The sequence below is a fragment of the Rhyacophila brunnea genome, unplaced genomic scaffold (assembly GCF_057557595.1).
Source record: "Rhyacophila brunnea isolate RB1 unplaced genomic scaffold, BYU_Rbru_1.0 scaffold_13, whole genome shotgun sequence".
Lineage (NCBI taxonomy): Eukaryota > Metazoa > Arthropoda > Insecta > Trichoptera > Rhyacophilidae > Rhyacophila > Rhyacophila brunnea.
In genome coordinates this window covers 13,667,749-13,811,927 of record NW_028232785.1, presented here as the reverse complement: position 1 = coordinate 13,811,927, position 144,179 = coordinate 13,667,749, and the positions used below count along the sequence as shown (strand labels likewise).

General features: G+C 34.5%; 2 protein-coding genes and 4 long non-coding RNA genes across 6 annotated transcripts; 5 read left to right on the top strand and 1 right to left on the bottom strand.

Annotated features, from left to right (window-relative positions):
* The first annotated feature begins 39,688 nt into the window (after window positions 1-39,688).
* On the top strand, window positions 39,689-45,586 carry LOC147076562 (uncharacterized). Its single transcript, XM_085940895.1, has 3 exons — window positions 39,689-39,897; window positions 41,236-41,391; window positions 45,446-45,586. The coding sequence occupies exons 1-3, from the start codon at window positions 39,763-39,765 to the stop codon at window positions 45,584-45,586; spliced, it is 432 nt and encodes a 143-aa protein (XP_085797021.1). The 5' UTR covers window positions 39,689-39,762.
* Window positions 45,587-56,342: 10,756 nt separating this feature from the next.
* Window positions 56,343-61,878, top strand: LOC147076561 (uncharacterized). The gene is made up of 3 exons (XM_085941286.1): window positions 56,343-56,553; window positions 57,862-58,008; window positions 59,124-61,878. Exons 1-3 carry the CDS (start codon window positions 56,419-56,421, stop codon window positions 59,376-59,378), a joined length of 537 nt encoding a protein of 178 aa, XP_085797412.1. The 5' UTR covers window positions 56,343-56,418; the 3' UTR covers window positions 59,379-61,878.
* A 3,298-nt stretch (window positions 61,879-65,176) lies between these two features.
* On the top strand, window positions 65,177-75,265 carry LOC147076560 (uncharacterized). The gene is made up of 3 exons (XR_015069650.1): window positions 65,177-65,400; window positions 68,449-68,595; window positions 73,128-75,265. It is a non-coding gene; the product is annotated as an uncharacterized LOC147076560 (long non-coding RNA).
* Window positions 75,266-81,373: 6,108 nt separating this feature from the next.
* On the top strand, window positions 81,374-89,508 carry LOC147076559 (uncharacterized). Its single transcript, XR_015069649.1, has 3 exons — window positions 81,374-81,574; window positions 84,755-84,892; window positions 87,703-89,508. It is a non-coding gene; the product is annotated as an uncharacterized LOC147076559 (long non-coding RNA).
* A 3,880-nt stretch (window positions 89,509-93,388) lies between these two features.
* Window positions 93,389-105,710, bottom strand: LOC147076558 (uncharacterized). Its single transcript, XR_015069670.1, has 3 exons — window positions 105,513-105,710; window positions 102,968-103,123; window positions 93,389-96,585 (listed from the first exon to the last, which is right to left on the bottom strand). It is a non-coding gene; the product is annotated as an uncharacterized LOC147076558 (long non-coding RNA).
* Window positions 105,711-125,424: 19,714 nt separating this feature from the next.
* LOC147076557 (uncharacterized) lies at window positions 125,425-131,626 on the top strand. The gene is made up of 4 exons (XR_015069648.1): window positions 125,425-125,646; window positions 127,160-127,315; window positions 129,343-129,498; window positions 130,037-131,626. It is a non-coding gene; the product is annotated as an uncharacterized LOC147076557 (long non-coding RNA).
* The last annotated feature ends 12,553 nt before the right edge of the window (window positions 131,627-144,179 follow it).

The window sequence follows — 144,179 nt, the reverse complement described above, 5'->3', positions numbered from 1 at the left end:
ATTCTGGTGTAAACCCATTTAAATGTGCTCTTTGTGATTATTCTTGTAAAACATCGTCCCGCATGAAATTACATATAATGTCACATTCTGGTATAATGTCATTTAAATGTGATCAGTGTAATTACTCTTGTAAAACATCTGGTAGCATGAAACAACACAAACTGACACATCCTGGTATAAAGCCATTTAAATGTGATCAATGTAATTACTCTTGTATAACATCCCGTTATCTGAAAGCACATAAAATGTCACATACAGGTATAATGCCATTTAAATGTGACACTTGTGATTATTTTTGTAAAACATCTCATTACATGAAACGACACAAAATGTCTCATTCTGGTGTAAAGCCATTTAAATGTGCCCATTGTGATTATTCTTGTATATCGTCGTCATACATGAAATCACATATGATGACCCATTCTAGTATAAAACCATTTAACTGTGATCAGTGTAATTACTCTTGTAAAACATCTGGTAATATGAAACAACACAAACTGACACATTCTGGTATAAAGCCATTTAAATGTGATCAATGTGATTACTCTTGTACATTTTCCCGTTATCTGAAAGCACATAAAATGACCCATTCTGGTGAAAAGCCATTTAAATGTGATCAATGCGATTTCTCATGTATAACATCTATAAAGCTGAAATTACATTTATTGATACATACCGATATAAAGCCATTTAAATGTGATCAATGTGATTACGCATGTATAACATCTGCTTACATGAAATCACACAAAATGACTCATTCTCCAGATAAGCCGTTTAAATGTGAGCAATGTGATTATAATTGTAAAAGATCTAGTCAGATGAAATTACACAAAATGACGCATACTGGTATACAGCCATTCAAATGTCATCAATGTGAATACTCTTGTACATCTTCCCGTATTTTAAAAGTACACAAAATGACACATTCTGGTGAAAAGTAATTGAGATGTGATCAATATGATTACTCATGTATAAGATCTGTTCGGATGAAATTACATTTAATGATACATACCAGTATAAAGCTATTCGAATGTCATCAATTTGTGACGACATTTATAACATCTATTAATATGAAATAAAGCAAAAAGACGCATTTTGATGAAAATCCATTTAAATGTGATATTTTTGTGTTTATACTTGTAGAAATTTTTTTAATATTAAATCACACAAAATAACTCATTCTAATGAAAACAGTTTAATGTGATCAATATTATTACTCATGTTTAACATCCTGTTACAAAATTTACCGAAAATGAAACTTGAAAATGAATTGTTCATTTAATCATATCTAGTCCTATGACATCAAACTAAATGATTTATTCTTGTTGTTCCATTGTTTAACTATTATTTATTCAACGAATAAGACAATAATGTATGAGAATGTCATATTCTTTAAACTGAATATAGCTAATTTGAAAACATCTCATGCATACACATACTAGAAAAAAATATTTTGTACTAAAACCGCTAGCCAACATAATGCAATTGGATAATCATTTCATGTCACGACTACTAGTTAAAACCAGCGTAAATAACTAAGATGCTGACACGATCACAAAATGCGCGCCTTCAGCTAGCATTTTTTGCGACGATATTGTGACGTCACAGCTGTTATGGTCTGAATGTCGATTTTACGTCGAAGTACGTCGCCTACCTCGAGACATAGCTAAAAAAATATGTGATAAGTCGCATAGTTCGGTCTGAGTGACTTACAGCCACTCAGAGTGAACTATTGATTTTTTTTCAGGCAGACCGAATGGTCTTATATGAAAAATATATAATTTCTATGTGAAAACTTCAGGCGATATCATTAGCTAAATGCTGTAAACTAAAGCTAATTTATAACTATAATCTTTGCATTGTATAAAATCGTGTTGGGTACATGTATTGAATGAATGCGAAGACATTTCCGACCAATGGGCGACTAGTATAAAATTAAACGTAAACGTCATCATATAACTGGATTATGATTCGGCAGAAATGTTGTAATTTTTTCCGATAGCGTCCAGGTTATGGAGTTAAAATTTTTAATAAAAGAGTGGGAAAGAATAAGCCAAAGGGGATGACGTGCCGTTCCTCTCCGGGAAAAAAGTTGAAAATATTCATCGGGAAGAAAAGACAAGATTTAACCGCGTAAATTGTGGTGCATTTAATGCATTCATTTGTTTTCCGTGAGAAAGCTCTTGCCGCGATTAGAGTTCGAAAGGCATTTAGTGTAAAGATATCGTAATTGTGACGATTTGTTCGATCTAAACAATTGCATCATCTTGCGATGATATCACTTATCATCAGCCGCGCATGGCAGCCGGTTTCTAATCATTATAGTCAGTAAGTGCCTTAATAATATAATAAGTGCGCAGCCATACCTATAAATATAAATAATTATACAATTAGATATAGATAGTTTTATACAATAAAATTAAGTAAACAAAAGTTTATAAAAAATAATTGTTGTTAATTCTTTACTAAGTAAACAAAAATTAGTGTTAAGATATTTAATAAAAATTAATTATAAAAATAATATTTTATTAAAGAACTACCAGATAAATATTAAAACAATAACCACGAAGATTTTTTTAATTCAAATAAATCTGCGATCTTTATTCCGGATGTATAATTCGATACGTAAATCGAGTGACAGCCTTCAGCTGTTCTTTGACGTTTCGCGCACGTGGATGTGGAACAAATGAGGCGTCTAATTCCAAAAAGCGATAAGTCCACATTTGGTCCAAAACGCGACATAACCCTACGAAAAAAAATATTTTAAGTCTCGATTTATTACAAAAAGTAATAAAGTCTAGTCTAGTCTCGTGGAATAAATAATTTGAACGTCTGAGCTGGTTAGGCCATAATTCATCACATTACCATAAACGGATGTGAGACGACGATGGATTTCAATAGGGTGGACTCCCTCCTGGTTGAGAAAGCGAATGGTTGAACGCACCTCGCAGGCGGCGGGATTCTATAGTAAGCGTCCATCTAAAAGAGTATCAAAACTACAAACAGGTTCAATTCGATACCTGCACAAAGATAATATTAACATTTTCAAAATACATGAAGAATTTATAGTCTATTCTGCTCTGTCGGATTTAGCTGTGCAACCTTTATATACTATAATATTATATTCGGAGAAGGATATTGGATTGGTTCTGCATTTTTTTTTTGGGTAGACAAGGATACTATGACTGTGCCAACATGTCTGATCATATAATTATACTAGGTGGGGCTCAAAAAATAATATGGGAATTATACCCAAATGCCCAAAAGCTATGTTCTTTCATTGCGTCATCCATGTCATCTTTTGCAAAATGTTTTAAATAAAAAAAATATTAAATTAAAATGATGTTTTATGTGTAGAATTTGCTTCAATAAATAAAATTGCTATATTACATTATCAACAAAAGATTTTAAGCCAAAGGTGGTGCACTTCCACACCTTGCACCACGCTGCTGGTGCCCATGTAGCTGATATAGGTAGGTACTTGATTATTTGTTAGGTCAGTGGCACGAGCAGAAACGCCGACCTTCAGTTAGTGTTTGTGGCAGAGTATGGTTTAACGACATAACTATACAAATCTAGCCTTGTAGTCAAATTCTTCTTCTCAATAGCCTTGCGACAACCTCACGACACGGTTCAGACAGGATATATAAGTCCCATGGTTCTAAATTATGGAAGAAGCAGAGAAGAAATGGTCGAAAGAGACCTTGAACAGGTAACCAGTAACGTAATCGTTTAGTAATAGGAAGTAAAATGTATGTTGTTAACCTTTTCTTTGTAAATGTAATAAAATTTTACGTAAAAAATTTTTCGCCTCCGAAAATCGAGACTGCTAAAGTGTAATTGGAACGCTGTGACCACAGGCCTCGAAATGTCACATCGCGTAAATTCAGCGCGATGTATTTTGGAAATAATTTCCGGGAAATCTCCATTAAACTTAGAAAATAAGTTATGGGAGAGATTGTTTACGTAAAATTTAGCAAGTACATGCTTCAATAACTTTTATAGCAATAATGGAAATGTATGAAAATTGAAAAAGAAAATTGAATATTTATAAATTTATATACTGTATAATTATGAATAAAGAATTTTAATACTAATTTTATCAATACAAGATAGAAGCTAACTACCGTTATAAAAATACTGTAAACGCGTACCTATACTTATAGACGCGTAATTATAATTATAGATTTTGTTAATGCTATAACTTGCTGACTATAATGAATATTGTAAAAGTAACAATTGGAAAAACTTAAGATTCTGGTATAGATGGGTTTCTACCCATAAACAATAATAAATCTTAATCGCATCCTAAGTAATAAAAGAATCAAATACTGCAACTAAAAATACAAATTGACGTGTGACCTTGAACTTTAACTGAATTCTGTTCGACTCGAATTTACGGCCCAGCTGTGCTGGCTCGCGAGGTAAAAATAGATTCAAGGTTACATTCAGATTACTATGTAAAAGTCACTATGCAAGATTAAATAAGTTAGTAACTGCTCGTGTATAACATCTTGTTAGGATTAAGCATTTATATATTTAAGTTGAAATGTTAAGTATAATATTATAGAGTTTCTACGTAATAATGTTCGTCCGAAAGGTAAATATCGAATGAGAAAGTTTCTGCGGCACCAAACAGTTTTATTAAAACTTAGTAAAATTCTATTGGCCTAAAAAGGCCAAGAGTGGTGGAAAGGACTAGTACATGGGTGTCAACCTTTCGTTTTGACATTTTAAATTTAAAGACTGCCATTCCCTTATTTAGTACCCGAATACCTATTCCGATACCTCGTTGGAAAGCTAGAAACTTTCCCCTTCGTTTGAACACGAAAAATCATATAAAATCGACTATTTTGCTTACGTCATCCTAACTGCGCATTTAAGGGACATGTTCTAGAGGGTGCTTGAAACACCCCTATTGAGTCTTAATTTTGCGAAAATAAAGTAGAGTAAATTTAACCCGACTAAATTAGAAGATATCTCTATTAGAAAGTTGCCAGGAACGGGAGATATACGTAAATTTATCCCGTGAGAGAAAGATATACATCTGCTATCCCTTACGGACTGTTTCCTGTTAAACCTCTATCCGAAGGGTATAAAAGGCGACCACTTTTCCCGTAAAATCATTAGTGTCTACACTCTTCACCAGCGATCTTCAGCAAGCAGCAGTCCTCACTGCAAGCTTGCGAGACATGGTTCTCAGTACCTTCGCGATTCATACGTACGAGTAAGTCCCCTTCGGCGGGCAAAACGTAGCGCGAATATCTCGTATCTGTCGGTAGTGACGTCGGCCGCTAAAACGTAGCACGAATACCACGTATCTGTCGATAGTGACGCGCTCGCGGAGTAATTTTATTTTTCATTACTCATCATACGAGGTGACGTAATCGGGATAAATTACGCGATCGGATTTGTTTTATAAAAACAAATTAATAAACTCAGTCTGTAATAATAAATTTTACAAATCTTTTCGGGATTATAAAATAAATTTTTGAAACTTTATTAAGTAAACATAATTATTATAAAACAAGTTTTGGTAAATAAATTTGTAAACATAAAAACAAATTTTAGTAAATAAATTTGTAAACATTAAGCAAACCTTTTGTAAACAAGTTTGTAAACACAAATAAATATTTGTAAACATGCTGTGAACATAAATAAACTTTATAAACAACAATAAAATAAATTCTATTCTTTTTATAAACCTAATACTGTGTGACCAAAGAATAAATTATATTTTCTTTCTTATGGGAAAATATTTCATGAATTAAAAATATCCAAAGAATATCTGCGTATACATTCTCTGAATTAGGTGTGACTTTTTGGGAATTTGTGAAAGATTTCACAGAGATCCTATAGTGAACAAATAAATAGTTTACTGATACTTTAATGAGATTTAATTACGGGAACAATGACAGTTAACCTTATTGTGTGACCGTGAACTCTGGTACCTGGATAAATTCGGCACCACACCAGCTGAGAGTTTTATTCGGGAATTCAAAAGTTGTGATACTACAAAGGAGATCCACCTCTCCTAGTTCATCACTAGTCTCCTCAGTGACGGCCCGGTAGCATTATTGAGCTAGCCGTGAGCCGGGTCATGTCATCAGGTTAGGTTTTCATTCTTGAATTATTATTCATGAATTTTGCCAAAATCGGCTAGGTATATAAAATGAATTATTGTTCATATTGTACAGTATACGGTCATTTACGACAGAAAGCTCACGGCGAACGTACTACGGTGAAATGTTTTACGACAATTTACATGTAAAGCGAACCGAGGACATAATATTATTACGCATTTTTCGATAAAAATAAAAAAAGATACCGGACACGGACATTGACATAAAAAAACGAGTTGTCCAGGTAAGAGGACCCTGGGAATCCTAGTCTGTGATGATGTGATAAACCGCCATTATAATATGTATTACAATGGGAATATTGTGTATTACAATACCTACCTACAATTACGATGCTAAGATGTTCATGCTTTGATTATTTTAAAAACTAAAATGTCAATTCTTTCTAATGAAGCGACTGCATCTTTTGTTAACCTAAAAACCGCGAGTGCTGCCAAAAGTTGTAATATTAATTATATTCAATCCTTCATTCTACACAATATATAATAATATGCCAACCCTATGCAACTCATGGTATACCTAGCCCCACGTGGCGTAACCGGCACAGTTGCCTGATATAATAATAATTACATTATTATATAATCACAAATTGAATTTCTCTGCTGCGTAATGATTATAATATATGGCAATACTATCAGCATTTTTTATCTATGGATAAAGCCCGTAAAGTGTGCCATTGTCAGAACTGTCAAAAGAGTATCATCTGCCGCCTGCACGTTTTTAGTCTGCTGCGATAAACCAACGTACGCTTTCCATTCGAAAGATGGACGTGAAACGCGAGCCGGATGAATTCGAACTTGATGCAGAAGGGCAGGTGCCCTTAAACCATCAAATTATCCCTGTGACCAATAATTATATAAAGCGAGATTGCCGACGGTTCCAGTTTTGCTTTTGAGGTTAGTTTTATGAAGCTTATGTCTTTTATAGCGCCTGTAGTTTACTTAGCAATAGTGGGTATTTTAAGTGCTGACTGTCTCTCCAATCTCATTATTCAAGAATAAGCAAGACGCGATGTTGTCATTTTCTGGTACTATTTGACAGTCATAAAAATCGGTTGTCATTAAAATGAGTCGCTGCGCGGTGTAGTTTTAGAGGTTTTTTTTCCGGCAGGTACGCACCTATCGTTCTACTGCGCAGACGCAAATATTGAACAAATCCAACTGTCGCGTGAAAATTCAGAAGCTCCTGAACTTTTTGATTCATGCATGCAATCTTGCAACTGCAGGATAGTAAAACATGTTTACACGTACATTTTCTTGTTATGTCCGTGATAGTACGTACTGTCAGCATTAATCCATACACGTGGAAACGGGGTAGGTAGGTATGCAATGGTGTTTGGTTATGTTTGCGGACATTGTCATTAATTTCGTACACGTAATTATTTCTTTGTAAGCGTTACAAAATTACGCGTACCTAGGTTAACTATATTAAACGTACAGGGCTCGAAATGGACCGGAACGCACCGGAGCGCCGTTCCGGTTCGTAAAATAGATAAAATTATCGCTCCGTCTCGTGGAGAAAATAATTTGACCGTCTCAGCTAGATAAGTCACATAACAAAAAAACTAACACACTTATTTTTATAAAATACACATAAAAATTTATAATTATGTTAATATCTTCAGAAAATTGTCGAGCGCTCCGGTTCGAAAACTTTTCCATTTCGAGCGCTGTAAACGTATCCAAATCCTTAAATAAATCGACTATGTACTTCATGGAATTACAAATATTTGGCCTGTGAATTCTTTTTTCTATACAAGAGGCTCAAATAGTTAATAATACTCTTTTTACATTAATTGAAATATTTTTTATCCTAATATTTCAGTTATTATTATTGGAATATTTATAATAGCCGATATAGGTACTGGATTATTTACTAGTTACTGGTTTACTGGTTAGGTATGTGTAAATGATAATATTATGTATCTATCGATTGCGCGAAGCAGACATATCTACTGCAGATCCAATTCATCTGAATGCAGTAACCGATATTATTTGACAGATTCCAACCATTTGGTCAAGGCGGCTCTTGTGGTGCAGTGCGTAATGCACTGGTCTTCTATCCGGGAGCTCTGGATTCGATACCTACCCGGTGAGGATACAATTTGTGATGTTTGTGATTGCTCAAAATTACTATCAACTACCTTGTACGAAAAAGCAAAGACATGGTTATTAATAATAATTATAGAAATATATTTGGTTAGCATTATTTGGAGTTTCAAGTTACCAGTGTCCTATCTACAATAACATAGTTTTGAGATAAACGCAAATAAAGATTTGACTACCATGTAATTCATCAAATAAAGCATACTATTCTCAACTTTATCTTGTAAACGGCTATATGTACAGCATAAAGCTTTATTTATAGTTACGGTATTATCGAAACCGGTGCTAAATCAAAGCATGAATTTTTGTAGTTGGGCGCCTGTGTGAAGAAACCGTATATTGCAATGGGAAATAATGCTTTCGCGATGAATATACTAATTATTATCATAAATCATATAAAAGTGGGTGATATTTCATAAAGCTTAATTGAACGTAGTTATGCAGAATGTAGCCAGTCCACAATAATGTTGAGCTGAGATAATGGCACTTTAGCAACAACATGATATTAAAAATGGAGGAAAGTCATAGGTCGATGAGTTATTGTTTATATTATAGGTATAGCTATAATTTAATCTTATTTATTGTTTTCTATGGATTTTATCCCACAATTTTCGAGATATTTTAGATTTTATTGGCTTTTATTTTATTGGATGTGATAAGGTCAAGAGAAACCAGCGGTTAAAAGGGTATTCAGTTTAATATTTAAAATAATGACATATTTTTATTACGAAAAAGTGAAATAACAAAAGCAAAAAGATAAATATATTAATCATGAAACTTCACATCGAAATCCAACACTTCCTAGTATCCATCTACCTACGTCCTCTCGGTCAGTAGTACTGCTTTGTAAACTAGTGTAAAATGATTTTGCATCTGAGAAGGTATGAGATGAAGCAGTGACTTCAAATCTTTGATTTTGGCCGGTGCAATCGGCTTATCCAAGAGCTACAAAAGTACCAACATATCTTTAAAATTAGGTGTTGTTGTTGCCGATCTTCCTCTTGTCCTAGGACGTAAGTCAACTTTCATGACATCACCATCAAAATCAGTCTTCAAATTATTAAAATACAGTTCATCAACCAAAAGCATTATTTCCTGATATTAAACCAGTTAACCTTTTGTCTGTCAACACTTAGTTTTCTGTTGACTATGTGATTTTCTAATTTAGAAGTACCGAAAAAGAAATCTTTTTTCATTTGTTTTACCAACAACGGTTTTTTCTTTCTGCATTTTTTTATTTCACAAATATAATCTTCGGGTGTGTACAACCGCTGTTGGTGTTTTAGTGCACTTTCGATATCACTAAAATCTCTATCGTAGGCAAAAAGCTATGGCCGGAATATAGAAATTTTAATGTTACCAAATTTTATGTTGAATACGAATAAGGTATTGACTATAATCAAAGAGTTAGTTTGATATTCCTGTTCTGGCCGCCGCAGGAGTCTGATCATAAGACTAAGTGACGAACATCAGATGATACTTTTTCATTGAAGTGTTTCAACAAACAAGAACCGATCTCTTGAGAAACATTACCAGCTTTCCCCTCAGGACATACGTAGCAATAACCTTGGTCTTTCTTAGCACTGTGTACTCCAGTGCTATACAACCACAATTGCCTTTTATAAAACACAATATTTGTGGGTATTCTTGGTAATGGCAGAGGTTTTTCCATATCAAAAGTGATAAATTTAATTTCTTTATTTTCTTTAGCCAAAATTATATCACGTTTAAGATAACGTTGACCCTTTTCTGCTAAGGCAATGCGCGTATCGTGCTTTGCTTTAAGATCTGTCATTTTATCTTGGTCCATTTCATTCACAACTTGTATTTTGAGTGTTTCTCATAGAATACAAGTATCTTTTTTTAGCATTTTTGTCCTCAGATTAAACGAAGTGTAAAAAATCTTTTAAATTAAGCAACACTTACTGCGTTTTCTTCTTCCTCGTCTTTGTATAGTTCAAATAACTTTACCAAAGTAATTTCTGGAGGTAGAAACTTTGACTCGGAGGTTTCTCTACAGTAATGCGATTGATAGGTACAGGAATCTGTTTTATAAATTTTATAACGGACCGCGTTACTGTAAGTGGCAATTTATTAAATCCTCACTTGTTGATTCCTCGCTGATCTTTGAGCGGACCACGTGAAGAACATTTTAAAAGGCACGTGTGAACTCTGCCAGCAGAAATTTGTAATGTCTGACAAAACATCGGACGACAGACTACAGATGAACCTAGTGTGTATGTTCGTGAAAATTTTCTAATAGGTAATGCTATTAGTCAGAACGTACCTACTGGTTTTACTACTGGTGTTACTTTGACTGGTTTCTCACTTACTTTTACAGAAATGTAAGCTGTATGAGAATCATACGATGCTATATCTTCTTTTTTTTTAAACTCAGACAATCTATCACTTACATTCATATCTTCATTGCCCTTTTTTGTGCATTTGCATTTATAATCAATAAACTAAATCTATAATTTTGGCGGGAGCGCAACTGTCAAATTACATAGACAATTATGTTTACGTTTTATGTTGTATTTGAAACTGATTGAAATGCAGTAAGCGATCAACTATCTTTGGTTGTTTTCTGTGTAACATGTGTTTCAATATATTCTATCAACAATAGTAATGCTGAAAATAGACAATAGGCTTGGTCATTTTATGCAGATTTTATAAAATGAATGTTTTATGCAGAATACAAAATCATCCATATTTTATCGTAATAGTAACTAGAGTGGTGTGATTGTTTTCTGCTGATCACCGGCACAGTGTCCGGCTTGTATAATCAGCAGAATATTTCTATAGTATTTTATTTCAAGAATATTTTTTTGCGTCTTAGCTCATTTTAGCAGAACGTAGAGAAAACCTTCTCGAATCTGATCTATATCATATCTCATTATTTTATTTTTTGTGGACTGGCTACTTTCTGCATTACTATGTCCAATTATATATTGTGTTTTTCAGAACCTTCAAACAAGAGACACGGTAAATATAAAATCGGAACCCGAATTTCAGCGATTGGACATCAAGAAAGAGTTTATTGAAGATACAACTAATTATAAAGAACCTCAACCAAGTTGTTCGTATTCGGAATATAGCCCAGGAAAACAGGTAATACATTTATTTGAACTATGTACGTACTTTACAATATACGTAGAAACATGAAGATATTGTGTTTCTTTCTCGTATCTAGTCTATAAAATGAAAGATGACAATAAAACAAATAAATAGTGGATTATATTATCTAGTGACATAATGTGACATGATAATATTATGCATGCAGGGGCTAAGGGTTCATATGGACCATCCCCACATCGTTATCATGTGGAGAATGCGTAAAAAACTTCCGATAATTTTATCATTGTCATAATATACCTACTTAATTATTAATTATTTCATTTATTTCATCTACCTATCTATACCCGTCACAATTTTAGAGAGTTATTTATTATTGTAATACTAAAAAATAAAGCAATAATTGTTTACGATTGATGGCGCGGTATTAAAATATGCATGCTGTACCAAAATGTGGTACCTTCTTTTACTCTACACACTCTACTCGGTTGAGTTAATGTAATATTTAATTCCCTCAAGTACACTACGGCCAACTCAAATCGATATTCTGAAGGATGCCAAACACACTTAGGTACATGCAGGGTGAAACAAAAGGCTACTTCACTTTGATCATTCAGATCACAATCTATTTTTTACAATGAAAAGTGAACCATACGTAAATTGTCAGGGCCGATCGATATCAAAGTGAAATCTGGATTAGAGCGAACAACTAACAGGACAATGACATGTATCTTAAAACAATGTTTATAAAATTATGTTTGCATCGTTTAGCTCAACTAGGGAATCTGCGTAACTTCAGTGGATAATTAAAGGCATACATGTAATGCGGATGAAAGTTTAAAAAATAGTTACTTTGTCTAGATCGTGTGTTGCTAATAATTATATTTTAAATGTTTTTATAGGATAACGCAGCAAATCTCAAGTTGTCGGAAAAAGAGAAAATTGATGACGTCATACAAATCGACAAACAAGATATTAAAAAAGAACTCGAGGATTACAACAAAAGTTTTAAAAAAACACGTGGCACTATTAAACGAAATGTTTCTAAATCATTCCCCAAATTAGTGGCTGTTATAGAGTTGGAAAAAAAATATTTTCATGTTAATAATTTTGTGTGCGGTATATGTGATAATTTTTTTGCATCGTTAGACATGCTCGAGTTTCACAAAGTGTTGCATAAAAATATAATCAATAAAATTACTAATAAAGATGTTAAACAATGTAAACTTAGTAAATGTAAAGTCTCTTGTCACACTCCATTTAAAAGCGATGAATCTAATTATTCTAGTGACACGAATAAACTTAAATTGACACATACCGGAGAAAAGCTATTTAAATGTTACCAATGTGATTATTCTTGTAATAGATTTCGTCTACTGAAATTACATATAATGACACATACTGGAGAAAAGCCATTTCAATGTAATCAATGTGATTATTCTTGTATAACATCTGGTAATATGAAATTACACATGATGACTCATTCTGGTATAAAGCCCATTAAATGTGATCAATGTCATTACTCATGTATAACATCTGGTAACATGAAATTACATATAATGACACATACTGGTTTGAAGCCATTTAAATGTGATGTTTGTGACTATTCTTGTAAAACATCTTTCTATATGAAATCACACATGATGACTCATTCTGGTATTAAGCCATTTAAATGTGATCAATGTGATTACTCGTGTATAACATCTGGTCCGATGAAATTACACAAAATGACACATTCTGGTGTAAAGCCATTTAAATGTGCTCATTGTGATTATTCATGTAAAACATCTGGAAACATGAAATCACATATTATGACTCATTCTAGTATTAAACCATTTAACTGTGATCAATGTAATTACTCTTGTAAAAGATCTAGTGGCATGAAACGACATAAAATGAAACATTCTGGTGTAAAGCCATTGAAATGTGCCCATTGTGATTATACTTGTAAAATATCGTTCCACATGAAATCACATATTATGATGACTCATTCTAGTATAAAACCATTTAACTGTGATCAGTGTAATCACTCTTGTAAAACATCTGGTAACATGAAACAACACCAAATGACACATTCTGGTGAAAAGCCATTTAAATGTGATCAATGTGATTACGCATCTATAACATCTGCTAAGATAAAATCACACAAAATGACTCATACTCCAGATAAGCCGTTTAAATGTGAGCAATGTGATTATAATTGTAAAAGATCTAGTCAGATGAAATTACACAAAATGACGCATACTGGTATAAAGCCATTCAAATGTCATCAGTGTGATTTCTCTTTTAAATTTTCCCGTAACCTGAAAGTACACAAAATGACACATTCTGGTGAAAAGTAATTGAGATGTGATTAATATGATTACACATGTATAAGATCTCCTCGGATGAAATTACATTTAATGATACATACCGGTATAAAGCTTTTGAATGTCATCAATTTGTGACGACATGTATAACATCTGGTAATATGAAATAACACAAAATGACACATTTTGATGAAAATCCATTTAAATGTGATATTTTTGTGTTTATTCTTGTAGAAAATCTTTTAATATGAAATCACACAAAATGACTCATTCTAATGAAAAAAAATTAAATGTGATGAATGTAATTACTCATGTATAACATCCTAACGTCATATCGTAAACCGTATCGTAAATTTACCGAAAATGAAACTTGAAAATGATTTTTTCATTTAATTATCAAACTAAATGATTTTTTGTTGTTCTATTGTTTAACTATTATTTATTCAACGAATAAGTCAATAATATATGAGAATGTCACATTCTATAAACTGAATAATATAGATAATTTGAAAACATCTCATGCATACACACACTAGTAAAAATCATTTTGTACTAAAACCGATAGCCAACATAATGCTATTGGAAAATCGTTTGATGTCACAACCAGTGGCGGCCGGTGATTTTTTGGATTGTAATTTTTGAGGGTGCGCTGGAAACCTACCTTATTGAAAAATGAAATCAATTCGGCGTTATTTTTGATTTGACAAAACGTTATTGACATTTGGGAAATTACCTGTATATTTTATATTTTTAATAAACATGTTGCGAGTTACTTAAATCTTTATTGGATTTGTTTTAAGAAACGATTGCATCTCTTATAGTAGATCAATACATCTTACTTTCAACGTAAGCCATCTTATTCTATATAAGTACATTATCTTTAGCAATTTGTACACTGTATGAATAATGATTATTATGAAACTGCACTTTGTGAAATAGTATTGAGATTTATTGGCTTATCACTAGAATTCATGAATTAATAATTTTCTATACCTATTATAAATAACCGACATCATTTCGCATTTAGTCAACACTCAGGATAATGAAATATTAATTTTTCAGAAATGCGGTAGGTACCAAAATTATTTTTATCTTCATTGATTTAATTTGCAGTAGGTACACATAAATCAAAATATCTTGCCGACATTCTATTATATTTCTTATCCATTTTAAATTTATAAAATAATGAATTCTATTGTATTTAGTTTAACAGGCATTTTACATACGAGATTCTAAATATGATACTAAACATAATTTGAGCGTGAAGTCGCGGCGTCTATAATAACAAACCATAATTCAAATCTGCAATTGCTCTCTACTCAGAACAATATGATGTCATTTTACACGGTCGGCGCTCGATATTCTGGAACTTACGCATGGCGTTAATGATTAGCACGGTTTAAGTTGTTTTATAATGGTTTTAGTTAATACTAAGCTTTGGGTTCATTTTAAGTAAACAAAATTATTGCCGGAGCGCAAACGATTTCAGCGAGCATGACGTACACGGTGCATAGTGCCTGTATTATTGCCGATTGGGAATGTGGGCACATCGGTTTGTGGTTTGCATTACAATAAGTGAGCGATAATATTAAAAACCTATGAAGAAAAAATATGATTTACGATGTTTCATAGCAATGCAAGCAGTGCGGTGCACTTGCATGATGTTAGACCAGCCGACGCTGGTCACAACTACTAGTTAAAATCAGCGTGATTAACTGAGATGCCCGTCTCTGAACTGCAAAAACATACTGGCGCAATACTGGAAACCAGCAGGTAGAGGATCAAGTGCTGTCGGTTTTCCTATTTTTCCACTAAATGATTTTTACTAGTGTATGTGCATGCGATCTTGTGAATATCATGCGAATATGTATATTCAATTTAATTTATCTTGTTTATCATCCTCTGACCTAAAAATAAGTACACAAAATGTCTTATTCTGGTCAGAAACCATTAAAATGAATGCAATGTCTTGCATTTATGTTTTTAGATAAGTTCTGTGTTATGATATTTTTATTATGTACTTATTTGGAATGTAATATGCTTTTAAAAATCAGACATCTGTTCACTGAACTATGACTTGATCTTTGATATAATAAATAAAAGCTATTTCTTCAAACCCATTGTGTTATTATTTTTCTGTTACATATTATTCCCTTCTATTTTTTATTAGTAACACAGTAAAATTAGGGGTGAAGTTGTTAAGGGCGAATAAAAAAGTTTTATTTAAACATTTTGATAAATGATTACTAAAGGCCATATTCCATTGGCAGACGCACAGACCCAACCCGATCCAACGATCGACGCCAACCGTCGTCGCTAGCTATTTGCAATTACACGCAACGATTCAACCTCGTTGGTCCTTGATTTGATTGGTTAAAATAATACTAGTGTTGCTATTATTAAAAATATAGGTTGAGTGAATACTAGATATTTCTTAGATTGGTGGCTACACTGAATGCATTCCCGCGCAATTTTACGTCAACAAAACTGAGCTGTCAGCTATCAAACCTGAAACCTAGCGAGCATCAGATCTGTTAAAATTTATGCGGCCGTTTGACATTTATAGAAAGTTTGTATACTTATTGTTAATTTACATCATGAATAACTGGGCGAGCTTGAATCTCCAAACCAATTGAGTAATTCGAATATCGAAATCGAATAATCCAAAGACTAATTTATTGTAGCAAGTATGGCTATATTTCAACTGGCTCAGGCGGTCAGGACTCGCCGTAAACGAAAACACTGGGTCAAAAGTTGGCTAACTGAAGAACAGCGTGATCGCCATTGAATATGGCGGATTTTTTTATGTTCCACACTATATCTTTGGCGTGTATTTATTCGACGAGGACTGTGTCCTCGGTGATACTCCATATATATTTTTTAAGTTTTCGCCATCTTGTAGTTGTTCAGTTGAAATCGACCAGTAGAATGAAATGAACGACCGTTTGCATGACTCAGGCGCATATTCGGCTATTTTCGTACGCTTTCGGCAATCTTCGCTTGATAATGAAAGGATCGCACGTCGGATAATAGAAAATTTTCCACTTTCGACCCGATCGCTCACGATCCTTGAAAACCATAGAGAATAGAGTTTGACAGTCGTGGCAGACGATCGGGCCAGACGCAATCTGCCAATGGAATATGGGCTTAAGGCTACACCTTGTCTAGGAAGAGACGGTTTGGTAATCTTACTGGCCAGCGCCTCCAGATCATTACACCAGTCAATTCTTGACTGGACATGGCGGCTTCGCTGGCAGGCTCTATGAGCTTGGTCCTGTTACCCGTTCAACTTTTCCCGTGGCAGAGATATACTGGATGCAAACCGCATCCTCTGGGAATGTTCTTAAATGTTTACGGAAAAAGAAGAGTTGCTCAAGTCGGTTCAACCAGCTGTCGACCGATCGGACCGTCCGATCTGGTTGCCACAAAGATGAATTTTATTTCGTTAAGAAAATTTGTGGCGTCATACTGCCAACGTGAAGAGATATTCATTAAGAATGTTTGGAAGTTTTGTATTAGCTTGAGTTACTACAATATTTTTAATATTGCCTCATCGTACCTGCTCATCTCTCCCATGGAAATAATATTGAAAACACTTACTTCTTTCTAACTAAATAGAAAAAACCTTTTTGAAAAAAGTGAGACACCTCGACGGAATCGAACCTGCATCTCTCGGGTATTGCGCCCAAGCAAATTGACTACAATGCTAAAGGAGTCATATCTAAATACGACAAACTTTAACTAATGGCTTTTAATACTCACTGAAGCACTTTATAAATAATTGAGCTATGTACTTACATATTTTCTCATAAGTGTTTTCAATATTATGTATGAGCATAGATCGTTTAATAAAGAAATAGTTAGTTAATATTTATTTATTATTAATAATAAACAAAACGTATCCAAGTAGTTTGACACAGTGATGGTTTTAAGCACGTGGCAGGGTTCCTATATTTTGACGATGATAAAAAGAGGACATAATATTTATTTCAAAATTAGCAGTCGCCCCATAGTCCAGTGCCTTACGTGGTCTCTAGGTTTGAACTCGGTGATCCATATAGTAGAGTCGCCCATTTCCAAAGGCCACCTTGTCCATTTTGTTTGGCTTGGGGATATTCACGAAAAAGTGTATGGAACCTATAATGAAAATTAAATTTTATTTTTTAAACAAATTAAAATAAATATACTTACTATTTGGCTCGTGAAATAAAAACACATAATATCAATATCATACATAGTTTTTAAAATATTTGAAGTTATGTCATGGACAAGATGACTTTATTTTGACACAGTTTTATGGACTTGATGCATTTTGGAAATGTTTTTATGGGCAAGGTGAGTTATGGTAAAACGTCTATGGAACATCTACAAGAAAAGAAACATTTCTGTGGCTATTTGGCAGAAGCAGATATGTTCGTTTTAGCTATTTTTCAGGGGAGCAATTTGAATGTTGTGTGTCTGGTGATAAATACTGTGTAATTAATTATGAAGGAAAGTTAATGTACTTAATATTATTAAGAAATTATCTGAGTTTTTATCAATTGTAAGCATTTTTATTTAAATAGCACAGTTTTTCTTAAAAATCACATTAAAGAACATATCAGGTAAAAATAATGTACCATATCTCACACATATCTAGGTTAGGCATGTTATTATATATTATTATAGGTGGCTTAAAAATAACAAAATCCATGTTATTCATGCATAATCGTCTTCACTGGTTTCATCATCACCACTATTGGGTAGAGAAGGTTGGGTTTCAAGTGAAATATAGAAAGTATGATACACGGGATCTATCAAATACATCATGCTCAGAAGTCCTTCTTTTTTTGAGGATTTATTCGGGCAGGTGCCATATTATGAGTCCTCGATATTCTAGGAATATGTGGACGCCCTTTAGAATTCCTTAATAACTTCATTGTTTTGAAGGGTTCTTCATCATTCAGAGAGTATTTGAATCTTATATCACCGAGTAGTTTTTCATACCGTAGCCACTTTATACTGTGCCAATTGATCAGTTGCCATTTAACACACTTTGACTTCTAAATGAAAGTAGTTTTCAGTTAGGTACTCCGAATAAGAGAGTAAAATTTCTGCTGACATTTTTACCGCATTAAACTGATTTTTTGCCTCGCACAGTTCGTACAAATTGGTACCAGTCTTGTGGGATGTTAATGTTAAGTTCAATAGATTTTTTAGCTTTTTCGATGCAGGCATGAGCCGTGTAATATTCCATTCTGGTGTGTCCCACTTCCAAAAAAATATGGTCTATAGAATGCACGTGTTCAGATTCACTGACAAAATAAGACAATGCTGAAGAAAAGTTTATGTTTTTATTTTGCCTTGGATAGGAGTCTGAATAGGCTAGGTACTATATTAGTTGGACGGTGTTATGCAGTAATCAGTTATCCACCAAAATGGAGATTTGAGTTATAAGCATTTGAAGTTAAAATGTACACCATTTAGTCAAGATAATGAATACAGTTATATTTTTTTTGTAAATTATTACTTGAAAACGCACCTTGTGATTGTATAAAGACTTTTTTAATAATATGATCCGTTGTTTATAATATATTATGTAAAATGGCTATTGAAAAATTGTAATCGTTGCAAAAAAAAAATATATTAGTTTTGCAGTATAACACTATGCACCAAAAGTGTGACTTAACTGATTTTCCATTAACTTATCAATTATTTACCAATTGGTTATGCTTTTTATAAAAACAATATGAATATAGAATAGCTATTACAAAATTATGTGTTTATTACAATATAGTATCAATAACTGAATAAACTAAGTACTATTCTAAATAAAATATGACCACAGAGTAATAATAAAAAAGGAAATGTAAATGTTATGTTTTAATCGACGAATAAAACTTATAATTAGTGTCAAAATATGAATTCTATTTGATTTTAAATAAAAGATAATCCAAACCCTTCTACATCGTCAGTATAATCAGCACCCTCATTATTGAGAAATTGGTAGAAGGGTTTGGCATCTTACAAATCAGTACAGAGCTTAGTAATTTTTTCTGCTGATAGTTTTCTATTTAATGTATTATTATAATTTGATGTGCCTCTAAAACTAAGAAAGGTATCTTCAATGATATTGACAATATTAACATCTGCTGGTAATACAACAATATTATCTTCTTAGATTATTGCCGTGCTGGTAATGTCTCTTCTATTTTTCAAAGCCATTTCATTTCTTACCATAGCAACCACGAGTTTGCTTTATAATACACTAATAAATTGTAAGACAATATTTATGTATCAACCAAATATTTCAATAAATCATTTTGCAACTACCAGTTAAGCACCAAATAAAATGAAAAACGTGAATCACATTTCGCAATAATCAGTTAAGCAACTGATCATGCACCATAAAAGTGGGAACATAATTTTTGTAATACCTAATCGGTTTAGTGAAGGCTGAAAGTGACACATCCTAAAAAACCAATTTGTATTATTCAATTTAGCTTATCTTAGCCTTATATTTCCACTGTAACTTATAAAACAATAATTATAATGAATTTAAGTAAGTTGGGCGACGATAAATAGGCAGATATTGTAAGAAAGTGCAAAAAACGACCACGTTTGACATCTCAGTTTTACAACAGCGGCCATGTTGTTTGGTGGATGACTGTTTACTGCAAAATGGATTTGTTTATTATTTTATACACACATTTTTTTTAAAGTCTCATAGATGGCAATACAGACGGGATTTGCCCACGATCTTTTTTCAAAACGTAGAAAACATATTCATATTGTCGTTAAAACGAAAAACACAAAACTGTCGCTTAACTGGTTACTGCAAAACAACGTCCAATTAGGGCTCTAAGTACCAAAAAGTAGTATTGTCTGTAGTTACAAAATACCGAGTCATTGCAAATTACCGAAGCAAACTCGGCAGCTTCCATAATTGTAGGAATTAAGAACTTGCGAGTGTCAACACACCGTCGTCAGCCATTTTATATTGAATGCTGTGAACAACTGCAGTGGTACTTACGCCATTATAAATAAAACACGCAAACGGACTTACAACGTTGCCAGATTTAAATATTTTGCTATATTTTTTGACTTGCTTGAGGCACTTAGACCATAGTTGACATTATTGGCGTTGGTATGTAGAACATTTTTCTATAAAAATGTCAGTTTTTATTTTTTTGGTACTTAGCGCCTTAATTAATCCACGTATTCAAATATTATCAGTTGAGTCAAATAAAGATTACCTACTATTATAGGAATATTTCAATTTTAGTTAAATAATAATTATTCTTAGTTTGCATTGAGAATCGATGCTTTTACCGAATCTTTTTTTTTGTTTATTAGGTAGGTATTTAAGCTAACACAATAATTTTAAGCCGCACCTAAATACGTAAGTGATTTCAATCAGTAATTTAAGCTGCATTCCAATTCCTGTTATAATGGTGCTTATGAATGAAATATTATTACAATTATTGATCCTTTCCATTACCCGAAAAAAACTATTAATAAGCTCACAATTTTAAACCAGTTTCTGGTTAATTAATAATTTACAATATATTATTTTAGTCACAAAAGATGGCAACACCAGCGACAACGCGATGAAGAAGTTTTATTGTCTATGGGCAAGCCGCAAGCGACTGACATCGCGGACGCTCTTCTACATTAGTATATGGCATATTTCTGTTTTAAAATATACGTAACATGGATATTAAACGCGAACCTGCTGACGTCGAATCTGACGCAGAAGACCAGCATTGGTTTGAAGTACCAATAATCGACCCTAATTGCCCTGATGCCGAAATTTACATAAAAGAAGAGAAAGCCGAAGGTGTGACTTGCACCGTTGAGGTTAGATTTTACTTATTTATTGTGTAAATATTGAATATATCCCTCAGACATAAGCCAGTGTGTCGCTTGGGATGAATATAATACAGTAATTAGTCACTAATATCGTCTTAGAAACTAGAAAAAACAGCACAACATTCGAATTCAAACAAGATTCGATTCGAGTCTTTGATGACAGAAGTTTCTAAACGTAAAAAACAAACAAATAGCCAATAAATCCGAATTATTTCGGTTTCATGTAAATTGCACGTAAACAGTTGCATTTATACATTATAAACGCGAACATTTCGCGCAATTGTATTTCTAACTTACCTTCTGTCTTTTCTTGTACCCAGTAGTTTATTATTACTTGACGTATGACGTTTGAAACTTGTACGTATGCAGTTCGCCGTATCACACTTCACCGTGAAATCGGAAATATATAGCCGTATAAAAGACCTTCCTGCCTCTTTGGGTCGTATACTACTTGTGGAGATAAAATTCATGTTTAAATAAAACACGGTTCTTGTTGGTTACAACAATTGGAACATTCTCCTTTTTTTTCAACCTGTCACGACCTATCATTGGGGTCTAGGGCAAGTACAAGTTTGCGCCACTTCCCTTGATCCATCGCCAGTTCTTACGCCTCCCGCCATGCCAGACCTGCAGCGCATATAATATCGCTTTTGTATCAACGCTGCAGGGTAGGGCAGGCCACGACGATGATATCCTTGAGGCTGTGCCACAAGAGTTCTAAATGTCGCACTCTTTGGTGGCATCTGAAACACGTGTCCTAGCCATTACTATCTACGAATGAATAACGCCGCATGTCAAATAAATATAAAATTTAAACAATTTATCATTTGGTGGAATGTTGGACAAAAATGTGTCATCCGATGTCAATCATATTCTGCCATCTGTTATTTAAACAAATGTTAACGGTCATAACACATACGTACAATTTACCTGACATGATTTAGTATTGAATTTCGTTAGGATTAGGTTTTGGTTTGTTTTCACGTTTCAAAAGACGACTTCGACGAAAATGATACTTTTAATGACCTACCTATTTTCTATGGTATGGAAGTATGGACGCTAAACCAAGAGATGTCACGGAGACTTGAAGCTTTCGAGATGTGGCTGTATATCGAATGGGGAAGGACCGATAAGTTCTACGTAGTATCAAAACCAGGAAACTACAGTACCTCGGCCACATTATGAGAGGACAAAAATACAGCATTCCCAACTTATTATTCAAGGAAAGATCAATGGGAAGCGTAGCAGAGGACGGCGCCGCATTTCGTGGCTTAAGAACCTCCGTGATTGGTACGAGTGTAGCTCCACTGAACTGTTCCAAGTAGCAGACAAAAAGATAAGATCGCCTTGATGGTGGCCGACCTCCGCTAGGGGATGGCACAATAAGAAGAATAATTACCCATTAAATACGCCCATTGCCACGACATATTATCGTCAACTGGTCGAATCGTGTTAAATCCAATTGATCATAAATCAAATACAATTGCATACATATTTCAACATCAACTGGGGTCGATCTGGATGAACGCCTCTCCAAGCTCCTACTACTGTTCTCGTTGTCTTGTTCTTCGCTGCCACGCATATCCACCGAACTTTATGAGTCAGTCGATACAACGAGTTTTAGGGAATCCTTGTGACCCTTAGTGTGAGGCCTCAGTGCCAGCGTTCGGCGCAGCGTTGAGCGTTCTGCGCAACTCAAACGTATAACCGTATAAATTTATAACCAAAAAAAGACATTGCCTACGAACATTTTCACACACGGTTATACGTTTGAGTTGCGCAAAACTCTTAACGCTGCGCCGGACGCTGCCACTCAGGACGTACACTTAGGCACCACTGCATGACTGTATTTTTCCAATCACCGATTAACATATCCAAAAAATACCATTTCATCTGCTTGCCTGTCTCTATCACGTCGCCTACCTACTCTTGTATGCCTCCTTATGCCTATCCCTTGATTCTTTGTTATGCCTATCATGCACCTCATTCATGCCACGTTGCGCTACTCGTATTTTTTTTATCTCGTTTACATTAACGCTATACTTCAGCTGGGGCATGGCCAAAAACGATTGTGACTACGCGACGCAAATATTGTGCAAACGAAGCGTGCAGAACAAAACATAATTTGTCATAAAAAATCAACATACGTTCATTTAATATTATGTTTATTGTTCTATTGGTAATAATAATAATATATTCATTGACATGTTTTCTTTTTCAAGTATATGGGTAACGTTTTTTAGTCATATTTACACTATTTAAGAATTAATTCCCTCGTCGCCATCACAAAATAAATTGACGTGTTCACAGCTTGACTTTCGCTCTCCGATTGCCAGCGAGTCCAAAATGTCGTCGCACATATAGTTGAAAATTATTATTTGCCGTTTCACTGAAGTATGTTCTTAAGAGATGCGAGTGAAACGTGAAACTGCGTAAAGTATTTAATAGAGAATGGAAGGTCACTTTTGTAGATATCTACTATGTAGGCGCCTAAATGCGTGCCATGGTATTTTATTGATAATAATTGAACAAATGACGTAGTTGTTGACCCACTGAATTTGAGTGCCATTGATTTGGTTCAACAAAGCAATCGACTTTTGTCTTCAATACATACATCTTTAAACCTATTTTTAATTGTCGTAGATTGCATACAATGGCCAGACATATGGCGGCTCTCGTGGAGCAGTGCGTAAGGCGCTGACCTTCCACCTGAGAGTTCTGGGTTCGATGCCCCGTGAAGACACAACAATTATGTGACTTTCTCAAAGCTTAGGTGTTTGTGATTGTTTAAAATTACTAAAAACCCGCCTGTACGACAAAACAAGTACCTACATGGATTATTAAAAATGAAAAAAATGGTCTGACATTCATTTAGATAACGTATACATTATTGTGAGTTTTAGTCCATTTTTAAGATATTTTTGACTACATAAGTTCTGTATTCCCTGGCAGTTCGTCCCGTGGTAATAGGCACGTCATGCGTTGCTTAGGGGTTGCCCTCAATAAAAGGCGGCAACTGAAGAAAACTAACACAAATTATATCATCACTTAGCAGTGACGGTTTTTCTTTAAGCCACACGATTCGGTCGCTCCGTTAGAAAATACCGATATTTTAGTCATAATACTCTCTTGCAGTATATCATACTGGCAAAATTTTCACAAGGGGGCCTCCAAACTTGTTAGCGCCTCTGCCTCAGACCTCTAAGTACTTATAGCACTCGTCAGTTGATATGTTATGATAATATTGTGTATGTCAGTTTTTCAAGATTTTATTGCATTTGTCTGCTTAAGATACTTAATAGAAAATAAATAATAAAATAGGTAGATAAGTATAGTATTCTCTAGTAACTTTGCAATTGTATACAGTGGCAAGATTTGCGTGTAATACGTACTGCGTATTAATGTATTAGTAATTGCCAGGCGGCTGATTGGCTGATTTCATCAAATAATTCAAAATAATTTAAAAAAAATCTCTTCCAAATTACAAGGTTATGTGGAGGGTGGTCTATCCATCGAATTTGAGACTAAATAATTACAAGAGAAAAATAACTTTTTTCCTCCTCCACCGAGTAGAGGTTTGTATTAACAGATTTTGTTTTTTACGAGAAATGGATGTCAGCCCCTTGCTCAACCTATTAGGTCCATACCCTGACTCACACACAAATTGAAAAACAATATTATGTGCACTTGCCAGGCCCAGGATTCGAACCTAAGACCCACGGCGTGATAGTCCAACGCTTATGCCGCGCGGCCACCCAAAACACTTTTTATATACGAGAATGGGTCAATAAGTCCTTAGAAAAGCCGACAGGTGGCGCGACTAGTACTGTAAGCGGTTTGTTTTCATGCAGCGGCACTACCGATTCAGTATGCTGCGAAGTTTCAATCAGATTGGTCGGGTTGTTGTGTGTTTCTCGTACATTTAAAAAAAAAAATTGCTTGTGGAAAATGGAAAAATGGAAAATGGAGAAAATTGAGTTTAGAGCTGTTATTAAACATTTTAATATAAAAGGGTTAACAGCAAAGGAAATAAAAAATGAGTTGGATTTAGTTCACGGCATATCTGCTCCTTCACTTGCAACTATTTATAACTGGTTAAATGAATTTAAACGTGGTCGTACATCAACAAAGGATGAACCACGCTCAGGACGTCCTGTAGAGGTGACTACACCAGAAATGATCAATAAAATCCACGATATGGTTTTAAGTGACCGAAGATTAAAGTTGAGTGAGATAATTGAGGTTACAGGGATCTCAAAAGGTAGCGTCATTTCTATTTTACATGACAAATTGGGCATGAAAAATATTTCTGCAAGATGGGTGCCGCGTTTTCTCACAGTCGACAATAAACGCAATAGGGTGGTGGCCTCTAAAGCCCTGTTGTCGCTCATGCAACGCAATCCGGATGAATTTTTTCGTCGCTTTGTGACTGTAGATGAAACATGGATACACCACTATACTCCCGAGACGAAAGAACAGTCAAAGCAGTGGATTGCGAAGGCAAACCATGTCCAAAGAAGGCGAAAACCGTCTAATCAGCTGGTAAGGTTATGGCTACTGTATTTCGGGATGCACGTGAAATTATTTTCGTTGACTATTTGGAAAAAGGAAAAACAATAACAGGGGATTGTTATGCATCTTTATTGGACCAGCTAAAAAACAAAATTGAAGAAAAATGGCCTCATTTAAACAGGAAAAAAATCCTCTTTCATCAGGACAATGCCCGTGTTCACACATGTTTACGATCAATGGCTAAAATTGAAGAATTGAAGTTCGAATTGGTCGACCACCCACCGTATTCGCCAGATTTAGCCCCCAGTGACTTTTTCCTTTTCCCAAACTTAAAACAATGGCTAAGTGGACAACGTTTTTTTTTCAAATGAAGAAGTCATCGATCGGACAAATGCTTATTTTGAGGACCTTCCGAAAACTTATTTTTCTGACGGTTTAAAAAAAATTGAGAAACGTCTAACCAAGTGTATTGAGCTCCAAGGAGATTATGTTGAGAAATAAAAAAAAAATACAAAAATAAAAACTGTTTTAATGCTTTTTTCTAAGGAATTATTGACCCACCCTCGTATTTACCAGTCGAACCAACATCACGTTTACTGCACAATACTTCCGCAGAAATTACAACTGCGTGGCAGATCATCTCTCCCGCAGACAACTCATTCCCGAATGGCACCTCATCAACACCGCAACCACCCCCCTGTTTCAAAGATGGGGTGTTCCCGAGGTGGATTTATTTGCAAGCGAAACAGCACATGTCATTGCAACGTATGTGTCACGAGACGTTACAGACAGTGGCGCGCTGTTTCACGACGCCTTCAGCCAAGTGTAGGACTTTAGATTGGCGTGGATATTTCCCCCACCAAACATCCTTTCACGAGTCCTAGCGCACCTGAACTCAGCAAGAGGGAAGTACTTACTAGTGGCACCAAGCTGGAAACAATGCTTATACAATGCCTCACCTACATACGACACTAGTTGGTATGGAGACCAACGGTCCACCTCCAAGGACCCGGGACCTGTCCCTTTAACTATGGATAATTTCGGGTGGGGTGGAAATAACATCACATTGAATGGTGGAAGAAAGGGCACTTCTTACTTGCAGATGGCGGCTTTCGACTCTAAAAACTTATAAACCAGCTTGGAACAAATGGAAGACAATGACATGGGTAACATGAACCTAATGGATCATAATAGCCCTCAACCAATGGAATTGGCCAGATACCTAGGCTACATGCACAACATGGAGGGTTTGTCGTACATAACCATCCTGGTGCATAAGTCAGCCATAGCCACATTTTGCAAACCGATTATCATTGTAGATATCAGCATCAACGTGGTAGTACAACACAATATGTTACAGGCAATTTCGGTAATGATAACTGAAAATATGAAACCCATCAAACCACCGGTTTGGGATCCAGGACGAGTGGTAGATCATCTTAGGAAAACAACACCGGTGGAGTACAACCTATTCGAAACCTCTCGCAGGACAGCCACCTACTCGGCTGCTTCTCGCATCGGGACGAAGGGTTCATGACCTCACACTACTCAGTAATAGTAGACAATGGATTAGTGGGAAAAAGTGGCCACAAATTGTATGGCCAATATTTGGCTCAAATACAGATACCGCCAAGCATCGTCAATCGGAATGGAAGCTAAGCGCTTCCACGTGTCAAAACATCGACCCAGTATTCTGGTTACGGAAACTCGTCTGCATGTCAATCCCAGGGGTCGAAATGGACCGGAACGCACCGGAGCGCCGTTCCGGTTCGTGAAATCTGTAAAGTTATCGCCCCGTCTCGTGGACAAAATAATTTGACCGTCCGAGCTAGATATGCCATATAATAAAAAAAAATCTAGCACACTTATGTTTATAAAATACACATAAAATTTGATAACCATGTTAATTTTCGAGCGCTCCGGTTTGTAATCTTTTCCATTTCGAGCGCTGGTCAAACCCAAAGAGAGGGGAAGGTGGGTATATTTCGGAATTATTTATATCTTCAAGAAAACCAACCACCAGGACAGTTATAGGGAATTGGATATGGTCAGTACTGTTGGAAGCAGGGGTACAAGAACCACCAAGTAGTGTCCGCTCAGTAGTGGCTTCCTTAAACTGTAAATATACCCAATAGATGATATTTTAAAGAGAGGTAACTGGCGTAGTGAGTCGACATTTCACGACAACTACCAGAGAACGATGGATACACCACCATCAGAAGGGGAAAAGAACCCATTAACTTCTCTATTCAACATATACATGGAAAGTCACGATGGTCTATACCTCGTCGATGAATCATTGTCACATACAGGAATTTGGCATACCCAACACCAGGTGATAACAAACAGATATCTCAAGGACTTCAAAGTCAAATTCGAATAATGAAAGGAGTTTTATCTACCAATAAAACTCTTATTATTCATGTTGACTTTGAAGTCCAGGTAACTTCTACCTGGTTCCTTGAGTCATATCATAATGAAGACAAAGTGATGCCAAACTTTATAACTCTTAACTCTTAACAGACGCGCGGGTATGACAAGTAAATGAAAACGGAGAAATGACCAACGACAAGAAAAAGGAAAATAAATTAGTAGAATATATCCTCACGCGAAGAAGAAAGAGCAAACCCTTTCTCAAGGACTTCAAAGTCAACATGAATAATAAGAGTTTTATTGGTAGGTAAAACTCCTTTCATTATTGTCAAAAGTTGTAGGTAATACTTATATTATTCACTTCTTCATTCTACGCCCTTTAGTAAATGCCGCCCGTATGCAACTCTTGATCTATCTAGCCCCAACAGGACGTCACCGGGGACAGTTGCCTGATAAATACCTAATAATTTTATACTGTTGCGTAATGCTTATAATAAATATATTATGGCAATACTATCATCATCTTTTGTCTATGGTAAAGTCCGTCAGTGTCCCATTGTCGGAACTGTCAAAAGAATAAATCATCTGACTCCTGCACGTTTTTGATCTGCTACGATAATCCAACGTAGGTACGCTGTCGATTCAAAAGATGGACGTGAAACGCGAGCCGGATGAATTCGAACTTGATGCAGAATGGCAAGTGCCCTTAAACAATCAAATTAACCCTGTGACCAATAATTATATAAAGCAAGAAATTGCCGACGGTTCCAGCATTGCTCTTGAGGTTAGTTTTATAAAGCTTATGTCTTTTATAGCGCCTGTACATGTCCATGGATTTACTTGCAGCAATATTGTATATTTTAAGTGCTGACTGTATCTCTAATGTCATTCTCAAGAGTAAGCGAGACGCGATGTTGTCATTTTATGGTACTATTTGACAGTCGTAAACATCGGTTGTCCCTAAAATGAGTCGCTGCATGGTGAAGTTGTTTTTTTTTTTGTCTGCAGGTTCGCAACTATCGTTCTACTGCGCAGACGCAGATATCGAACAAATATAACTGTCGCGTGAAAATTCAGAATCTTCCGAACTTTTTGATTCAGGCATGCAATCTTGCAACTGCAGGATAGTACATGTTTACACGTTCATTTTCTTGTTATGGTCGTGATAATACGTAGGTACTGTCAGCAGTAAATCCATACACGTGTAAACGGGGTAGGTAGGTATTCAATGGTGTTGTGTAATGTTTGCGGACATTGTCATTAATTATATTAGGATAGGTTAGGTTTTGTAATTCTGAATTATTCAACTGAATGTCCATTTTGAGGTTAGCTCACAAGGGTCTACAAACTATCACAAACATACAATCGACCATTGCACGATTGATACCCAAGCACGAATCAAATCGCGAAAATACTTTTCAATAAAATTCTTCCGTTATCCTATTATAGTTCTAGATTTTTTTTGCGCATAGTAAATGGATATGAACGTCATTGTAGTTATTAATTCGTATATTTTTATATACCTAATCAATGACATTTGACACATTTGGTTAGTTTGATTAGTTCCAAAAACACCACCGGAGCGTGACTATCTATTTTGACCATAGATAATATACGTACATTTCGACCAATGCATGAGCATTTGACACATTTAGTTTAGTTGCAATAATTACCGCAGTAGCGCTACTATCTAATTTGTCCAAAGCATAAACTAGGCAGAAAAAATACTGCCGAATTCACGCACTCGCCAGATATTTTGTCTAATTCATGAATAAGGCAATGGGCATGCATTTTTCATGATTTAGGCAAAATTTTGCCCATTTCATGAAGTCAATTTCGCACATTCGGCGTAACATAATATATATTTAGTTACTGATACACTCTCACATTAGCCTATTGCTAGTGCCTACACTGCAACTTCAGAAAAGGCTGAAACATGTTACCTAATCTCAAAAATCGTCGGCTTAAGAAAACATGCAACCAAGCTCCTCGATAACCCGTATATATATTATAGAAGTTTTAAATTAATGTTAAATAATGTAACATACATTGTACAGCGCGATGGGTGAATGTAATTTAAATTCAGTAGACTCGTTTTTAATAGTAAAATCTAAATTCTAAACACGCAATAATATTAAAATGGCAACACCATCCATTGTAAAATTATTGTGTGTCGCGTTATAAAATTAAGAGAGCCCCGTCGCGCTTCCGATAGAGATTTTGAGCTTGACTGGGATTGTGAACCCCGTCGCAATCTGTAACCGTCAGGGAGCGTCAGCGTTGCCATGTCTACTGAAATTTCAGTAGATCTACTGATATTTTTGGCAATATACTGAATCTACTGATATTTTCTGAAATCTACTGATATTTCTTCATTTCACAAAATTCCCACCAGCCGGGAAAAAAACTAGCCATTTTTGAAAACTTGGGAATCTGCGGCCCGCGGCGAAATTTTTTCTCCTAAAAAAAACTAGCCGACCATGAAAAATAGGGAACCTGCGGCCCGCGGCGAAATATTTTTCCTAAAAAAAACAAGCCGACTATGAAAAATTGGGAACCTGCGGCTCGCGGCGAAATTTTTTTCCTAAAACAGAAATCTACTGATATTTTGTCGAATCTACTGAATTTTTTTTACACATTCTACTGAAATTAAAAATTTTGACTTGGCAACACTGGTGAGCGTCCAAGAGGCAACCGACAAAGACAGACTGTCGGAAAGTTAAATTTGTGTACTCCACGCAAAAAAATAAACTATTGTATAAAGCCACGTGCTTATAACAAAAAAAAATAAAGACAAAGACTTTTCATTTAACCCTAATCTGTTTAATTAATTTTTGTGAATCCTGAGTTCAAATCAATTTGAGCTAGACCGGAACCCGGGATATCTCATTACCTACATTATTTTGAGTTTGAAGATAACAGTGTCCTATCTACAATAACATAGTTTTGAGATAAACGCAAATAAAGATGTCACCATGTAATTCATTAAATAAAGCATTCTTTTCTCAACTATATCTTGTAAACGGATATATGTACGGCATGGAGCTTAAGAAACCGTTTTTCAGCTGGGAGATAATGCTTCCCCGATGAATATACTCATTATTATAAATCATATAAAAGTGAGTGATATTCCATAAAGTAAGCTTGGTTTAATGAAATAATAAGTATTTTGTTTTTTTCAGAACCTTCAAACAAGAGACATGGTAAATATAAAATCGGAACCCGAATTTCAGCGAGTGGACATCAAGCAAGAGTTTATTGAAGAAACAGTTAATTATAAAGATCCTGAACCAAGTTGTTCGTATTCGGAATTTAGCCCAGGAAAACAGGTAATACATTTATTTGAACTATGTACGTACTATACAATATAGGTATAAACATGAAGATATTGTGTTTCTTTCTCGTATCTAGTCTATAAAATTAATGATGACAATAAAAAAATAAATAGTGGATGATATTATCTAGTGACATAATGTGACATGATAATATTATGCATGCAGGGGCAGCTCTACCTCACGGGTTCATAGAGACCATCCCCACATCGTTATCATGTGGAGAATGCGTGAAAAACTCACGATTTTTTTATCATTGTCATAATATACCTACTTAATTAAATAATTAAATGAATTAAGATTAAAATCTAAACCCGTCGTAATTTTAGAGAGTAAATAAAGCAATAATTGTAAATTACCTATGTAATAACATAATAAATATTACGAGGTATTAAAATATGCATGTAGGATGAATACACCGATTCAAGTTTAGGCACATACCTACTTAACTGTTCCTATTCTTAGTGCAGTCTAGGTTAACCGATATTATTTGACAGTTTTAAACCATTTTGTCAGTAACTTCAGCTTGGAAGGAATGCTTCCGCGGTTAAAAGTATATGTGTGTGGCAATCAATGGCCCATGCGCCCATAATATGAGGCACATTCTCGTTTTCGGGTGGGAAGTACCTACACGCCGCCAGGGCTTACGGGCTGGCCGCCTCTGTATCTCCCTCAGCCATGAGGAACGTTACCACACGGGGGGTATCGATAGAGGATCCAAAGTCAAATATTTTGATACCAGATACTCTACTGTACGTACGTTTTTCGCGTAGTTAACCCTTAAACAAGGAAACAATGCTTTTTAAAATTACAGTCATAGTACCGAGATGTACTAGTTGTATGAACATAACGTAGATTTTGTTTCTATAGCGTCTCGACGCTATCCGACGCTGACCATCTGGCATAGATTATTTTTACATATCTTGATAATGAAAAATTTTTCGAACGATTTTGCGCAAATTTTATAGTGAAACCGTTATGCAAATTTTACGACCCTAAACGCCGGACAAAGTGATGCAATCATCCCTAATCGAATAAAAGGGCCGGATTTTTAAATTCCATACGCAGTCTTCTAACGTTCTCAGATATCGACTCTGTGATACTCTGTGGCGTGACTTTTTCGCTTATCTCCATACAAAAATCGCGAATCTCGCCACCCCCTCGAGTCACCCGCCGTGGCTCAGATACCTACTGGTTCAAACCTAGTGGTGGGGCGATACCTAACCATCACCGTATACCTATCTGTCTCTTTGACAGTTAGCGGCGCGCATAGTTGTTGACAGTTGTCTTCGACTTCGTAAATTTTTGGACCCGGCTCTCAACCTTTCACATCAGTGCCCTAGGACTCGTGAGATCTCGTCTATTTTTTTTATTTCTCAATAAAAATTAATTTTAATTCTTTAATTAATTGTGAATACTGACTTCGAACTCGTGAAAATTAAATAATTCTAATTTAATTTTTTTGATAATTTTCTCATATGGACTAACTGACTTTTAATTAATAATTATTGGTGTATTGTTTCATAATTTCGATTATACCTTAAATAATATTGTGACGTTTGACTATAACCCTTTGGTAAGGTAGCGCCGTAGTATAAACACCTATATAAAAGGAAGTTAATTGGGATAATATTGACTTATGACAATAAATCGCGAGTTTTGAAGTGTACATGGTGTTTTTTATTAATTTTTATAATATAACTTCTTGGTTACTCCCATTCATGGGACCACTGCTTGTTCCTCCACATCGATGAACCTCCACTTCCAACTCCAGAGCTAGCCCAGGAATTCGGAGGCCCCTCAGTACACTACGGCAAACTCAAATCGATATTCTGAAGAATGCCAAGCTGACTTACAGGGTAAAACAAAAGGCTACATCACTTTGATCATCCGGATCCGAATCTATGTTGTACAATGAAAGTTGAACCATACGTAAATTGCTAGGGACGATCGAGATCAAATAGAAAACTGGATTTGAGCGAACAACTAACAGGATGACGACATCCACGTTCTCTATTATGAAAACGACATGTATCTTAAAACAAAGTTTTTAAAATTATTTTCGCATCGTTTAGCTCAACTAGGAATCTGCGTAACTTCAGTAGATAATTAACATGCTGATGAAAGTTTAAACGATGGTTACGTTGTGTAGATCGTGTGGTGCTAATAATTATATTATATTTGTTTTTTTAGGATAAAGCAGCAAATCTCAAATCGTCCTGGTTTATGTCGGAAGAAAAGAAAATTGATGACATCATACAAATCGACGAACAAGATATTAAAAAAGAACTCGAGGAATACAAGAAAAGTTTTAAAAAAACACGTGGCACTTTTAAACGTAATGTTGATAAATCAATACCCGAAAAAAATAAATTCCACGAAATCCCTAGTATGGATGTAAAACAATGTAAACGTAGTAAAAGCAATCTCTCTTGTCAAACGCCATTTAAAAGCGATGAATCTAATTCTAGTGACGCGAAAAAACTTAAATTGCTACATACTGGAGAAAAGCCATTTCAATGTAATCAATGTGATTATTCTTGTAAAATAGCTTTCTATATGAAATTACACATGATGACTCATTCTGGTATAAAGCCATTTAAATGTGATCAATGTGATTACGCATGTATAACATCTGGTAACATGAAACGACACAAAATGACACATAGTGGAATAAAGCTATTTAAATGTGATCAATGTGATTACTCATGTATAACATTTAGTCAAATGAAACGACACAAACTGACACATTCTGGTGCAAAGCCATTTAAATGTGCCCATTGTGATTATTCTTGTAAAACATCGTTCCACATGAAATCACATATTATGATGACTCATTCTAGTATAAAACCATTTAACTGTGATCAGTGTAATTACTCTTGTAAAACATCTGGTAACATGAAACAACACAAAATGACACATTCTGGTATAAAGCCATTTAAATGTGATCAATGTCATTACTCTTGTAAAACATCCCGTGATCTGAAAGTACACAAAATGACACATTCCGGTGAAAAGCCATTTAAATGTGATCAATGTGATTTCACATGTGTAACATCTCTTAGGCTGAAATCACATATGATGATGCATACCGTTATAAAGCCATTTACGTGTGATCAATGTGATTACGCATGTAGAACATCTGCTAACATGAAATCACACAAAATGACTCATTCTCGAGATAAGCCGTTTAAATGTGAGCAATGTGATTATAATTGTAAAAGATCTAGTCAGATGAAATTACACAAAATGACGCACACTTGTATAAAACCATTCCAATGTAATCAGTGTGTATATTTTTGTACATTTTCCCGTAATCTGAAAGTACACAAAATGACACATTCTGGTGAAAAGTAATTGAGATGTGATCAATATGATCACTCATGTATAAGATCTCCTCGGATGAAATTACATTTAATGATACATACCGGTATAAAGCTATTCGAATGTCATCAATTTGTGACGACATGTTTAACATCTGGTAATATGAAATAACACTAAATGACTCCTTTTAATGAAAAAAAATTAAATGTGATCAATGTAATTATTCATGTATAACAACATCCTGTCATTAAATTTACCGAAAATTATACTTGAAAATGAATTTTTCATTTAAATGACATCGAACTAAATGATTTATTCTTGTTGTTCTATTGTTTAACTATTATTTATTCAACGAATAATACGTAATAATATATGAGAATGTCACATTCCATAAACTGAATATAGATAATTTGAAAAAATCTCATGCATACTAATACCCAGGAAAAGGAATGATGGGACTCACGTGTATGTGGGTGGTAGAACCTTCTTCAGTATTATTTCGATTGGGAGAAGTGTGACATCACAAGGTTTAATTATATAAAACACATCTTCGATTCAAAAGCCTCCGCGCGGAGAATATATTCAATTTCATTAAATTGTACAAGTTAGGAATTCAAGGGTTCAGCATGACTGAGATAAAGTAACATTTAAATGACAGTGACTGCGCGAAACATGTCGGTGGCCGGCGGGCACGCGGCATTCGAATAGACAACACTTCACTTTGCATTCTTTTTCACATGGACGCGTTTGCATATTATTTAATTTCGCGAGCACTTTGATAGTTATCGATAACCGCGCGTGATTCGAGACGTGATAATCGACAGGCGGGCGAATCCACGCGTCGCTTTCCTGCCGCCCGCGATACACGGCAACGCGCCGCTTCGGTATTTTAGTGACACCCCCAGTCGTAGGTAGATTCGAACTGATTTTATTTTTCAAAAGCATCTTTTAATTTTGGCGGGTCTATTCTACGGAGGGAAAGAGATAGGGCAGGTCACTGAGTAACGGGACAAACATTTTGGGACGGGCCGCTTCTATCTTCGGACCAGGTAAAAAAAATGCATCTTTTCTGAATGACCGTTTACGAAATGTTATTTGTAATATTTTCGTGTAAGTCAGAGGTTCTAAACATTCTACAGGGGAGCCGGATATATTTGTTGTTAAATTGTTGATCTAGAATTTGAAACTGTCGCGCCGGGGCCTTTTCTTTTTTGTCTGGTAACAATACATATAGGTACTAGAATTGGATTGTATAATCATTTGATGTCACAACTACTAGTTAAAATCAGCGTAAATAACCATGATGCCCGTCTCTGAATTACTTGAATCCCGCAGGTAGAGGATCAAGTCCTGACGGTTATTTTACTTTTTCCACTAACGATTTTTATTAGTGTGTATATGAGTGCGTTCTTTTCAAATTATGTATATTTAATTTAATTTATCTCTTTTGACATCTTTTGACTTAAAAATACACAAAATGATCATTAAAATGAATGTAGATAATGTCTTGCATTCTTGTTGTTAGTTACTAGTTAGTACTGTGTTTTGATATTTTTGTTATGTATTTGGAATATAATATGCTTGTAAAAATAACTCATCTCTTCACTGAACTATGACTTGATCTTTGATGTAATAAATAAAATCTATATCTTCAAACCAATTGTGTTATTATTTTTCTGTTACACAATATTCTCCACCTATTATTTTTTATAAGTAACAGTTATTTCAACATTTTGTTAAACGATTACTAAAGCTACACATTGTCTAGGAAGAGACGGTTTGGTAGTCTTATTTGCCAGCTCCACGAGATCATTACACCAGTCAATTCTTGACTAGACATGGCGGCTTCGCTGGCAGGCTCTATGAAATTGGTCTTGTTAACCGTTCAACATGTCCTGTGGCGGACTAATATAGGATTCAAACCGCATTCTCTGGGAGTGTTCTTAAATGTTTACGGAAAGAGAAGAGTTGCTCAAGTCAGTTCAACCAGCTGTGGACCTGTGGTCTGATCTGGTTGCCACAAAGATCAATTTAATGTCGTTTAGAAAATTTGTGGCGTCATACTGCCAACGTGAAGAGATCTTCATTAAGAATGTCTGAAAGTTTTCTATTAGCTTAAGTTACTACAATTTTTAATATTGCCTCATCGTACCTGCTCATCTCTAAAATGGAAATAATTTTGAAAATACTTACTTCTTGCTAACCAAATAGAAAAAATCTTTTTGAAAAAAGTGAGACACCTCGCCGGAATCGACCCCGCATCTCTCGGGTATTGCGCCCAAGCACATTGACTACAATGCTAAAGGAGTCGTATCTAATTACGAGAAACTTTAACTAATGGCTTTTCATACTCACTGAAGCGTTTCTAAATAATCGAGCTATGTACTTGCAATACGAGCTATGTGTTTTCAATATTATGTATGCTCAATAATTAGAATGCGAGGGGCATTCCTAAATCTTCTGAATTAATCGATAGATAAAAATAGTTAATTAATATTTATTAATTAATAAATAAACAAAACGTACCTACCTAAGTAGTTTCACACAGTGAAGGTTTTACGCACGTGGCAGGGTACCTTTATTTTGACGATGTAATAAGAGGACATATTTATTTCAAAATTAGCAGTCGCCCCATAGTCCATTGCCTTACGGGGTCTCTAAGTTTGAACTCGGTGATCCATATAGTAGAGTCGCCCATTTCCAAAGGCCACCTTGTCCATTTTGTTTGGCTTCGAGATATTCACGAAAAACGTGTAATAAAAAAAAATCCGCCTTTTTTAATCAAATTGAAATAAATATAATATAATGCTCGTGAAATAAAAACACATATCAATATCATACATAGTTTTTAAAATATTTGAGGATATGTCATGGACAAGATGACTTTATTTGGACACAGTTTTATGGACTTGAAGCATTTTGGAAATGTTTTTATGGACAATGTGAGTTATGGTAAAACGTGTAAGGAACATCTACAAGAAAGAAAATGTTTTGTTTATCAGATTGAAATTTAATTTATATGCTTGCGAAAACAACATCGTTTTCTAAAATATCATACACAGTTTTTGAAATATTTAAAGATATGTCATGGAAAAGATGACTTTTGACACAGTTTTAAGGACAAAACGCATTTTGAAATTGGACGCTGTTTTTCAAACGCTATACGGGCTGCAAAAAACTACTATAGGAATAACTTTTATAGAATATGTATGTGCCTATTTGAATTAGCAACATAACTGCATTATTAAGTTAATTTTTGGTCAAAACTATACAATATGAATTTTGGAAATGGGCTAGTCACTCCATACTCATACCTATGTACATAAACGGGATTTTCTTGTTTTTTCTGAGTCACACCACTTTCTGACATTCTGCTGGTTCAACTCATTACCATAAACGGATGTGAAATGATGATGAATCTCAACAGGGCGGACTCCCTCCTGGTTGAGAAAGCGAATGATTGAACGCAACTCGCAGGCGGCGGGATTCAACTGATAGTAAAGCGTCCATCTAAAAGAGTACCTTTCAGAACTACAAAAACAGGTACAATTCGATACCTGCACAAGGATAGGTAATAACATTTTCAAAATACATGAAGAATGTAATATAGTCTATTCTGCTCTGTCGGATTAAGCTGTGCAACCTTCATCTATAATAATTTTATAGACGGAACAGGATATTGGGTTGGTTCTGCATTTTATTTTGGTTAGACAACGATACGATGGCTATGCCAACATGTCTGATCATATTATTATAGGTGGGGCTGGTGGTATGTTCTTCTGTCATCCATGTCATCGTTTGCAAAATGTATTAAATAAATTGGTTATTTTTAACTCTTAAAATGCCGTTTTATGTGTGAAACTTGCTTCAATAAATATTATTGCTATAATATACAATAATTATCAAAAAAGATTTTTTACCAAAGGTGGTGCACTTGCACCACCTTACACCACGCTGCCGATGCCCATGTAGCTGATATAGGTAGGTACTGGATTATTTGTTAGGTCAGGTTAGGTTTTCATTCTTGAATTATTATTTGTGAATTTTGCCAAAATCAGCTAGGTATATAAAATGAATTAATGTTCATATTGTACAGTATACGGTCATTTCCGATAGAAAGCTCACAGTGAACTGTACTAGGGTGAAATGTTTTACGTACAATTTACATGTTACCGGAATCGAGGACATAATGTTATTACTCATTTTTCGATTAAAATAAAAAAAATATACCGGACACGGACATTGTCCTCAAAAAAGACGACTTGTCCGTGACCTACGAAACCCTAGTATGTGGTGATGTGATAAGCCGCCATTATAATTTGTATTACAATAGGAATATTGTGTATTACAATACCTACCTACAATAGCGATATGAAGCGACTGCATCGTCTGTTAACCTGAAAACTGCGAATGCTGCCTAAAGTTGTAATATTAATTATATTTACTCCTTCATTCTACACACTTTATAATAATATGCCAACCCTATGCAACTCATGGTATACCTAGCCCCACGTGGCGAAACCGCGCACAGTTGCCTGATATAATAATAATTATGTAATCACATATTGAATTTCTCTGCTGCGTAATGATTATAATATATGGCAATACTATCAGAATTTTTTTATCTATGGAAAAGCCCGTCAAAGTGTGCCATTGTCAGAACTGTCAAAAGAGTATCATCTGCCACCCTGTACGATTTTAGTCTGCTACAATAATCCAACGTACGCTTTCCATTCAAAAGATGGACGTGAAACGCGAGCCGGATGAATTCGAACTTGATGCAGATTGGCAGGTGCCCTTAAACCATCGAATTAACCCTGTGACCAATAATTATATAAAGCAAGAGATTGCCGACGGTTCCAGCATTGCTTTTGAGGTTCGTTTTATAAAGCTTATGTCTTTTATATCGCCTATACACGTCCATGGATTCACTTGCAGCAATAGTGGGTATTTTAAGTACTGACTTAAAGTATCTCCAAAATAATTCTTCAAGAGTAAGCGAGACGCGATGTTGTAATTTTTTGGTACCTCAAACCTCATAAAAATCTGTTGTCATTAAAAGAGTCGATACGTGGTGAATTTAGTTTTTTTGCCGGCAGGTTCGCAACTATCTTTCTACTGCGCTAGAGCAGATATCGAACAAATCCTACTGTCGCGTGAACATTCAGAAGCTTCCGAATATTTATAATTCATGTATGCAATATTGCAACTGCAGGATAGTACAACACGTTTACACGTACATTTTCTTATTATGGCTGTGATAATACGTACTGTCAACAGAAAATCCTTACACGTGTAAACAGGGTAGATAGGTGTTTATTGGTTTTTGCTTATGTTTGCGGACATTGTCATTAATTTCGTACACGTATTTATTTATTTGCAAGCGTTGCAAAATTACGCGTACCTAGGTTAACTATATTAAACGTATCCAAATACATAATAAATCCACCATGTACCTCATGGACTTACAAATAATGTGAATTCCTTTTTTTCTATACGAAAAAAGTTAAGTAAAAAGTTAATAATATTATTTTGACATTAATTGAAATATTTTATATGCTAATATTTCAGTTCTTATTATTGCAATTTTGATGATAGCTGATATATATACTGGATTATTTTTTACTTGTTACTGGTTTACCGATTGCGCGAAACAGTCATATTGCAGATCCAATTCATCTGAATTCAGTAACCGATATCATTTGACAGATTCCAACCATTTGGTCAAGGCGTGGTGCAATGTGTAAGGCACGGGTTTTCTATCCGGGAGCTCTGGGTTCGATACCTACCCGGTGAGGACACCATTTGTGTTGTTTGTGATTACTCAAAATTACTAACAACTACCTTGTACGAAAAAGCAAAAACATACCTACAGTTATTAATAATGATTACAGAAACATAATATATATATTTGGATAGCAATATTTGGGGTTTTAAGATAACAGTGTCCTATCTACAATAACATAGTTTTGAGATAAACGCAAATGAAAATTTTACTACCATGTAATTTACTAAATAGAGAACACTTTTCTCAACTATAACTTGTAAACAGCTGATATATGTACAGCATTGAGCTTAAGAAACCATGTTGCAGCTGGGAAATATTGGTTCTCCGATGAATATACTGATTATTATATATCATATAAAAGTGAATGATATTCCATAAAGTAAGCTAGATTTAATAAAATAATAATAGGAATTTTGTTTTTTTCAGAACCTTCATACAATAGACATGGTAAATATAAAATCGGCACCCGAATTTCAGCGAGTGGACATCAAGAAAGAGTTTATTGAAGATACAATGCCCCCATTTAATTATAAAGATCCTCAACCAAGTTGTTCCTATTCGGAATATAGCCCAGGAAAACAGGTAATACTATTATTTGAACTATATACCTATACATACAAGTTTAGGTACCTACCTTCTAAACTGTTCCTATTCATCTTAGTGCAGTCGAGGTTAAACGATATTATTTGACAGTTTAAACCATTTTGTCAGTAACTGCAGCTGGGAAGGAATGCTTCCGCCGTAAAAAGCATGTGTGTTTGGCAAGCAATGGCCCATGCGCCCGTAATATGAGGCACCAAGAGCAAATGTCATTTTATCCTCGCCATCTGTAGTATTCGTGTATATGTACCTATTAAAGAAGAGCCTGCAGACTTTCGTCAAGGTTCTGAGGGAAGAAAGAAAGAAAAATAACTGAAAAGATTGGGGTTTACAGTAATTTCTCCTACGAATTGACGGAATCAGCACCACAAAATATATATATTTTTATAACTATGCAGACCGAGAGATAACTAAATGGCCTATCTTTCATCTCTTACTCATTATTTTTATTAGCTCACCGTGCTTCTCTCTCCTTTGAGAACATTGTGGTGACCTCAGTCTTAGGTATCGGATCCTGGATATTCCCAGGCTTAAAAAATACTGATGCTTCACATCTGACGTAGAGCCCCTTAATACGCTTGATTATGACAGTGTGTAGTGCGGGGCGACTTAGTTCCGAAATGTCTATGTCTGCGTTGACGCTGAAGGCATAATTTGACTTTATTTGTCCGCTGTTGACAGTTGTTGCCGGTGTCATGTTAATAACCACAGTGGCTTGTGGAGTGTCATACTATGGAAAAGGGTAGGATGGGTATTGTGATGTAGGAAAAGGTAGGTAAGGAAGGTGGGTGGGATTTATGATGGATAGGATTGGAATTGGATTGGAAATAATAGAGCATGAGACTTGGGGAATACAGGGTCGTGGATGGTTTGACAATACCTCTAAAACATCAGTTACCTGTCCGGTTACTTCACTCATTCGTGTAGGTTCCTGTATTATAAAAGACATTAAAATGGAATTAATAGATATCTCGAATTTGAGCGCCACTCTATGAAATGCATAGAGACAATAGTGATAAAAGGTAATTTAAATAAAACGCGCGTAAAGAACTTTAACAGATGTATAATCTCCTATATAAAAATATATATATAAAAATCTCGTGTCACGGTGTTTGTGGTCGCACTCCTCCGAAATGGCTCGACCGATTTTTATGATTTTTTTTATGTTTTTTTGTTAGGCATGAGAATAGGTCAACAAGTATATTTTATACCGCTAGGTGATTAGGGTATTTCTATCCAGATTTTTTTTTGACAATTTTTTTTTGTATTTTTTTTATTATTTGGCATCAAAAATATCTATCACTCAAAATTTTCACCCTCCTACCCCTACCCTCCCATTTTTTAATCGCGATTTTATTATTTTTGTATTAACAAATTTAACCGTCGTTCGTATTTCAAACAGAACGAAATTATTTATGTTGTTGAATGACAGATAGCGCTACGTCCGAGAAGAATTCAAGAGAAGCGTCACTCATTTTCACATTTTGACAATTCATTCGGCATACACGAAGCAGTGCGTGCAAAATTTTGTACGATTTATTTTAATTTATCTATTTTTATGTGCGTGTATTACAGTGCACAATGCCAGCAAGACGCAAGGGGGGCCATTTGGGCCGTCGAACGAATAAAGCAACAAACATGCAAAATAATAGAGCAGAAAGAACAGACGAACAAATCCAACAAGATAACAAAAACGTGCGTGTGAACATGTCGCAATTGCGTGCATCTCAATCACAGCACGAGCTGAACAAAATCAACAACGACAATTGGAACGGAGCCAAGCGCGCCGGTTCATAGTTAACACACACAGAGCAAATGACCGACAACGCCAATAAGTACATCAAGCATTTACATCCGCTTCGTTCTTTCGTCTCGCATTCGAGTACGAGCCAGATATTGACTATTCCGCTCATCCGAAAGTGCTGATTGGTGATATGGACAAAGAATGTTCCCATTGTCATGCGTTCAAATTCAAACATGAGTCAGCCGAAATGTGTTGCGCATCAGGAAAAGTGCAACTACCAGAAATTGAGATACCGCCAGAACCATAGAACGGCTTGCTCATCGGCACGGTTCCAGATTCAAACCTGTTTCTGAAGTCCATTCGCACATTCAGTTCATGCTTCCAAATGACTTCGTTCGGAGCAACAGAAATAGTTCACAATACTGCGGCAAATGGTCAACAATTCCATTCTACGTTCAAAATCAAAGGGCAAGTATAACACAAAGTAGGCTCATTGCTGCCAATGCCAAACATACACATACATTTTTGCAAATCTACTTCATCGGCGGTGAGATGTGTCATGATCGCTGACACACACCGTTCATACGACACTCTCCAATATCCGCTAATTTTTTGGAAGAGACAAGACGGATATTGCATAAACATTAAACAACGAGATCCTGTCACAGGTAATTCATTCATTATGAACATCATTACTCATTTTGAATTGAGAAAATGAATGGTTGGTGATTTTGTTTTTATTGGCGGTCATCGTCTACAGCGCTCCATTCCTCTTCCTGTCATAGATCCCATTCCCCACACACTTACGATACATTCGTTATTTTTTATTTAACAACCAAAATATTCACTAGAAATAATTTATGTGGCAGAACAATGTTTGCCGGGTCAGCTAGTTAATATATAAAATTTACTAGCGGGCGACAGTGTATAAAGTTGTATAATTAATCAAATCAATTACGAGCGCCTAACGTATAATAATATTCAGACAATTTAGAATACAAATAAATGCTAGTTCGGCGGACCGTACAGTAATGAAATAATATTATAACAAATACCACATAACAAATATGCTCTCAGCCCGTCGCGGTCCTCAAACATGTCGGGACCATGGGATTCCTTCGATCTCCTGGCCTCAGGGAGACATCCTTCGGTTGGCCATAATCAACGTCTCCAAAACGTCAAGAAATCAAGGCCATGGGCCCCGGTCTTCTTCGCACGAATACTCGGAACGGAGCGACGTCTGCTTCGTTCGAGCGATCAAAACCGAGAGCCCTGACTCCCGCTCCGCCTTCATGTTAACAAGCCGCTTTGCTTTTTTAGCGCCGGAAATAGTTTACGAACTGCTTCAAACTATCGTATTGCGCATGCGTACTCAGGTTGTCCTTTGCCATTTTGTTGCCATATGAATAAAGTGTGTCATGCGTTAATAACATGACAGGAGGTAAGGTGAATATTGTACACTGTAAGTTATTTTGATTTGATTGCTAGAAAGAATGTTGTCACTTGTGGATAATTCAATGCTTTGGGCAGGGGTAGCTGTGAGTTTCTCAATGAGTGTCTCACGGGGTTAAAACTTTGGGAGCAATTGGGAGAGGTTGCCTTATTCGTGAAGAGAATTGGTGAATTGGGTAAATATGGCCGCTGTATTAGTGTTCTGCGATTAGTGATTACCTGCCTATTGCAATATCGTTACCTTACTTTGAAAAGGTTCTAATTGCACTTGACCATGTTTTGAGCTATGAGCGTTTGAAATTTGGAATGGTCATATTATGAATATAAAAAGACATGTAGATAGAACTCCGGCATACTGCTAATTCCCATATTTGACAATAGATGACTCTGAAATGAACGTATATGATAGAATACGGCTAATGAAACCTTTTCACACCAAAAAGTCGTTTTAGGCCAAAATGTCAGTTAGAACCTTTTCAAAGTAAGGTAACGATATGTTGGCGATGACTCTTTATAAAGGTTTATAGCAAGGTGAGGCGTTTTCGGACAACCTTTGTAATTCGCAGGATGTGGACCCTCACAGTTGGTACAACGGCTGATTCCATATCTGAGGACTTTTTGTAAACTAAGGTTATTAGGAATGTATCTAAGTACATGTAAACGAACTCGTTCGTCATAACCATGTTCTAAAAATTACCGTGCGCTTCGGTACATAGACTTTTCTATACCGACCACTACCTTCATGATATTCTCACAAGCGTATTACCCGGAAACTCGTCAAAATGAATATATTTATTTTTCAGTTATAAATACGATCTGTCTTCTGTTTGTTTTCTTTAGATTAACACCACTACCACTGTTATGGCTAAATCGATTTTATGTACGTCAGAAGCAGATGAAATTTACTCCGACATACACTTCGATGAAATTGACATTAAAAAGGAACTCGAACAATACAACGTAAGGTTTACAAATAAATAGTTTTATTGCAACATTTTACTATTGTAAGTACTGATATGATAATATGCATCTTCCTATAATCTATAGCAGCGATGGCAACCCTTTTTATTCTTTCGTGCAAAGTATTCGTAATAATGAGTGGCGTAGGTAAGTATATATATATTTTAAATTAATGTATGTTAACCAGTAAAATCAATCCCAGAGAATAAGTAGAATAATTATAATTTAGTATAAAATAATATGTTATGGTCCTAATAACAGCGGACACAAATAGCGTACCTAATGAATCAAATTAGATCAAATATTAGATACAGTTGCGATGAACATAATTGGATATCGTTAAAAAGAAAATACATTTTTAGTATTCGTAATACACATACAGTTGCATGTTAAATTAGAGTTAAGTTATCAACTGTCAAATTTCTCTTCGGTTGATTAAGTGACATTGTTTCGTTCACCGCGTCCATCTTGAAACGCGCGATTATAAATAAAAAGGAAAATAGCCGTACACATGGCGTAATCATAAACAGTACCTATGGATCATATAATTCAATATAATTCGTTCAAGGAGAATGCCGCAAGCAAATCTACCTAATATCCCATTGTGCAATCTTCATCTACCGTACCAAAATGTGGTACCTTCTTTTTCTCTACTCACTTAAGAGATAGACAATGGTTGAGTTATAATAGTTCATTCTCATAAAGCACACTACGGTCAACTCAAATCGATATACCTACTGAAGGATGCCAAACACACTTAGGTACATGCAGGGTGAAACAAAAGGCTACTTCAATTTGATCATCCGGGTCAGAATCTATTTTGTACATAAAAACTGCACCCTACGTAAATTGTCAGTGCCGATCGAGATCAAATTGAAATCTGGATTAGAGCGAACTAACACTAACAAGATGACGATACCCACTTCTCTGTTATGAAAACGGCATATATCTTAAAACAAAGTTTTTCAAATTATTTTCGCACCGTTTAGCTCAACTAGGAATCTGCGTAACGTCAGTAGATAATTAACTTCGCACATGTAATGCGGATGCAAGTTTAAAAATGGTTACGCTGTCTAGATCGTGTGGTGCTAATAATTATATTATAAATGTTTTTTAGGATAACGCAGCAAATCTCAAATCGTCGGAAGAAGAGAAAATTGATGATTTCATACAAATTGACGAACAAGATGTTAAAAAAGAACTCGAGGATTACAACAAAAGGTTTAAAAAAACACCTGGCACTATTAAACGAAATGTTTCTAAAACATTCCCCGAATTAGTGGCTGTTATAGAGTTGGAAAAAAAATATTTTCATGTTAATAATTTTGCGTGCGATATATGTGATAATTTTTTTGCATCGTTAGACTTGCTCGAGTTTCACAAAGTGTTGCATAGAAATATAATCCATAAAATCACTAATAAGGATGTTAAACAATGTAAACGTAGTAAATGTGAAGTCTCTTGTCACACTCCATTTAAAAGCGATGAATCTAATAATTCTAGTGACACGAAAAAACTTAAATTGCTGCTTACCGGGGGAAAACCATTTCAATGTAACCTATGTGATTATTCTTGTAAAAGATCTCGTCTGCTGAAATTACATATAATGACACATACTGGAGAAAAGCCATTTCAATGTTATCAATGTGATTATTCTTGTATAACATCTGGAAACATGAAATTACATATGTTGACTCATTCTGGTATAAAGCTATTTAAATGTGGTCAATGTCATTACTCATGTATAACAGCTGGTAACATGAAATTACATATAATGACACATACTGGTTTGAAGCCATTTAAATGTGATGTTTGTGACTATTCTTGTAAAACATCTTTCTATATGAAATCACACATGATGACTCATTCTGGTATTAAGCCATTTAAATGTGATCAATGTGATTACTCGTGTATATCATCTGGTCAGATGAAATTACACAAAATGACACATTCTGGTGTAAAGCCATTTAAATGTGCTCATTGTGATTATTCATGTAAAACATCGTGCCACATGAAATCACATATTATGATGACTCATTCTAGTATAAAACCATTTAACTGTGATCAGTGTAATTACTCTTGTAAAACGTCTAGTGGCATGAAACGACACAAAATGACACATTCTGGTATAAAGCCATTTAAATGTTCCCATTGTGATTATTCTTGTAAAACATCGTTCCACATGAAATCACATATTATGATGACTCATTCTAGTATAAAACCATTTAACTGTGATCAGTGTAATTTCTCTTGTATAACATCCCATTATCTGAAAGTACATAAAATGACCCATTCTGGTGAAAAGCCATTTAAATGTGATCAATGCGATTTCTCATGTATAACATCGGTTCAGCTGAAATTACATTTATTGATACATACCGGTATAAAGCCATTTAAATGTGATCAATGTGATTACGTATGTATAACATCTGCTTACATGAAATCACACAAAATGACTCATTCTCCAGATAAGCCGTTTAAATGTGAGCAATGTGATTATAATTGTAAAAGATCTAGTCAGATGAAATTACACAAAATGACACATACTGGTATACAGCCATTCAAATGTCATCAATGTGAATACTCCTGTACATCTTCCCATATTTTGAAAGTACACAAAATGACACATTCTGGTGAAAAGTAATTGAGATGTGATCATGTATAAGATCTCTTCGGATGAAATTACTTTTAATGATACATACCAGTATAAAGCTATTCGAATGTCATCAATTTGTCACGACATGTATAACATCTAGTAATATGAAATAAAACAAAATGACGCATTTTGATGAAAATCCATTTAAATGTGATATTTTTGTGTTTATTCTTGTAGAAAATCTTTTAATATGAAATCACACAAAATGACTCATTCTAATGAAAACAGTTTAATGTGATCAATGTTATTACTCATGTTTAACATCCTGTTACAAAATTTACCGAAAATGAAACTTGAAAATGAATTGTTCATTTAATTATATCTAGTCCCATGACATCAAACTTAATGATTTATTCTTGTTGTTCCATTGTTTAACTATTATTTATTCAACGAATAAGACAATAATGTATGAGAATGTCATATTCTTTAAACTGAATATAGCTAATTTGAAAACATCTCATGCATACACATGCTAGAAGAAAATATTTTGTACTTAAACCGATAGCCAACATAATACAATTGTACAATCATTTGATGTCACAACTACTAGTTAAATTCAGCGTAAATAACTAAGATGCTGACACGACCACAAAATGCGCGCCTTCAGCTAGCATTTTTTGCGACGATATTGTGACGTCACAGCTGTTATGGTCTGAATGTCGATTTTACGTCGAAGTACGTCGCCTACCTCGAGACATAGCTAAAAAAATATGTGATAAGTCTCATAGTTCGGTCTGAGTGACTTACAGCCACTCAGAGTGAACTATTGATGATTTTTTTTTGCAGGCAGACCAAATGGTCTTATATGAAAAATAAAAGTAATTAAAAAGTCTAGAATTTAAGGTTAAAAATAAACAATTCTATGTGAACACTTCAGGCGATATCTTTAGCTAAATGCTGTAAACTAAAGCTAATTTATAACTATTATCTTCTTTGCATTATATAAAATTGTTTTGGGTACGATATATTTTGAATCCGCGCGAGAATATAAAATCAATAACGTGATCAGTCTATTTTGGGCAATGTAAAATTTTCAGTAGAATGATGACATTTTTATAGCATTCGATTGGTTGAATGTGAAGACATTTCCGACCAATGGGCGACTAGTATAAAATTAAACGTAAACGTCATCATATAACTGGATTATGATTCGGCAGAAATGTTGTAATTTTTTCCGATAGCGTCCAGGTTATGGAGTTAAAATTTTTAATAAAAGAGTGGGAAAGAATAAGCCAAAGGGGATGACGTGCCGTTCCTCTCCGGGAAAAAAGTTGAAAATATTCATCGGGAAGAAAAGACAACATTTAACCGCGTAAATAGTGGTGCATTTAATGCATTCATTTGTTTTCCGTGAGAAAGCTCTTGCCGCGATTAGAGTTCGAAAGGCATTTAGTGTAAAGATATCGTAATTGTGACGATTTGTTCGATCTAAACAATTGCATCATCTTGCGATGATATCACTTATCATCAGCCGCGCATGGCAGCCGGTTTCTTATCATTATAGTCGTGGGTGCCTTAATAATATAATAAGTGCGCAGCCATACCTATAAATATAAATAATTATAGAATTAGATATAGATAGTTTTATACAATAAAATTAAGTAAACAAAAAGTTTATAAAAAATAATTGTTGTTAATTCTTTAGTAAGTATACAAAAATTAGTGTTAAGATATTTAATAAAAATTAATTATAAAAAGAATATTTTATTAAAGAACTACCAGATAAATAATTAAAACAATAACCACGAAGATTTTTTTAATTCAAATAAATCTGCGATCTTTATTCCGGGTGTATAATTCGATACGTAAATCGAGTGACAGCCATCAGCTGTTCTTTGACGTTTCGCGCATGTGTATGTGGAACAAATGAGGCGTCTAATTCCATAAAGCGATAAGTCCACATTTGGTCAAAATCGAGAAAAAAATACGCACGTATTCTTTGTATGATTTTCGCAATATGTATTGATCTATAAATTCCAAAACGCGACATAACCCTACGAAAAAAATTATTTTAAGTCTCGATTTATTACAAAAAGCGCCAAGTCCGTGTTTCATATTATGTAAAACTTGGTTGATTTCGCGCGTGTTTAAGTCAACCAATAAGGGAACGTTCAATATTGAAAAGGGCGTCTCTCATGCTGTAGCATTTGGTAAACTCATGGCAGTGCCACGGAAATATGTGCCTTATGCGGAATAAATTAAAAAGTGAAATATAAACAGCGCTATGTCCTATTTTATTTTGCCTATATTTATTACATTTAAGAGTTTACCGGCTGAAACAAATTGCCATTTGGTTCTAATTTTGACATAGAATACAACGGAAAAAATAATCTCACGTTTAAACAAATAATTGAAGCTTGAAACATAAAAACGTTGTTTCCCGAAAATATTGAATTGTGGACTTGTCGCTTTTTATAATTAGACGCCTCAAATTAAATAAAACAATTATTAGATTTTGACATCATCCTATTATCGGGTGGCGTTTTCACATCATTATATTGCAATATCGTTGTGATGTGTTCTCGAGTGTCGTTCAGAACTCTTACTTGACCACCCTCTCCGACCTCGTGCTGAGCTAGCCTAAATCAGGGGCTCTCAACCTCGCTATAGGCAGGGCCGATTGAGAATATAACGCCTTTGTGACTTTACCAGGACCGGGGTTACATCAATGCACGACTCTGAATTGCAATAACATACTGACGGATTACTTGAATCCTGGTAGAGGATCAAGTCCTGTCTGTTGTCTTATTTTTTCCACTAATGATTTTTATTAGTGTGTATATGCATGCGTTCTTTTCAAAATATGTATATTTAATTTAATTTATCTTGCTTAGCAGCTTTTGACATTAAAATACACAAAATGAATATAAGTAATGTCTTGCATTTTTGTTGTAAGATACTAGTTAGTACTGTGTTTTGATATTTTTTTAATGTATTTGGAATATATGCTTGTAAAAATAACTCCTCTGTTCACTGAACTATGACTATGTCATATAAATAAATATAAGCTATATCTTCAAACCAACAATTGTGTTATTATTTTTCTGTTTTATTTATTATTTTATTAGTAGGTAACACAGTAAAATTAAGGGTGCAGTTGTAAATGGCGAATAAAAAAGTGTTATTTCAACATTTTGGTAAATGATTGCTAAGGCTACACATTGACTATGAAGAGACGGTTTGGTAATCTTACTGGCCAGCACCTCCAGATCATTATACAGGTCAATTCTTGACTGGACATGGCGGCTTCGCTGGCAGGCTCTGTGAGCTTGGTCCTGTTACCCGTTCAACTTGTCCTGTGGCGGAGATATATTGGATGCAAATCGCAACCTCTGGGAATGTTCTTAAATGTTTACGGTAAGAGAAGAGTTGCTCAAGTCGGTTCAACCAGATGTGGACCTATCGGACCATCCGATCTGGTTGCCACAAAGATGAATTTTATTTAGTTTAGAAAATTTGTGGCGTCATACTGCCTACATGAACAGATCTTCACTTAGAATGTTTGGAAGTTTTGTATTAGCTTGAGTTACTACAATTTTTAATATTGCTTCAACGTACCTGCTCATCTCTACCATGGAAATAATTTTGAAAATACTTACTTCTTTCTAACCAAATAGAAAAAAATCTTTTTAAAAAAACGTGAGACATCTCGCCGGAATCAAACCCGCATCTCTCGGGTATTGCGCCTAAGCACATTGACTACTATGCTAAAGGAGTCATATCTAATTACGACAAACTTTAACTAATGGTTTTTAATACTCACTGAAGCGCTTTCTAATTAATTGAGCTATGTACTTACACATTTTCTCAGAAGTGTTTTCAATTTTATGTATATTCAATAATTAGAAGTAGGTAGGTACATTCTTAAATCTTGTGAATTAATCGTACAATAAAAAAAATAGTTAATAAAATTACATTTATTCATTATTAATAATAAGCAAAACGTAAGTACCTAGGTAGTTTGACACAGTGAAGGTTTTACGCACGTGGCAGGGTTCATATATTATTTGGACGATGTTAAAAAAACGACATATTTATTTCAAAATTAGCAGTCGCCACATAGTCCAGTGCCTTTCGGGGTCTCTAGGTTTGAACTTGGTGATCCATTTAGCAGAGTCGCCCATTTCCAAAGGCCACCTAGTCCATGTTGTTTGGTATAGAGATATTCACGAAAAACGTGTTGAAATAAATATAATATGCCCGTGAAATAAATACAGTTTAATATCATACACAGTTTTATGGACTTATGGATGCATTTTGGAAATGTTTTTATGGACAAGGTGAGTTATGGTAAAACGTGTATGGAACATCTATATGATAAGAAACATTTATGTTTTGTTAATTAAGTTAAAATTTAATATATGCTTGGAAAAACACATCGTATTCTAAAATATCATACCAGTTTTTGAAAAATTTAAAGATTAGTTATGGACTTTTGACACAGTTTTATGGACAAAACGCATTTTGAATTTGGACGCTGTTTTACAACCATTATACGGACTGCAAAAGACTACTATGGGAATAATTTTCATAGAATTGTTATGTGCTCATTCGAATAAGGATATAACTGCATATTCAGTTAATTTTTGGTCAATACTGGACAAGATGAATTTTGGAAATGGGCGACTCACTATGTATTATATTATGTAGTTACATAAATAGGATTTTCTTAATTATTCTGAGTCACACCTTTTTCTGACATTCTGCTGGTTCATCACATCATCCTAAACGGATGTAAGGCGACGATGGATTTCAACAGGGTGGACCTGGTTAAAAAAGCAAATGATTGAACGCACCTCGTAGGCGGCGGGATTCGATAGTAAAGCGTTCATCTAAAAGAGTACCTTTGAAAACTACATACAGGTACAATTCGATACCTGCTCAAAGATAATAATAACATTTTCAAAATAGACACATGAATAATGTAAGGTCTATTCTGGTCTATCGGATTCAGCTGTGAAACCTTTAAACGAGATAATATCTGTACCTCAGAGGCAGACGGATGCAAATCCAAATACCCAATTGTTCAAAGCGTTCATCTAAAAGAGTACCTTTGAAAACTACATACAGGTACAATTCGATACCTGCTCAAAGATAATAATAACATTTTCAAAATAGACACATGAATAATGTAAGGTCTATTCTGGTCTATCGGATTCAGCTGTGAAACCTTTAAACGAGATAATATCTGTACCTCAGAGGCAGACGGATGCAAATCCAAATACCCAATTGTTCAGGAGAGCCAAAAAACAATTTTTATTTTAAACGAATACTCATAACTTCTAAGAAAATATACATAGAATGATCATTATTTTTTTTATTCTAATCCAATTAAAGTACTTCTGGAATATGTAAGAAATGAATAAATATAATACAATTTTATATATAAAAAAATAAAATAAAAAACGTAGTGTGGATTTGCATCCTTCTGCCTCTAAAGATATTTTGTTAATGTGGATTTGTATCTTATTTACCTAGCCAAAATAAAACAATTTATAAGTTAAAAAAATGTATAGGTATAAATATAACAAAGCAAAACACATTTTTTTTTAAATTTTTATAATGTCATCATCATCATTACCAGCCTGAATCTATTCACTGCTGGATGAAGGCCTCGCTAATCTCCAAGCTGATTCCACTTCTCTCGTTTCTGCGCGTTGCGTTGCCAAGTTTTTCCGCAGAACTTATCATGTCATCGATCCAGCGGCATCTAGGTCTACCTTGCGGATGTTTTTTATCTCTTGGATATACCACTGGATGACCAAATTTGTCCAACGATTGTCCTTTCTTCGAGCCATGTTCCAGCCCATTTCCATTTGAGGTTTTTAGCAAACTCTATCACATCATTAATCCTTGTCCATTCCTTATCCATTCATTCCTTTTTTTGTCCTTTTGCGTTATGCTCAGCATGCACCTTTCCATACCACGTGGTGCTACTCTAAGTTTCTGGATCTCTCTTTTACTAAGGCTCAATGTTTCACACGCATGTGGTTACGGGAAGTACACATTGGTTGAACACTTTAGGCATTTTCGAAGAAATTATTCAGGCGGCTAAAAGCACTCCAGCCTAGCTTTACTCTGCGAACAATTTCATCAAATATACATCCATCTATAGACACTTATTGTGCCAGATAGATGTAGTTTTTCACCTGTTGGAGCTGAATGCCATTGATGAGGATCTCTTTTTGGCCCGCAAAGCAGTTTAACATGACTTTATTCTTTGATACATTTATTTTCAAGTCTACTTTGTTGCTTACTCCAGCGAGTTACTGCATTCTGCTTTGGAGGCCTTCTGAGTCTTGCAAACTACTATTTATTGTTATCGGCAAAGCGTAGATGACTCTCGTAATTCTCCATTTATGGGGACCCGTGTCATTCCAGTCAAGTTGTCTAAATAAGTCTTCAAATGTAGCTGTAAATAGTTTAGGTGAGATTGTATCACCTTGTCGGACTCCTTTGCTGATAGGAAATGCGCGATGGTTTATGGAGATGTTGTTGCGTTACTGTATATATTATTGAAAATATTTATATAGCGCCCGGGGATTCCTCGATTTCTGAGTGCATCGAGTATTGAAAATTTCTTTATGGAATCGAACGCTTTCTCATAGTCAAAACCCATGGATAGCGGCAGCTTGTATTCCTGTTACCGCTCTTATTTCTCTGATGACTTGGATAATACGGTCCATAGTGCTGTATTCTCCTCTAAAGCTCGTTCTCCTGGCTGGTTCTCGTCTAGTACATAATATTGCAGACGGTTTGAGAGAATTTTATCTTAGTGGATTATTGGATTTGCATCCATCTGCTTCTAAGGTAGGTATGGCATTTGCATCTTTATGCTATGCATATCTTGGACTAGGACTTTCATCTCTCTGCCACTAATAGCTGATAAAGCCTTCAGCATGATGATTCTTAAAAAAACTCATTTTCCCCAAAAACGGAGTTGCATTAGTCTGCCTCTGAGGTACACATATTATAGACGGAGCAGGATCTTGGATTAGATCTGCATTTCATTTTGGTTAGACAAGGATACTATGGCTGTGCTAACATGTCTGATCTTATTATTATAGGTGGGTTTCAAAAAATTATATGGGATTTATTCCCAAGACCTATGTCCTTTCATTGCGAAGGTGACCGTTAGCAAAATGTTTTAATTAGGTACTTAAATTGTTTTTTCTGATAATAATCCTATATTATATAACTATTATCAAAAAAAGTTTTTGAGCCTTAGGTGGTGCATTTGCTCCACCTTGCACCACGCTGCCGGCTCCCATGTAGCCAATTATAAGTAGGTCCTGGATTTTTTGTTAGGTCAGGTTAGGTTTTCATTCTTGAATTATTATCCATTAATACTTTGGACGCGGAAGACGCACACGGTGCGTAATGACCAGGCGGCCGATCGATGTAATTAACGTGCATTTTAAAGGGGGCAATTAAAATCTCATTATCTATTCAGCAGCTAAAGCGTTAATTTGCCAAAATCGGCTATACCTAATAATTGAATTAATGTTCATATTGAATCTAATAAAATTTAGACCGTACGATTAACGGTCATTTCCGATTGAAAGCTCACGGTGAACTGTGCTACGGTGAATTAATGTTTTATGTACAATTTACATGTAACCGGAAACGTGGACATATTATTACGCATTTTTCGATAAAAATAAAAAATAAATTATACCGGACACAGACATTGACATAAAAAAAGACGACTTGTCCGGGTAAGAGGACCCTGGAAATCCTAGTCTGTTGTGATCTGATTAACTGTCATTACAATAATATGTATTACAATGGGAATATAGTGTATTACAATAGGTAGGTACCTACAATAGTTTCGATGTCTGCCCGTAAACTGCGAGTGCTGCCAAAAGTTGTAATGTTGATTATATTCACACATTCATTCTACACAGTATATAATATGCCGACCCTATGCAACTCATGGTATACCTAGCCCCACGTGGCGACACCGGCACAGTTGCCTGATATAATAATAATTTTATACAAATTCAATTTCACTGTTGCGTAATAAGGCAATTAATACAATCAGCATATTTTGTCTATAGTAAAGCGCGTCAAAGTGTCCCATTGTCAGAACCACAATTATATTAGTCTATGGTCAGAACTGTCAAATGTATATCATCTGAAACCTGCATGTTTTTGTTCTGCTGCGATAATCCAGTGTACGCTTTCCATTCGAAAGATGGACGTGAAACGCGAGCCGGATGAATTTGAACTTGATGCAGAATGGCAGTTGCCCTTAAACCAGCAAATTAACCCTGTGACCAATAACTATATAAAGCAAGAGATAGCCGACGGTTCCAGCATTGCTTTTGCGGTTAGTTTTATGAAGCTTATGTCTTTTATAGCGCCTGTACACGTGCATGGATTTACTTGCACCAAATAGTGTATATATTAAGTTTTGACTGTCTCTCTAATCTCATTCTTCAAGAGTAAGCGAGACGCGATGTTGTCATTTTATGGTACTATTTGACAGTCATAAAAATCGGTTATTATTAAAATGAGTCGCTGCGCGGTGTAGTTTTAGAGGTTTTTTTTCCGGCAGGTACGCACCTATCGTTCTACTGCGCAGACGCAGATATTGAACAAATCCAACTGTCGCGTGAAAATTCAGAAGCTCCAGAACTTTTTGATTCATGCATGCAATCTTGCAACTGCAGGATAGTAAAACATGTTTACACGAACATTTTCTTGTTATGTCCGTGATAGTACGTACTGGTAGCAGTAAATCCATACAGGTAGGTATTCATTGGTGTTTATGTTTGCGGACATTATCATTAATTTCGTACACGTATTTATTTCATGTAAGCGTTACAAAATTACGCGTACCTAGGTTAACTATATTAAACGTATCCAAATCCTTAAATAAATCCACTATGTACCTTATGGTATTACAAATATTTGGCTTGTGAATTCTTTTTTTCTATACAAGAAGCTCAAATAGTTAGTAATACTCTTTTTACATTAATTGAATTATTTTTTATCCTAATATTTCAGTTCTTATTATTGGAATTTAGATAATAGTCGATATAGGTACTGGATTATTTACTGGTGACTGGTTAGGTATATGTAAATGATAATATTATGTATCTATCGATTGCGCGAAGCAGACACACTGCAGATCTAATTCATCTGAATGCAGTAACCGATATTATTTGACAGTTTCCAACCATTTGGTCAAGGCAGTTCTCGTGGAGCAGTGCGCAAGGCACTGGTCTTCTATTCGGGAGCTCTGGGTTCGATACCTACTCGGTGAGGACACAATTTGTGATGTTTGTGATTGCTCAAAATTATTAACAACTACCTTGTACGAAAAAGACATGGTTATTAATAATAATTACAGAAACATATATATATATTTGGTTAGCATTATTTGGAGCTTTAAGATAACAGTGTCCTAGCTATCCATAGTTTTGAGATATACGCAAATAAGGATTTTACTACCATGTAATTCATTTAATAAAGCATACTTTTCTCAACTATATCGTGTAAACGGATATATGTACAGGATCAAGTTTTATTTATAATTATGAATATACTGATTATTATAAATCATATAAAAGTGAGTGATATTCCATCCAAAGTAAGCTTGAGTTAATGAAATGATAATATATTGTTTTTTTAGAACCTTCAAACAAGAGACATGGTAAATATAAAATCGGAACCCGAATTTCAGCGAGTGGACATCAAGAAAGAGTTTATTGAAGATACAATTAACTATAAAAATCCTCAACCAAATTGTTCGTATTCCGAACATAGCCCACTAAAACAGGTAATCCATTTATTTGAACTATGTACGTAGGTACTTTACAATGTAGGTAGAAACATGAACATATTGTGTTTCTTTCTCGTATGTAGTCTACAAGTACCAGTAAAATACTAGTAAAACTAACCAGTAAAATCAATCACAGAGAATAAGTATAATTTAGTATAAATTAATATGTGATGGTCCTAATAACAGCGGACACAAATAGCGTAACTAATGAATCAAATTAGATCAAATATCAGGTACAGCTGCAATGAACATAATTGGATATCGTTGAAAAAAGAAAAATGCATAGTCAGAATTCTTAAAAACATAAAGTTTATTAATCGATAATTTAGCAAAGGTTATTATTCAAACAACTCTACTATACCAGAGTTGGTTGAATACATAGGTACATGTACAGATGCATATTAAATTCGAGTCAAGTTATCAACTGTCAAATGTCTCTTCTGTTGACTAAGTGACATTGTTTCGTTCACCGCGACCATCTTTTAACGCGCATTTGTAAACAAAATGGAAAATAGCCGTACACATGGCGTCATCATTAACAGTACCAATGGGTCATATGATTCAATAGAAGGAGAATGCTGCAAGAAAATATACCTACTATCCCATATTGCAATCTTCATCTACTGTACCAAAACGTAGTACCTTCTTTTACTCTAGTCACTTAAGAGATAGGACAATGGTTGAGTTAAAACAATAGTTTATTTACCTAAAGTACACTACAGTCAACTCAAATCGATATTCTGAAGGATGCCAAACACACTTAGGTAGGTACATGCAGGGTGAAACAAAAGGCTACTTTACTTTGAACATCCAGATCAGAAACTATTTTGTACAATGAAAAGTGAAACATACGTAATTTGTCAAGGCTGATCGAGATCAAAATAAAATCTAGATTAGAGTGAAAAAATAACAGGATAACGATACCCACGTTCTCGACATGTATCTTAAAACAAAGTTTTTAAAATTATTTTCGCATCGTTAAGCTTAACTAGGAATCTGCGTAACTTCAGTAAATAATTAACAGCATACATGTAATGAGGATGAAAGTTTAAAAGATGCTTACGCTGTCTAGATCGTGTGGTGCTAATAATTATATTATAAATGTTTTTTAGGATAACGCAACAAATCTCAAATCGTCCTCTATGTCGGAAGAAGAGAAAATTTATGACATCATACAAATCGACGAACAAGATATTAAAAAAGAGCCCGAAGAATACAACAAAGGCTATAAAAAAATACGTGGCACTTTTAAACGTAGTGTTACTAAATCAATCCCCGAATTAGTGGCTGTTATAGAGTTGGAAAAAAATATTTTCATGTTAATAATTTTGTGTGCGGTATATGTGATAATGTTTTTGCATCGTTAGACTTGCTCGAGTTTCATAAAGTGTTACATAAAATTATAATCAATAAAATCACTAATAAGGATGTTAAACAATGTAAATGTAGTAAATGTAAAGTCTCTCATCACACTCCATTTGATGTAGCTAATAACCCAAAAAGAATGTTGAAAACAGAACTCCTAAGACATTTACCCCGTAGAATTCCTCCAACAGTAAATAAAACAAAACCATACCGAAGATGTCGTGTGTGTATTGCTTCAACTAAAGATAAAAAAAGGAAAATGACGAACATTATGTGTGAAGCATGTGATGTCGCTTTATGCTCTGTGCCCTGTTTTTATGACTACCATGAGAAAATCAATTTTTGAATTATATAGTTTAGCCATAAACATTAATAAGGTGTGACTAAAATATGAGACTGTCTCCAAGTATAGCTGTAAGGAAATAAAATAATGACAATTGTGTGCGTTCTGTGTTGGTGTTAAAAAAGTGTGAACAATAATCATCGGCGCAAGTGTCTACCACTTATCCGTTGTCGTAAGCGGTCGACTTCACTCCGCGGTATGTACTGCAAGTATGCTTTATTATGTATGACAGAATTTCTTAAAGCCCTGTTGCTTAATATACGATCATTTTGTTTATTTTGACATGCTTTAAAATTAAAAGGAATGGTTTATGATTACTAGAGCCACTCAGTGGATTGTTAGGTACATTTTTAATGACGTTTCGGTATGATTTATGAATCGTAAAAATCGTAGCGCGCCTGAACAAGTACATGAGCGGAATAAGGTCGCGGAAAAGAGGTTAAAAAAGATGAATCTAATTATTCTCGTCACACGAAACAATTTAAATTGATGCATACCGGAGAAAGCCATTTAAATTTGATTAATGTGAATACGCATGTACAGCATCTCGTAACGTGAAATTACATAAAATGAAACATTCTGTTAAAAAGCCATTTAAATGTAAGCAATGTGTATATTCTTGTAAAACATCTTTACTTATGAAATCACACAAGATGACTCATTCTGATATAAAGCCATTTAAATGTGATTACTCTTGTATATCATCTGGTAACATGAAATTAGATAAAATGACACATTCTGGTAAAAAGCCATTTAAATGTGCCCATTGTGATTATTCTTCTAAAACATCGTTCCACGTGAAATCACATATTATTATGATGATTCATTCTAGTATAAAACCATTTAAATGTGATCAGTGTAATTACTCTAGTAAAAAATCTGGTTACATGAAACATCACAAAATGACACATTCTGGTATAAAGCCATTTACATGTGATTAATGTGAATTGGCATGTATAACATCTGGTAACATGAAATAACATAAAATGACATATTCCGGTAAAAAGCCAATTAAATGTGACAAATGCGACTATTTTTGTAAAACATCTAGTGACATGAAATGACGCAAAATGACACATTCTGGTGAAAAGTAGTTGAGATGTGATCAATATGATTACTCATGTATAAGATCTCTTCGGATGAAATAACATTTAATGATACATTCCGGTATAATGCTATTTGAATGTTATCAATTTGATGACATGTATAACATCTGGTAATATGAAATAACACAAAATGACACATTTTAATTAAAATCCATTTAAATGTGATATTTAAGTGCTTATTTTTGTAAAAAATCTATTAATATGAAACTCACAAAATGACTTATTCTAATGAAAAATAATTAAAAATGTTAATTGTAATTAAATCCTCTTGTATAACATCCCGTCACTAAATTTACCGAACATAAAACGTTAAATTTACTAATCGCGAGAATGTAATTTTTCATTTAATCACATCTAGTCCCATGAAATCACTCTAAATGATTTATTCTTGTAAAAACCATTTAACTACGAGCATCCCATTACTTATATATAAAATCTAGAATACAAACTTACATGATATGACACACTGGAGAAAACCCATTTAAATGTGACATTTCAATTTGTTTAACTATTATTAATTCAACGAATAAGACGTAATAATATTTTGAGAATGTAACAATCTATATGCTTAATATTGATAATTTGAAAACATCCCATGCATACACACATTAGAAAAATTCATTTTGTACTAAAACCCATAGCCAATATAACGCTATTGGATAATCGTTTGACGTCACAACTACTAGTTAAAATCAGCGTAAAGGTCAGGTAGAGCAAGGTAAAGCAGATAGAGGATCAAGTCCTGTCGGTTATCGTATTTTTTCCACTAATTAATTTTTATTAGTGTGTATATGCATGCGATCTTTTCAAAATATTTATATTCAATTTAATTTATCTTGTTAGACATCCTCTGACTTTAAAATACACAAAATGACTCATTCTGGTCAGAAACTATTAAAATGAATGCATTGTCTTGCATTTATGTTTTTAGATAAGTTCTGTGTTTTGATATTTTTGTTATATACTTATTTGGAATGTATGCTTTTAAAAATCACTCATCTGTTCACTAAAATATGACTTGATCTTTGATATAATAAATAAAAGCTATTTCTTCAAACCAATTGTGTTATTATTTTTCTGTTACACATTTTCCCATACTATTTTTTATTAGTAACATAGTAAAATTAGAGGTGCAGTTGTAAAGGGCGAATAAATAAGTGTTAATAAATTTGTGTATGGACCTATTAGGTTGAGCAAGTGGCTGACATCCATTTCTCGTAAAAAACAAAATCTATTAATACAAACTTCTACTCTGTGGAGGCCCATATGATCCTTTTAGGATCGGACATGGTCGGCAAAAAGAGTTATTAAAACATTTTGATAAATGATTACTAATGGTACACATTGTTAAGAAGAGACGGTTTGGGAATCTTACTGGCCAGCGCCTCCAGATCATTAGGTACACTCGTCAATTCTTGACTGGACATGGCGGCTTCGCTGGCAGGTTCTACGAACTTGGTCTTGTTACCCGTTCAACATATCCTGTGGCGGATAAATATAGGATGCAAACCGCATCCTCTGGGAATGTTCTTAAATGTTTACGGAAAAAGAAGAGTTACTCAAGTCGGTTCAATCAGCTGTGAACCGATCGGACCCTCCGATCTGGTTGCCACAAAGATGAATTTTATTTCGTTTAGAAAATTTGTGGCGTCATACTGCCAACGTGAAGAGATCTTCACTTAGAATGTTTGGAAGTTTTGTATTAGCTTGAGTTACTACAATTTTGATTATTGCCTCATCGTACCTGCTCATCTCTCCCATGGAAATAATTTTAAAAATACTTCTTTCTAACCAAATAGAAATAATCTTTTTGAAAAAAGTGAGACGCCTCGCTGGAATGGAACATGCATCTCTCGGGTATTGCGAACAAGCAAATTGACTACAATGCTAAAGGAGTCGTATCGGATTACGACAAACTTTAACTAATGGGTTTTAATACTCACTGAAGCGCTTTCTAAATAATAGAGCTATGTACTTACTTTTTTTCTCATAAGTGTTTTCAATATTATGTATGTTCAATAATTAGAATGCTAGGTTCATTCTTAAATCTTGTGAATTAATCGTTCCATAAAAAAATAGTTAATTAGGTAATAATTATTCATTATTAATAATAAACAAAACGTACCTAAGTAATTTGACACAGTGAAGGTTTTTCGTACGTGGCAGGGTTACTATATTTTGACGATGATAAAAAGAGGACATATTTATTTCAAAATTAGCAGTCGCCCCACAGTCCAGTGCCTTACGGGGTCTCTAGGTGTGAACTCGGTGATCCATATATTAGAGTCGCCCATTTCCAAAGGCCACCTTGTCCATGTTGTTTGGTTTAGAGATATTCACGAAAAACGAGTATGGAACCTGTATATAAAAAAAAATCTCTTTTTTTAAACTGAAATAAATATAATATTATGCTCATGAAATAAAAACACATATCAATATCATACCTACATAGTTTTTAATATATTTGAAGATATGTCATGGACAAGATGACTTTATTTTGACACAGTTTTATGGACTTGATGCATTTTGGAAATATTTTTATGAACAAGGTGAGTTATGCTAAAACGTGTATGGAACATGTACAAGAAAGGAAACATATATGTTTTGTTAATTAAATTAAATTTTAATTTATATGCTTGCGAAAAACACATCGTTTTCTAAAGTATCATACACATTTTTTGAAATATTTAAAGATTTGTCATGAAAAAGATGACATTTGACACAGTTTTATAGACAAAACGCATTTTGAAATTTGACGCTGTTTTTCAACCGTTATACGGACTGCGAAACACTACTATTAGGAATAACTTTTATAGAATATGTATTTGCCCATTTGAATTCGCAATCTAACTGCATATTCAGTTCATTTTTGGTCAAAACAAGACAAGATGAATTTTGGAAATGGGCAACTCATTATATAAGTACCTAGGTACTCATATGTACATAAATGGGATTTTCTTGTTTTTTCTGAGTCACACCACTTTCTGACATTCTGCTGGTTCAACTCATTACCATAAACGGATGTGAAATGACGATGGATTTCAACAGGGTGGACTCCCTCCTGGTTGAGAAAGCGAATGATTGAACGCAACTCGCAGGCGGCGGGATTCAACAGAATTATAGTAAAGCGTCCATCTAAAAGAGTACCTTTCAAAACTACAAACAGTTACAATTCGATACCTAGACAAGGATAATAACATTTTCAAAATACATGAAGAATGTAATATAGTCTATTCTGCTCTGTCGGATTAAGCTGTGCAACCTTTATCCATAATAATATTATAGACGGAACAGGATATTGGGTTGGTTCTGCATTTTATTTTGGTTAGACAACGATACGATGGCTGTGCCAACATGTCTGATCATATTATTATCGGTGGGGCTCAACAAATAATATGGGATTTATACCCAAAAGCTATGTTCATCTATTGCGTCATCCATGTCATCGTTTGCAAAATGCATTAAATAAATTGGTTATTTTACTCTTACTTACTTTAAGTGTAGAACTTGCTTCAATAAATAATATTGCTATAATATACAATAATTATCAAAAAAAGATTTTGAACCTAAGGTGGTGCACTTGCACCACCTTGCACCACGCTGACGATGCCCATGTAGCTGATATAGGTAGGTACTTGATTATTTGTTAGGTCAGATTAGGTTTTCATTCTTGAATTATTATTCATGAATTTTGCCAAAATCAGCTAGGTCAATAAAATGAATTAATGTTCATATTGTACAGTATACGGTCATTTCCGATAGAAAGCTCACAGCGAACTGTACTACGGTGAAAAGTTTTACGTACAATTTACATGTTACCGGAAACGAGGACATAATGTTATTACTCATTTTTCGATAAATATAAAAAAGATACCGGACACGGACATTGACCTCAAAAAAGACGACTTGTCCGGGACCCTAGTCCGGGACGAAACCCTAGTCTGTGGTGATGTGATAAACCGCCATTATAATATGTATTTCAATGGGAATATTGTGTATTACAATACCTACCTACAATAGTTACGATATCAGGATGTTCATGCTTTGATAATTTTTTAAAACTAAAATTTCAATTCTTTCTAATGAAGCGACTGCATCGTCTGTTAACCTAAAAACCGCGAATGCTGCCAAAAGTTGTAATGTTAATTATATTCACTTATTCATTCTACACAGTATAAAATAATATGCCGACCCTATGCAACTCATGGTATACCTAGCCTTACGTGGCGTCACCGGCACAGTTGCCTGATTATTATAATAATTTTATACAAATTTAATTTCTCTATTGCGTAATGATTATAATATATATGGCAATACCATTTTGTCTATGGTAAAGCGAGTCAAAGTGTCCGATTGCCAGAACTGTCAAAAGAGTATTATCTTTCACCTGCACGTTTTTAGTCTGGTACGATAATCCAACGTACGCTTTCCATTTGAAAGATGGACGTGAAACGCGAGCCGGATGAATTCGATCTTGATGCAGAATGGCAGGTGCCCTTAAAACATCAAATTAAACCTGAGACCAATAATTACATAAAGCAAGAGATTGCCGACGGTTCCAGCATTGCTTTTGAGGTTAGTTTTATATAGCTTATGTCTTTTATAGCGACTGTACACGTCCATGGTTTAACTTGAAGCAATAGTGGGTATTTTAAGTTTTGACTGTTTGACTCACCAATCTCATTCTTCAATAGTAAGCGAGACGCGATGTTGTCAATTTATGGTAATATTAGTCATAAAAATCGGTTGTCATTAAAATGAGTCGCTGCGTGGTGTACATCGTTTTTTGCCGGCAGGTACGCAACTATCTTTCTACTGCGAACAAATCAACTGTCGCGTGAAAATACAGAAGCTTCTGAACTTTTTGATTCATGCATGCAATCTTGCAACTGTAGGACATGTTTACACGTACATTTTCTTGTTATGGCCGTGATTATACTTACTGTCAGCAGTAAATCCATACACGTGTAAACGGGGTAGGTAGGTATTCATTGGTGTTTGCTTATGTTTGCGGACATTGTCATTAATTTCGTATACTTACGTATTTATTTCTTGGCAAGCGTTGCAAAATTACGCATACCTAGGTTAACTATATTAAACTTATCCAAATCCTTAAATAAATTCACTATGTACCTACCTCATGGAATTACAAATAATTGGCTTGTGAATTCTTTTTTTTCTATACGAAAAGCTCAAAAGGTTAATAATATTATTTTGACATTAATTGAAATATTTTATATGCTAATATTGCAGTTCTTATTATTGGAATTTTGATAATAGCTGATATATATACTGGATTATTATTTACTGGTTACTGGTTTACAGGTTAGGTATATGTAAATGATAATATGTATCTATCGATTGCGCGAAGACAAATATACTGCACTGATCCAATTCATCTGAATGCAGAAACCGATATTATTTGACAGTTTCCAATCATTTGGTCAAGGCGGTGTTTGTGGTGCAGTGCGTTAAGCACTGGTCTTCTATCCGGGAGCTCTGGGTTCGATACCCACCCGGTGAGGACACAATTTGTGAGTTTGTGATTGCTCAAAATTGTACGAAAAAGTAAAGACATGCTTATTATTAATACTTACTTATTTATTTATTTTATTTATTTATTTATAAAAAAGAGTATTACGGCATTACAGCTATTGACTAATGCGCCATAATACATAATAAATACAAATATATAAAAATATCTTAATTAGAAATAACAACTAATATAACAAGAAAGTGGAAAAGACAGCATGTGTAAATATTAAATAAATATGATAATATATACAATTATAAATTTAACCCATTAAATACGTCCACAAACATTATAGTTAATAAAAAACAAATTAACCTTTATGGTGCCATCAAATAAGCTAATTGCACGACACACAGCATCATGAAACATAACATCTGTCCTGCGACGAGGTATCTTGAAGACCGTGGAGCTACGAGTGATATCGGTGGGAACATGAAAAATAATATTTGCCAGTATATACGGATTGTAAATGAACCCACGAAGACGTAAAAAGAATTGCTTTAAAAGAACAATCACTCTTCGGGTAGACAGGGATTGCAATGCTAGCATACCCAGAAGAAAATGAGTTGGTAAATTCATTTTATTGTCATTATCATAAGGAAAGAACCCGTATGTTCTTAAGTAGAGAAATCTAAGAAATCTATTGTGGACTCGATCCAACTTTATTGTGTGGTGGACTCCAAATAATGCTGGCTTATTCAAGAATACTCAACCCAAATGATACGTATAATGTACGGTAGCACTCGGACGTTTTCGAATGATTTTGAAACCCTAATAACGAAACCAAGCATTTTGCTAGATCTAGTACTGATGTTAAGAATATGCTGATTGAAAGTGAACTTTGCATCATACAATACACCCAAATCTTTTATCTCCGTTACCCTACTCAATATTATACCAGACAATGTGTATGGCAACAATGAGGTGTGCCTTGAACGACTCAATGAAATAATATTACATTTGGAGCTAGCGAATTCAAGTTTATTCAAGATAGACCATTGCGAGATAGCATCTAGGTCAGACTGCATCATCGCACAGCATAATGGGGTTTCAATAGTCGAAAAAGTTTAAGTTCATCTGCGAATAGCAAACAAGAAGAATTGGTTATAACTTTGACGATATCATCAAAAAATATTAAAAACAAAATTGGGCAAGATTTGAACCTTGAGGAACACCAGAGTTTGTTCTTAAAATCCGCGATTCATTCCCATGGTAATCAACAAACTGAGGGCGATTTTTCAAATAAGAAGCAAAAAACATATTATACTGTATGACGCGCCAAATGTACAAAGCTTTTGTAATAAAATCTCGTGATCAACACGATCAAATGCCTTGGAAATATCTGTGTACACAGAATCAACTTGAATTGACTTATCCATAGAATTTAAAATAAAATTATTATACACTATAAGATTTGTCTTCGAGTCGAAAAGTCGAAAACCATGCTGCGAATCGGAGAGGCGAGAGTCTATTTGACGGTTAATGTGTATATGTAGATATCTGATCTAGATCCCTTTTTATGAAGCGGCCTTAGGCGGGTTATTTTCCATGCATCATGAAAAGTGCTGGATGCTATGATTAAATTAAATATATGTTTAAGCGTAAAGGATATGTATTCGTAACAGCTCTTAACAACATAAGGTGGCAAGCCATCTGGACCAAATTTGGGACCTTTTGGGAGACAAATTTGAAAACCCATATTCCATATCAGAAACATATATATACCTATTTGTTTAGCATTATTTAGAGTTTTAAGATAACCGTATCCTTTCTACAATAACACAGTTTTGAGATAAACTCAAATAAAGTTTTTACTACCATGTAATTAATTAAATAAATCACGCTTTTCTCAACTATATCTTATAGACGGATATAATATATACAGCATCGAGCTTTATTTATGTAAAAGGCATTATCGAAACCGGGTCTAAATCAAAACATGCATTTTTGTAGTTAGGCGCCTGTGATCCTATGAAACCGTATTGCAGCTGGGAAATAATGCTTCCCCGATGAATATACTAATTATTATAAATCATATAAAAGTGTGTGATATTCCATAAAGTAAGCTTAATTATATATTGTTTTTTCAGGACCTTCAAACAAGAGACATGGTAAATATAAAATCGGAATCTGAATTTCAGCAAGTGGACATCAAGAAAGAGTTTATTGAAGATACAATTAATTATAAAGATCCGCAACCAAGTTGTTCGTATTCGGAATGTAGCCCAGGAAAACAGGTACCTAATACATTTATTTGAACTAAGTACGTATTTTACAATGTAGGTAGAAACATGAAGATATTGTGATTCTTTCTCGTATCTAGTCTATAAAAATGGTGATGACAATAAAACAAATAAATAGTGGATGATGTTATCTAGTGACATAATATGACATGATAATATTATGTATGCAGGGGCAGCTCTGCCTTTAGGGTTCATAGGGACCATCCCCACATCGTTATCATGTGGTGATTGCGTAAAAAACTTCCGACATTTTTATCATTGTCATAATATACCTATTTAAGTAAATGATTAAATGAATTGGTAAAATTATTTCATCTATCTTAACCCGTCGCAATTTTAGAGAGATAAATATTATTATTATACTAATAAATAAAGCAATAATTATAAATTATGTAATAACATAATAATGATTACGCGGTATTGAAATATGCATGTTGGATGAATACATAGATACAAGTTTAGGTACTTACTTACTAAACTGTTCCTATTCATCGTAGTGCAGTCGAGGTTTATCGATATTATTTGACAGTTTCATACAATTTTGTCAGTAATTGCAGCTGGGAAGGAATGCTTCCGCGGTGCAAAGTATATAAGTGTGGCAATCAATGGCCCATGCGCCCATATTATGAGGCACCAAGGGCAAACGGCATTTTATTGACGCCTTCTGTAGTATTCGCGTGTATATACCAATTAAAGAAGAGCTTGTAGACTTTCGTCAAGGTTCTGAAAGAAGAAAGAAAGAAAAATAACTGAACAATTTGGGGTTATACAGTGATTTCTCCTACGAATTGACGGAACGAGCACCACAAAATATTTTATTTTTTATATCTATGCAGACGGAGAGATAACTAAATGGCCTATCTTTCATATCTTACTCATTATTTTTGTTAGCTCACCGTGCTTCTCTCTCCCATGAGGACATTGTGGTGACGTCAGTCTTAGGTATCGGATCCTGACACATTCCTAGGCTTAAAAAATACTGATACTTCACATCCAGACGTGGAGCTTCTTGATACGCTCAATTATGACTGTATGTGGTGCGGGGCGGCTAAGTTTCGAGGTGTCTATGTTTGTGTTGACGCATATATAAGACATAATTTTACTTTATTTAGTTTATTAGTTCGCTGTTGACGTTCCAGTTAGTACTCTGCAGAGTTGTTGGCTGTGTGGTGTTAATAACTATAGTGAGTTGTATATGCTCTGACTTAGTGGAGCAAGCATAGCTTTGGGCAGGGGTAGCCGCAAGCAATTGTACCTACTATCCCATTCTGCAATCTTCATATACTGTACCAAAATATAGTACCTTCTTTTTTACTCTACTCACTTAAGGGATAGGACAATGGTTGGGTTAAAATAATAATTAATTTGCCTAAAGTACTAACACGAACCTAATTCGTAGACCCTGAGTGGGTGCCCCCCTGGTGGAGTAGTTGGAGACCCAACCATTTTGGTCTGACCTTAATAGCCAAATCTGCCACTGGACATACGACAGGTGCCCCTTGACAAAGCTAAACATGATTTAAATTTACATAAGTCCCACAGTTTACCTTGACAGGTAACCACTACCTCGCAAGGTGAACTGTGGAGGAGATAAGTCGGTCGCAGATCATGTATATATAGGTAATAAGGTAATATAATTAAAAATTTGATTAAACACATGCTAAGTAAGGGGTTATTAAATGTAGATTTAATATAGAATACGATTTAATTTGTAATATAATTTGTAATTATAGGTAAATGTTATGTGATATGTAATGGGTTAGATAAATAATATAGCGGGATATATGGACGGGCGTTGATTGTATATGGTAATTAGGGTAATTAGGATAATATTATTATTAATCATATGTAAACCGATATCATTATGTGTTACGCAAATACGGTGTTAGTAATTGTAAACATATGCTCACAACATATTGCGATGTCTTCCATTTGTACATTATGTGCAATCAAGTCAGAACAACACTTAGGTAATCGTCGATCCGAATTTATTCGCGATCTTCCCCGATTTTAATCGAAATCCGTTTCGATATAAAACCGCGAACTCGCGAGATGGTTTCCAAGAGCGACGTTCCTATTCATATGATAGGGAACCTTTCTCGCTCACAAATATGACGGCATCACTGTCATATGTGCCCAGCACCAATCTCTGATAACGGCGTTCCGAATCGGGTGTTAGGAGACCCGCCCGCTCGCATGTATGACGGCATCACTGTCCATGAGATCCATGATTGATGTAATACGAGTATATGCAAAGCAATTATTGATACCTATATGTCTGGCTGACGGAATGATACCCGTCAACCAGGTATAGACGTGTGGCATAGAGCGGTATCACGGTTATAGGCATAAGAGGGGAAAAGTTCGCACGACGGGTACATTTGTATAGTCATACTAATCAACTTTCCGGGTTGATTACTATAAATTGTATACTTTATTCGATAGGGGGGTTCATAACCTATAGATTGTATATTCGGAGGCCGATGTTCGGGGAGTACACAGGCCGTCAGAGGGCCGTAAAACCAACCCACTGCCGGGAGCCCGCCAAAGGATTGGTACGCGCTACTGCAGATATTTCAATTTGACCACTGGAATATAATGCCTTGTCATCCAGGCTGGTTCGAAAGTATTCTCGTTTTTTGTTTGGAAATACCTACACGCCGCCAGGGCTTACGGGCTGGCCGCCTCTGTAGCTACTCTCCCTCAGCCATGAGGAACATTACCACACGATAGAGGATCCAAAGACAAATCTTTTGATACGAAATACTCTACTGTACGTGCGTTTTTCGCATGGTTAACCCTTAAACAAGAAAACAATGCTTTTTAAAATTACAGTCATAGTACCGAGAAGTACTTGTTATATGAACATAACGTAGATTTTGTTTCGATAGCGTCGAGACGCTATCCGACGCTGACCGTCTGGCATAGATTATTTTTACATATCTTGTTAATAAAAAAATTGTCGAACGATTTTGTGCAAATTTCACAATGAAACCGTTATGCAAATTTTACGACCCTAAACGCCGGACAAAGTGATGCAATCATCCCTAATCGAATAAAAGGGCCGGATTTTTAAATTCCATATGCAGTCTTCTAACGTTCTCAGATATCGACTCTGTGATACTCTGTGGCGTGACTTTTTCGCTTATCTCCATACAAAAATCGCGAATCTCGCCACCCCCTCGAGTCACCCGCCGTGGCTCAGATACCTACTGGTTCAAACCTCGTGATGGGGCGATACCTAACTGTCACCGTATACCTATCTGTCACTTTGACGGTTAGCGGCGCGCATAGTTGTTGACAGTGGTCTTCGGACCGATTTTTGGACTTTTGAACCCGGCTATCAACCTTTCACATCAGTGCCCTGGGACTCGTGCGATCTCGTCTATTTTTTTATTAATCAATAATAAATTTATTTTATTTTTTTAATTAATTGTGAATACTGACTTCGAACTCGTAAGAATTAAATAATTCTAATTTTATTTTTTTGATAATTTTCTCATATGGACTAATTTACTCTTAATTAATTATTGGTGTATTGGTTTCATAATTTCGATTATACCTTAAATAATATTGTGACGTTTGACTATAATCTTTTGGTAAGGGAGTGCCGTAGCATAAAAACCTATATAAAAGGAAGTTAATTGGGATAATACTGACTTATGACAATAAATCGCGAGTTTTGAAGTGTACATGGTGTTTTTTATTAATTTTTATATTATAACTTCTTGCTTACTCCCATTCATCGGACGAATGCTTGTTCCTCCACATCGCTGAACCTCCACTTTCAACTCCAGAGCTAGCCCAGGAATTCGGAGGCGCCTCAGTACACTACGGCAAACTCAAATCGATATTCTGAAGGATGCCAAACTGACTTACAGAAAACAAAAGGCTACATCACTTCGACCATCCGGATCAGAATCTATTTTGTACAATGAAATGTGAACCATACGTAAATTGTTAGGGACGATTGAGATCAAATAACTAACAGAGCAGTGACATCCCTAGATAGAATGCCGCCCCTGAGCAGCGCCAAAATGCCGCCTCAATCTCTATAAAGTATTTTTTATCATCATTTCATCACTCCATTATCTAAGAAATGTGTTGCATGGATACATTACTAACAAAATATAATTATGTTAATTTTTTTTTTTTTTATTATAACATTATGTTTCCAACCAGTAAGATGAATTTGTAATGGAAAGATATTTTTGTTATTACTAAGTTTAGTAGATATTTCACCTCGATTTGCCGCCCTTCCAGTAACTCCCGCCCCCAAGCGACGCTCGATCTGACTACCCCCACGGGACGTCACTGTAACAGAGTAACGAAACCCACGTTCTCTATTGTGAAAACGACATGTATCTTAAAACAAAGTTTTTAAAATTAATTTCGCATCGTTTAGCTCAACTAGGAATCTGCGTAACCTCAGTAGATAATTATTAACATGCTGATGAAAGTTTTAACGATGGTTACGTTGTGTAGATCGTGTGGTGCTAATAATTATATTATACATGTTTTTTTAGGATAACGCAGCAAATCTCATATCGTCCTGGTTTATGTCGGAAGAAAAGAAAATTGATGACATCATACAAATCGACGAACAAGATATTAAAAAAGAACTCGAGGAATACAAGAAAAGTTTAAAAAAAACACGTGGCACTTTTAAACGTAATGTTGATAAATCAATACCCGAAAAAAATAAATTCCACGAAATCACCAGTATGGATGTAAAACAATGTAAACGTAGTAAAAGCAATTTCTCTTGTCAAACGCCATTTAAAAGCGATGAATCTAATTCTAGTGACACGAAAAAACTTAAATTGCTACATACCGGAGAAAAGCCATTTCAATGTAATCAATGTGATTATTCTTGTAAAATATCTTTCTATATGAAACTACACATGATGACTCATTCTGGTATAAAGCCATTTAAATGTGATCAATGTGATTACTCATGTATAACATCTGGTCACATGAAACGACACAAAATGACACATAGTGGTATAAAGCTATTTAAATGTGATCAATGTGATTACTCATGTATAACATTTAGTCAAATGAAACGACACAAACTGACACATTCTAGTGCAAAGCCATTTAAATGTGCCAATTGTGATTATTCTTGTAAAACATCGTTCCACATGAAATCACATATGATGACTCATTCTAATATAAAACCATTTAACTGTGATCAGTGTAATTACTCTTGTAAAACATCTGGTAACTTGAAACAACACAAAATGACACATTCTGGTATAAAGCCATTTAAATGTGATCAATGTCATTACTCTTGTACAACATCCCGTGATCTGAAAGTACACAAAATGACACATTCCGGTGAAAAGCCATTTAAATGTGCTCAATGTGATTTTTTATGTGTAACATCTCGTAGGCTGAAATCACATTTAATGATACATACCAGTATAAAGCCATTTCAATGTGATCAATGTGATTACGCATGTAGAACATCTGCTAACATGAAATCACACAAAATGACTCATTCTCGAGATAAGCCGTTTAAATGTGAGCAATGTGATTATAATTGTAAAAGATCTAGTCAGATGAAATTACACAAAGTGACGCATACTGTCTTGTATAAAGCTATTCAAATGTCATCAGTATGATTACTCTTGTACATTTTCCCGTTATCTGAAAGTACACAAAATGACACATTCTGGTGAAAAATAATTGAGATGTGATCAATATGATTACTCATGTATAAGATCTCCTCGGATGAAATTACTTGTAATGATACATACATAAATTTATGACGACATGTATAACATCTGGTAATATGAAAATACACATTATTATATACACATATTTTGATGAAAATCCATTTAAATGTGATATTTTAGTGCTTATTCTTCTAGAGAATTATTTAATATGAAATCACACGAAATGATATTAGTGAAATTCTGATGAAAAATAACTAAACATATTAATTTTAATTAAATCATTTTGTATAACGTCCCATGTCCCATGAAATCACACTAAATTATAATACTCTTGTGAACAACCATTTAACTACTTTGCATGCCATTACTCGTGTATAAAATCTAGTTATACAAACTTATATAACATGACATACTAGCGAAAACCCATTTAAATGTGACAATTTAATTTGTTTAACTATTTTTTATTCAACGAATAAGACGTAATAACATATATGAGGATGTCACATTCTATAAACTGAATATAGATAATTTGAAAACATCTCATGCATACACATACTAGAAAAAATTATTTTGTACTAAAACCGATAGCCAGCATAATGCAATTGGATAATCATTTGATGTCACAACTAGTAGTTAAAATCAGCGTAAATAACTAAGATGCCCGTCTTTGAATTACTTGAATCCAGCAGGTTTATCGTATTTTTTCCACTAATGATTAGTGTGTATATGCATGCGTTCTTTTCAAAATATGTATATTTAATTTAATTTATCTTGTTTAACATCTTTTGACTTTAAAATACACAAAAAGTACATTAAAATGAATGTAGGTAATGTCTTGCATTTTTGTTGTTAGATACTAGTTAGTACTGTGTTTTGATATTTTTGTTATGTATTTGGAATATATGCTTTTTAAAATAATTAATCTGTTCACTGAACTATGACTATTGTCTTTGATGAAATAAATAGAAGCTATAATTATCTTCAAACCAATTGTGTTATTATTTTCCTGTTACAGATTATTCTCTATTTTTTATTAGTAACACTGTAAAAATAGGGGTAAAGTTGTAAAGGGCGAATAAATAAGTGTTATTTAAACATGTTGATAAATGATTGCTAAGGCTAAACATTGTCTATGAAGAGACGGTTTGGTAATCATACTGGCCAGCACCTCCAGATCATTACACCAGTCAATTCTTGACTGGACATGGCGGTTTCGCTGGCAGGCTCTATGAGCTTGGTGTTGCTACCCGTTCAACATGTCCTATGGCGGAGAAATATAGGATGCAATCCGCATCCTCTGAAAATCTTCTTAAATGTTCACTGAAAGAGAAGAGTTGCTCAAGTCGGTTCAACTAGCTGTGGACCCATCGCACCGTCCGATCTGGTTGACACAAAGATGAATTTTATTAGTTTAGAAAATTTGTGGCGTCATACTGCCAACGTGAAGAGATCTTCACTTAGAATGTTTGGAAGTTTTGTATTAGCTTGAGTTACTACAATTTTTAATATTGCCTCAACGTACCTGCTCATGGAAATAATTTTGAAAATACTTCTTTCTAACCAAATAAAAAATCTTTTTGAAAAAAGTGAGATACCTCGCCGGAATCGAACCCGCTTCTCTCGGGTATTGCGCCCAAGCACGTTGACTACAATCCTAAAGGAGTCAAATCTAATAACGACAAACTTTAACTAATGGCTTTTAATAGGTACTCATTAAGAGCTTCCTTAATAATTGATCTATGTGCTTACATTATTTCTCAGTGTTTTCAATAATATGTATGTTCAATAATTAGAAAGCTGGGTACATTCCTAAATCTTGTGAATTAATCATACAATAAAAAAATAGTTAATCAATATTTATTCATTATTAATAATAAACAAAACGTACCTAAATAGTTTGTCACAGTGAAGGTTTTACGTACGTGGCAGTGTTCCTATATTTTGACGATGAAAAAAAGAGGACATATTTATTTCAAAATTAGCAGTCGCCCCATTGGCCAGTGCCTTGGACGGGGTCTCTAGGTTTGAACTCGGTGATCCATATATTAGAGTCACCCATTTCTAAAGGCCACCTTGTCCATTTTGTTTGGTTTCGAGATATTCACGAAAAAGGTGTGTGGAACCTCTACATGAAAAAAAATCTCTTTTTTAATCAAACTGAAATAAATATAATATGCTCGTGAATCATATACAGTTTTTAAAATATGTGAAGATTTGTCATGGTCAAGATGACTTTATTTTGACACAGTTTTATAGACTTGATGCATTTTGGAAATGTTTTTATGGACAAGGTGAGTTATGGTAAAACGTGTATCGATCATCTACATGAAAAAAATACATTTATCTTTTGTTAATAAATTTAAATTTAATATATGCTTGCGAAAAACACATCGTTTTCTAAAACATCATACACAGTTTTTGAAATATTTACAGATTAGTCATGGACTTTTGACACAGTTTTATGGACAAAACGCACTTTGAAATTGGACGCTGTTTTACATTCGTTATACGGGCTGCATAAGACTACTATAGAAATATTTTTTATAGAATATGTATGTGCTCATTTGAATAAGCAATATAAACGCATATTCAATTCATTTTTGGTCATAACTGGACAAGATGTATTTTGGAAATGGGCGACTCACTATGTATTATTATGCACATAAATGGAATTTTCTTAATTATTCTGAATCACACCACTTTCTGACATTCTGCTGGTTCATCACATTACCATAAACGGATGTGAGACGACGATGGATTTAAACAGGGTGGAATAGTAAAGCGTCCATCTAAAAGAGTGGATACCTTTCAAAACTACAAACAGGTACAATTCGATACCTGCACACAGCGCTCGAAATGGAAAATTTTACGAACCGGAGCGCTCGACAGTTTTCTAAAGATATTTACATAGTAAAATTGGAACGGAGACAAGCGCGCCGGTTCGTAGTTAACACACGCAGAGCAAGTGACCGATAACGCCAACAAGTAAATCGAGCATTTACATTCGTTTCGTTACTTCGTCTCGCATTCGAGTACGAGCCAGATATTGAATATTTCGCTCATCCGAAAGTGCTGATTGGTGCTATAGACAAAGAATGTCCCCATTGTCATGCGCTCAAATTCAAACATGAGTCAGGCGGGATGTATTGCACATCAGAAAAAGTGCAACTACCAGATATTGAGATACCACCAGAACCATTGAACGGCTTGCTCATCGGCACGGATCCAGATTCAAACCTATTCCTGAAGTTATTCGCACATTCAATTCCTGCTTCCAAATGACTTCGTTCGGAGCAACAGAAATAGTTAACAATACTGCGGCAATTTCAGACAAACACTTCACATCAATCCACGTTCAACGTACGCTGATGAGATCAACGCTTGCTTGAAATCATCGCCACTGTGGCGTAATGTTGAAAAAGTCCAGCTAAAAATAAACATGCGCGTTCAAATGCTACATGATCTATCCGCTGACACATACTCGAACCAATTGTTAGAAAAAAGTTGGTGTCTATGATAATACTGGGTGCATAAAATTGCCCACTAATTTCTGCACAATCGTTGATTCGCAAAATGCTCTCATTGACCGCATATTTCCGATGTACGCACACAATACATAAATCATGCGTGGCTTGCAGAAAGAGCCATTTTGGCAGCAAACAATGTGGACGTCGACGATTTTAACTTCAAGATACCGCAGTCGTTGCCAGGCGACTTGGTATCATACAAATCGAACGATACAATTTGCGATGCCAACGAAGCTGTGAATTATACAATAGAGTTTTTGAACTCACTGGATTTGCCAGGCATGTCAACACACCTTCTACGACTGAAAGTTGGATCTCCGGTTATTTTACTAATAAATTTGAACCCACCACGGCTGTGCAATGGCACGCGATTGGTCATTAAAAAAATGATGAAAAACATTATCGAGGCCACCATTTTGAATGGCAAATTCCGAGCCGAAAATGTTTTGCTGCCACGAATTCCAATGATTCTCACAGGCGTGCAAATTGAATTCAAACGCATTCAATTTCCTATTAGATTGGCATTCACAATGACAATCAATAAGTCGCAAGGCCAAACAATGTCTGTGTGCGGCATATATTTGGGCACACCATGTTTTCCACACGGACAATATACCTACGTGGCTTGTTCTCGCGTGGGCAAACCATCGAGTTTATTTGCGTTGGCTAAAGACGGACCGAAAAAAAATATCGTACACTCAATTGCTCTTCGAAATTAACATTACCTATTTTTTTTTATTTCATTTTCCTACTTTAGGATAAAAAATATATTACTTTTTTTCACTTTACATCTAACTTTTAAGAGATCAGACAATGAATATGTTCGTTACTTTATTGAAATACATTGAATTGAGAAAATTAATGGTTGGTGTTATTTTTTATCGGCGGTCGTCGTCAACAGCGCTCCATTCCTCTTTATGTCATAGATCCCATCCCCACATACCTACAAGACATTCGTTATTATTTATTTAACAACCAAAATATTCACTACAAATAATTGAATACGTGTATTAAAGTCTCTTAGTACCAAACAGTAGTATTGTCCGTAGTTACAAAATATCGAGTCATTGCAGTAAAATTGCATGAAGCAGACCTTTTGAAAAATGTGGTTTCACAGTGTGAAGCAATCACGGCTGCTTCTATAATTTTAGGTATTAAGAACTCGCAAGTGTCAACACACCATTGTCAGCCATTTTATATTGAATGCCGTTGACCACTGGAGTGGCACTTACACCATTATAAATAAAGCACGCCAACGGACTTACAACGTCGACAGGTTTAAATATTTTGCTGTATTTTTCTGATTTGCTTTAGGCAAATAGACCATAGTTGAAGTTATTGCATTGGTATGTAGAACATTTTTCTCTAAAAATATCAGTTTTTATTTTTTTTGGTACTTAGCGCCTTAATTAATATCTACACTTATTCAATTTATATGGCAGAACAACGTTTGCTGGGTCAGCTAGTCTGTAAATAATATTTTAGAATAGGTAGTTAATTCGATACTCTACTTATCACTAGTTGGATTGAGATATACATAAGAGAACCAACTGCAAAATTGCTAAATGGAGATTTGAGCTTCAGATTAATCTGTACATGTTTTTTATACCTACTTTATGTAAATGTTGGGAACAGTAAATCTATGTATTAAAATATATTGTGGCTATTATTAATGTAAGTATTTCTATTACCAGTAAAAGAATATAAAATACAGTTATATATGTATCTTAGAATATTAATCAATAATATAGTTGGTTCCTTTTCATTTTATTTCATTTTCCAGAGAAACAATTTTACATAAAGAAACCAACTGCTGATTCTCTTTTTATTTTTCCATTTACCTACTTGCAGAGTCGTCAACTATTTATATATCATAAAGTATCAAATTGCAAATAATAAATATTTGTATAGGTCTTGTATCTTTAATACTTTGGACGCGGAAGACGCACACGGTGCGTAATGACCAGGCGGCCGATCGATGTAATTAACGTGCATCGAAGAAGCTTTGACCTCTTGTCTCTTCTGACACTTTAATACTGACTATGACAGATTCCTACCTAGCAGTTTGTTTTTTTTCATTAGAGCAAATTTGTAGATTAGAACATTTTTGTCCGTTAAACAAAAAGAAAATTGTGTTTATAAAATGGAAGCTAGGCCGAATTGAACTTGGATCTCTTTGGTAGGTAAATTAAAATTTGTATTTTTTTGAATAGTTCCCATTTATAACTCTCTTTCTGCTTATCACAATCCAGTTTAAACAAACGAATTCCGGCGTCCTAGAAGGATGCTAAAAATTATCTATAGAGTGTATATAGCGGAGCTCCGGAATGCTGGTATAACCTGGAACGATGTAAGAAGGAGAGCGAGCGACAGGAATTCTTGAAGGCACATGTTGTGTCCATTTGCTTCGACTTAAGAGTGGACTTGGACGAAGAAGAAGAGTAAAGAATATTATGCTAGTTATCTATTCTGTATCTTGACGTGTAATCAATATTATAAATTTAATCATAGACATTCTGAAATAATTACCTATAGAACTTTGTTGATAACTTTTTAGATCACCAGTTAAAAGGTTTGAAAGGTTCCCAGTGAATGTCATTCAGGACGTAGTACCTATTGAATGTTTGTATATACCCAACGCCTACTTTCCTAGGTACCTAATGTAGGTACCTATTTTGTTATGTTTCGCATTACTTTATTCGGAATCGAACTACCTACCTACTTTTGGATGAATGAACCCAGCTGTCATTAATGGTAAAAGTCAAAGAGAGTCTTTCAATCTCTTTGGTAAAAGTAGTTTACAGGTCACGTGCATTATGACAATGTGTTTAAAAAGGAATTATTACTTAATAATATTATTAATTATCGACCAAATTACTTAGAATTCATTTCTTTTTAAATTAAATGATGACCGAGCGGCTAATGTATCGGCTTATTATGTCGTGGGTCCCAGGTTCGATTCTTTTTACTCTTAGACATACTTAGGTACTCGTACCTACAATATTATTTTATTATTGGTATTTGGTTTTAGCCAGATTATGGACCTAATAGGTTGAACAAGTGGATAACATCCATCTCTCGTAAAAACAAGATTCTGTGGATGTCCGGAAATGGAGAGGATCGGAAATGGTCAAAAAATAAAATAGTATTATCAGTTGAGTTAAGGATTACTACTATAGGAATAATTCAATTTTAGTAAAATAATAATTATTGTTCGTTTGCTTTGAGAATCGATGCTTTTACCGAATCCTTTTTTTTTCTTTATTAGGTAGGTATTTAAGCTAACACATTAGTTTTAAGCCGTACCTAAGTACGTACGTGATTTCAATCAGTAATTAAAGCTGCATTCCAATTCCTGTTCTTATGATGCTAATGAATGAAATAATAATACAATTATTGATCCTTTCCATTAGACGAAAAAACTATTAATAAGCTTACAATTTTAAACCAGTTTCTGGTTAATATTTACAATATATTATTTTAGTCACAAAAGATAGCAACACCAGCGACAACGCTATGAAGATTTTTTTTGTCTATGGAAAAGCCGCAAGCGACTGTCATCGCGGACGCTGTTCTACGTTAGTAAATGGCATATTTATGTTTTAAAATATACGTAACATGGATATTAAACGTGAGCCAGATGACGTCGAATCTGACACAGAAGACCAGCATTGGTTTGAAGTACCAATAATCTACCCTAATGTCCCGGATGCCGAAATATACATAAAAGAAGAGAAAGCCGAAGGTGTGACTTGCACCGTTGAGGTTAGAATTTACTTATTTATTGTGTAAATATCGAATATATCCTTCAGACATAAGCCAGTGTGTCGCTTGGGATGAATATAATACAGTAATTAGTCACTAATATCGTCAAAGAAACTAGAAAAAAACAGCAGAAAATTCGAATTCAAACAAGATGACAGAAGTTTCTGAACGTAAAAAACAAAAAAAAATAGCTGTTGCATTTATGCATCAAACAGTTATACATTATAAACGCAAACATTTCGCGCAATTGTATTTCTAACTTACCTTCTGTCTTTTCTTGTACCCAGTAGTTTTTTTTATTACTTGACGTATGATGTTTGAAACTTGTACGTATGCAGTTCGCCGTATCACACTTCACCGTGAAATGTTTTATCGGAAATATAATATAACCGTATAAAAGACCTTCCTACTTTTCTTGTAGGTTTACAGGAAGCCAGCAGCGAACAAATTTTCAATATAGCAGATATACTAGATTTTTTGATAAGTTAGGTTAGGTTTTCATTCTTGAATTCATGAATTTTGTCAAATCAGCTTTGAAAGTTGAATTAATGTCTATATTGAATCTAATAAAATTGGAGAACTTACAGTATACGGTCTAAAAAAGCTCACGGCGATCTGTTCTAGGATGAAATGTTTTACGTACAATTTATATGTAACCGAACATTTCCTTCAGTTGTATGTATAACTAACTACCTTTTGTCTTTTCTTTTACCCAGTATTATTAGTGTACGTATTTTGTATACTGTATGTATGTGTTTTTATTTAGACGAATATACAATTATATTATGTTGAGTGAACATACTTATTTGAATCAGAGATATATCATTTTAGTACATATTTTACCTATTTCATGATTATGCTGTCTACACCGAGTCCTTTCTAGTATAGGGCAGTCGTTGATGACATTCAACACAGTTTAAGACGTTTTGCCGTCACATGGACAACAGTCATCATCCCTCAATTTAAATCTTTTTAGACAAGCTCGCACCGCTCCATGGCCTGTTAGTATCTCTGTTAGTTCGTGTGATATTCTTATGTTCCTAGCAAGAGTGATGGCAGAGTTTATGTTTGGAATAAATGTCTGCGTTATTGATCCTGTGGCGGATGTTGTGTATCTGTGGTTCCATAGTTCTATTGTGTCTTCATTTAGTTTTTGTTTTGCATAACTAATAATATAGATTCGATAATAAATTATTGAAAACCAATAAAGTCATCTTATTATAACACCGTCTTATAATGCCGGGGGTCCCAGATTTGGTCAATTCACATGTGGTTGAGAAATTGCCTTACATCATCTTAATAATACAATAATCTGTTTAGCCCGTAGTAAATGCCGTTTAGCCCAATCGGACATGTTTAAAAAAATACAAAAGAATATTTAAGATTGAAAAGGAAATATTATATGTAGATATTCGTAAGTGCATATTATAATTATTAATCACTGTGAAATAGTCTAATTTAATCTAATTCGAACATTCTTCTTCTTTCTTCACCTTGTCACGACCTAGCATTGGGGTCTTAGGCAAGCACAAGTTTGCGACACTTCCCTCTGATCCATCGCCAACTCTTGCACCTCTCGCCATGCCAGACCTGCAGCGCATATATCGCTTTTGTAGCACCGCTGCAGGGTTTGGTAGGGCAGGCCACGACGATGGTACTCTTGAGGCTGTGCCACAAGGGTTCTAAATGTCGCACTCTTTGGCGGCATCTGGTACACATGTCAAATAAATGAAGGAAAATTAAAACAATCAGAGAAAAATGTGTCATCTGATGTCAATCGTATTCTGTCATCTGTTATTTAAACAAATGTTAACGGTCATAATACATAAGTACAATTTACCTGATATGATTTATTATTGAATTACGTTAGGATTAGGTTTTGGTTTGTTTTCACGTTTAAAAAGTCGACAAAAATGACACTTTTAATTATCAAAATCTGCCCACTGACACGTCATATTATCGTCAACTGGTCGAATCGTGTTAAATCAATTATTTATGAAATACAATTGCATACATATTTTTGACTACATGATTTCTGTATTCCCTGGCAGTGCCGTCCCGTGGTAGTAAGCACGTCATGCGTTGTTTAGGGGTGGCCCTTAATAAAAGGCGGCAACTGAAGAAAACTAATGCAAATATAATCCTAACTTAGAATCTACGGTTTTCCACGGAGCCACACGATTCGGTCACTCCGTTAGAAAATACCGATATTTTAGTCATAATACTCTCTTGCAGTATATCGTACTGGCAAAATCTTCACAAGGGGCCCCCAAACTTGCCTCTGCCTCAGACCAATCGTCAATCGATATGTTATGATGATATTGTGTATGTCAGTTTTTCAAGATTTTATTGCATTTGCCTGTTTAAGATAACAGAAAATAAATAATAAAATAGGTAGATAAGTATAGTATCCACGTAACTTTGCAATTGTGCACAGTGACGAGATTTGTGTGTAATACGCACTGCGTATTAGTGTATTAGAGTTTCCAGGCAGCTGATTGGCTGAGTTCATCAAATAATTCAAAAAAAATCTATTCCAAATTGCAAGGTTACGTGGAGGGTGGTCTATCTATCGAATTTGAGACTAAATAATTACAAAATAAAAAGAACTTTTTATACACAACGTTTTTAAATTTGACTTTTTGACTTGACTAGCTTAAACGATCAAAAAAAATTGTACTTGATAGAAATAATACTGAAATGTCATTTTGACATGTCATATTGATTTCCATAGTAACGCACATATATATTAATAATTTTGTTGCTAGGACCCCAGACTCCTGGCAACCAATAATGGTGTCGAAATAACTTTCCATACAAAACAAAATTAACTGAAAATGAATTCAATTCTACTTAAAGATAGCTAAAAGTATTAAAAAAATGTATTGGCATCGTGTTCTGATATGTTCTAAAAGTTTCAAATGTCCAACTAGTCGGGAAGTTAGTTAAAAATCGATTGCAAGATTTGTACCGGACAAAGAACCACCGGACAAATAAGAATACGAGCTAAGAAAAACGTTGTAAAATGAAATGTGACGGCGCTTTACATTTGGTTATGGGTGGCATTTTACCTAGGGATTGAACGGTTCCCTTGTTTTCTACTAAACCTCTTAAAATATCATCAATACGATTAAAAGTATAGTTTTATATCTACCTAATATAATCTTTTGTTTTTTTCAGAATCCTGAACCTAACCCGGCCACTATAAACTGCCAAGTTGACTTCAAGGATAAGTCTGCTGAAGACGGTATATGTCAAACCAACAATGAAGAATCACAACCTGGATGTTCTTTTTCGGAATACAGGGCAGAAAATCAGGTACCCGCATCAATATCAGTAGCAAAAGGTGGAGGTAGGCTGTTAAGATCCGCCATAAATAGTGCACATTAAACTTTGTTAGTCATACGTACATATTTGTTTTTATTGAACTAAGTCTACAATTTACAGATGGTGTTCGTTAGTTTTTAAAAATCAATTAAACCCTGCCCAACCAAACCATAAAAGTTTTTGTATACTTCAGGCGATACGACAAAATTGTGCACACTTTTTCATACATGCATACTTATTTGTTTTCGTTGGATTAAGAATACATATTATACCCATGTTGTTGGTTCATTTTTTTTAATTCATTAAGCTTTGCCTAAATAAAACTATAACAGATAAAAAATATAATTTTATCTATAAATATCAAAAGTTATGTATGATTTAATTGCATTATTTTAGTCTTATCGATAGACGAGTATTTTTTGACCATTTATTATGGCTTGGTTTCGCAGGGTTTAACTGAATTTGAAAAACTAACCAACACTATCTGTAAATCGGTAGTCTTAGTTCAATAAAAACAATTAAGTACGTATGACTGACAAAGTTAAGTGTGCACTATTTACGGCGGATCTTAACAGCCTACTTCCACCTTTTGCAACTGATCAATATAATATAGCATACTTTTTATATTTGTTAAATTAATTCAGGTTCTTATATTAAATATTGTTTATTAATTGTTATATGGATGGAAATAATTCTAGACAGTAGTGTAGTTATTTCTCACTTAGCCAGACGTGAGATCAATAATTTGGAAAGGCTCATCTTCATTGGAATTATAGAGGTTCGACGCGCAAGAGACGTCGACTTGATGGTACGACCAAGTGAAAAACGCTTCGTGCATTTCACTACTCCATGCCGGAATGCAAGGATCGTTAGAGATATATGTGGTATATTTAAAATTAGTTTTAAAATATTTTATAATGAGAGACATGGCAATTTACAGTAATAATTATAACTTTAATCGTCTTCTTCTTCTTCACCGTCTCTAATTTAAAATATGTAGCTACTTATATCTAGATTTATAATTAGTTGACAAAGGCAATTCAATTTTGCTAACCTTATAGGATCTCGTTGCATTTCATTCGGCATCTATGCATAAAAATATATGTTTCATACTTTCAGGCTTGCTTCATTCATAGTCCACCATAGTTCTCATCCTATTGAGGCCTTTCATATTTCGTTAGCTTTACCCATTTTCACCAATTGGAGATCACTTTTGAAGATACTATTCAGACGCATAAATCCCCTCCATGGAAGTTCTTGTGATACAAAGCCAATCAATTGACAGTTGTTTTCCGAGATATACGTAGGTATTGGCCCTATCGATTTGAGTTTGGTAAAGCAGTTTACCGTTACTTTTGTCTTCGAGACATTTATATCTTTATATCCTACTTGGCGGCTTTCATTTTAAAACTCCTACATCCTGTTCTGTATGTTGTCTGGGTCATTCACTTAGCAACGATCTCGTCTAAATATACACGTGACTGAGCTCCCAGTCAAGTCACCTTCATTTAGTAGTGTATTATTTACGTTCTTTATTAATATTGTCTGTTGAATTGATGTAGTCGATTAACATCACGTATAATGTAAACCTCAAACTGACAGTAGAAAGCTCACGTCTAATCTGTCACCCTAATCATCAAGGTGTTTTTGTAAGATTTTGTAATTGTGATTTTTGACGTCACAATTACAAAATAAATATATCTCTATAATGAAGTAAAATAAGCATGAGATTGAGACGTAGAAACTGGGTCGTGAAGTTACCTGATCTTTTCCAAGACGAACTCCGCTACTCTTTCAGAAATCTCGCAACTGATAACTGGAATTTGAATTAAAAAAGGGGATTGCACGGCTGAAGGCTCGTGCAATCCAGGGTTTAGGATATACATAATAATTTCTGGGCGCCACACAATCTTACGACTGTGAAAGATATATATTAAACAGTGGAATATATAATTGGGAACAATAAATAAAAGAACGCTTTATACTTGACAGAAACTATATTATCGCAAAGACGAGAATTTAAAAATACATTAAATGGATATTAAGCAGCTCGATACTGAAATTTGAAATACTAACTTTAAATACAAGCGGCTAAGTTTGAAAAGAAATAAAGCAAGAATGGTGAATCAAATAAATAGTTCTAAAATACCCAAATTCGAACGATCAGAGACTCTTGACACGAGGGCTGTATCGTGCTCCGTTAGGTGACGTCCATGATTAATATTAGGTAGACCCAACCGGAGCACGACTGTTCTGGCCGGTAGACAAAATCAAAAAGCCCTGTTGCTTCTCTCACACCACGCGACCTGACGTTGCTGCAGGAAATTCCAATAGCGATATATGCCTATTCGAGAACGCTCTTTCAACTGGACCATCGATCATAATCGGGGTTGCCAGCGTGTCAAAGTTGGTTATCTTAAAAATGAACATAACAGTGTATCAAACTAAATAAGAAATTGATCTTTTCTGCCCGCGATACGATTATATATCGAATCACACCGAACGGGTGCAGTAACCTCGTGTACTTTGTTCTTGGCATAATTTTTTATTTATTTTTCTTTCCTATCGCCAAAAATGGTTATAATATATACTATACATTCTTACTTAAAATGCCATATTGTATCTTACCCATTCGCTGCGTCTAACGCAATTGGTGAATTGCCCATCAGGTGGTCATTAGATAAAATTAATATGTTATATAAATTTGGTAATCAAATATTAACTAAAAGGTCCTCACATACTTTACTACCACAATAAAGAAGTTCAATATGTAGTCAAAAATTTACATCGATTTTTTACAGGTTATTTCTGCAAACACCATACCGGCGAATACCGATTTGAAATCGCCGTTGAAGCTAACGGATGAAGAATCCCCTCACAGTGATATACAAATTGACGAAGGTGACATAAAGAAAGAACTCGAGGATTGTAATGAAAAACCTCAGCCCGTTGAACATCCATTCAAATGCGATGAATGCAATTACTCCTGCATACGAGCATATCGCCTGAAACTTCACAAGATGACTCATACTGGAGAAAAACCGTTTAAATGCGATGAGTGTAATTATGCATGCTCACAATATAATGTCATGAAATCTCACAAAATGACACATTCTGGCGAAAAGCCACTTAAATGCGCTGATTGCGATTACTCCTGTATACAATCTGGAAACATGAAATCACACAGAATGACTCATTCTGGTGAAAAACCGTACAATTGTAGTGAATGTAGTTTCTCGTGTGTTACATCCAGTTATATGAAAACACACAAAATGACCCATTCTGGTGAAAAACGGTTTATATGTGCGATTTGTAATTTTTCAAGTAATCAATCATATAATATGAAATTACACAAAATGACACATTCTGGTGAGATGCCATTTAATTGTGAGGAATGTAATTACTCATGTATAACATCCAGTAGTATGAAAAGACACAAAATGACTCATTCCGGAGTAAAACCGTTTAAGTGTGACGAGTGTAATTACTCGTGTATAACATCCGGTAGCATGAAAAGGCACAAAATGGCCCATTCTGGCGTTAGGCCATTTAAATGTGAATTATGTAATTTTTCATGTTTAACATCCAGTAACATGAAAGCACACAAGATTACTCATACTGTCGTCAAGCCGTATAGATGTGATGAGTGTGATTTCACATGTTTGACATCTACTAATATGAAATCACACAGACTTTCCCACTCTAATCAAAAGTCATCATTAATGAAAGCAATCAGCTAATTGAAAAAGGCATAATTCTTTTAGATTTTTATTCTTGATATAAAAAATGCAATATCTTAAGCTCTCTATTACGTTAATTTGAGCCCAATCAAGTGTGAAACCATTGATTATTATACATGTCATAATAGTAATCCACAAAAACTCACTTGATGAAACGAACAATTTATTTAAAAGTATCTTCATTGCTGAAAATTAAAGTCATGAACGAGTTAGTTGTTAAATATCCTTCGCCATGGTTTTTGTTCACGCCCTCGGTATTCACTGATTCCCAGGGTCTGTCATCGGAAACCCTTGACATTCTTCATTTGGTTCATTCGTCTGGCGGAAGCTACCTCGTCTGACTTCAGACGTGATGAAATACAGGTTTTAGGTAATTCCACATGCTGACTGTATGACTGAAAAATGTGAAAGATTATTTTGTGCGGTTGTATATCCTATTTTAAATGCGTAGGCTAAGTAATTTAGGTTTTGTACTATAACATTTGAGTGGATTTTCGTGACCCCGGTTTCGCTTTTTGATATCTTCGGTCTCTATACGGACTCGTCAATGGCAATTGCCCACTGACAACGAATACAGTCAACTCTCGTTTATAAAATAAAATAATATAAAAACCTTATTACCTACTAATTAAAGGTTGTTTAAAAATATTTTTTGAATATTTGAAGTGTAGATAAATTCGAGTTACATTAAATCAATTAGACTAGTGGTCCCCAACCTTTTTATCGCCGCGGACTGGTCAACGTTTGATAATTTTACCTCGGCCCGCTGATGGAGGGACGTTGATTGTTTATATTTTAGATTGTTTTGATTTAATAACTTGAATTTAATTGTATTTAAACATGCATTGAAAATAAAATATAGTTACACTTAAAAAATAATATAAAGTAATTTAATATTTTAACTCACAATAACGCTAAATCAATGAGAACCCTGAGCTTGTTTCTTTGCAACGAGACGGTTCCATCTGGTGATAATAGGAGACAATGACACCCGAAGTGTGTTGCTTATGTCCAGTTTATTCTGTTGTTTTGTTTTGGTTGCTGCCATTGCAGAAAACCCCGCTTCACACAGATAGGATGTCGGAAATGGCAATAGTGGCTTTAGGTGACGTCTCTCAGCTTCCGGTTAACCTCTCGTCCATGGAAAGTCGCACAAACCCGAGTGAAATACACCACAATAAATAATATAAAAATAATTTAATGTTTCTTGGGCGGCCCGGTACCATTTGATCCACGGACCGGGGGTTGGGGACCATTGAATTAGATAATCCAAGTACCCTCGGTCGATAGCATTAATTTTCAAATTTGACCCATGTACCGTCGTATTTTGAGGAAAATTTATAAATTAAGAATACTAGAGATTTTACTATACATTATTTTTAGTCGTTTTGGTGATATTATTGGTATTCCAAATTGATTTTTTTTTAGAATTATTAATAACCAGGTCCTTGTTTTTTGTAGAAGGTGGTTTAATAACTATTGATTTACTCTAATATTTATAAATGATAAGATCTGTAATCGGCTTTGATAATAAAACTATGCTACCATTTTGTATGGACATATATAGATGCGGCCATATGAATTTCGGCTTCAGTATTTAATTTTGCCCTCGTGAATTATTATTTGTTGGTCTCCAGTAGCTATCTTTTGTATGTAAATAATTGAAGAAAATAGCCAATAATAATAAAAGGTCAGGTGTTAAATTGTTTTAAAAATAGGTTAGTTTATACGTTTATGTAATAAATTGAAGAAATTATTAAATAAATCATTTTAATAGGTACCATTTATTATTTACTTACCTTTTTAACCTCGATATTATGTACTTAGGTACCTAAATCATTTTAGTGAAAAACAATATTTCTTTTTAGTTCATAGAAACGGTCGTCCTTAGATAAAATAATGTAACTACCTACCAACACCAAACGGTGGACGTAGGCTGTTAAGATCCACCATAAATTCGATCATGTTGGATAATAATAAGTGGAGGTTTGTATTCACAGATTTTGTTTTTACAAGAAATGTATGTCAACCACTTGCTCAACATATTAGGTCCATACTCTGACTCATACATAAATTGAAAAACAATATGTTTACTTGTCAGACCCTGGATTCGAACCTGGGATACAACGCTTAAACTGCGGCCATCGCCACAAAAAGTGCGCATTAGGCCTTGTTCGTTATACGTATTTGTTTTTATACTAAGAATGCAATTATTTACAGATAATGTTGACTTGTTTTTAAACCCAACCATAATAGTTTTGGTATATTTTGGGCGATACGATAAAATTTTTCACACTTTTTCATTAATTTATTAATTATTACTTCAGCTGGGGCACGGTCTAAAACGATCGTGACTGCGCGACGCGAAGAATGTGCAGAACCAAACATTATTTGTCATAAAAATTCAATACGCGTCCATTTAGTGTTGTTTATTGTTCTATTTGTAATAATAATAATATATTCATCATTGACATGTTTTCTTTTTCAAGTAAATGGGTAACGTTTTTTAGTCATCTTTACACGATTTAAGAATGAATTCCCCCGACGCCGTCACAAAAGAAATTGACCTGTTCACAGCTCACATTTCGCTCTCCGATTGGCAGCCAGTCTAAAATTTCGTCGCACTTATAGTTGAAAATTATTTGCCGTTCCACTGAAGTATGCTTTTAATACTAATTTGTTTTCGTTGGATTAAGAATACATATTACACAATATATTGTTAGTTCATTTAACTATAATGGATGAAAAATATGAATATATTTATAAGATAGATATACAAATTTATTTAACATTTAATTGCACTTACTTAATACTTTTTGACTATTATATACTATGTCTTGGTTTTCGCAGCGTTTTATTAAATTTTAAAAACCAACTAACACCACCTGTATATTTTAATCGAATTTCAATAAAAACCTATACGTATGATTGAAAAAGTTTAGTGTGCACTTTTTATGGCAGATCTTAATAATCTACCTCACCCTTCGCCACTGCTACCTACCTACTCGCTAGTTTTTGTATTAAATTTCATGTGTTGACCATTCAGACGTTTCCATAACTTCGCCTTGGTCCTGACGAGACGCGGATAATTTCCAGATGCGCTGCAGTCAAAGAGGCGTGAAGTAATGAAATCATCATTCATTAATTGTAATGTGGTAAAAACTCTCCTAACTGATAAGCCGTGTTGCCAACTTAGCATTTTTCTTGACAGATCCAGCGTTCTTCAATAAGCATCCATTTAGCTTACAAACAACGAATGTAGCTTAATAATATGGCATTCTTTCGACCATTTTTAATGAGGTGTACTCCAATTTGGTCGTAACCCTTTGATAAAAGATAAAGCATAGCTGACAACAAGCGTGCATTCAGAAAAAAAGGTTTAGGTTTTTATTTAAGATGAGAGGGCGGGGTTAAAAATATCTGCAAGATGTTACTGAGTTCTACAAATACCAAACCTTCTCGTGGCTTCAATCTCTGACCTGTTGGCTAGCTCTTTCTTACAGATTATTAATTTTAATTTGTATATTGAGTTTATTCGTACACTTTTTACTTTGCGTTTAATTGTATGTTTTACCATTAATGGCTGACTGTTGTACTTCGCGATCTACATCTTGTATATCAGTGAATTAATTTTATTAGGTTTGTTCAGTGTTTCCCAAAGTGGGGTACGGGAAGAGTTTGGTGGGGGCACGCGCTGCACCGGGCTTTGGCTGCGCCCGGTACAATAAGCATTAATACGACAGCAATCCAACATCCATGCTAGAAGGTTTATCGCATGCGAAAGAAGAGCAATAATTGTTGGAATAGGCTTCAGATGGATTCATGAAAAATAAATATATGCAACAAATGCAACATGTTTATCCAGTTTTAACAGAGAAAGGCCTGAAATACATCTTGCCTATTTCCAACTTCATAATATGTCTATGTGAAGTTGTTTTTTCAGCATTTGTAGACATTAAATCAAAAAAGGAACAGGCTTTAGGATGTGGAACCGCATCTCATATTAAAATTATTAACCAGGGAACAAAATTATGATGATCTGTCTCAACATAAATAATTTCATCCTACTCATTGATTATAATGAATGTTATTTATACATAATATAATTTTTATTTACTTATATTTTTTTATGAATGACTTTTATTTTTCGTTTATTATATTTTGTTTATGTACTAAAAATAGAATTTTTTTATGATTGTTATAAAAGCATATGCATTTTTTTTTGATGAGGGGTACTCAGTGTTACGAAAATTATAGAAGGGATACACTGATGTCGAAAGTTTGGGTAACTCTGGGTTAGGTGAACGAACTGTCGTTTGGATTTTCGCTTTGCGGGCATCCATAGTGCTGTCTTCACCAGTGAAGGACTCGAGTCTTTATTATGACCTGATGGAGGCGACTTTTTATCCATCGTACCTGAAACTTGCTTCACCGATTAAAATGCAAATTTATAGTGGTAGGTAGCTAGAAAGGACATTGCTTGTGGAATTATATACCTACACAGTTGTCTAATTTGCCAAAGTTTCGATCGCCTAGTGTCCCAGAAGGGTTGTCTGCAGAAGGCAGACAGTTTGATTGATGATAATAGGTAAGTAAGTAACCATACTCCTTAGATGATACCTGCCTTAGTGTAATTGAAATAAATACAAATACCTAACCAAAACAGTGACATAATATCGACTAAGTACCTCATAGATTTAGGGAGGTTTGGGGTAGTATGTATTATTAAAACAAAAAGTATATATTTCCAATAAACCAATTTATTTTTACCACCAAAATGGCAAATTTTATCCAATGTGGAGTAATCTAGGCATGTATTAAGTATCACTATTACCCGTAAATCGTTAACTTAAATTCAAAATAAATTGAAGTTATATCGAAGACGTCTTGGTCTGAGTACACATAACTCAAGGGTTGATTTCGGATAAACTAAAAAATGTTACTTGAAGACCAATGGTGGCATGTGGCGCCCCCCCCCCCCCCCTTCTAAGGCAGACCAAGACAAGCAGTAATGGAAATATGACGTACATTTCTTGATGCCTGATTATTTTATACGATTACATGTTAATTGCATGATATATACACAAAATAAGGTGTAACACGATGACTAACTGTAGTATTAAAAAAGATATTTAACCTTTTGTAGCGACATTTAGCATATAAAAGGCTTTGTATTGCCAAATTTCTTAAATGTAGACAATGTCTACAGCATGGTTCCCAACGGATTTTGACGATATGGAAAAGGTTAAACTGTATAACACATTTTAAGTATTTCATATCTGTAACTGTCTCACAGCTGGTGTAAATACCAACGCTTTTGGATTGGAACCGCACAATTTTTTCAGCTCCAAATAATGCAGTTTGTTGATGTTTTTTTTATTATTTTAAATCAATATTTACCAGTTTTTAATGTTCGTTATTGTAAAGTATGTAATTTAATGATAACATGATAAAATAATGTCACATACAAGTTGATTTCATAACAATGAGGTCATTTTATTTCATTTCAATATAGTCCATCACATTGGACACGAGTGACTCTTTGATTTGATCAGATTTAAATGGCTTCACATGACAATTAGTTTTTTCTCTATTTCAATTTATAAATGCGTAATTAAATTCACCGCACTTAAATACTTATCACCAAAATGGGTGATTTTGTGCAATTTAAAGCTCAACAGATCTTATACAAGTGTAATTAGATTGATCACATTTAAACGGCAATTCTTGAAAATGAATCGTTTTTTGTTTTTACATGAGTAATTAAATTCATCACATTGTAATGGCTTTTCTCCGATATTAGTAATTTATGATATTTCATATTACTTGAGTTTACAATTGAGTAAATGCAGTCATTGCATTTATATGTTTATATGTGACAAGCCGCCTTGTCACGCTCCATGTACGATCCAAGTACACTTGGATCGAGTGCCATCCAAGTCACAGCTTCATAAGCTATATTTTCGACATTAAGGCTTTTCACCGGGAATGTTTCGGAACATTTTGTGTCTACTCATTTGACTATATTATATTATACATGATTGATTACATTAACTGCTCTAAAATATCTTTTCATCTAAATGAGTATTACATGTGATTTCAGGATACTAAATATGCATGAAAAATTACATTTAATGGATTTGAACGGGTTTTGACATGAATGAATCACTTTAGGTAATTTCAGTTTATTTTAACAAGCGCAATGGTAATAAAGGCATTCAACACATTTAAATTGCTTTATATTAGAATGAGTATTATAGAGTTTTTTCATCTTGTAGGTACATTTAAAATCCTTTTATGTAATTTCATCTGGTTTATATATTAATGAGTCAATTTGTGTGATTTCATGTGACCAGATGTCATACATGAGAATGTACATTGATCACATTTGAATAAGTTATTACCAGAATGAAATAATTTGTGTGACTTTAAGTTACCAGATATATTACATGAGTAATTGCATTCATCACATTCAAATGGTTTTTCACCAGAATGAGTCATTTTGTGTGTTTTCATTTGACCGGATGTTTTAGATAAGAAATTACATTCATTACATGCAAATGGCTTTACACCTGAATGAGTCATTTTGTGACATTTTAGGTTGCTAGATTTTATACACGAGTAGTTGCATTCATCGCATTTAAATGGTTTTTCACCGGAATGAGTCATTTTGTGTGTTTTTATTTGATCAGATGTTATGCATGAAAAATTACATTCACTGCATGCAAATGGCTTTTCACCGGTATGAGTCATTTTGTGTGATTTCAAGTTACTAGATATTATACATGAGTAATCACATACATCACATTTAAGTGGTTTTTCACCAGTATGCGTCATGTTGTGTGATTTCAATTGACTAGATGTTATGCATGAGAAATTACATTCACTACATTGAAATCGCTTTTCACCGGTATGAGTCATTTTGTGTAATTTCAAGTACTCAGATTTTTTACATGTGTAATTGCATTCCTCGCATTTAAATGGTTTTTCATCAGAATGATTCATTTTGTGTGATTTCATTTGACTAGATGTTATGCATGAGAAATTACATTCACTGCAAACAAATGGCTTTTCACCAGAATGAGTCATTTTGTGTAATTTTAAGTTACTAGATGTTATACACGAATATTTGCATTCTTCGCATTGAAATGGTTTTTCACCAGAATGACTCATTTTGTGTAATTTCAAGTTACTAGATGTTGTACATGAGTAATTGCATTCTCTACATTTAAATGGTTTTTCACCAGAATGAGTCATTTTGTGTACTTTTAAGTTACCAGATCTTAGGCATGAATAATTGCATTCTCCACATTTAAATGGTTTTTCATCAGAATGAGTCATTTTGTGTAATTTTAAGTTACCAGATCTTAGACACGAAAAATTGCACTCATCACATTTAAATGGCTTTTCACCAGATTGCGTCATTTTGTGTGTTTTCATTTGACCAGATCTTTTACAGGAAGAATCAAACTGTCCACTTTTGACTGCATCATCTCCAATATGTGCCATTTTATGTTTTTTCATGTAACTAGATTTTGAAGATGAGAAATTAGATTCATTGCTTTTGAATGGCGTTAGACCACTAGATAAATTGCTTTTACCACGTTTAAAACGTTTTACACCAAAATTGATGTCGTGGATTGATTTTTCATGCAACGCTTTGTGAAACTCGAGTAATTGAAAAGATGCAAAAAAATTATAGCATATACTGCACGCAAAATTATATTCATGAAAATATTTTTTTTCCAACTTTATAACAGCTACTAATTCGGGGATCGATTTATTAACGCGTACTTTTGTAGAGTTTTCGCTGTATTCCTCGAGTTCTTTTTTAATATCCTGTCCATCAATGTTTATGTAGTCGGCAGTTTCCTTTATTTCTGACATACAGTTGGTCGATTTAAGATTTGCTGCGCCAGCCATTACGGTGGTAGCAGGGATAACCTAAAAATACACACAAAAATTTTCAAAACAATTTTCCGGGAAATGAAAATATGGGGAAGTCTATCAAGCCAATTATTGGTGTATATACTCGTATAATAATGGTGTATAGCGATGTCTGAGTGGCTTAAGCGTCGGTCTATAATGTCGAGGGTCTTAGGTTCGAATTCTGGGTCTGGCAAATACACATTGTTTTTTTAATTTGTGTTTGGAATCAGAGTATACCTAGACCTAATAGGTTAAACAAGTAGCTAAGATCTATTTATCTTAACGCGAAGCTCCACTCTTTAGAGGCCCATATGGTTCGATTAGGATCTGTATGGTCAAATAAGATAGTGAAACTCTAGTACAGTGGTAGTAGAATCACATAATTTGGAAAAACAGGATTTGAGAAAACCACGTAATTGTGACCCCGGATTGCCTTACTCATTGGATTATGCGATCGCACGGTCTATACAGCAGAATAAATGGTAAAAGGTGCAGACGGCATGACCATGTGACACGGCCACAAGATGTAGACCCTTAGTCGACATTTTCTTTTAATAAATTAGTGACGTCACAACTTTTTGATCCGACCTTAAATGTCGATTTTGCTTGAAAATACGCGGCCTACCTCTAAACAAAGCTATATTTATTGTGTATGGAGTCCCATAGTACAATCTGAGAGACTTATAGCCCATCAGAGTGAACTACGGATGAATTTTCTTTCAAGAAGACCAAACGGTCTTATAAGGTGAAATGTAAGTAATTGAAATGTATAGGATTAAGGTTAAAAATAGATAATAAATTGTAAACGACTTATGGGATATAATTTGCTAAACATTGTAAATAAATGTCCATTTGTATTTAATCTGATTTTGAATTATATAAAAATAAATCTTATTTTTTCAAATTTGGTCTCGATCTATTTGCCGACACCAAAGTAAAATAACTTAAATAAATAAATTATGATATCAAATATTGTCGTAATTAAAATCTAATGATTACGTTTTGTAAGTACTAATTACACACACTCAATTTAAATAATAAATTAATATTTCGAATTGTAATAAAAAGGGTACCAATTTAAGTACCTACTTTTGTAAAAGTTAAATGAAGGAATTTCGAAAATGGAAATTCTGATAATGTAAGTCTAAGGACTCGGCTGCTCTCCTAATTTACAAATAAAAATTATTCTTTAGATCTGTCAATTAACTCCGACAGATCAATATTAAATTACCCGAAATAGGTAATTTTCAAACTCAATAATTAAGTACTTGTCGTAGAAATTTAGACTAAAACTAATATTATATCTTTAACCTTTCCCTTACCATGGTAAAAAAATTACGCCCGTTCCCATGCCGTCCACTCAGTTCCCCGATAGAAATTTGGCATTTTAAGGCATTTTAAAAGCTAATTGATTGCTTCAAAAGGTAAAGTATGTTTTTAAATACTGTTTAGTCATCGTTTAACATTTTATTCTGTGTATATTACATGCAATTATCTTATAATCGTGTATAATATCGAACATCGATAAAAGTACGTCATATCTAAGCCACGGCGTGTCTCGGTCTGATTGAAATGGAACAACCAACATACGCTGCCATTTCACGGAGAGTGGGGGTGGCTAATTCATCCGAAGCGAACGAGGGATGTTATTAGGTAGGATAACATCTGTGTGGACTTGCGTTATCACGTTCACCACATAAAATAATAGTTATAATTTTGCAATATCGATTCCCTATATAATTTTAAAACACTGTGATCTTATTGTATCATGTTATTAAGTATTTTTAAAAATCGTATTTTAAAACACATTAAAATAATATACTTACATAAGAACAATTAATCAAGAAAAATACTCCGATTGATCGTATAGTTTCCACTAAATATATTTTAATATCATGTTTCTTATGCTGAAATAATACACATTAATAAATATAAATCACTACGCTACTTGAACTTATACGCACGTATTAAGTCTATACCTCTAAGACTATAGATATATCTTACCTACTTTTAGATAATTTCCCAAGTATAACCTAGTATATAAAAAAAATACTTATAATTTTGCAATATCGATTCTCTGATTATAATCTATAATATAAAAATCAATATTTGTTAGTTTGTTTGTTCGTATTTTATGCGCTGCCATACCGTTCATCTGATTGCGATAAGACTTTGTCATCTTATTGCTTGCACTTGCGCGCAGATTATAGACTATATCTTATACATAAAAATGAAAGTCTGTCTGTCTGTCTGACCTATGCGTTCCTATACCATTCATCCGATTGCGATAAAATTTTGGTGAATTGATGTGTGCACTACGGGTGCGAGTCGTGGACGCTAAATGTGAAAGCAGCTGAAATGGTGGATTGCTTTGAGAGAAAGATCCTTAGGCGGATATACGGACCCATGAATGATGATGGGGAGTGGAGAATTAGGTACAACACGGAACTATACCGCTTATACCAAGATTCAAAACTCTCCAACTTCATAAAACTCCAGAGGCTAAGCTGGGCAGGCCATGTCCAGCGCATGCCTGAGTCGCGGATACCGAAGAAGATCCTCGAAGGAAACCCAGGAGGGAAAAGGCCAGTGGGAAAGCCACGCACACGATGGGGTTACAAAAGATGCCAACCAGATACTAAAAATCAGGAACTGGAAAAGACGTGCGGAGGACCGTTCCGGCTGGAGGACAGCGGTGGAGGAGACCAGGGCTCGACTTGAGCTGTAGCGCCATCGAAGAAGAAGAAGATGTGTGCACACTCGCAAAGGTTTCTGAATTAGAAAAACTATCTTCTACTTCTTCATTATACCTTCTTTTATTCATATGGTTCCTATACCATTCATCGGATTGCGATGAAACCTTCGCCAGTTGTTGTGGCAACACCCGCAAAGGTTTCTGAATTAGTACAACCATCTTCTTCTTCTTCGCCGTCTTCATTCTATATTCTTTTATTCGTATGATTCCTATACCATTCGTTCGATTGCAATGAAACTTTCGTCAGTTGTTGTGCCCACACCTGCGAAAGTTTCTGAATTAGTACAACAATTTTCTTCAACCTTTTCTTCTATTCTATATTCTTCTATTCGTATGCGTTCTTATACCATTCATCCGTTTGCGATGAAATTTTGATCAGTTGTTGTGCGCATGCCCGCGAAGTTTACTGAATTAGAAAAACCATCTTCTTCGTTATATCTTCTTTTATTCGCATGGTTCCTATACCATTTATCGGATTGCGATGAAACCATCGTCAGTTGTTGTGGTAACACCTGCAAAGGTTTCTGAATTAGTACAACCATTTTCTTCCTCTTCTATTCGTATGCGTTCTTATACCATTCATCCGATTGCGATGAGATTTTGATCAGTTGTTGTGCGCATGCCCGCGAAGATTTCTGAATTAGAAAAACTATCTCTTCTTCTTCATTATATCTTCTTTTATTCATATGGTTCCTATACCATTCATCGGATTGCGATGAAACCTTTGTCAGTTGTTGTGCTAACACATGCAAAGGTTTCAGAGTTAGTACAACCGTCTTCTTCTTCTTCATCGTCTTTATTCTATATTCTTTTATTCGTATGATTCCTATATCATTCGTCCGATTGCAATAAAACGTTCGTCAATTGTTGTGCCCACACCTACGAAGGTTTCTGAATTAGTACAACAATATTTTTCCTCTTCTTCTATTTGTATGCGTTCCTATTCCATTCATACGATTTCAATAAAACTTTCGTCGGTAATTGTGCCAACACCTGCGAAGGTTTCTAAATTAGTACAATTATCTTCTTCTTCTTCTTCTATTCGTATGCGTTCTTATAACATTCATCAGATTGCGATGAAATTTTTCTCAGTTGTTGTTCGCACACCTGGGATGGTTAGTATTAAATAAAATACAAAGTTTGTTGTTTCTTTGTTCCATCCAATTTCGAATTTTTTACTATATATTAATACTATTAATAACGTTTGCATATTTTGGATTCGATTTTAATTTACTGTTCTTTTGTTTGACCTTTTTTCCTATTAGAATTACTTTCATATTGTCATATTGTATTACACAGATATTTTATTATTAAAAAGATAATTTCATTATTATTTTTTAAATATCTAAGGTAAATGTATCCACTAAGCAACCCTGTGCGAAGCCGGGTATCTCACCTATAATATAATTTGAAAACACTGATCTTATTGTATCATGTAATTAAGTATTCCTAAAAATCGGATTTCAAAACACGTTTAGTTATTATATATTATTATATATTATATTAAAATTCGCTTAGTTTTTGGATATTTCTCCGATATTCATTCGCGAGATATTTCTGTCGCGTCATAGTCTGACGTCACAGTGGATGACGTGTGTGATTCGGGTTGTCAGTTGATAACGTAAATAATACCGCGTCGCGTCATCGTTCGCGAGTTTGTTTCTGCGATATTATTTTTTTTTTGAAAGAGCATAGCTCCTTAAAGTTTACGGTCGGCGACTCATAGTTATAAGAGTGTAATCGTACATAAATTAAATATAAAATAATTATAATTAATTAACTTTATTTAATAATTAAGTTAAATAAGTTTTTATAAAATAATTATGCAATTATTGGAAATTAAACTAAAGTGTATAATTGTCAATAAACAATTAAATAAAAAAGGAAAATAAACTTACTTATCGAGAATAATTTAATAAATAATTTAAACTGAATTACCACAAGGACTTTTTATTTTGAAAATAACCAACGAAACATTTTACGAAAAACATCTGATACTAAGGAACGTGACAGATAGTCAGCTGTCTTTAACGTTTACGTAAATATTTACGAAAATAAGTTCGATTTGAAAGTCAATCGGATAATTAATAACCTAGGCACCAACCTATTACTAGGTGGTGGTCCTAAATAATATAAAGTTAAATAATATTGATTAAGTGTATTCCAAAAGTGTCAATCAAGAACTTTAGTTGATCACCCTCTCCCCGAATAGTACCGAGCTAGCCAAACAAAGGTTCTTAATCGGTCCGAGGGCAGGACTGGTTGAAGATAAAGTACCTTTGATACTATTCCAGGACCGGGGTATCGTCACATGCTTACGAACGAATTAACGCCACAGACGAATTAACTCGCCAACGCATGTATGTTGCATCAGGCCACAGACGAATATATTCGCGGGTTCTTGTAAACGTCATAACGTATCTGAATAAATATTCTGTGTATATTTTCTAAGCAATATTTATCATTTTAGTTTGAAAATATTCACGATAAACATATTGTGTTGCTAAGTTTTCAGAAATATTTATCATTCCGTTCCTATTTTATATTTTTTAAAGGATTTACTTTATTTCGAAAATAGCTGGCCTACAAGTGTAGGTACACCTAGTAATAAATGGCTAGCAGTGATAAGGTTTGCATTCGCACTACAAGTAGCCTCCACTGAACCAGGTAGTCATAATTTTCTTAGGTTAGCTTATCGGTAGGAACATAATTAAATTTTAAAAAATGTTCTAAGAGAACGACAGTAATATACAATATGTATTATGTAAGCTTCTCTATCTATTTTATGTAAGTTGTTACACTATAATATTATGAACATTTATAGCTACTCAGAATATAATACCAATTACGCTGCGATTACATTATGATTAAGTCACATGCTGTCAAATTCTGGTACGGTGATAAATTTAGTCTAAAAGTTTCGTAATTTCGCAGAATATTTTCAATAATTACTATCTCTATAAATTCGATTATGGAAAGTGCCAACTCCAATTTATTAGTATTTTGGATTATTAAATATTTAGAATGATTCAAATTACTTGTGATATTGAGTCTATAGATAATATTTGAACAGAACCCAAATAGCAGACCATAAATAATAATTAATATAAAATTTATACAGGAAAAAACAAAGAGCGCGCGTTTTGACGTGAGTCAAATGTGTAGGAATGAAGAACATACCTAATAAAAAACGTTCAGTGACTCATGCGGTCGGAGATGTAGCGCGGTACGTGTGAAGTAACCTCATTATTGGTATGGGGTTTTCGACATACTTTGCTTACTCACAATGTCCGTTTAAAGGTTCAAAATAAAATAATAAATAAAATACCAAGAAAACCGATATTACACACTTTTCTGTAGCGGCAGCTTACTGTGACAGCATAAAACGTGATGATAATATTATATTTGGCGTATTAATGTCACAAGTTCCTAACTCAATTCAATCCAATGGAAACCATAAACAACAATCCTAAATCCTTCAATGTTTGAAAAGAACTCTTGTTCAATTTTCATGAATAAACCTTTGCGAGATGGATAGGTTCGCGAAAACTCGATATAGACAACGAAACAAATACAACACATTGATTTAACTATATTGTATACTTTTATAGTATAGTGAAACGAATATAAGTAAGAACCTACCCCTGTTACTGGTTTATATTCCGAAAATGAGCAACTTGGTTGAGGATTTTCATAATTGAAAATGGGCGATGTATCTTCAGTAAACTCTTTCTTGATGTCAACTTGGTAAAAATCGGTCTCCAATTTTATATGTGGTATGTCTATTGTTTCACGATTCTGAAAAAAAAAACGATATAGAATGCTGTAAAGTCAAACATATTAATGTTTTACACTTGAAAAATATAGTTTTTATTTGTTTTAGCCGTTGCCCACTTTTTACATCCGACGGAATGCCCTCTGCAGATCTATTCTTAACGGTTATCACTTTAGCACGTTTCCGTTATTTTCAAACTTCCAAATTATCAAGGAATGTATTCTTACACTAAACGGTTAGCGACGGCTATCTCCAATTCGTAATACGGCAAAAATTTAGGTTGGTAGGCATTTCGGTCAAATTCTGACATGTTCGTACTACCAACCCAAGCCGATAAGTCCGAGCACAATCGGATAAAGCCGAACCAGCGCCACCTAATCGTTAATAAGCCGAACACAAGAATGTTGTATTGACACCTGACACATCAACATTACAATTTTACACCAACAATTTTATTAGTCATGTCATTGTGATAGCAGCAAAACAGTCGGATCTTGCGTCTAAATTCTCAATATTATGTAAAATTGACATAATCTGTCTCGTTCTCAATGTTGGCATGGTCAAGCGAAGGGGTGTTAAGAGATATCACCTTTTGACAGTTCGAACGGTTAACTTTCTTACATAGGTGGGTAGTTAACCGCCAAAATACGTAAAGTGATAAATGTGATGCATTTATCAAAATTGGCTCCTTTTGATGTTAAGTGATAATATGTTAGAATAGGTAGGCCTGCTTAAATACATCTTTTCACCCTGAATCCAGGTTCAGCCATTTTTCCATACATTCTTCATCAGTGGCGCACCCAGGGGGGGGGCAAAGGGCCCTGGCAACCCCCAAACATGAAAATTATCAGAATGATTTTAAACATTGAAATTGAAAGCCAATAAACTATACCTTTGGGCTTAGACAAATAAAAACACGGCAAAAAAATGATTTGTAATTCTCCAGCACCCTTTTTAGAAAAATTTCTTAGATTTTAATTTCTAACACAAAAATTTCGAAACACTAATGTCAGGATTTTTTAGAAACCCAATCCCTAATGGAACTGTCAAAAAATTTCGGCGTACACCCGAATTCCGGAGTGGTGTGGGTCATGGCTGAGGAGGGCTGACAGGGCTCTAGCCTGGGGGCCCGGGCTGTGGGGGGGCGGCGTATCGGGTTGACCAGATAAATGAGATAAACACACATCATAAATAAGCTTTAACAGTAAAAAAAGTCGCCTGCGGCGCTATTATACTTCATGGCCATTAACATTTTCAATTAAGTATATAATTGTGCGATATATTTTTTGATTATTATGTGTCGATACTCGACAGCTCCATTATTAAACTAGATGTATTAAAAATCGCCAATAATTCACTGTGTAAGTACCCTTAATTTGAACTAAAACACAATTTGAAAAACGTTAATGTAGTGTTCACACTACTTTTAATCTTAGCGGTAGATAGGGGGCCCGCCAAATATCCTAGCCTGAGGGCTCGTTTCTGGATGTGGGGGCCATGGTGTAGGTACACCGAGTGCAATAGACAAAGGACCGATAAACGATAAATTAGGCTGTGAAGAAGAAAAAGAGCCTATGGGATCAATTTACATTCTCCTCCTTGGGCCCCCTCCAATATTAAATCCTGGGAGCGTCACTGTTATTCATAAATAAAATGGCATGTACCATATCAGCGCCATCTTTAGATTAATAAAGTCTGAGCATATCTTTTTGCACAAGCAACGAGTGGTCTACTGTTCAGCTGTCAAAATCAGATCCCAGAATGCTTGGCGTATTGATTCGCCCTTTCTCGTTTCAATTTGTTTTATAAAAAAATCTCAAACCAAATATATTAATAAATAATATACATCCCTGTTATTCGTCGACCAGTCCTTTACACAAAAACCGGTGTTAATATAGATTTCCAAAAAATATGTAGCATTGATCTATGCTTTATATTTATATAAGGTGTGTTAGTGCTAGTGTATTATATGTCATGTAACTTATCATTAACATTAAATATCAAACTTTAAATAATTAACAATTCGATCGAAAAGCATCTGCGCCGATAGAAAACGGTATTTAATATAATTCTCTACATAAAGGTTACATGGTCATCTTTTTATAACCAAAAAGTCTTATTCGAAGCATGTATTTGTCTTTGTGTAACATATAGAGGAAGATGCATAGGTATTATAATCATGCCAGTACCTATGTACCTACCTACATTAGTAAAATTTGTAAAAGTACTTAATTAGTTTAAAAGTTTAAATGTTCGCGTATATATTTTGAAACGCTTCCGCAGATAAGTTGGAATGAGTGTTTAATGACAGCAGGTACCGCAAAAATAAGCCGACACACCGCCATCTTTAGATTCTTCTTCAGTGGGCAATGGCCGACACCAATTAAAATATTTTTGACTTAAAAAACTAACCTCAAAAGCGGAACTGGAATCGTCAGCATTCTCTTGCTTTATATAAGTATTGATCACCGGGTTATTTCGCTGGTGAAAGTGCATCTGCCCTTCTGCATTAGATTCGAATTCAACCGATTCGCATTTTACGTCCATTTTTCGATTCAAAGGCGCACGTTAGTGAAGATTATGGTAGCAGCCGGGGAGTGGCTTTGTTGCAGTGTTGCCATATTTTTGTTATCGAATTATAGTACAGACCTAAAAACAACTGGAGAATGGCCAAAAATGGAACTATGAACTACCATACATGGACGACATATGGAAAAACGTCATCCGGATGTCAGATTTTGCCAGTTACGAGTCGTGATTTAGTAGTTTTCGACAGTGGCTCCCGCATCTCATTCTCCAGATTTATTTGAAGGTCTGTACGCGGTCCACGTAATTATAGATATGTTTATGTTTTTGGATTCTCAAAAAAAATATTGAAGCATTTTATTTATGAAATTCCCTGGCCATCTTTTATTTCGGTAGATATGTGACCAAAATGGTTATCGCCGTTCAAGAAAAGGGGGGACATGCTCAGCGTAGGTCACAATAGAGCTTTTATTCTATTTTCAAAGATTTCATGATCCTGGATATTCCTTAAACGTTGTAGGTAATCTATTTATATAATTTTGAAGCCTTATTATCCTTTATATTTATTTTAAACATTTGATGACTGCATAAAGTATTTTTATTACATAAAATAGTATTCTTTTAAACCTCTCGCTCTAATGTTTTAGAATATAGTCATATTTCGGTACATAAATGTGCAGAGGTGTTAAGATTTTTTACATTTATTAATATTTAAACGCATTTATAAAACCATCAGTATAATTTATGTTGATATTATTATAGTGAAATATTTACGATAAAAATTATATTGATAATCTCTGTGATGCCAGATTTGACAAGAATTAGGCATTTTATTATTCAAAAATTGAGCAAAATTAACACATTTGAAGATAATTCTAAAGATACTGATTATAAGCTATGTCTTTGACCATTCAAGTGTGATAAACATCCTACGAATAATGATTGCTTTATAATAATTATTGACCTAAGAATAAGGTTGTGTTTTTTTTAAATACGCCATTTCTTTTGGCATTCCCCAGTGCTTAAGCTACAACATACGGCCGTAGCCATAAATTGACAAACTATAATTAAAGGAGGGAGTAAAATGATGTTAACGTGCGTGCAAAATTCTGGAATGATTTTTATCATGGGACCAACATCATTCATTCATTTATTATTATTTACGTAGGTAGGTACCTATACTCATGGTTCTAGTAAAAAAATGAGTGGGGTTACAAAAACAACATACTTATATTAGGTAAGTATGTATTTTTTTCATATTTGAGATTTCGATGGTTTTAAAGTTCAATATTGCTAACTCCACTTTAGACAGCTTTACAGGAGAGAGAAAAAACTTATTATTTTGTTATTTTCTTACTTATTAAGAAAATTTTAAATGAAAGATTGTTTATTTTATCAAAATGAAGATTACTAAGTCATAAAAATAAAAATATAACCATTGGTTTATTTTATATGGCCTAATTTGGGAGTTACCTACCAATATTGCAGGTTGAGAAATAATTTCTGTAAGTATATCAGAGGTAAACTATTGTATCTCCAAAATTCATGAAATGGAGTTATTGTTATATTGTTACTTCATTACTTATCCTGCATACGTGGTAAACAGCTGTAACTCATATTACATTAAAAGTTAAAAATTAAAAAGGTCATTGTAACTCCATCACTATTAGAGGTAAACAACAGTAAGAAAACGTACAATTCTTTTGATGAAGCTTATAATCGAACTACAGCGGTAAACAAACAAAAAGGTTTTAATAAATAGATAAATTTTATCTTTTTCCATTCACGAATGCCACAAGTTGAAAGTTCCAAAAATCACAAATTCGTCTCTCCTGTGAAGTTGTCATTTTGGATTTACCGCAGTTTACCTCTGGTATACTTACAGATTTTGTTCAATGACTTCAATGGAGTTACAAACTTTTATTGTTAATTTTTATTATAATTAATTCTAATCAACATACTCGAAGTATTTTGAATAATGTACGTAATTAATTACAAATTTATAACTTTCTACAATAATAAGACCTCATCTTTGGTAGAGAATTTAAAAAAATTCAAGTGACTGGTTTTCTTTAGCAATTTATTGTAGGATCTTCGCTTGCGCTACTTGTGCCTAGTATTATCTATACTATTTCTTTTCTTTAAGTTAATTACACTCGTTTTATTCATAACCAAGGTATTAAGAGACATAGTTTTGCAAACTCTGATATCCAAATCATATTTCCTAAGGTAGTCTTTTAGAGACCTTCGAGGTTCATTATTTTGTTCTAAGTAGGTATTCCTTTGTCTTCTAACTGGTGACAGTTTCATTAAACCGAAAATATTATTAATATTCCCTACGATTCATCACCACGACCTAGAAGAGTTAATAAAACATGAAACGGTGGTGAAATTCTGTCGATCCCAAAGACTAAGGTGGGCTGGACACGTTGAGAGAATGCCTGAGCCTGGCCTTATGTTAGAACTTACGAGTTGTAGTCGCCCGGTCGACATGACGTCATATGACATCATTGTGACGTACTACCGGAGTGATAATAGCATTCGAGAAAATAACGCTAGTCAAATGCTGGCGTTATTCATTGTCCCCATATACAAATAGGTGTTTCAACGTAATAATATATATGGTGAGCAGTGTGTGTTGGGCGGCTTGCCTCGAGCGTGGATTAGCTGACGTCACAATTACGTCATGTCGTCGGGTGACTTGATATCACTAGTTAGAACATAGGGCTGCAGGACGCCAAAAATCATGACCAAGTGGATCCCACAGCGGAAACGGTCTAGGGGCAGACCAAAGAAGAGGTGGGCTGACTGTATCGAAGAGGACTGGAGAAAGATGGGGAGGGCTGGAGACTGGAGAGGAGCAGCCAGGGAAAGGAGCGTGTGGAGGAAAATTGTCGAGGAAGCCAAATCCCGCCCCGGGATGTAGTGCCGAGAAAGAAGAAGAAGACAATTCATCGCCCAAAAGACTTTAAATGTATATTTGTACTATATAAGTACAATTTGAGTGTACCTAGTTTTGTATTTTATATGTTGTAAAATCATTTTTTAAGTTGTTTGGCGTTCTTTTCTTTTTTTCAAATTACAGGTGTCATTTTTTTTTGCTAAGATATTTTTCAGTCTTTTCACAATTTCTTTTATTTTTTTCTGTGAACCATCTAAGTGGGCTTACATCACATACTTTTCCTTCTTTTTCTCTTCGGCTGAGGACTAGTATGCTGAATGCTCAGAATATGGTACCGAGGAAGTAACGTGATCACTTTCATCATCAGTGAATGGATTTATTATCGGACTTAAATGTTGAATTCTTCCATCAGCCGGAATAGATGTAAAAATATCACCTTGTCCTTTAAAAATGTAATGACTAAAACTCAGTGGTTCAGTATTAATGATACTAACTATATTATTAGTTGAATAATTATTGTCCACCAACTAAATTGGCATTTTCAGTACCATCTTGCAATCTTTGTAATATAGGTAGGTAACTAATTCAACATGCATTTTTCCTCGCTCAATCATCTACAGTGATGTAAATTATTACAGATGTTTTATTATTATATGCTTACAAATAATTATTATTTAAACTAATTATAATAATCCAGTTGTAATAAAACAGCAAACTTAATACTATAACAGTTAGTACTTGAAATTCAATATGAACACAACGGAAAAATTGGTAGGTATCTTATTTAATTGATATAAAAAGCATAACATCTAACACATATCTATAAAAAGCATGTACTTACATATTTATGGAAAACATGGTTTGTACTTACAATACTTATTATTATAAGTTGAGAAAGTTTTATTTATATTTTTACAGACTGAAAAAAACCACCTTTTAAACGATTTATTTGTAGAGCTGCTTACGAACGACATGCTTTTGATAGATCTGGATACAAAATGGTGGTGTTATCAATTTTGCAGTGTTGATTTTGGAGCCCAATAGAGTTGACAAATTTTCTTGGAACGTGTTTTCGATGTAAGTAGGTATATAAATAACTTGGAGTTGTCAAATGTATACAGGACATGCACAAATCATGGTGCAACAAAATGGCATCATTAAGAGCCGAGCTACACCGGGCGACTCTGGTCTCGAGACCAGCCCGATGCATGCAGTTATATGGACCATGCCACACCTGGTTGCCCAGTAATCGCGCAAGCAATAAAGTAGCGCGATCAGTAAAATCTCGTTCGTGCGCTCGGTCTGGTCTCCCGGTCTCTCTGGTCTCTCTGGTCGGGCGATCGGTAGCGATGTATGAAAACATATAGCTATGTATTGAGCGCTGCCACACTAGGCGACCAGTCGCCGGCAACCACGCCGCATTTTTTGCTTAATTGCGTGTACATTCATTATTATTATTATTATTGGCTGCCTCTCTGGTCGCCGGCAAGTCGCCCGAGTAAATCGCCCGAAGAGACCAGTCGCGCGACTGGTCTCGAGACCAGAGTCGCCTGGTGTGGCTCGACACTAAGTCATTTTCAGCAAAAAGAAGAGTTAGCAAATTTGAACTTTAAGCAATCGACTTGTCATTTTTTGTTTAATGTCGGCCATAAAAATAAATATGCTCTCATTTACTGTTCTTTCGAAAACAACACATAACACGATTCGGAAAAAAAAACTACCAAGACGTAAGAAGAAAACCATACCTTTTATTTTTGCCCAGATTACAAACTGTGATCGTCAACGTCTGGAGTCCAGACGTTTGAACCCTTTTGGGAATTAAAGACGTGGGCTGGAAAAACGAAGCTTATCATAGGATTTGTACACACACGATCCACAAGATAACGACCAAGCAAAAATTTTATCGAATCTAAAAGTTCAAATCAAAAAGAAGGCCGTAGCAGAACCTTTTGCTTGGAAGAAGATACTTTCAAAACATGGAATGAAATAAATAAAAAAATACAGAAGATGGTGCAGCTGAAACTAATACAACTGTAGAATTACCACAGAGAAAAAAAGGAAATCTAGGTATATCTACATACTTCTCAATATGTTAATTATTATATTTTATTTCAATTCCTAATAGTTCCTAGTCATCATTGCAGGAAATCGTCAAAGAAAATACCTATGGAACCGGTATTTCGTTTGAAGGAGCACATGCGTGATGAATATTTGAAATTGTGTACCTATTGAAACAGAATAATGATATCTGCTCTTCTGATCGTATTTAAAGAAGTTCTCAAAAGCAAGAACATTGCTACCTATCAGTGACGTCCCTAGACAAAATGCCGCCCCTAAGCAGTACCAATATGCCGCCCCATTTTTATACAGTATTTTTATCATCCTTTCATGTCTCCAATATTTAAGAAATGTGTTGTATGGATACTTCACCTTTTGTATGGATACAACTTTCAAAACTCGCGAGTGACTGGAAAAAATATATGGATACATTTATTAGGTTAGTCCTACCTATAATTAAAATATAATTCGCAAATCTGCACGTGTCATTGCTGGTCATCAATGACGTGACGTCCAAGAACAACGGAAGTAAACTAAACATCGCGAACTGGACAAAAAATTACATTGCTGTTAAACCTCTCATGTTAATTAATACATTTTGTTTCCAACCAGTGAGCTGATTTTTTTAATGAAAAGATATTCCCGTTATTACTAAGTTTAGGTACCTATGTCTTTATACATATACCTAATGATTATCCTCGATTTTCCGCCCTTCGAGCAACTGCCGCCCCCAAGCGACGCTCAATCTGCCTACCCCCACGGGACGTCACTGCTACATATCCACAAGCCCAGAAAAAAATAAATGCGATACATGTTGCAGCTTCAAACTGGGTCATATTAATTCAGAAAAGGAATACTAACAATACGACAAACGAATGTGATCTGTGAATTGTGAAAAAACTGATGATAAGCACATTATTGTGGCTTCAAAGCATCATATTGTGCCCAAAGACATTGCAATCTGCAAATGTAACTACAGGTTCACCTTTTTTCAAAATTTTATTATGAAAATGGTGATGTCGACCGATATGTGTGGCATGAAGTTAGTGGAAGTGTTGATTGATAGTTGATTTTATCATGGCTTGTGATGCAATCATTGATAAAATTAGATTAGTGTCATATGGTATCAGAAATAAATAGAATACTAGCCAGTGCCCTCAGTGATGTTCCTGTTGAAAAGAGCTTGACCATTGAGCAACTCTACCTAATGGACATATAGTGATAGAAGTAGCCACATTGGAGCACTTGTTTATACCTTCAATCAACTACTCGCCTTCGCATTACATTGCGATGATGCGGGCAGCAAGACCTAACAAGCCCTACTCTGTTAATGTAGTAAGCCTGACTTCTTTTTAAATTACGAGGGTAAAGGAACTAATTTTAAATCAATCAGGCCTCGAAACAAATTCTGAGATTTAAGAGTGGCTGAATTCTGCAAACTGAAGTAAGTATACCCCAGATGGATAGGTACCTACCTTTTTTATAAAACAAAACTTACCGATGAATGGGCAATACTACCTCAGCTGCGTACTGTTGGAAATACGTCGTGGGTCCCAGGTTCGAATTTTGGGTCTGGCAAGTACACATTATTTTTCAATTTGTGTATGAGTCAGAGTATGGACCCAATAGGTTGAGCAAGTGACTGACATCTATTTCTGGTCGCGGTACACGATCTGGCATCGTTGGAGGCTCGAGAGTTGGACCGAGGGAAGTGGCACAAACTTGTGCTTTCCCTATGCTCCAACAATAGGGTGCGACAGGGTGAAGTAAGTAATACACGCCTTCTCCCGAGGTCTCATGACTTTTGGGACCAGAGTTAAGGGAGCGAATAATTTGTGAGTGGGAACAGAGGGGTAAATCACAGTAATCAAACACACCAAGAATAGTCTACCTTAATTATATTGTCAGTGTTATAGACTTAGAGATTACTAGTTATTAATTATTATTCTCATAATGACGCTTCAGAGAGTGATTATCATCCCCAAAGTGAAACAATCTCAAATGCAACCAGTTAGGTCAAAATATCTTAGAATTCAACGTAAAAAGTACAAAGGGAGTAGTGAAAAGAAAACAAAGTCTGGTGTATCGTATGCATTATACTGGTTTAAAAGTTAATGAGTATCTAAGTCTTGGCTGTGTCATCAGGTGCTGCCCCAACAATGCTCAGATAAAATTAGATGCACAGTTATTTAAAAATGAGATTTTTGATAATATTTGGAGCATTGGTAATAATGATGCCCAAAATAGATATACTTAGTTAATAAATAATGCAATTATATAAAATATATAAAAAAGACAACATTCCTCGAAAACTAATAAATATTTTTTTATCTAATAAATTGAAAGAATGTGTGAACTTTTAACAAAATTACATTAAAATAGTCCTTTAAAACAGTTTTCGGTTCAATGAATCGCCGTTTCCTGTATTCATTCTTTCAAATTTATATAAAAAGTCATTTAAAAAATATTCTCTCGGTGGAATAACAAGATTCGTTTCTTTCATCATTTTCAAGTCTTTATTTAACTTTTTTACAAGAAAATTAAAAGATTTTTTCTTTAGTCGAATAGCTGAATAATGCCAAAATATTAGGTATATAAAAACACAATTAATATGTAAATATATTTTATACTAGCAAGAAAATGTCCAGAATTATACACCAGATCTCATACACGAGAATGTAGATTTATCATATTTAAATGACTTTTTACGAAAATTAAATATTTTTTGTAATTTTAAGTTACTAGATATTATACATAAGTTATTGTATCACATTTAAATGGTTTTTCACCAGAATGAGTCATATAGTATAATTTCAATTGACTGGAAGTTTTAGATGAGAAATTACATTCATTACATACAAATAGCTCACCGGAATGAGTCTTTTTGTGCGATTTCAAATTACCAGATAATCGACATGAGTTACTGCATTCATCACATTTAAATAGTTTTTCACCAAAATGAATCATTCTGTGTGATTTCATTTGACTGGATGTTGTAGATGAGTAATTACATTCATTACATGCAAATGGCTTACCGGAATTATCATTTTGTCTGATTTTAAGTTACTAAATATTATAAATGAGTAACTGCATCATCACGTTTAAATGGGTTTTCACCAGAATGAGTCATTTTATGTGATTTCAATTGACTGGATCTTTTAGATGAGAAATTACATTCATTACATGCAAATGGCTTTTCACTGGAATGAGTCTTTTTGTGTGATTTTAAGTTACTAGATAATATACATGAGTAATTGCATTCATCACATTTAAATGGTTTTTCACCAGAATGAGTCATTCTGTGGTATTTCATTTGATTGGATGTTGTTGATGAGTAATTACATTCATTACATGCAAATGGCTTTAAACCAGAATGAGTCATTTTGTGTAATTTCAAGTTACCAGACGATATACATGAGTAATCACATTCATCGCATTTAAGTGGTTTCTCACCAGTATGCATCATGATGTGTAATTTCATTTGACTAGCTGTTATACTTGAGAAATTACATTCACTACATTTAAATCGCTTTTCACCGGTATGAGTCATTTTGTGTACCTTTAAGTACTCGGATTGTTTACAAGTGTAATCGCATTCGTCGCATTTAAATGGTTTTACATCAGAATGAATCATTTTGTGTGATTTCATTTGACCAGATGTTATGCACGAGAAATTACATTCACTGCAAACAAATGGCTTTTCACCAGAGTGAGTCATTTTGTGTAATTTTAAGTTACTAGATGAGAAACTCGAGTATTTGCATTCTTCGCATTGAAATGGTTTTTCACCAGAATGAGTCATTTTATGTAACTTCAAGTTACTAGATGTTATAGACGAGTAACTGCATTCTTCGCATTTAAATGGTTTTTCACCAGAATGAGTCATTTTGTGTAATTTTAAATCAGCAGATCTCACAGACGAATAGTTGCATTCTTCGCATTTAAACGGCTTTTCACCAGATTGCGTCATTTTGTGTCGTTTCATTTGACCAGATCTTTTACAGGAAGAATCAAACTGTCTACATTTGACTGGATTGTCTCCAATATGTGCCATTTTATGTTTTTCCATGTTACTAGATGGCGTTAGACCTCTAGTTAAATTGCCTTTACCACGTTTAAATTGTTTTACACCTATCTTGATGTCGTGGATTGATTTTTCATGCAACGCTTTGTGAAACTCGAGCAATTCTAATGATGCAAAAAAATTATAGCATATACTGCACGCAAAATTATAATCATGAAAATATTTTTTTTCCAACTTTATAACAGCTACTAATCCGGGGATCGATTTAGTAACGCGTATTTTTGTAGAGCTTTCTTTGTATTCCTCGAGTTCTTTTTTAATATCTTGTCCATCAATGTTTATGTAGTCGGCATTTTCCTTTATTTCTGACATAGAGCAGGTCGATTTGAGAGTTGCTGCGCCAGTCATAACGGTGGTAGCAGCGATCATCTAAAATTACACACAAAATTTTCAAAGCAATTTTCAGAGTAATGTTAAAAAGTCTAGCTAGCTAATTATTAGTTGAAATCTATCGAACATCTTCTTTTAAAATATAGGTATATGTATGGTGTAGTATAGCGATGGCTGAGCGACTTAAGCGTCGGTCCATAATGTCATAGGTCCTAGGTTCGAATCCACGGTCTCTAAAATACATATATCGTTTTTCAATTTGTGTTTGGAGTCTGAGTATGGACCTAATAGGTTGAACAAATAGCCAACATCCATTTCTCGTAAAATCAAAAATATGTCAATACAAATCTCCACCCTGTGGAGGCCCATATTATTCAATTAGGATCGGCATGGTGAAAGTATAGGTATAGTGAAACAGTAGTTTATCGTAATAGAACCTCCGGAACTCAATGCAATCCAAAAAAGCCTTAAACAACAATTATAAATCCTTCAATGTATACAGCAATGTAATGTTTCATTTTTATGAATAAGCCTTTGGGAGATCGAAGTCGGTACGCGAAAACTCGATAACATAACCTTTTTTATAGACAACAAACGAGAAACAAATACAAAACATTGTTTTAGGTACCTATATAGTAGTTCGAATAAAAGTACGTGAGAACCTACCCCTTTTACTGGCTTATATTCCGAATACGAGCAACTTGGTTGAGGATCTTCATAATTGAATGGGGCCGATGTATCTTCAGTAAACTCTTTCTTGATGTCAACTTGGTAAAAATCGGGTTCCAATTTTATATGTGGCATGTCTATTGTTTGCCGATTCTGAAAAAAACTATGTAAAGTCAAGCATATTAAGGATTATTGCTTAATTTTAATGTTTCACACTCAAAAAATATAGTTTTAATTTTTTTTAGCTGTTCTTCCAATTTTTATATCCGATGGAATACCCTCTGAAATATATTTTTCACCCAGAATCCAAGTACAGTTTTTTTTCATACATTCTTCATAAATAAATGTTACCAATGTTGCAGAAGTGTATCAGACCGATGCTCTGATTATGTCGGCTGTTAAAATAAAAAAAACAAACGATACGAGTTCTAGACCATATCAAACAAAATGGTTTGATAAATATGGTGTGATTGAAAAGAATAAAACGACTGTTTGTGTAATTTTTTATCTAAACAATTTTATCAAAATTCAGGACCGGATTCGTCAGATTAAATAAACATATAGCTGGGAGTGTGTATGAGGAGAGGTATGGGGTTGCTTGACTCCAATGAATAAATTAATTGGCGTGTGAATTACAATCCCCAGACTTTATTTACTCCCTACTATTAAAATTGATTACAAATTTTACAGGACGATTAGTATTTAATGTTAATGTTACGAAGATCGTGGCTGAGATAAATGACGGCTCGACGGACGTTATTGCGTTGCAAGAGATTTGAATTGAGTGTATTTTGGTAGGTAAAAATACCTCCGTTTTATATTGTTTGAATACAATGGAAGGGCGTCAAGATAGGCCTGAGGTCAGCATTTTCTTGAACGTGCTTGTTTAGCGGTCATTTGTCTCGCCATTGCCTGCGTATTTTCTTCTGAAAGAATTCGCTTACAAATGTGAAATTTGATTTGTTCTGTATTACATTGTAACAAGAACTCGCGAATTAAGCGATTTGATAAAAAATATTGCGGGATTGCGTCTGAATCAAAGGTCACTTTGTATGGATGTTGAGAAAGGTGACTTTGCTGGCGTACGTGTTCAAACATGATTTTGATGAAGGGTTCATACATGATATAGTTCACATTGTAGGTTCAACTAAATGCTATGTAGGTATTACTTAAATAAATGAGGTATGTTTGAGAATCACGATGGGCAGCCACAAACATTCTAAAATATATCAATTGGTTTCCAAGTGGATAGTAACCAAGTTTTGTAAAGCGGTTTAATGATAAATTTGCGTCTATATATTTTATTCGACACAACTATTTTAAACAATCGGTAAATAAAGTTTGGTACTTAAATTACACCTACATTATTCCTATATCGACAAATACTATTATTATTTCTTAATGTTTTTTAGTATTCGGAGGGGTACAAATAAATTTTCTCTAATAAAACATGTTCTTCTATGGATATATTTTGAAATATGTGACGAGCTAGTACTTCTCAAAAAGGTTCGCCATCCCTGCTCTAGGCTGTGAAAATTCACGGTGGGTTCAATTTTCATAGTACGAAATAGATTCTGATGGTCGGTTGACCCTAGTAGGGTTGAAGTACACTAGAGCTAGAGTACCTCTTTCGTTTCGTTTTAATACGTATGGATGCATTATGATACTATTTTTGATGTAACTTGTTATACAATAATATATGAATCGTTTATAGCGACTCAGGATATAGGTAATACCAATTATTATACTGCGATGATAACGTCAGTTGCTGTCAAATGCTGGTACTGCGATAAATCTAATCTATGGTTTCGTCATTCCGCAGAATATAATGAAATCCATAGAAACCCTGAAAATATTAATAGGGATGATGGGTTACTGTTAAAAGCGTCATGGCTTCCGGCACTATCAGCAAAATCCAATATTCGAGCCGGTCGTAACGATTGACAGATTACTCTGAGCAACGTTTGCTCTTAGCTTATCAGATTCCTTTTGACATTCTTAGAGCAATGTTAACATTCACATACGTACACTACATTTTCATCATAAAACATAATATCATCTCTTGATAATGGCCTCTTAAACGAGCCCGAAACGTCGAGTAAAGAAGGAAGAGGGACACACGGTGGAAACCCAAAAATCTACAACGATATTGAATGATAACTATCGCTATAAATTCAATTATGGAAAGTGCCAACTACAATATATTAGTATTTTGAATTATTATTCATTATCCATGGTAATGACAATTAATTTTAACAGTTTGTAAGTGTGCGTACGTTAAAATTACTTGCGATAGAGGATCCATAGATCATATTTTGAACAGAATATAGCCAGCAGAACAAAAATAAAAGACGTAAACATCAGACATAGATAATAATTCAATAAAATATCTATACAAAAAAATCCAAAGTTTCGAATATACGTAGGCATGCAGAACATAATAAAAAAGGTTCTCTGAGACATGCGATTGCCGATGTAGCGAGGTACATGGGAGATGACTTCATTGCTGTTCATGCGATTTCGGCAGATTTTGCTAAATGACAATGTTCGCTAAAGGGCTCAAAATATGCTACGGGGTGGGAGCATTAGTTTGATAACATGTTAAATAGGTAGCAAGAAAACTGATATCATACACTTTTTCACGTAGCGGCAGCTTACTGTGACAGCAAGTCAGTAACTCAATTCAATCCAAAGAAAGCCATAAATAACAATTCTAACTCATTCAACGTTTACAGCAATGGTTTCCAAACTTTATGTAACTACGCCTCCCTTGAAAAAAAATATAATCTTGGCGCCTCCCCCCCATTTACTTAAAAAACACATTTTTACGTCTACAAATATACTAATACAAAAAATGAAAAAAAGCTTATTAAGAAAATAAACAAGGTTTTACTATATATTCATTTTTTAATATATTCGTTTTTCATGCGATTGGTGTGCTTATTTTTATAGGCAAAAAATCCTCTTTTTCTACTAAACGAATCTGCATTGATTTATTCACTCAATTTTAACCAAATAGACTAGTAATAGAATAGTTTTGCAATAAAGTTGTCGTTCATAAATACATTTGTCTCTTCAATAATATTATGATCTCACCATTTTATCATGAGATAGCTAGCGCACTTCACAATAGTAAGTATAGAAGTGAGGTATAATAAAATTAGTCACCATATCTTCAGACAGGTTTGCAAACAACCTAACTTTTATAGGACTGTTTTTATCTAGTTTATAACTAGCGGCTGTTTTATGAACCACATGCAAACTGCAAACCTGTGGCTATATGTATGTTAAACTTTTCGCGCATCCCTCAGCGACAGTTTGCGCCTCGCAGTTTGGAAATCGCTGGTTTACAGCAATGTAATATTTAATTTTTATGAATATGCCTTTTCGAGATAAGTAGGTACTTACCCGAAAACTCGACAACAAAACAACCTTTTTATATAGACAACGAACGAGAAACAAATACAAAACTTTGTTTTAGGTACCTATATTGTATAGAATAATAGTTCTAATAAAATTAAGTAAGAACCCGCCTCTGCTTTTACTGGCTTATATTCCGAATACGAGGAACACGGTTGAGGATCTTCGTTATTGAATGGGGCCGATGTATCTTCAGTAAACTCTTTCTTGATGTCAACTTGGTAAAAATCGGGCTCCAATCTTATATGTGGTATGTCTATTGTTTGACGATTCTGAAAAAAACAATATTTATCATGTTTCTAATCTTCCTTTATGGAATATTAATCATATATATCAATAGTAATTAGAATGTTGTAAAGTCAAGCATATTGAGGATTATTGCTTAATTATCACACTCAAAAACTATAGCTTTAATTTTTTTTTGGCTGTTCTTCCATTTTTTATATCCGACGGAATACCCTATGAAATACATTTTTTCATCTAGAATCCCAAGTACAGCCATAAGCATACTAAGGGCCCACATGCTCAGCGATTTACGATAAAGAATTATATTTTATAATCTTTTTGATCCCAAATTTGACAATATTTAGGCATTTTATTAGTCAAAAATGGGCACGATTAACACATTTGAAGATAATTATAAAGATAGTTATTATAAGCTATGTCTTTGACCATTCAAATGTGATAAACATCCTACGAATAATGATTGCTGTATAATAATTATTGACCTAAGAATAAGGTACTTAGTATTTTTTTGAAATACGCCATTTCTATTGGCATTTCCCAGTAGCTAAGCTACAACATACGGCCGTAGCCATAAATTGACAAACGATAAATGAAGTAGGGAGTACAACCATGTTAATGCGCGTGTTTGAACATGTACATAACCAAAAAAAATTTTTTTTTTAAAAAACATTTTGAATTTTTAAACGGACATTGTCAGTTAGCGAAATCTGCCGAAATCACCAGAACAATGACGTCACCTGAAGATACAGTATTTGAGCCTTAAACGTCATATGACACATTGTATCGCGGAAGCATTATTTCCTAGCTGCAATAATACTGATAGAATAATTGGAAACTGTCAAATAATATCGATTCGACGTTGACTCTATTCCGATGAAAAAATCGGTAATAGTGCCGTAGATGACCGCATGACCTCGTATAACTTTCTTTTTAGACCAACCCTAGCATAATCAACACCAACCTAATCTTAGTGTGTGATAATGATGGGTTAAAATGTATGAAAACATCAAACTTTAAATTGACAATTATTGGATCGAAAAGCATCTGTGCCAACAGAAAACTGTATTTAATATAATTATTGGCCCTTGGTATAAACTGTTTCTGCCAAGAAAAGGTTAAATGGTTATGCGGTCATCTTTTTTATAGGTAGGTAACATATAAGTCTTGTTTGAAGCATGTATTTGTGTCTTTGTGCAACAAAAAAAAAGTAATCCGTTTAAAAGTTTAATATGTTCGCTTTTATAATTGAAACGCTTACATACAGATAAGCTAGAATACATTTGTAATGACAGCACCCATTACCGACTCAAGTAGAAAGCCAATACATTCACAACGACTGGTCCTACTTTTTCCGCCCCTCCCGTTGTTGTCTAAAGATGACCTGTCATTGTTCTATTGAGTGCTCATACTGACGCGTCTGTCGTGTTCACACAGGGATTGGTTTGATTTGGATAGATGAGTTAGATGATAAATAATACACTAGCATTAACACACCTTCCACAAATGAAATGCGTAGATCAATGCTAGATATTTTTTGGAAATTGATATTACCACCGGTTTTTGTATGATTGACTAGTCTGACTTTGACAGTTGATGAATAACAGGAATGTATATTATTTCTAAATAACACTGATAGTTAATACATTTGATTTGAGAACTCTTTATAATATCAATTTGAAACGAGAAAGGGCGAATCAATATGTCAAGCAATCTGGGATCTGATTTTGACAGCTGAACAGTCACTAGATGCTTGTGCAAAAAGATATGCTCAGGCTTTATTAATCTAAAGATGGCGCTGCACTACCGCAAAAATAAGCCGACTCAAATGAAAATTTATTTGACTTCAAAAAACTAACCTCAAAAGCAGAACCGGAAACGTCAGAATCCTCTTGCTTTATATAAGTATTAATCACCGGGTTATTTCGTTGGGGAAAGCACATCTGGCCTTCTGCATCAGATTCCAATTCATCCGATTCACGTTTTAGGTCCATTTTTCGAATCAAAGGCGTACGTTAGTGAAGATTATCGTAGCAGCTTTAAAACGTGCAGGGGAGTGGCCGTGTGGCTTTGTCGCAATGTTGCCATCTTTTCAAAGTGGAATTTAGTACAGACTGTTCGGGCCTCCAATATTATAGTATTTGAGGGGGAATTATAGTAGGCACGCGTTGTCATCTTTTGAAAATGAATGTATAGGTTTTTTTGATGCTTAGAAAAAAATAACGGAGAATTTGAGAAACTCCGAGACCCCTTTTTATTTAGATATTTCTTCCTGCCAAAACGCTTACAGACGAACTCAATAAATTTCATTTTATTATCAAAGTCAAGTGTTTTTTTTTACGTTTTTTGAGCAATTTTTTCCCGGGTTTTTTCAAAAAATGTTCTTATATTGCGAGATTATAGTACTTTGGGCATATACCTACCTGTTTTATATTGTACCTAGTACGCAGACGAAAATTAAATTGATTGGGAATTCGTGATCCGTCTGAATACTCCCAATTCAACTGCAAGTGATCAACTGGTACATACCTAAGGATTAAGGAATGCCCACTCATGTCATACCCGTAGCTATGTAATATAGAAGGCCTTTGCATTCTAATAAAGGGGCCTTTGTATTATATTTATGAAGGCCCCAATAGTGAATGAGTCAACGCATATTCTCGAGATAAAAATAAGCTCAATGGAAACATAAAAACTGGCTGCGGTAATATAAAAAAGTGCGCCTTGAGAATTTAGCCGCCGACGGAAAAGTGTAGGTTTGTCGAATATCCATTTTTGTCGAAAGTGATCTTTTAATGGAGAATGTTTTTCCATATCTAAATGGATACTACTTTGTAATGGTAATGAATACATCATTTATATGCTGTAAAATAACAATTTAAATATCTCCATGTATTTAAATACCAACTTATAGGATTATGAAATTTGCTTTTGACTGAACATTTGGTGCTCCTGAACATTTGGTCTATTCGACAAACCAATCCTACAGCGACGGAGTTTCCCCCGTCTGAATGCACCATTGAATTATGTGTAAATGTGGTATCTCGCCACGCCGGTGGCGCCACACAAGTGTCCCGTCTGAAACGGCTATAAACATCTGAAAACATCCCATGAGTCAATTCATGTCCAACAAATTGTTCGAAATCGACCTTAGAGGGGAAAAAAGGGCGTAACTCTGTTTTTTCAAAAAAAAAAAAAAATACATCATAATAACGTCGTACAGGAATAAATACACATTGTGTCTAAAGGATTTAATAAACTACAAAAATGTGGCTTTGTCATATAAATTTTGCTATTAATTTAGAAAAAAAGACGAAGCGACGTGGGAAAAACGACTTAACCATCAATTTTTTTTTTTTTTTTTTAATTAAGTCAATAATTATTATTACCTGATGGGGAATATAAAAGCCAATTTATTAATTATTATCATGCGCTTCAAAATTATGGCTATTTCGTATTTTAACTTTGACCAAAAACTATAACAAAAACGTCTCTGTGCCACCTGTAAAATTCGATTTGTGTGGAGTACGCCCTTTTTTCCTTTCCAGAGTTTATATAAATGTTCATCATCACAAAAGTTGATATTTTTATTTAAATGTATAAGGTTTTTATTTGTGGACATTACTTGCAACTAAAACTAAAAAGCGTATTTGGGGAATGATGAGATGTGTGAAGATAAAGTCGTAGGTGATCAGTGGCGAACACAGGATTTAATATTGGGGGGGGGGGGCAAGGAGGAGAACGTAAATTAGTCCCATAGGCATTTCTTCTTCACAGCCTAATTTCTCGTTTATCGGTCTTTTGTCTATTGCACTCGGTGCAATAGAAACCTAGGTCCCCACATCCTGAAACGGGCCCTCAGGCTAGGATATTTGGTGGGCCCCTTACCTACCGCTAAGATTAAAGGCAGTGTGAAACACTACATTAACGTTTTTCAAATTATTTTTTAATTAAAATTAAGGGTAGGTACTTATACAGTGAATTATTGGCGATTTTTAATACATCTACTTTAATAATGGAGCTGTCGAGTATTGACACATAATAATCAAAAAATATATTGCACAATTATATTGAGTAATTGAAAATGTTCATGGTCATGAAGTATAATAGCCCCGCAGGCGACTTTTTTTTACTATTAAAGCTAATTTATTATGTATGGTTATCTCACTTATCTCGTAAACCGACACGCTGGGCCCCCCACAGCCCGGGCCCCCAAGGCTGGAGCCCTGTCAGCCCTCCCCAGCCATGTCCTACACCACTCCGGAATTCGGGTGGACACCGAGAATTTTTTGACAGTTCTATTAGGGATTGGGTTTCTAAAAAAACCTGACATAAGTGTTTCGAAATTTTTGTTAGAAATTAAAATCTAAGAATTTTTTAAAGGGTGCTGGAGAATTATTACAAATAATTTTTTATGCCATGTTTTTATTTGTCTAAGCCCAAAGGTTATAGTTTATTGGCTTTCAATTTCAATGTTTAAAAATCATTCTGATAATTTTCATTTTTGGGGGGTGCCAAGGCCCCCTGCCCCCCCCCCCCCTGGGTGCGCCCCTGTAGGTGATCGAATGTTTCGAGGAGAGTTTATATTTTATTGTCACAAGAATAAATAAAGACAATGATGATGATGACAATGATTGATGTTATAATCGTGGGTACGGATGGGGAATGGGACGAATGGACTCTGAACAATAATTGGACGCCGCACTCTCGTAGACACGTATACAGAACGTAGACGAGGTATTTTAATCAGTTTCTATCTACTACTTAGTAGTTTTAATTCATTTTACTCTTAACATAATGACGTATTCTTTATTGCGGATTGAGAATTACCATGCCTAAGTCTTTATATAAAATAATAACTCTTTTTTCGTTAAAACTTAAACATATTATTGCACCATTAAATCATTGTTTACGTCTGCATATTTACATTCTCACCAACTATTAAATCATAATATAAATAGGTAATAATATTAAATATTTTTTTTAAAAGTACCTATAAGTACCTAACGTCTATTTATTTTCGAATTCCGTGGCGTCCAGTAGTTCCGGTGCCAAATCGTCCTAGACCCGTACGGATGTACTAATGAAATTTACTATATCGATGAACTGACTGATGATTACCGAGATGTTAATATAACCGAGAGACTGGACTCGAATGGAATGTCGGTTGCCTGTGTCGAGTAACCGGACTCAATTTATGAGCCTGTTAACAAGGCGCGAGTCCCATCGCGATTTACGCTTGAGAACCAGAAATGTCTTCCGCCCAGAAACAGCGTAGGTAGTTTGCGCGTTTGAAACAATTAGGTGACGTAATTTATTTTTGAATCGGCATAAAAACAAACGCAAGTGTAGAAAAAAGCCCTACTACCAGTGTTGCCAACCGTACTATAATTATAATATTTGTACCTAGGGGCGGCAGGTTATAAGGTCATATTATGAAAGTATGGTGACGCAGGCTGGTACCTAATCAATTTGCGGCAAAATTTCCCCGTTAATATTATATTATATGAGTACATTATAATGACCAAAGTAAATCCTCCGTGATGCCCTGATTTTTTTTTATCGCGTCACTATTTTTCGTAAGTAATCGGGTACTGTTGGCCTGGTTCATTCAGTTGTATGAGAAAGCCGATTCTATGCCCCTGTTTTTATTTAATACATCTATGATTTGTTCTATAATTTTGGTCCGCGTACTATGTACGATATAAAACAGCTGGTATAGTACGCCCAAAATACTATAATTTTGAATGTCAGAAAAAATATGTAAAAAGTACTTAAATTTCGACATTTTCGTTCGATAATTTGGTGCAAAGTACTATTATTTCGCAATATAGGAAGATTTAAAGAACTTTAAAAAAAATCCCTTTATTTTAAAATGAAATTTCTTGAAAGTCTGTAAGCATTTTTGGTTGGAAAAGGTGCCTAAATAAAAAGAGGTCTCGGAGTTTCTCAAATTCTCCGTTATTTTTTTTCTGACAACCAATAAATACATTTTCAACAGATGACAACGCGTACTATATTTTTTCCCCATAAAATAAATATACTATAATTTTGGAGGCTTTGTACCATAATTTCATTTTGAAAAGATGGCAACACTGTAACAAAGCCACGCGGCACTACCCTGCACGTTTTTAAGCTGCTACGATAATCTTCACTAACGTAAGCTTTTGATTCGAAAAATGGACGTAAAATGCGAATCGGATGAATTGGAATCTGGTGCAGAAGGCCAGATGCGCTTTCCCCAGCGAAATAACCCGGTGATTAATACTTATATAAAGCAAGAGGATGCTGACGGTTCTGGTTCCGCTTTTGAGGTTAGTTTTTTTCAAGTGAGTTGTATCTTCATTTGTGTCGTTTTGTGTGTTGTTGGTTGTAAAAAAGATGACAGCATAGCCATTTAACTTTTTTTTGTCAGAAACAGTTTATACCATGCATTTAATTATGTTAAATAGGTACCGTTTTCTGTTGGCGCAGATCATTGCCGACTCAAGTAGAAAGCCGATACATTCACAACGACTGGTACTACCTTTTCCGTCCCTCCCGTTGTTGTCTATTGATGACCTGTCTTGTTATATAGAGTTCTCATACTGACGCGTCTGTTGGATATACTGCGAATAAAAATACGAGTTTTAAAATGTTAATACAAATCGATATATCCAGCTGTTTTGACACAGGGAATGTTTTGATTTGGATAGATGAGTTACATGATATATAATACCTACACTAGCATTAACACACCTACAAATGTAATGCATACCTAGATCAATGCTACATATGTTTTGGAAATCGATATTACCACCAGTTTTTATGTGAAGGATTAGTCTGACTTTGTCAGCTGATGAATAACATAAATGTCTATATTATTATTTATAAATAACATTGATATAATATATTTGATTTGAGAGTTTTTTATAATTCAATTTGAAACTAGAAAGGGCGAATCAATATTATGTCAAGCAATCTGGGATCTGATTTTGAGATGTGAACAGTGGACCACTCGTTGCTTGTGTAAAAGACTTGCTCAGGCTTTATTAATCCAAATATGACGCTGCGCAGATGCTTTTCACTGATAATAAATTGTTAATTTAAAAGTTGATATTTTCATTTATTTCGATGCATCTTTATCACACACTAAGGTAAGGTTTGGGTAGATTAGGTTAGGTTAGGTAGGGTTTGGTTTAAAAAGAAAGCTATAGAAGGTCATGTGGTCATTTACCTACATTACCGATTTTTTCATCGGAATAGAGTCAACGCCGCATCGATATTATTAGACAGTTTACAATTATTTGAACATTATTAGGTATAGCATCCAGGATATAATGCTTCCGCTATGCAATATATACTCCTGGAGCAATCTCCATGTTAAATGACGTTTAAGGCTCAAATACTTTATCTTTAGGTGACGTCATTGTTCTTCTTGTCCGTTTAAAAATTCATAATGTGCTACGGGGTAGAACCAACACTTTGATAACATTTTAAATACCAAGAGAAACGACATTACACACTTTTACTCCGTAGCGGCAGCTTATTGTGACATTATGTACCTATGTGATAATATATTATTTTGAACCTTCAACGTCAAAAAGTTGGACTTGTATTCTGAGCACTGCTGTATTGGTAACATTTATTTATGAGGAATGTATGAAATAATGTCTGAACTTGGGATTCTGGATGAAAAAATGTATTTCGGAGGGTATTCCGTCGGATATAAAAATTGGAAGAACAGCCAAAAATAATTAAAACTATATTTTTTGAGTGTGATAATTAAGCAATAATCCTAAATATGCTTGACTTTACTTTAACAATATTCCATATTGTTTTTTTCAGAATCGTCAAACAATAGACATACCTAATATAAAATTGGAGCCCGATTTTTACCAAGTTGACATCAAGAAAGAGTTTATTGAAGATACAGCGCCCCCATTCAATTATGAAGATCCTCCACCAAGTTGCTCGCATTCGGAATATAAGCCAGTAAAAGAGGTAGGCTCTTACTTACTTTTATTCGAACTACTATACTATACAATATAGGTACCGAAAATAATGTGTTGTATTTGTTTCCGTTCGTTGTCTATAAAAAAGGTTATTTTGCTATCGAGTTTTAGGGTACCTACTTCTCTCGCAAAGGCTTATCCATAAAAATTAAACATTACATTGCTGTAAACATTGAGTGACTTAGAATTGTTATTTTTGGCTTTCTTTGGATTGAATTGAGTTTCTGACTCGCTGTCACAGTAAGCTGCCGCTACGGGAAAAAGTGTATGATAACAGTTTTCTTGTTACCTTTTTAACATGTTATCAAACTGATTCTCCCACCCCATAGCATATTTTGAACCCTTAAACGAACATTGTCAGTTAGCAAAATATGCCGAAATCACAATGAAGTCACCTCCCACGTACCTCGCTACATCGGCGATCGCATGTCTCAGTGAACCTTTTTTATTTTGTTCTGCATGCCTACGTATATTCGACTCACGTCAAAACGTATGCACTTTGTATTTTTTTGTATAGATTTTATATTGATTTATTATCTATGTCTAGTGTTTACGTCTATTATTTTTGTTCTGCTGGCTATATTCTGTTCAAAATATTATCCATGAATCCTGTATAATAATTCAAAATACTAATAAATTGTAGTTGGCACTTTTCGTAGTTGAATTTATAGATATAGTGATCATTCAATATATTCTGCAGAATGACGAAACCATAGATTAGATTTATCGCAGTACCAGCTTTTGACAGCAACTGACGTCATCATCGCAGCATAATTATTATTGGTATTTCCTATATCCTGAGTCGCTATAAACGATTCATATATTATTGTATAACAAGTTACATCAAAAATAGTATCATAAGACCATACATATTGAAACGAAATGAAAGAGGTGCTCATGTTCTAGTATACTTCCACCCTACTTCAGTCAACCGACCATCAGAATCTATTTCGTACTATAAAAAATGAACTAACCGTAAATTTCACAGCCTAGAGCAGGGATGGCGAACTTTTTTAAGAAATGGGTCAAATTTTGTTCATTATCTTTTTAGTACTAGCTTGTGGGTCACTAACTAACTAACTAATATTTCAAAATATATCCATAAAAGAACATTTATTATTAGAGAAAATTTATTTGTATCCCTCATAATACTAAAAAACATAAAGAAATAATAATAGTATTTGTCGATATAGGAATAATGTATGTATAATTTAAGTACAAAACTTCATTTACCGATTGTTAAAAATAGTTGTGTCGAATAAAATATATAGACGCAAACTTATCATTAAAGCCGCTTTACTAAACTTGGTTACTATCCACTTGGAAATCAATTGTATAATTTTAGAATGTTTATTTAATCTGACGAATCCGGTCCTGAATTTTGATAAAATTGTTTACATGGCAAATTACACACACAGTTCGCGAGTGGAGAACTACAAGGTTCTAAGTGTTTGTCCTTGGAGAAACAAAAGTAACAATGAGGCAGCTTAGAATACTACTTCTTTGCTGGGTTTGTTTTTTCAAGGACGAACACTTAGAACCTTGTAGTATTAGGCTCACGAGTTGTTCTATTGTTTTCAATCACACCATTTTATCAAACCATTTTGTTTGATATGGTCTAGAACTTGTAGTTTGTTTTAATTTTTTAATAATATAATATAATAATAATCAGAGCATCAGTCTGATAACATTTTAAATACCAAGAAAACGATATTATACAATTCTTCCCATAGCGGCAGCTTACTGTGACTGTAGGTACGTGGCAGAAATTAATATGTTCATAATACATCTGAACCTTCAACTTCAAAAAAGTTGGACTTGCATTCTGAGCTTCTGATACATAGGTAACATTTATTTATGAAGAATGTATGAAAAAATGGCTCTTCTTGGATTCTGGGTGAAAAATTGGAAGAATAGCTAAAAAAATAAAATTATATTTTTTGAGTGTGAAACATTAAAATTAAGCAATAATCCATTTATGCTTAAATTTCCAACATTCAATATTGTTTTTTTCAGAATCGCCAAACAATAGAAATACCACATATAAAATTGGAGCCCGATTTTTACCAAGTTGACATCAAGAAAGAATTTACTGAAGATGCATCGGCCACATTCAATTATGAAGATCCTCAACCAAGTTGCTCATATTCGGAATATAAGCCAGTGAAAGGGGTAGGTTCTTACTTACTTTTATTCGAAATACTATGTAGGTACCTACCTAAAACAGTGTGTTGTATTTGTATTTTGTTCGTTGTCTATAAAAAAGGTTGTTATGTTATTGAGTTTTCGCGTACCGACTTCGATCTCGCAAAGGCTTATTCATAAAAATTAAACATTACATTGCTGTAAACATTAAAGGATTTATAATTGTTGTTTATGGCTTTCTTTGGATTGCATTGAGTTCCGGAGGTTCTATTACAAAACAACTGTTTCACTATACCTATACTTTGACTATGCCGATCCTAATTGAATAATATGGGCCTTCACAGAGTGGAGATTTGTATTAACATATTTTTAATTTTACGAGAAATAGATGCTGGCTACATGCTCTACCTATTAGGTCCATACTCATGCTCAACACAAATTGAAAAACGATATGTGTAGACCGGCTATACTGCTGCGGATGTATAGCGGATGTGTAGCTTGCTAGACTGCTTCACATTTATATTACCCGGAAAATTGCTTTGAAAAATTTTGTGTGTATTTTTAGGTCATCCCTGCTACCACCGTAATGGCTGGCGCAGCAAATCTTAAATCGACCGGCTGTATGTCAGAAATAAAGGAAACTGCCGACTACATAAACATTGATAGACAGAATATTAAAAAAGAACTCGAGGAATACAGCGAAAGCTCTACAAAAGTACCCGTTAATAAATCGATCCCCGAATTAGTAGCTGTTATAGAGTTGGAAAAAAAACATTTTCATGATTATAATTTTGCGTGCAGTATATGCTATGGAGTTTTTGCATCATTACAATTGCTCAACTTTCACAAAGCGTTGCATGAAAAATCAATCCACGATATCAAGATCGGTGTAACACAATTTAAACGTGGTAATAGCAATTTATCTATTGGTCTAACGCCTTTCAAAAGCAATGCATCTAATATCTCATCTTCAAAATCAAAAACAAACAAAATAATTCAGTCTAGTAAAAAGCCATTTAAATGTGATGAGTGCAATTATTCGTGTCTAAGATCTGGTAACTTAAAAATTCATAAAATGACACATTCTGGTGAAAAACCATTTAAATGCGAAGAATGCAATTACTCGTCTATAACATCTAGTAACTTGAAGTTACATATAATGAGTCATTCTGGTGAAAAACAATTTAAATGCGAAGAATGCAAGTACTCGAGTTTCTCATCTAGAAACTTAAAATTACACAAAATGACTCATTCTGGTGAAAAGCCATTTGTATGCAGTGATTGTAATTTCTCATGCATAACATCTAGTCAAATGAAATCACACAAGATGATTCATACTGATGTAAAACCATTTAAATGCGACGAATGCGATTACACTTGTAAACAATCCGAGTACTTGAAAGTACACAAAATGACTCATACCGGTGAAAAGCGATTTAAATGTAGTGAATGTAATTTCTCAAGTATAACATCTGGCCAAATGAAATTACACATCATGATGCATACTGGTGAAAAACCACTTAAATGCGATGAGTGTAATTACTCATGTACATCATCTAGTAGTTTGAAATTACACAAAATGACTCATTCAGGCTTAAAGCCATTTGCATGTAATGAATGTAATTACTCATCTATAACATCTAGTCAAATGAAATCACACAGAATGATTCATACTGGTGAAAAACCATTTAAATGTGATGAATGCAATTACTCATGTAGATTATCTGGTAATTTGAAATCACACAAAAAGACTCATTCCGGTGAGCCATTTGTATGTAATAAATGTAATTTCTCATGTAAAACTTCCATTCAAATCGAATTACACAAAATGACTCATTCTGGCGAAAAACCATTTAAATGTGATGCAATTACTCATGTATAATATCTAGTAACCTAAAATCACGAAAATTGTCGATGAGATGATGTCGTTGAATATTCGACAGTCATTTAAATTTGATAAATCTACAATCTCATGTATGAGATCTGGTGTCTTCTTCTGGATATTTTCTTGCTAGTATAGAATATATATACATATTGATTGTGTTTTTGATATACCTAATATTTTGGCATTTTTCATCTATTCGAGTAGAGAAAAAAATCTTTCTTTTAAGTTTCTTGTAAAAAAAGTTAAATAAAGCCTTGAAAACGATGAATGAAATGAATCTTGTTATTTCACCGAGAGAATATTTTTTAAATGACTTTATACAAAGTGAAAACTGTTTTAAAGTTCTATTTTAATGTAATTTTATAAAAGTTCACACATTCTTTCATTTTATTAGATGAAAAAATGTTTATTAGTTTTCGAGGAATGTTGTAATTTTTCAAATATTTTGTATAATTGCATTATTTTTTAACTAAGTATTTCTATTTTTTGCATAATTTTTACCACTGCTCCAAAAATGATCAAAAATCTCATTTTGAAATAGCCATGAATCTAATTTTATCTGAGCAATATATCCAAATTAGTTTCCAGGCCTGATTTATTTAATAGTAGTTTCTTTATGTACCCTTCTAATTTAAAAAGAATTCATAGTTTGCTACTTTGACGGAGTAGGGTTTCCCAGGTTTCGCTGCCCGCATCTTCACAATGTAATCCGAGGGCGTGTTGATTGTAAGTATAAACAAGTGCTCCAATATGGCATGGATACTATCTACTTCCATCATTGTATTCCCCTTAGTCAGTTTCTCAATGGTCAACTTCTTTTTAACAGCAACATCACTGAGTAACTGGCTAGGATTCTATTTTTGTTCTGATATCTGACACTAATCTAATTTTCTCAATGAAACTTTTCTCCAGCCCACTCTTTAATTCCCAAAAGGGTTCAAACGTCTAGACGTTGACGTACGTTGTTTGTAATCTGGGCACACATAAAAGTCCTTTGGCTTGAGGTACTAAAAAATGTTTGGTATGGTTTTTTATGAACAAATTGTGCCTACAGCGTCCCTTCATAATTAGTATATTCTAAATAGTTTTTTTTTCTGAATCGTGTTGTGTTGTTTTTGAAAGAACGGTAAATGAGAGCAATAATTTATTGCTACCTAACTAGGTACCTAACATTTAAAAAAACAAAATGACAGTATAAATCTCAAATACGAATAAAACTGGTATATTATGTTGTTTTTGAATCAAACATTCTTTTTTAACGGAACTATGTGTAGGTATAGGTAGGTAGCTACTTACTTAAATTGAATGAAAAAATGCCTCACAAAACGCTACTACAGGAACATTGGACCACGGTTTAAGAAGTATACAATGACCTCATTGTAATCCTGTGCAAACTGAAAATCAATTTGGATCGCAATCGTTTTGCGCTCATGAACGGGGTATTATTCATAATACTGCTACATGTTCTACTGCGAAGTAAGTGATACACATATGAATAACAATGAAAAGTTGAGCGATGTCTTCAAAAATGCAGGCAGTGCGTAGCACTTGCATGGTATTAGAGGAGTCGCCGCTGCTAGGTACAATATAGGTTGCTCAAAAGACTATAGTTTTGAATATCGGAAAAATTCACGAAAAGTAGTAAAATGTCGATATTTCCGTCATATAAATTGGTGCAAATTACTATAATTTCGCAATACAAGAGAATTTGGAGAACCAGGGAAAAAATGTAAAAAAATCACTTGATTTTGGTTTAAAATGAAATTTATTGAGTTCGTCTGTAAGCTTTTTTGTATGAAGATATACCTAATTAAAAAGGGGTCTCGGAGTTTCTCAAATTCTCCGTTATTTTTTTCTGAGAATCAAAAAACCTATACGTTTTCAACAGATGACAACGCGTACTATATATTTCCCCCAAATACTATAATATTGGAGACTCTGTACCAGTGTTGCCAACCGTACTATAATTTTGGTTTGCGTACTATGTAAGATATGAAACAGGTATAGTACGCCCAAAATATTATAATTTTTAATATCAGAAAAAATATGTAAAAAGTACTAAAATTTCGATATTTTCGTTCTGTTGTGTACACTAATAAGGCATTACACCTATCAAATTTACAATACCATTTGATTATTGAATTTTACAAACTTTAAGCTTTTAAATAAACAATATAATATACTCACATACCTACTTGACTGTATCAAATTAGAAATGTTAAAAAAGACAACACTTTGTCCTTCATCTAAAACCAATAAATTAATTGAGATGTTTTAAACGAATCTACCACTTTTGAATGCACACGTGCGCGATGTCTGAATTTTATGTGAGCATCATAATATTTAATTTCCATACTCGGGGTAAAACAATCTGTTATCAATGTTGATTTGTACACGTGCGCACTCTTTGACATCTGCACCCTCCTTAGCCTTTGATCCGGGCTAAGAAATGCATGAACTGTTATCAATGTTATTTTATTACGAGCTCGTGCTCACAATTGGAATCCACATCCTAGGACTTTGATCCAAGTCAAAGAACCAATAAGCTTTATCAATGTAATTTTTCGTTGCTGTAAGCAGACGCCTTATATGAACACCTGTAGATCAAATTGGACTTTGATTCAAGTCAAAGAACCTATTAAAGTAAATTGTATAAAACACCAAGAAATGTTGTTCCCGTTGTCTTTTGTCTCCAAACCATTGTACAGTACGTAAGTTTTGTCTGTTAAATATTTTGTAGTGAAATTACGACTGAAATAAATAGTAATGTTTTACTTTACGTAAAACTCTATTAGTTTCCTGTGTTCATAATCAATTAACAACGCCCAATCTGCTCCAGCATCGTAGAAGGTAACTCACCTGACAAATTACCTTCAAAGACATACGGTCTTTGAACAACTGTGAAGAATAACATCAAGGAGTTTTAGAGTGTCCCAATTCTGGTAAGAAACATAAGGAAGGTTAACACCATGAAACACTACAGGATACCTGCCAGCCCAAATCACCTGTTTCCTTAAAGCACTCATCGGAAGGACATAACAGTTCGATAAATTGGTGCAAAGTACTAAAATTTAGCATTATAAAAAGAGTTAGAGAACTTGGAAAAAAAATTGCTCGAAAATGTAAAAAAAATCCTTTAAAATAAATTTTTTTGAATTCTTCGGTCGGTAAGCATTTTATGTCGGAAGAGGTGCCTAAATAAAAAGTGTCCTAGAGTTTATCAAATTCTCAGTTATTTTTTTCTGAGAAACAAAAAACTTATACATTTTCATCAGATGACAACGCGTACTATATTTTTTCCCCACATACTATAATTTTGGAGGCTCTGTACTATAATTCTACTTTGAAAAGATGGCAACACTGCCTACTACTCAATTGTATTAGTCGGTTTCTATGAGATTTTGTATTTCGCTATTACTTCTAATACCTATTCTCGGCATTTTACATTCTAGGTAACGTTATTTATTTTGGTGTAGCAATAAAGTCTCATATTCGAGCGCCAAGCGGTTTTAATTATTCATTTTGTAATGGCCGATTGACCAGAGTCTGGCGTTTGCAGGCGATTGTTGCGCGAGTCGTCACGCGCGAGCGCTTGTGGACAGCTGAATTGGGTCACATGTACCTGGAGAACGCGTAACTTGTTACTCGCGCGCCAAAACGCGCCTTGTGGGCAGGCTCTAAGAGTGAGGATTTATGGATTACCCTTGCTTTTTATACAAATGCAGTTTATATATGACAAGAGACATTGTCGCAACTAAACAAGTCATAATAGACCCTAATGATCTAGTTATTATTGAGGAAATGCTGACATAGTTACATTGTTTTGATATATATAATTTTAGGACACCTACTGGATAACACATAAAGAATTACACTCACGCATTTAAATTATGTTTATACATGAGTAATTGCAGTATTTGCATTTCAATGGTTTTTACCGGAGTGAATCTTTTTATGTTTATTCATGTCACTAGATGTCTAACATGAGTAATCACGAAGAATAGATTTATATGGCTTTTCACCAGAATGAATGTTTCTGTGTTTTTTCATGTGACCAGATGTATAGCAACAAAAATTGCATTGACGACATTTAAATGGTTTTTCTCTGGAATGAGTCATTTTGTGTAACTTTAAGTTACTAGACTTTCTACATGCGTAATTGCATTCCTCGCATTTAAATGGTTTTTCACCAGTATGAGTCTTTTTATGGTTATTCATGTTGCTAGATAATGAACATGAGAATGTACATTGATCACATTCAAATGGCTTTTCACCAGAATGAATCATTTTGTGTGATTTCAGGTTACTAGATGTTATACAAGAGAAATTACATTCACTGCATGAAAATGGCTTTTCACCGGAATGAGTCATCTTGTGTGATTTTAAGTGACTAGATATTGCACATGAGTGATTGCATTCATCGCATTTAAATGGTTTTTCACCAGAATGACTAAATTTGTGTGATTTCATGTGACCAGATGTTATACATGAGAATGTACACTGATCACATTTATAAGGCTTTTCACCAGAATGAACCATTCTGTGTGATTTCATTTGACCACGTGTTTTACATGAGAAATTACAGTTACTGCACACAAATGGCTTTTCGCCGGAATGAGTCATTTTGTGTAATTTCAGGATACTGGATTTTATACATGAGTAATTACATTCATTGCATTTAAATGGTTTTTCACCAAAATGAGTCATTTTGTGCGATATCAGGTAACTTGATGTTGTACAAGAGTAATCGCAATTATTACATTTAAATGGCTTCTCACTTGGATGCGTCATTTTATGTGACATCATTTTGCTAGATGATATGCAAGACTAATTACATTCTCCGCATTTAAATGGCTTTTCACCAGCATGAGTCATTTTGTGTATTCTCAAGTTACTAGATTGTATACATGAGTAATTGTATTCGTCGCATTTAAATGGTTTATCCCCAGAATGAGTCATTCGATGTGTTTTCATGTGACCAAATGTTTTACAAGAATAATCACATTGATCACAATTGAATGGCTTTACTCCAATATGCGTAATTTTATGTTTTTTCATGTAATTAAATTTTAAGCATGCGTAATTAAGTTCATTGCTTTTACCACGTTTACATTATTTTACACCAATATTAGTAACGTGTATTTTTGTAAAGGTTTTGTTGTATGCTTCGAGTTCTTTTTTAATATTTTGTTCTTCAATGTGTATGACGTCGTCAGTTTCCTTTATTTCTGACATGCAACATGTCGATTTGAGATTTGCTGCATCACCCATTATTTTAGTAGCAGCGATCACCTAGAATAATTACACACATTAGGTAGGGCATATGTTTAATAACTTTGGACTTTTCTGCACGCTTTTCTATACTGATATACCTATTTGCCTGATAACCTCGCATAAAATAAGATCAAATGATATTTACTTGTATTAATATAATATATAGTAATAAATAAATAGACAGCTAATATCGTCAGCTGAATGGAGAACTATTCTATAATGAACTCACATTTGAAATATTTTGCAGAAGAGTTTTTTGAAAAAGCCTACTTCAGTTATTTATTATTTATATGAACAAGTGTATGCACCATTTTTTTCATAACTAATCTTACTAAAATATGATGCATCTATTTATCCATAAAGATAATAAATAATTTCAGTAAGTTGTTTCAAAAAACTCTCTCAAAAATTTCAAATGTAAGTTAGAATAGTTCTGCATTCAGCTGATGATATGTGTAAGAAAATCATTTTTAAAATATATTACATAACTTTCATATCAGAGCTAAGTAAAGATATGAAGCATATTACTCTAATATCAATTTTCTCTAATATCGGGATATCTAAATTTAAGGATGTGTAGGAAAGCAATTAGATAAAATCCATCGACTATATTCTTTTATATAGATATTAAAAAACATATTATATATTCTTTTTACCACTCCAACATGCAGTGATGACAGTAAGAGAGTGAAACAGTAGTAGAATCACAGAAACCCACATAAATATATTGTGACCTCACCTGGCAGCATACCGGAGCATATGAGATCCCAGTGCCTTGGCCTACGAGGATCGCCCGGTCTATATACCAGAATAAATGGTAAAAGATGCAGACGGCATGGCCAAACTATCAATTTGCAATCGCATTACAAAGTTGCCCTACACTGAACCAGGAATACAGAATCCCAGTTGAGGCGGTCAGAGCAGAAGTGGCGTAACCCACAAAAATGGCTAAACGGAGTTAACCATTGCCTATTACCTCGGGAATCTACTCCAATGGTTAACTCTACTTAAAAAAAGAAATCCATACCTTCATCATCATCATCATCAGCCTGAATCTATCTACTGCTGGATGAAGGCCTCTTCAAGTTGCTTCCACTTCTCTCGGTCCTGTGCATTGCGTTGCCATGTACTTCCGCAGAACTTTATCATTTCATCGATCCAGCGGCCTCTGGATCTTCATTACCGACTAATTTATACCTTCATTACCGACTAATGTAGAAAGCCGATACATCACGAGTGGTTCTACTTTTTCCGCCCCTCCCGTTGTTGCCTATGTATAAATTGTCATTGTTCTATAGAGTGTTCATACTGACGCGTCTGTCGTGTTCACACAGGGAATGGTTTGCTTTGAATAAATAAGTTACATGATTAATAATACACTAGCATTAACACACCTTCTACAAATGTAATGCATATATCAATGCTAGGTACCTACATATTTTTTGGAAATCGACATTACCACCGGTTTTTGTGTGAAAGACTGGTCCGATTTTGATAGCTGATGATTAATAGGAATGTATATAGGAAATGGTGAATCAATATGTCAAGCAATCTGGGATCTGATTTTGACAACTGAAAAGTGGACCACTCGTTGTTTGTGCAAAAAGTTATGCTCAGGCTTTAATGATCTAAAGATGGGGGTGATACCTGACATGAGCCACCATATTATATCTAGGTTTATATTGAGAAACCATGCAATGTTCAACGAATACGAGGTGTTTTGATGAGCAAGCATGATATTTGATGAGCAAGCGATTACTATGTCATTGCTTGTAATAAAAAAACGCTGATGCTAGATGATTTTACATTGTCCAAATTCATGCTGTTTCGGTATAAGGTCATTTAATCACTATAAATAAAACACATAGTTGTATATGTATTCTACAGTAGTTAAAATAAAAGTGAATACCTGTTTTACTGGCCCACACTCCGAATACGAGCAACTTGGTTGAGGATCTTCATAATTGAATGGGGGCGATGTATCTTCAGTAAACTCTTTCTTGGTCTCAACCTGTTGAGAATCGGTCTCCAATTTTATATAATATGACGTGTTTGTTGTTTTAAGATTCTGAAAAAACAATGTAACAATTATGTTATAATAAGCATATTTTAATGAACATTTAAAAAAATGGAGTTGTCTTTTGGTATATCGATCGCGGAAGCATTCTTTCCCAGGAGCAATCATCATCATCATCAGCCGGGGTCAATCCACTGCTGGATGAAAGCCTCCCCAAGTTTCCTCCTGCTCTCTCGGTCCTGTGTCGTTCGCTGCCACGTATTTCTGCCGAACTTTATCAGTTTGTCAATTCAGCGGCTTTTAGGGCGACCCTGTGGCCGTTTCGTGCCGCTTGAGTACCATTGGATGACGGCATTTGTCCAACGGCAATGTGCCCCGCCCATCTCTATTTCAGCTGTTTGGCAACGTCTATTACATCGCGTACTCCTTTCTATTTTTAACCCATTCGTTTCTCTTACGGTCCTTTCGCGTGATGCCCAACATACGCCTCTCCATGCCTCGCTGAGCGACTCTTAGCCTTTGGACATCTCTCGTGTTGAGGGTCCACGTCTCGCAGCCATGACGATGACCAAATAGTTGGAAACTGTAAAATATAATAATATATTCTTGTCTACTGCTTTATTGGTATAGAGCAGGGATATCAAGAGGGGCGATCGCGATCTACCAGTCGATTGCGAAAAGACTTTTGGGCGATCGTCAAATATATTTATTTATTTATAATACCTATATAGGGATACGTTCACGGTGGCCGCGCGGCTTAAGCGTTGGACTATCATGCCGTGGGTCCCAGGTTCAAATCCTGGGTCTGGCAAGGACCTAATAGGTTGAGCAAGTGGTTGACGTCCATTTCTCGTAAAAAACAAAATCTGTTCATACAAACCTCTACTCTGTGGAGGCCTATATGATCCTATTAGGATCGGACGTGGTCGAAAAAAAGGTCGTGGTTAAAATATAGGGATAGCTATAGAATTACAAATTAAATATCTATTTTCCATCGTGACAAATTATAGCAAACTCGGTAAGGAGCTGACCTCAATAATAAATTCTGCATATCCATTTTTCACTTAGTCAGTCATCCATAGACACAAATACCAGATAATAGCTGACCCGATTATTTCAATCAAATTTTTTTATTTCAATCAATTATTTTGATTGTATAAATAGCGAAAAATAATTCATCGGAAATGTCACTCGAATATACATTTCCGGTCCGTTACTATCGCAATCTCCGTATCGTCTCGCGCAATATCTTATTGTAACGAGATGCGGACCTCGGATCCGTACCTACCACAAGTTTAGTAACGTAACATAACTACTGTAACATAATATTGTACCGACCGTAACGCGGAAAATAGAACTCGCTCCTGCATCCAGCTTCGACTTCTTCATCATCCTCAACAACATGACCTACGACACCTCGACGACTCCCACAATGGTAACTCACGTCGACTACCACACCCACATATTTATATTATCCAATTCTAACACCATAAAACGATGGCAGTGTTGCTATCAAAAATAATATATTTGGTAGCAATATTACCATCTATTTTAGTAGTTTAATATTATTTTTATAATGAGGGCAGTCACTCATTTCATATGAGTGGTTTCTAAGAGTACATAACTACAATCTGTCAAACAAAATTGACATGTTTGTTATGCCGTTAGCCATTATTTGTCTGAATAATTGTAAAAAATAAAATAACTAGTTACATAAATATTTTTTTTCTATATACAACGCTTTATTTAGATTTCATAGTAAGATTTTATTTTGGTTTAAAAATATATCTATTAAATACTTTACTTATTAGAATTTTCATATCCAAAGTAGATCTTATGTAACCAATGACAGTATTAATGGACAACGCACCCAATACAGCAGCTGGCAAGTAAATTCGCGCATAGCGACATTCGCACATGAATAGGTAGACGTCACGCAATTTCCATTATGCGATATCACGCATTGGGAATTTATAGCAATATCACCATTATTGTAATGGCGTTAGAACAGTGTTTCTAGTGCCAATGTTCATTTGAGCGAACCCATTCGAACCGAACCATTCGGCAGACCAACAAAAAGCATCGGGAATTTATAGCAATGTCTCTTTATTTTATTTTATTTTATTTATTGTAATGGTGTTAGAACAGATTATGCCATTCGGCAGACCCGACAAAAAAGTGAGTGTCATTTTTTTCCAGATGCTTCGTCCATATTACTGTCATTGTATTTTACAATAATTATTGATACCCCTCTGGTATAGAGGAAGGTACGTATTCCGCAAAAACAGGCTGATTCCAAATGGATTAAAATGATTAAGGTATACTTCAGCTGGGGCACGGTCTAAAACGATCGTGACTACGCGACTCGAAGATTGTGCAAATGATGCATGCAGAACAAAACATAATTTGTCATAAAAAGTCAACATGCGTCCAATTAATGTTATGTTTATTTTCTATTACTAATAATAATAGTATACTCATTGACATGTTTTCTTTTTCAAGTAAATGGGTAACGTGTTTTAGTCATCTTTACACGATTTAAGAATTAATTAATCAAAACAAATTGACGTGTTCACAGCTCTACTTTCGCTCTCCGATTGCCAGCTAGTCCAAAATTTCGTCGCACCTATATTTGACAATTATTTGCCGTTTCACTGAAGTATCGTCTTAAATGTATCTCTAGTCTCGTTGCCTGATACAGTGGCTGACGTGAGTCGGAAATGGCTGACACCAATTAAGAATATAAAAAAACTAACCTCGAAAGCAAAACTGGAATCTTCGGCGTTCTCTTGCTTTATATAAGACGTATTGGTAGTCTCCGGGTTATATCGATAGCGTAAGGGCATATGCCCTTCAGCATCAGATTTTAATTCTTCTATTTCGCGTTTCACGTCCATTTTTTCGAATTAAAAGCGTACGTCCGTGAAAGATTATCCATGAAACAGTACCGTAGTTTAGGAGTAGTGTTGCCAATGCCACCCTTTTGTCATTTAATTTTTACCATAGACAAACGATTTTCATCCCATTTCTAATAAAATGGAGGATACTGCGTCGATCGTATAATTTATTCATACATAATGAACAGAGTTGAAACCAGTGACGTCCCGTGGGAGTAGGCAGTTTGATCGTCGCTTGGGGGCGGCAGTTACCCAAAGGGCGGCAAATCTAGGACAATCGTTAGGTATATAGAAATAGCTACCTACCTGAACTTAGTAATAACGGAAATATCTTTCCATTAAAAAATCAGCTTACTGCTTAGAAACAAAGTGTAAGTAGTGTTACCAGACAAAAAAAGAGAAGGCCCCGGCGCGACAGTTTCAAATTCTAGATCAGCAATTTAACAAAAAAATATATCCGGCTTCCCTGTAGAATGTTTAGAATCTCTGACTTACACGAAAATATTACAAATAACATTTCGTAAACGGTCATTCAGAAAAGATGCATTTTTTTTTACCTGGTCCGAAGATAGAAGCGGCCCGTCCCAAAATTTCTGTCCCGTTACTCAGACCTGTCCCTTTCTCTTTCCCTCCGTAGAATAGACCCGCGAAAATTAAAAGATGCTTTTGCAAAGTAAAACCAGTTCGAAGCTACCTACGATCGTGGTGACACACAAGTTTTTTTACCGGCGTGAGGCCGCGTGCCCCCAGGCGATGTCCCTTGACACAAACATACCGCGCTTTTCTCGATGTTGCGAATCAGTGAATCTCTTTTCCCATCATTGTGTTAATAATAATTAGTGTAACCACCCTTAAAACGAATCCCGTACCCGATAAAGTGTTTCGGTGTTAATCCCGGCAAAAATGCCCAAATATACTGACCCGCCTCAGTGTTTGCTTCGAATAAATTGAAAGTGTCGCGGCAATGGCTGGTAATAATAACGTGTCTTCTCTGTTGTAATCTACGATGTAACCTATAATGTAATATTCGTCGATGTCTGTATAATTCAGTGTAAATAAATCTCGCCCGCGCAGGGCTGTTAAATAAAAAAATTAAGATGTGTTTTATATAAATTAAACCCCGCGATGTCACGCATCTCCCAATCAAAAATAATACTGAAGAAGATTCCACCATCGACATACACGTGAGTTCCATCATTTTTCTTCTTCCTGGGTATTAGTAGGTACAATAAAAGTTTTAACAGTACTTCATTTTTTTGTTGGGTTCGCGTGCATTCCTAATTTAACAAATATGTCACTCGCAAGTTTTGGAAGTTGTCAGGAGTATTTTTAAATGTACCGATCTCAAACTTCAGATTCGCAATATTGTTTATTGAAGCAAAGATGGCATTGAATTTAGATTTAGTGGTATATTATAATATTATCTTGTTGGTAATGTATCCATGCAACATATTTCTTATGGTACGTTTACATTTGACACTAATATCGTCATATTTATGTATGTCACCATATTCACTTAAGTGTAAACAGTAAGTATATTTGTATCTGCCACTTATTTTGCGTGTGTCGACTCTCACCTACCACTTATTCAATCTACTTATATACGCAAATGTAAACACCGCGTATTCGACAAGTTCGAACTTGGAGCGATATATCACCGAAGTTGGACCACCGTCTACTTTTATGTCAAGTACCTGACACATAATTCGTAGTTTGACAGGTACCTAGTGAATTGCATATGTTTATTTCTAAAACAACGGACAATCAATAATCATAGGTAAACCATGAATGTATGCCCAACGTTTACGTTAATAAATTTACTGTAGCGATCTGTCAAAAATCATAGACAATGAGAAATAAATCGGATGTGCCGTGTTCTATGGATTTTGTTCGAAAATAAAATATCGCTTGTTCTCGGCACATACGATTAATTCTGATGCACTCTGTGAAGAAAAAATGCGCTTCAAATGGTATTACCTAATTCATTTTGGCCCACACCTGCACTCGTATTAGGTACGATAATATTATATTGAATATGCAATGACGATCAAGTGCTAGATATCGCAATGTTACTGTTAATCGTTCTTCTACGCATTTCTGAATTGTGTGTCTTGTTTTTTGGCAAAAGGTCCAATCTTGCAAACTAAAGTTCACAAATTGAGTTGGATCTTCGATTTTAAACTCTGACATTAAACGGAAGGCACCTAGTTCTTCTCGTCGCTGAATCCATTCCCGCACCCATCTAGACCATTTTTTCCTCCTTTTTGTTGCCAAAAGACTTAAAATAATAACACTCGCTGCTTTCTTTTTTAACATTCCCATATTGACAACTGACATAACGTTTTTGAGAAGTATACAAAATAAGTGTCCGAATAAATTACAATATCATATGTAAACACCGCATATATTTATTCCAATGTTGCCATTGAATAAAGTGTCGAGACTTTATTTCAACGAGAAGTATACCAGAATTTTATGTCAGATCCATGCAGGTGTAAACAGTAAATGAAATTTTATGTCCGACACATAAAATAAGTATAACGGTATAAGTGTCAGATGTAAACGTACCATTAGATGTTGGAGTCATGAAAGGATGATAAAAAGTACTGTATAAAAAAAAAACGTGGCGGCATTT

Bases quoted from the DNA above. Each gene is read 5' to 3' on its own strand.
- LOC147076562 (XM_085940895.1), top strand. From the start codon at position 39,763: ATGGACGTGAAACGCGAGCCGGATGAATTCGAACTTGATGCAGATTGG. The intron at 39,898-41,235 runs GTTCGTTTTATA...TGTTTTTTTCAG, and splicing joins GTTCCAGCATTGCTTTTGAG to AACCTTCATACAATAGACAT. The intron at 41,392-45,445 runs GTAATACTATTA...TGTTTTCTTTAG, and splicing joins AATATAGCCCAGGAAAACAG to ATTAACACCACTACCACTGT.
- LOC147076561 (XM_085941286.1), top strand. From the start codon at position 56,419: ATGGACGTGAAACGCGAGCCGGATGAATTTGAACTTGATGCAGAATGG. The intron at 56,554-57,861 runs GTTAGTTTTATG...TTGTTTTTTTAG, and splicing joins GTTCCAGCATTGCTTTTGCG to AACCTTCAAACAAGAGACAT. The intron at 58,009-59,123 runs GTAATCCATTTA...AATGTTTTTTAG, and splicing joins AACATAGCCCACTAAAACAG to GATAACGCAACAAATCTCAA.